Source organism: Panthera onca, chromosome B4, assembly GCF_046562875.1.
Source record: "Panthera onca isolate mPanOnc1 chromosome B4, mPanOnc1 haplotype 2, whole genome shotgun sequence".
Classification (NCBI taxonomy): Eukaryota; Metazoa; Chordata; class Mammalia; order Carnivora; family Felidae; genus Panthera; species Panthera onca.
In genome coordinates this window covers 74186428-74295400 of record NC_138345.1, presented here as the reverse complement: position 1 = coordinate 74295400, position 108973 = coordinate 74186428, and the positions used below count along the sequence as shown (strand labels likewise).

The following is a 108973-nucleotide window of genomic DNA, read 5'->3' as shown; positions in this document are numbered from 1 at the left end:
AGAAATTTGTCAAATAAACCAATGAAGAGCGCTTTGCTTATGGGAACGCAATTGGCTTATACTTCACATACCACTTACTTTATGGCAAGAACCACTGTAAATAAATGCCTTATGCAAACCAACTTGCTTTATCCTTCCACAGACCCTGGAGGAGGTGGGTTACTGCGACCCCCATCTGACAGAGGGGGTAACTGCCCAAATCCACACTGATGTAAGTGACAGAGATGGGATCTGAACCCTTGGCAGCTGGCTCCAGAAGTCATTAACTAACTGCTGCCCTATTCTGCTTCCCACTGAGTAGAGGAGCCCGACAAATGACAGACAGTCTTGCCAGCTCTCTACTAGAGAGGATGTAAGGGAGGTTCCCACTCCCCAAGTAGGTCCTGACAAGGGGAAATGGGCGGCGGTGGGTCAAACAGCGCTCCGCTCGCAGAGAGCACGTGGTCGCGTGCGTTGGGTCCGAACAAGTGTGGCACTAACCTGAGAGCCTCAAGAGTGAAAACCACTGTTGACAAAAATGTGCCTCGCGTTCGACATGCGGTGCCGGTGACTTGGGGAATTGCAAATGAGTCCTGTGCCTACACAGGACTTCCAGGAGACCTGGAGGAGCCCATGCACCCCGCTCCACTCCCCAAGGAAGTGAGGTTTATGATACAGGCAGCACCCCCCAAACACAGCAAGCAAAAATAACCGACCAAAGACACAGCGCTGTGATCTGTGAGTGGGGAAATTGTGCTCAATCCGTGTGTTTATTTCAGGATAAGTCTGCTAGTCTGGGGACCTGTAGATGTGATTTACTTTAATTTTTCAGAAGTATCTGACAAGACGTCAAGTGAAAGGCTAAAGTGTGTCGCCATGAGATGGGATAGTAGGAGAAGAATTAGGGATCGAGCTTGAAGGCTGTTTTGTCATGAAAGACGAACGGGCTTAGAGAAGGAAATTGCCAGCTACATACAAGGGCGTCCTCTGGCTGGAGAAGTGTGAAGAGAAGGGGCGCCTGGGTGGCTCAGTCCGTTACGCGTCTGACTTCAGCTCAGGTCATGATCTCACAGTTTGTGGGATCGAGCCCCACGTCGGGGTCCGTGCTGACAGCTCGGAGCCTGGAGCCTGCTTCGGAGTCTGTGCCTCCCTCAGACCTTACGGTTACGATAGAGCGATTTTAAGTTCTCACAGTGCAAGCTTTGGTTCTATACCTGTGCTCTTCAGTAACGTCACCAGAGGTGACTGTTTAAATTACAATTCATGAAAAAGTAAAATAAAAGCAGACGTTTAGCTCTTCCGTTGCGCTGGCCGCGTTTCCAGCGCTCCATAGCCCCAGGGCTGCGGGAACGGACAGTGCAGATTCAGGACGCTTCCCTCGTGGCACAAAAACCCATTGCACAAGTGCTCGTCTGTGCAGGGCATTCCCGTCTGGTACCAGCTGTGGGTGATAGGCTTCTAAATCACAGCATTATACAGAAGCTTCCCTTGACATCGAGCAAGGCTGTAACCGGACTGCTGTGAACAGGTCTGCCCCTTAAAAAAGACACAAAGGGAAAACACTCACAGGCCACGGGGTCGAGAGCTCAGAGCTTTACGTGGCATAAATAGGCCGGCGGTGTGCCGGGAAATATTGATTCCTTCAGCCCCGGGGGGTGCAAGCAAACGGGGCCCCTCTGGACTGGCAGACAGAACCTACCAGTCAGTGGCTCCTGCTTCGTGTGCCAGGGTGCCTTGGAGTTTCTCTGCAGCTTGGGGCCCACCTCCCAGCGTGGCCAAGGGGATGCCTCATTCTGCCGATGCCCTCTCGGGGATTGGTGCCGGGTACAGGCAAGGAGCCTGGGAGGCTCCCGGAGGAGCCTGTGCTCCAAGTGACCGAGAACCCCGGGGGGGGGGGGGGGGGGGGAAATGTGGGGCAGTGGCCGGTGGGGGGTCACTGCTCCAGACAACTGCTTTGAATCTCCTCCGTATTCAGACACGTCTTACAGGATATGTGAGAGTGCGACTGGTCAGGTTCCGGAGGAAGTGGACCCTGCAATGCGGGGCGAAGTACAGGGACTTTCCTGAAGAGCGGCCTCAGGGTCGCCGGCTTTGGCGGCAGGGAAGACCATAGGATCGGGGAGAGGGAGAAGTCCGGCTGCCGCGCGGTCTCAGTCACGGCCTCAACTGACCCTTATGGGGAGTTCTGAAACTGGGACGACCCTTCACGTTGCCCCAAGTTGGGGTGAGGAAGCCGGCTCTCGTATTCTTGCATTAGGTGGTCATTGGATGCAGGCGGTCTCCAGGAAGGGAGCGTGACCTTAACGGGACCTTGAGCTAGGTGGCTCTTTTCAGCCAAGGGCAGGTAGGACGGCGGGGGGGGGGGGGGGGGGGGTGTTCACGTTTTGTACAACCAGGCAGGGCCTTTTAGAGCGGGCTGCTCTGCCTCGGAGTGGGGTGGGGGGAGGGGGGCAGAAGGCTTAAAGGCCCTGCCTTTTGGCTCTCTGATAGTCCCCGAGGTCCCTCCGGGAGGAGGGTGTCCCCAGCCTCTCCCCAGCTAGAAACAATCTAGTGCTTTCTCCCAAATCATCTTGATCTTCACCACTAGGTGGCGCTACTGCCCTACAGGGACAGGTTTGAGCCACTTGCTTGGTTTCTCCTCCACCCCCCCCCCCCCCCCCCCCCCCCCCCCCCCGCTCCTCCCTCTATCTCCTGCTCTGGCCTTTATCTCTGTGAAGGTGGCTGAGATCCAGCAAGGCTCTGGCTCCCTGCTGCTGGAGGCACCTGGTGCTGTTTACATCTCCTCATGCCAGGAACTAAGCAGGACGGACCAGGGACCTGCTGTCTGGCTTCCCAGACTGCCTCTGGAGTCACAGCCAGGGGAGAATCTGACACACCTTAACCAAGAGCCCCCCCAAGGTTGAGCTCTTATGTCCTCTGGACACGCTCGATGCTGGCTCCAGGTTCCCTCTGAGATCCAGCCTGGTTGTGCAGTCCCCTTTAGTGCTTTCAAGCACAAGCACTGAGCTCAATGCTGGGGATACAGAGACGAATGACAGTCATTGCCCCCACGAGAGGTACAGTCCAATCAGAGAAGACAGACCTACAAACAGACCGTCCCCCAGCGGCACAAGCAGAAGCCACCAAGGAGATGTCAAGCAGAACATTCGATGTCATGAACTGCTGGGTCCCTGTCCCGGCTCTGCCACCTGCTACCTGTGGGAACTTGGGCAAGTTCCTTAATGGTTTTGAGCTTCAGAATCTTCCTCTATAGAAGGGCAACAAAACAGTGTCTACTTCTAGGTTTGTTGTTGCGATATGATCTGGGTAAAAAGCTTATCACGCTACCTGGATGCAGCTGTGACTCAGAAATGCCGGGCAGCATCATTATTACTTTGCAGAGCGGAGGGATGGTCAGATAAGTTTTCATTAGGAGCTGACATTGCTCCCACCCTCTGGCCACTCATCCAGAGGGACTCTCTGACCCTTCCTCCATATCTCAGCCTCTGGACTTGTGGACACCTGCTCCTCAAATAGCTGTTAGAGCCAGGGGAAGGCATCACGGCCATCTGGCCACCAGAGGGCGGGTGTGCAACTTAATAAGCCAAAGCTAGCCCCTACCTACACAGTCGTGTTGGAGAGAAAAGTGTGGGGAAGAGACGGGAAGATAGGCACGTAAATCTGAAACTCATGGAACTCTAGTTATACTGTCCCCAACTTCTTTCCATTATGGTCTTTCTTTACCAGTATCCGCTAGACACTTGCTCCTTTGGCAAGGTCCAAAGCCCACGGTGATCCAGCCTGTCTGCCTCCCATGTGTCACCGGCCAGATGTTGAAACTCAAGCTCCTACTGGGTCCGACCACTTGCAGCTCTCTGACCATGTGCCTCGGTGGTCTGCCTCCCCGCCAGTGGCTCTCAACGTCTTGGTCTTAGGACCCCCTTACCCTATTAAAAATAAGGACCCTGGGGCACCTGGGTGGCTCAATCGGTTGAGTGTCTGACTTCGGCTCAGGACACGATCTCGTGGTTCATGAGTTTGAGCCCCACATAAGGTTCGCTGCTGTCAGCCTCTCAGCACAGCACAGAACCTGCTTCGAATCCTATGTCCCCCTCTCTCTGCCCCTTCCCGGCTTGTGCTCTCCCAAAATTAGTAAATATTAAAAAAAAAGAGGACCCCCAGGGAACTTCTGTTTATGTGGGTTATACCTATCAATATTTGCCATGTTGGAAATTTAAACTGAGAACATTTTAAACTATGTATTAAATTTTTAAAAATGTTAAATAACAATAATGAATGTAAGTTAACATAAACAATACATTTTTTTATTAAAAATAAACATTTTCCATGGATGCCTGGGTGGCTCGGCTGGTTAAGTGTCCGACTCTTCATCTCAGCTCAGGTCTTGATCTCAGGGTCGTGAGTTCAAGCTCCGTGTCGGGCTCCGCGCTGGGCGTGAAGCCTACTTAAAAAATGCAATGAAATGAAATGAAATGAAATGAAATGAAATGAAATAATAAACTTTTTCCAAAGGAAAACAAATTTAGTGGCGAGAAGTTATTGTTTTACAGGTTTGCAAATCTCTTTAATGTCTGGCTCAATAGGAGGCAGCTAGATTCTCATACCTGGTTCTGCATTCCATCTGTTAGGATATCACACATCATGGAACCTCTAGAAAATTCCTGTGTACCCAGTGAAAGAATGAGAGTAACAAGGCAGACAATGCCTTAGTATTATTATGAAAGCAGTTTTGACCTTGCAAAGCTCCTAAATGGGGCCCAGCGGCACACAGGGATCCCCAGACTATACTTTGAGACCCTCACTGTACATTCTTCTATGCCCTCCACGCCCTCCTCTCATTGTTTATCCCCCCAGTTTTCTCATCTGAGCAAATTCCTACCACTTCTTCCATTGCCAGCTCAGGCTTCACGTCTTTCACACGTTCTTCCTGGAACTTCACCATGCTGTTTTACCCTCTTTTCCCAGAGGGTAGAAGGGTGCACCTCCTCCCACCCCCACTTTGTAGAATGAAGTGTTTCTTGTAGTGGGTTTTAAATTTCTGTTTTGCCTTTGGGGCTCCCTACCAGGCTAGAATAAGGGAGGGATTCCAAAAATGCAGCCAAATAAATGGACACATGAATGAATGCATCCGAGGCAAGGTGCTGCCCACCTTCTGTTAGCATCTAAAAGATCTGATCTTCACAACAGACGTCAAGTGAAAAAAATTCTGCTCGGGTCCCTGCTGGAAAATGAAATGCAAACGGACTTATGCAAATTTAAACACCTTCCCTTGAACTTTGGAAACTGAGAAGTTAAGTCCCTGTGGCTTCAGAACCCATACGCTCACTAACCACCTCTCCCTAAAGCCTCTGCCACGTCCCCCTCATTCTGTGTGTGGACAGTTTGTTTTTGAACCAAAATGCAGAACTTCGTACTTGCCTCTATCCATAGGTATGTGACTTGATTTATCCCACATCTTAGCCTGCTCAAGTCCTTTGAATCCTCATTTTGTCATTCAATATTCCGACCATCTCCCCTGGCCTTATAGCTTCCAAAACTTAGGTCGGCGGACCTAAGTGTGCCGAATTGACCAAGGCAGGGCCAAAGACTCCGCCCTGCTGCGGTGGACGTTAGCTCGCTGACCAGGAACGCTTCGGTTCAGTTGCTCACCGGGAGCGAGGGGAGGGGGCAGACAAGGAGAGATTGTGTCTTGGGAGACGGGAGTGGTTGGAAAGGCTCAGGCGCCCGCAGGAAGTGGGGGAACTCATCAGTGCTTCCACAGTCCACCCCTCTTTGGGACCCAACGTTATCACCCAAGCCTGAACATACCTGATCTGAGCCCTGGATCGGAGATCCCGGGGTATCTGATATCGAGAATGCAGAGGTGGATCACATATCAAATTCCCAGCTGGTTTGTTCTGCAAATTCCGTCTGAGCTGGGCTCAAGGCAGAAAGGCCTCGTCTCCCAGGTGCTGCTTCTGAGGAGAGGGAGGCTGGAGGCAGTGGGCAGAATTCTCCTTCGGCACCCACACCTCAGTGGAGAGTGGAGAAGTCACGAGTAGCCCTGTCCCACATTCCTCATTTGGCTTCATGAGGCCACCCCACTGCCCTTTTCACCTGCACACAGAATCCTACAGGACACCTAGAAAGGCCCGGGCCACTCTGCTCCAACCCCACCTAATTGAAAATCCTGCCCATGCCTGTGGACACCTGCGGCAGCAGGAGGGTCAGGAGAGGGCTGCCCTTCTGTGTCTGTGCCCGGCTCCCTTCGCCCATTCGACGGGCAGGATGGGCCGGGCAGCTCAAGTAGCCCATCAGGAAAGGTTTGGCAGCCCAGGTCAGCCCGGCCTGGGTGCGGAGGACCGTGAGCACCAGGTTCAGAGTGCCAGGGAAACCCCTTCCGAGAGTGTCGCCTCAGTTTCCTCCAGCTACCCCCAGCCCCACCCCCAGTCCCTCAGATTTAAATTTCTTCCCCTCTCCCACCCTGGAGCCCTGGGGCGAGGGCTGCAGGGAGGGGAATGTGGAACAGCCAGCCGTGGGTAGAGTGGGGATGGGGAGAAGTGATAAAGGGGATAGGAGAGAAGCCAGCCCCACTTCCTCTCTGATAGGACCCACCCCAGGGGCTCCCTGCCTTCTGCCCTGTGTACAGGCAGGCCTCCAGGTGGCAGGGGAGTGGACGGGAGGAAAGGCAGGATACCTGTGGCCTTTGGAGGGGACCCGTGCTGGCCTGTTGGTTCATTCTTTGAGCAAATGCATACCCAGGTCCTCCTACCCCAAACCAGCACAGTATTAGGCTAAGGGGGCAGCATAGATACAGGGAGCTCAGGGGGCTTTCCCGGCCCCTCTCCTGCCTTCCTGGCTGCAGGGAAGCAGCCAAGCTAGTGAAGCAGAGCACCCTCTTCTGTAAGCAAAGATAATAGTGATACTAACCGCGTAGGTGCTATGAAGCCCGAGTGAATGAATACATAGCATTTAGAATAGTGCCTGGCGCTATCCTCTTCCTTGGAAGGAGCACCCTCCCCTCACCGCGCATCCGTGGCCAAGTCATGGCTGGAGGAGGCCGAAGTTGGAACTCACAGGTGGGCCTGCCAAGGACCGGGCTGACACTCCAGCGGTGCTCCCGGCCCTGCTCTCCCCCCCTGGCTGTAGCACCTGCTGGCAGGGCAGCTTTTGCTTGAGCGGAGCGCCCCCCCTCCCCCAAGGCAGGAGGAGCTGATGCAGGAGAGCCGGTTGACCATGCCTGGCTCGAGGGCACCCTGTTCCAGACCAGGGCTCTGCTCCACCCCATTATCTCCTCCTGCAAAGCCTCCTCCACCCATCAACCCCCAACCGAGATTATAGACCCTCAACTGTCTCCAACTGCTCTGATTCCGGGATAAGGGCTGGACACTTGTCCCCACTCCACACACTCCCTGGCAACCCCCACCTCTATCACGGGGTGTTGACAGGAGGCTGCATGTTCTCTGGGAGCTAGGGAGCGGGGTGGGGGGGCAGATGTCCCAGGGACTGCCCCCGCCCCCCCCCCCCACATGGGGAAAGATCTAAAGTCTCCCTCGGGTCCTCCTCTTGATTCAGGGCTGCTCTGTCTTTCTTGTCCCTGCCTCTCTGTGTCTCCAGGCTGCGTTGGCAGTTTCTGCCACTCTCGGCTGCTCTTCCCCCACCCCCAGAGCACACCTGGCTCCTCACATCAGATAACCCAACCACAGCAGCTCCCCTCACCCCTACTCGGCTTCCAGTAGCCCCCTCCTTGCCCCTTGCTCTCTTCCTCCACCTCTTCCTCCCCTGCCTCCCCCACATCGTAGCTCCTGACTCACCTAGATTCTGGGGTGGGGGCAACAAAGCTTTATGGCCCTACTGGGTAATGAGGGTGTGAGAAGACAACTCTTTCTATCCCCTAATACACTCTCCACATTCTCTCTCTCCCTCTGTCTCCCTCCTTCTCTCTCTCTCTCTCTCTCAATCACACACACACACACACACACACACACACACACACACACGGTGGAAACTCTATACCCCTGTGCCCTGAAGGAAACAGAGTGGGGGGCAGGGACTCAGCCTTGAGGTATGAGGAAAATCCAGCCTGAGGAAGTGATGGGGTGGAGTGGGGGGGTCGCAGAAAGGGGCTGCCTCTGGGGCTGGGGGTTCTACAGCTTTTAAGCCAGAGAAACTTCTTCCCTTTTCCAGGCCTTCCTGTTTGTGGGAGGTCACCTCTCGTCCGTCCTAACACCACGGGGCCTTCCCACCAGGGCTTCCCTGGGGCCAGGTTCTGGGCTGGGGACGCGGGGCAGGTTCCATCTGGGCCATTCTCAGCCCCAGCCCCTGCCTCCCACATACCCCCCCCCAACAAAGGCCAAGTAGGGAGCAGCTGGGGTGGGGGCTTGGGGAGAGCAGGTAAGTCATAGTGGGAGGGAGCAGTGGGGCACAGGGGCAGTGGGGCAGGGACTGGTAGGTGCCTGGGAGCTGGGGACAGAGGTTTTAATGCCTCTCGACAACAAGTGAATCATAGGCAAATTATGTGGAAATGAGGGCATAAATAAAGATGTGTTATTTCAAGGCCCCAGTGTGCCGATGTATTAAGAGAGCCGAGGGGGAGGAACAGCGGGCTGCCCGGGCCGGATGGTGCCTGTAGGTGGGGCCCAGGTAGAGTTCCTGTGGGGGCTGTGAAGGTGGTGGCCCACTCCCATCTCCTGTCACCTTCGAGGAGACATGAAGCGGGTAGGTGGCAACCACAGCCCACCAACTCCTCCCCCAGAGCAGAGCGGTCCTCCCATCCCCTAAGCAACTTGGTGATCCCCCAACCCTCCCCTAACCTCCCCGGGGCCACCGCTACCCCCACACTCTGCTCCCTTTCCCCAGGGCCCTCGCTGGACTTCTCTGGGTCCTGTCCTCCGGGGTCTGCCCCTCCACGCCCAGGACGAGGCCCCTTCAGCAGCCCAGGGGCCGGTGAAGCTCCGGGAGCTTGGAACCCAGACAGGGGATCCGAGCTTCGCCCATGGGAAGAGTGCTGTGCGAACGTAGCGGACAGCACCTGGCACGTGCACAGAGCGCCATAAATAACCCCGCTGCCTGAACAGATCCGTGACCTCCTTGCCACGGCCCTCCTGGTCACCCAGTCCAGGCTTAGGATCAACCTTCATCCCCACTCTCCGTCCCCACCGTGTTGACGATCAGTAAATGACCGGAAAAACATGTGTACTCACTCCCCTACATAATCAGCGCCTACTGGGTATTTCCTCTTGATCTTTGTCTTTATGTCCCTGGTGGGTTGTTTTGTTTTTTAATACAGTTGCCAGCACAGTGCATAAACAAATCGCTATTCTCCTGTGCTGCTCTATTGCGTTCATAAACATCTTTTTAACAGCTTCATAATTTTCTATTAAGTGGAAATATAATTTGCCTCACAACTTTCCAGTTGTAGGTGTTCAAGTTGTTTTGAACTTTCCATCTTCTACAGAGTGCGGTGGTGAGCATCATTATTCCACACCCCCTCCTGAATTCTGGCTGTGGAAATCTAGTTTAGGGTACATTGGGTGGCATAATTGAGCAAAGGTATATAGCTCTTACTATATATTGCCAAATTGATTTCAAAAGGGTGAAAGTCATGATTTCAAAACATGTCAATGTCACCACACTCTCACTAATGTTTGAAAACAGTGTCTACCTTCATCTTATTTTATTTTTTGTTTGTTTTAAGGAGAGAGCGAGAGGGGCGCCTGGGTGGCTCAGTCGGTTAAGCGTCTGACTTCAGCTCAGGTCGTGATCTTGCGGTCCATGAGTTCGAGCCCCGCGTCGGGCTCTTTGCTGACAGCTCAGAGCCTGGAGCCTGCTTTGGATTCTGTGTCTTCCTCTCTCTCTGCCCCTCCCCTGCTTACACTAATTCTCTGTCTCTCTCTCTCAAAAATAAATAAACATTAAAAGTTAAAAAAAAATAAAGAGAGAGAGAGAGAGTGGGGGGGAGGAGGGCAGAGAGAGAGGATCTTAAGCAGGCTTCACGCTCAGCACAGAGCCCGATGCGGGGGCTCAATCCCATGACCATGGGATCAAAACCTGAGCTGAAACCAAGAGTCAGATGCTCAACCGACTGAGCCACCCAGGCGCCCCAGCCTTCATCTTATTTTAATTGGCATTACTGTGATGACAATTAAGCTGAACATTCCCCTACCTCGCCTACTAGCTGTATTTCCTCTTTCCCTGAAGAGCCTTTGCTTTGCTTTGAACTTGAGTCTACCACTGTTTTCGTGTTCATTAGCAATTTGTGTGAGCTCTTTGTGTAAGAACAGCTTTAAAGCATCATCAGTTGAAATTGAGTGCTGATCTCTCCTCAACCTTCTCTTCCACTCTGGATTCTGACATGGCACTTCCTCTTGCTTCATTTAAATCTCTGACTGCTCCCTCTCAGCCTCCTCCCCTGGCTGCCACCCCCCTGCCCACCCAAAACCTTTGTTCTCTCAAGTTTCTGTATTTAGCCATCTTTCCGGTTCCCGTCCCCTTTCCCCCCTCTTTTCTCTGCTCTTATGATCTCATCCACTCCTACCTACAACTCCAGCTCTCACTGGTGATCCCAGATCTTTATTTTGCCCTCCCCTCTCAGACAACAACTGTCCATCCAACATCCCCTGAGTGTCCCACCGGCCTCTACACACCACACATCCACAGCTTGACTCTGTATTTCCTCCAGATTCACGTCCCTTTCCATGTTCCCTAACTTTGCCGACTGAATTGCTTTGGGTTTGGGGTTGTGTTTGGAAGGGGAAAGAGGAGGGTAGGAGGCTAGCACACCTGAAGAGGAAATAGGTTTCTACCAACCTGCGGCTTAGAGCAAGAGGTCTAGGAAGAGGAGAAGATTGGCTGTCTAGAAAGAGGCTCCTCTGTGACTCAGTTTCCCTGTTTGCCTAAATGTTAGGACTTGGTTCCAGGTCTAGCGGTGGATGCTTGAAAATCAAAGTGGGGGGCCTCCCTCATAGGACAAATTAATCCTTTACATGGACCTCACTGGCCCCCTCCTCCACTTCTGGGTTCCCTTCCCCAGCAAGGGACTAGAAGGGCTGAAGAAGAAACTCAGCTACCAGCCATCTAGACCTCTTCTGTGCACTATAGCAGCCGCTGCCAGCCACATGGGCCATGGAGCACTTGAAACGTGGCCCGTCAGAACTGAAATGTACTACTTGCACGTGTAAAATACACATTGGATTCCAAAGACTTAGTATGCAGAAAGGATGCAAAATAGCTCATTAACAATTTCTTGTTTCAATTACATGCTGAAATGATATATATATATTTCACATATATAAGGTTAAATAAATATAGTATTAAAATTGACTTCATCTATTTATTTTTACTTGGTGGTGGTGGTGGTTAGAAAATTTAAAGTTACACACGTGGCTCACATTCTGTGTCTATTGGATGATGCTGGTCTAGACTGTTCCAGCAGGAAAAGCAAGGGGCTCCAGGCTGAGAGGCAATGGTAGGTCATGACAGATTCTGACACGGACCCCACTGGAGATGTGGGCCAGCCAAAGTTCCAAACAGATGTCATCAACCGGTCAAGCGCCCAAGGACAGACTCTCAGTGGCCAGTCTCCCTCAGGCAAGGCAAAGCAAAGCAACATTTCTGGGATAACTTCTTTAATCCTGGACTTCATGAGGCCCTCTGACCTAGGCCTTGGCTCTCTAGAGTACACCCTTTTGCATGCCCCGTTACTCCAGGAAAGCAGTCACCCAGAGCCACCCCTGCACTTTGGATCACCTCACCCCAACAGTTCATGGAGAAGTTCTCCATCATTCCACTGGGGCCAGGCCCCGGACCCCTCTAGCAGCCCAGAGGCATCCTTCCTCCAGTTTAGAGTCTTCTTTCCCACCCACTTGGGCTTAGGCTCAGCCCAAATGTGGTCTGGGAGGGGATGAGAGAGGAAGGTGGGCTTGACATAACACTGAGCCTCTAGATACACTGCCTGCCCCGCATACATATTTTAAGCTCAGTTCCTAATGCCTGTCCTTCCTGTTGTCCCACTGATAGGGGAACAGAAAGGGAACGGGAGGGGGCCGGGGTGGTGGACATTGCCCCCTGGGCTGCTCTTGTCTGTCTCAGTCTCCCTTGCCTGTGCCCCAGCTGAGCCATAGGAGGGCACTGGGAGCGGGGCCTCAGTCTGCGTGGGTATGCCCTTCCCTCCCCCCTCCTGGATGGCTCCACCTCTCCCAGGTCCTGGCTGGGATCCGAAGGCCCCAGGCAAGTGGGGGAAGGGAAGCCACTCCTACTTTCCCAGCAGCTGCTGCTGCCTCTTCCTGTTTTGCTAAAAGCCTGGCTCTGGACCCAAAGGGGTGGGGGAAGTCGCCAGCCGCTCCCGCACCCCCCCCCCCAAGGTCAACCTCATCCCCCTGGTCTTCTTAGCTAGTTATTTATAGCCCCCTAGGCCCTGGCTGAGGAGCTGCATCTCTCCTCCCTCAAATGTCAGCAGCTGTGAACATTGCCCCAGGGATGCAGCCAGATGTGCAGATTGCTCCAGATGCACAGTGCCAGGAATCGAGAGAGGCGGCAAGGCCCTTTCTGCAGTGCGTTCGGGCATTCTCCGCAGCACAGTCCAGACTTCCCCCAAGTGAGCCGCCGCGGAGCCAACACCTGTATCTCGGGAGGGTCAGGAAAGGTTCCACATATTCTCCCCATTCCCACAGCCCTGCCAAGCTACTCCGTACATTCCAGAAGGGTCAGCTTGGGCTAGACTATCTGGATTTCTTTGCATAAATTAGGGCAGTATTTATTTTAAGACTGAGTTTGTAGGGGAAAACTGTGACTGAGAGGGCCGGAGGGACAGGACCCTGTCCTTTATTACTAAGGTCCGCGTTGAGCTCTACCCGGAACAGAGCCCAATGTGGGCAGACTCTTAATGAAGCGCTTCACCGGCCATCCAGTCGGTCCTCATGGCAACCCTAATGGGGCAGGCACTTTGGACCCCCGTCTGAGGATGAGGACATAAGCATCCCAGGGGTCAAATAACATCTCTAAGGTCGTGCAGTGGGCCAGCAACGAACTCCCGCCCAAGCAGCCTGACCCCAAACTCTTGCTTGTTGAACCACAACACAACATGCCCTCTCTTTAGCTGTTCCTTTACAGGTTTTTAAATGTTTCCTTGAAAGTTCAGTGTAGAGGAGCGTGGAGCCCAGCCTCAGGATCTGCCCAAGTGGAGAGGGGTGTCTTCTCTGCCTCCTGTGCCCTCCCACCCCTAGCCACTCTGGAAGAGCTAGAGTAAGGGATGTGAGGGAGACAGAGACTTCTAGAATCACTGCTTTAGGCACAGAGGGCAGCAGGTCAGAGCAAGGCCACTGCCCTAGCCCACCGGGACCCCGTGATCCATCAGCACCCTTCTAACATGGAACTTCTGGGACTCAGACCCCAGCACGTCCTTGACCACATGGGTGTCAGAGACCCTTGACGGTCAGCCAGTTTTCTCCACTCCAGGCTCTTTTCGCCAGCCATATTCTGCTCTCCAGGAGACGCAGAATTCCTCAGTGATGGCGATTGTGGCTCCTTTGGCCTCTGTGCCCAATAACCTGGCACAGAGAAGATGCTCAATATATATGAAATTATGCTGGGTGAAAAAGAGGGTAGTGGTGGTCATATGTCAGTGGGGTACTTCAAGGTCCTAGCAAGGACACTCCATTCACATCCTGACTAGCTAGCCTCACCCCAGCTCCTCGCTCCTTTCCTGCCTCTACACCCCTGGCCCACAGGGACGCAGTCTAAATCCTGAAAGACACCTCTAGGGAAGATTGGTATATGTCCCTAGGCCAGGACGTCCTTAAGGTCTTCCTAGAGATTCCGGTGCCAGCGATAAGTGCTTCCAAAAAAGAACCATTAAGACTTGTAAAAGTCGACCCTGCCCTCCAGCCAGCACAGCCACTGGGGCTACAGAAGGTCCAGCTGGGGGCATGTGGCAAGGCCAAAGCCCCAAGCTCACTAGTGGGTGGACCACAGCATCCCTGCGGGGGCCCACTGGAGCGAGTAATTGTGAGCTGGCTGCAGAAAGGCATTATGCAACTCAGACGAATTTCTTCTTGCTCATGATTAGAGTATGGCCCAGTGGCTGCCTCCCTGACCATAATCTCTGTTGGCACAGGCATCTCCGGGCCTGGGCAATGTGGGCTGTTAGAAGAAGCACTGATCTAGAAGCTGGGACACCTGAATTCTCTGCCTGTTCCCGTCACTGATTAACCATGTCATCTCTGGCAAATTATTTCCCCCTTGGGTCCTCAGTTCCCTTATCTGTAAAAGGAGTGGTGTGGATTCGATAGAGCATCCTAAACCTGACCATATCTTAGAACTACTTGGGGAGCCATAGATTACTGAGCACCCCCGCCCCAAAGAGTCTGATTGAGTCCGTGAGGGGGCCCAGAGATCTGCTTTTCACAGATTCTTCTAAGTGATTTTGTTATAATGTCAGCTTTGGGGGGCATCCTATAGACCAGATAATCTTATAAATCTTATAAGGAGCAAAGATCCTAGTCAACGGAAGAGTCATACCAAGAGGTTTGAGGGGTTTGTCAGAGGGCAGGTGGTGGGGAGTGGGTCTCATCAGGATCCTCATTGCTATAATTGCTATTTTGTTGCTGGTATTATTGCCATGGGGGGACGAGGCAGTGCCCCCATCTGCTTGTTCCCATCACTAATGGAGGTTCTGGCTTCAGGGGGCCCTGGTTTACCTCAAGGCTGGGAGTGGGGCTGGGAGAGGAGGGAAGGGTGGGTGGGGCCTCTTGGCAAGGGAACCTTTCTTTCCTTCTCTCCTGGGTGGAGTTTGGCTGGATGGGCTTTGGCACCCACCTCTGGGGCTGAGAGAGTGTCTTCCCACCCATATTCCTCCCCCACTTTCTCATCTCAGCTGCCTCAGCCCGGTGACTGCCCCTTCTCCTCCTCAGGTCCTGACTTCCTCTCCAGATTCCTTCAGTCCTTACCAACCTCATTCCTGAGCCTCGCTAATCTGTTTGCCACCCCCCTGCTTCCTCGCCTCGCCCTGCGCACGCCATTCACCCTACCTGGAATGTCACCCCCCTAACCCCACACTGATTCACATCTCTGGGCTCCTCCAAAACCCAGCTCAAAATTCCCTACTTCATTCGGGCCGTGATCTGCTCAGGTCTTTCCTCTTTGCTGCGTACTCACTGACGCTTGGAGTAACAGGATTAGAAAACTGCTTTCGACTCAGAAAAATAAATAGATGTGACCTAAACCGGCTCCCCTCATTGGATAGATGAGAAAACTGAAGCCCAGAGAGGTTGTGACTTGGCCAAGATCACACAGACAGTGGGATTTTAAAAATAGTTGGCTTCACAAGAAGCTTTCAAGGATTTTAGGTTTGTTTTGTTTCCTCGACACATTGTGATCAATATGAGGGCAGAGGCTGAGTTTTTGCTTTTGCCTTTAACGTTCTTTATCTCCACTGTGGTGTGTGTGTGTGTGTGTGTGTGTGTGTGTGTGTGTGTTGTGTACCCAGGGGCAACTGTAATATTTCTTATGCTATCAGGACAATAATTCTAAAACTCACAGTGGTACAAATGTTTGAATAAGTACTTCACTTGCTCTCAGAATCAGCCCTGCGGAGATACTGCTATTTTACACAGCAGAAATCTGGCACTTAGAAAGGTGTGACCCAGGAAGTGAATGGCAGAACGGGGTCTAGAACTCAAGTCCCCTGACTTCCAGCCCAGAGCCCTGATTCTCCTGATATTCCCGGTTGGGGACCCAGAGTAGTCAAGGGGGGACTTCTGCCATCTTCTGCATTCATTCCGCTTTCTTTATCTTGGTGTTAAGGAGACCCAGTCTTTGGCTTCCTGCCCCTCCCCATCCTGTCCCACCGCTTTCTCCTTATGTCCCCCCATGTCGCTGTTGGCACATAGACACATATACGTATACTAAGAACTGCAGGTGTCTAGGGCAACAGACCACAGGGGAAACCACATCACCTTTGTTGACACTGGAGGGAGGCAGGGGCCAGGGTAAGGGACTTGCTTAGTTCTCTCCACCTGCCTTAGTCCCCAGCATCATCTGAGCCATCTGGGCTTGTAACCATGCCCCAGCCTCTTCTTGACTTATCTATCCACCTCATTCTGGCCCAGGAGGATGTATCACCTCTTCTCTCGCATCCAGAAATCCCACGTGGGGGTCTGGCTGGCTGCACCCTAAAGCCCCACATACCCCCAATCCTACCTCGAATACTTACGTAGCCCCTCTAATCCTGTCTGTGCGATGCCAACAGAGACAGTGGGAAGCAGGCATGGGACCGCTTGGCTGGGGCCAGGAGGAGGTACGTTTAGCATCTAGAATGTCCCCCGTAGGTCAGCTGAGTCCTCAGGTAACCAGGTTTACACTGGGGCAGGAGATCTGGCAGTAGCTCCTCCATTGTTCTGACCTGCCACAGAGACTGCATAGGCTCTGAATCAGACATTCAGGATTAAGTCACTTACTGGCTTTGTGGACTTAGGCAAATCATTTTGTCTTTCTGAGCTTAAGTTTGCTCAGTCCAACAATGTGGGCAATAATGAGATATGAGTGAAAGGGCCTTGAATAGCACACTCTGCTAAAGGAGACACTCAAATCCTAATTATCTTCCCTCCGTCCTTCCTGCCTTCTTGCCTTCCACTTGTTATATCTGGTCCCCTGAAACCCTTTCTTTGGAGTTGGAGACCTACCTCCCCCATCAATCTGCAAATCCCAAACCCCGTGAATTGACATTTGATCCCAGGTTCGGAAACTGGAATGCAAGGCCCAACCCAGTCCAATGAAATGGCTGTCCTCTGAGATTTCACCAAGGCCTTGGGGAATGAGCACTTTCTGATTGGCTTTGTGGGGAGTGTGTGGGAAGTCTGGGTTAGGGAGGGATCGTGGCTTTGGCTACCGCATCTGGAAGGCTGGGACAGGAGTGGTCTCAGAGCCCTGAGGTTTAGACCAGATGACTGTTTGGAGCTTTGAATCCTGGCACAACAGGGGCACCCAATGATATTTGTTGAATGAATGAATGGCCCCATCACTTACCAGTTGGGTAACTTTGGTCAGATTTCTTAACCTTTGTGGGCCATACTTTAATCATGAGCATAACAAGGATTATTAAGGATAAATGATCTAATGTTTGCCAAAGAGGGAAGCATAGGGCTGCTACATGGAATATAGTCAGTCAAAGGTAGCCAAGTAAGGGAAGGAGAGGAGAAAGAGAAGGTCAAGTAGGCCCAGAAGCCCGAAGAGAAGCAGAAGGTGTGTCCTCGGGCTTTGTACTGGCCAGAGACTCTGGGAAGACTCAAGGGAACTAAGGCAGGTCCTAAGGGGCTAATCTCTTCTGCTAGGTGTTTGGCTGAGCAGCCTGGGAGAGGCCTGACTCAAGAGCGTAGCAGAGAAACTTCCCATGGCAACCACGGTAGAGAGAGAGTGGTAACTTACGCTTTTCTGCCTCGTGCCTCTCAGGACCCCTGGAGGCTCCCTAACATATCCTAGCAAGGGGCATGTGACTTAGAAACTGGCTTAAGATCCTGCCTTGGGTGGGAGGGTGGCGATGGAGTGAGAAGTAAGCTGGCCGGTGAAGGAGGGACACAGTCCAGCTTCCCTGAGGCAGGTCTCACATGCTGTCTTCCTGGCCCTACTTTGGGGACAGAGAGTCCTGGTGTGTGTAGGAAGGTGCCGGACACTTGGGGGATAAACAGAGGCAGGGGGAGATACCCTTTTTGCTCAACTCTCTGAGAACTCAGTGATTAGGTCAAAAAGAAAAAGGAGGCTCACGAACAAATACATGAATGATGCACATGGTAGAAATGAGCAAACAAGGGCCCGATTTCAGTCCAGAAATAACTACAGGAGTCCTGGCAGGGGCATTAAGGTGGGGGGCATTGTGGGGCTAAAAGAGAGAGTTGGTGAGGTGGGGGGGAGAGGCTGGGAGTCTGAAGTAACCGAGCAATTTTTCTGGAAGCCGTGGGCACAGAGGAGAGATCTGGAAGGAGAGTCATCTGGTTTGGAGGTGAAAGCTGGGAAGAATGCACCTGAGGTAGAACATGTGTCTTGCAGAGTCAGCATGGCAGTCATGGGAAAAAAAGGTGTCCGGCTAGGGGGATGGTCCTTGAAGGTCATGAACATCTGTCTCAATTCAACAAATAACTCATAGGGAGCTTGAATTCCGAGCAAGGCGCTTAGCAAGACACTAAAAGAAATGCACCCATGACTAAAGGCAGTAGCTGGGCTCAGGGAATGTCCACTCTTGAACATTCTTGGGAAGGAAGAGAGTTGAGACACGTGGATGAAGGTCAGTGTACAGAGCAAGACTGTTGGTGGTGTGGGGGTGGGGTCCTTTAAAGGAGGAGAAGAATTCCTCTGGCTACGTGAATCCGGGAAAGCCTTCTAGAGATGGTGGTATAGACCTTGAGGATGGGAAAGATTTCAACAGGAGCAGCAAGGGACTGGGAGAGCATCACTTTTAGAGGAAACATGATGGGCCAAAGTAAGGGAGTAGGAAGGCACGAGGGCACGATGGGGAGCAGGCAGCAGCCCAGTTTAGCTGAAATAATAAGAGAAATAACAACTAACATTACTGACTACTAAGTACCAGGAGGCACTGGGCAAAATAGCGAGAAAAAAAATGAAGAAAGGGATGGGGCACCTGGGTGGCTCAGTTGCTTAAGCACCTGACCCTTGCTCGATTCCGGCTCAGGTCATTATCTCACGGTCCGTGAGCTCAAGTTGGGCTCTGCGCCGACAGCTAGGGTCCTACTTGGAATTCTCTTTCTCCCTCTTCCTCTGTCCCCTCCACCCCACCTCGCATGCACACACAGGCACGTGCTCTCTCTCAAATGAACTTTAAAAAAGTTCATTTTACTTCTTTACAGAAGTGAAGAGAGGGAGGCAGGGTGAGAGAGACAGAGAGAGACAGAATGTGCACAGCGTGTTGCCATGCTGTAGGAGGGCTTGGATGCCAGGCAAGGAGTATGTGAGGGTAAGTTAACATGAGCCGAGAGGTTGGATCTGCTGCCGAGTGAGCCGTGAGACAAGGAAAGCAACCGGAGCAGGAAGGCAGCTGCTAAAAACTCCATGTAGCAACAAGTGCTGAGGCTGGAGCTGGGCTCACGCAAACAGAGGTCTGTGGTCAGAAGTTGGACCGGGCCATGACCAGGCCCTCCTAGGCCACTGTGGAGTCTTGCTTCCTATGTGGCATGGTGCCGCCTCTTCTACAGACGTTTCTCCTTCTGTAGAGTCATGAGACTCTTGGGGTTCCTCGGATAGAGGGAGGTAGGATGGGTAGGAAGTCAGAGGGAAGCTGCATCCTGCCTTCCAGAGGTGAAGCCTCACACTACAGGAGAGTCTAGTGTTGTGGGTGGTGGACCTCTCCCTGTCCCAGAGCCATTGGCTCGGTCTCCCACCCAGCAGATTGCCAGAGGCCACAGGGTGGATAGGCTAGGCCAGGAAGCACAATGGAGAGGTCCTCAGCCCCTGACCCCCGAGTCTGACCTTCTGGTCCTGTTAAGAGTTGAGGGTGGGGGGAGGGGGGGGGGCGCAGAGACTTGCTGCGCAAAGCTGGCCCCGAGCTGAGTTTATTAGCTGAGGGAGGGCTGGAGGCGGCTGCATTCCGACTCACAGACTGGAACATTTCTGTGATCCGCTGTAATGCACTGGGAGACACTGGGCACATTGCTGAAGTTTGACTCATAGGGACCGGGAGGGGGAAAGAAGGGGGGAGGGTTGTGGGGGGAGAGGAATGGGAGGAAGAGAGGAAGAGGAGAGGAGGGAAGGAAATCCCTTGAGAAATTTCTTTAAAAAAAGAAAACTTTCAAAATCAGCACCACCCCCAACCCCTTTTTCTTTTATTAGGAACAGGCTGGACCCTTCTGTTCCCCTCAGCAGGCGTGGGGGGCGGGGGGGCGCGAGGGGGAGGGCTGGGCAGTGATTCAAATCAGATCCTGGAACTTTCCTCAGGCAAGTCGTGTTGGGGAGGGGTATGGGGGACGGGGGGGGGGGGGTGTCCGTCTGGGATTCCTTGCCCGGGACTTGGGAGTCCACGAGCGTCCCACTGTCTCTGTGTGCGGCTGTTTGCTGGTGGGCTGTACGTGCACGCACTTGCGAGCGCGGGGGTCCCTCCCAGAAGTGTGTCTGTGCGAATGATTCTGCCCTGTGTAAACAGGGCTGTGCGCTCGTGTACGCTGTGTATGCAAGGCTGCGTGCGCTCAGGTATCTGGGTTTCCGGGAATTGTGCGCGGGTCGGCGCGCCGCGCCTGGGGCTGGGCTGCAGCGCGGCGGCCGCGCGCGGGTCGGGGCCGCGTCCCGCGTTCCGGGTTCGGCGCTGCCTCCCGGGCCGCGCGGTTTGTCCGCCCGCCGCCCGTGCGCCGCGCCGGGCAGTGTCTGCCGGGGTGGTGTGTCCCCGGGCCGCGAGCGCCTGCCCCCTCCCTCCCCTCCCCCTTGGCCCGCTCTCAGACTCAGATAAAGCATTTCCTTCCATTGTCATCCTACCCGGCCGGCCGGGCTGCCAGGGCCCTCCCCCTCCCGGCCCCCTCCCTTCCTCTCGCCGTCTCTCAGTCGCTCTGCAGCCGCCGGCGACTGGGGGGATGTGAGGCCGGCGCCCCAGCCCCCCGCCCCGCCATGAGCCCCCGGCTCTGAGGGCCCCGGCCCCTGGATGCACAGCCCCGGCGCTGGTGAGTACTGGGCTGCCGCCCCCCGCCCCGCCCGCCCCGCCCTGCGCGCGGCACCCAGCGCCGCCCGCCCGGGCTCGGGCTCGGCTCCGGCTCCGCGCGGCCCGCGGGCCCGGCCTGGAGTGCGCCCCCCGACCGCGCCCGCCCCGCCCGGCTCCGCGGGGCTCTGGCAGGCCCCCGGCCGGGGCCGGTTCCGGGCCCGGAGGGCTCGGGCCTCCCGCGGGGCGCCCACATCCGCCCGCCCCGGGGCAGCGACAGGCCCGAGGGAGGGAGTTGGAGGCCCCGGGCCGCTGGCGCGCAGGCCCGGCGTCCCATCACCCCCAAGCCCGGGGAGGACCGACCGGTGGACCGGGAGGGAGGGACGGCCGCCGCGGCCCCGGGAGGGGGCGGTGCTCCGGGGCGGAAGGTTTGGAAGCGGGAGGGCAAAGGGCAGGACCCGCTGAGTTGGGGCCGGACTAGGGGCGCTGGACATCAGCGCCCCCATTCCGCGGGTCCGGGGAGGGCCGTACTCCGACCCTCCGCGGCGGATTGGGGGGGGTGGGGAGTGATCCTCGGGAGGGAGGGTCCGAGACTGTGAGGTTTCGCTGAGCACCGCCCCCCACCCTTGCTCACCCATCAGGGCGAAGAGACACCTGTGCCCAAGTGAGCTGCTGAGGTGCGGGCAGCGGTGCGGGAAGGTGGGGACCGCAGACTGTGTACTGAGGGGTGGGGGACAGGATGTGCGCGCCCCCCCCCCCCCCCCCCCCAGGCCTGGGGTCTGTTGGTGCTAGGGAGTGTGAGCAGGGGGCAAATCTGGCAGCTGGGCTGGGCTCTGACTCCCAGAATTTCTAGGCCCGTGGCTAGGAGAGAGCCCTCTGGAGCCTACAGGCCACCCAGTTCCCCCAGCCCCATTTCCTTCTCTCTGGCTGCCCGTTTGGATCTGACCTCCCCAGCCACTGCTGCCCCTCCCACCAACTCCCCGGCCATTCCCTCGTCTCTGCTGGCTGTCCTGCGTACACGGAGGCCTCCCGCTGCATCTGGACACTGGCTGTCTTGCTGCTGCCCATCCCATCCCACACCCACATTCAACATCTGCTTGAGGCCCAGCTCCGCCTGCCAGTTTTTAGGTTGAGAATGAGGCATTGGCCCTCAGTGGCCCTGCTGGGGACTCGACATCTGGACTCATCAGCCTGTTCCCAGAACTTGCACCAGGACCCACGGGGACCTTCCTCAAGACCATTGCCCAGCCACTGGGCTGAAAGAAAGGGGACTGTGACTCAGTTCCCTCCCCACTAATGGGGTACTTGGGCAGGCCATATCTCCCCACTAAGGACCCCATAGGCCAGGTCCCTAAAGTGCTTTGGCCGCACACACTCTTCTCTCCTTGCACCGACCCCCTTGTACTTGCTGAGCCCCTTCTCTGGCTTCTGCAAGCCACTCCTAGCTCCTCATTGCTTATCATCTCATCCTCCTTACTGTCTGCTCTGTTCTCTCCACCCACCTCAGTAAATAAGTAATTTTCTTCTTCTCTGGAGTCACTTCTGAGGGAAACTGAGGCACGAAGCAGTCCTGCTGTGTTGTACCCAGTGAACCTGGACTGAAACCAGGTCTGGACCCGCTGCGGCTCCTCCCTTGCCTTTAGTCCTCTGATGTTCCTCACGGCCCCGGGAGAGACAGGCTCAGTGTGGCCTCTTGGTGTTACATCTAGAATGGCCTTGGGGCAGTGTTCTTCTGAGGCCTCTGTGTTCTTAGCTTCAGTCTCTGGGCCGTGTCTCTCTGGCCACTTGGTCTTCGGCTGGGATCCTGAGTCTGGCAAGATTGCATTCAGGTCTTGCATTGACCCTCCCAAGACTCTAAACTGCTCGCTCTGCTTTGACACTGAAGCTTAGTTTCCCCGTTAGTAAAATGAAGACAAAATTTCAGGTGCGCTTCCCAGAGCACAGAGCAGGAGAGGCTGACCCTAAGGAAGTGGATTGGCATCCAGTGCGGGGGCCATTATGCCACCCCCAACTTTCTTCAGGCAGCCGGGTGGACCCCAGCGTTCATCCCTGGTGGCTTCTGGGAGTGAGAGTTGGGACTTGGCCTTTCTCCATCCTCTTCCCCCATCCTCACTGAAAACCCTTGGGAATGGGAAACTCCTATGTGATGGGGGTGGGGAGTGGGGACCCTCGTATAGCTGTAGGCACGCTTGTCAGGGACCAGGAAGGCAGAAGCTGGTGTAACCCCCAACCTCCTCTTTGTCTTCTTCCTCCTGGCCTCTCATTAAGAGCTGGGTAATTCTGAAGTTGGCAGGGGCCCGGGAGAAGATCAGCAAAGGCGAGGCTCAGGGTCACCCAGCCAGGGAATGGTAGGCTGAGTGGGGCTGGAACTAGACCTTACCTAACTTTGCTGGTGCCCATTCTCCTGGCCTTCCCCACCCCTGGCCTGGCTTAGGTCCTGCCCATGCCCACCTCTCACACGTTGGCCCTGGCGTGTTCTTAGTCCTACCTGAGACTGGGGCCTATATTGACATATGAGCTATTGCTAGAAGCATGGCCAGAGTAAGGCCTGAGAGCTGGGAGGAGGGCATCTGTCCAGGACTGTGCATTTGTGTATGTTGGATTTGTTCACTAGATGGGGCACTTCCTCTGGGGCAGGAAGCTTTGATTTCCTGTGGTGGGGGCGTTGGTAGGATTAGGAGTAGGGGGCTCAGCTCTGGGCCATCCCTGGTGTTGTTTAGGCAGACTTTCTGTATAAGGCTGCTTCCCCTAACCCAGGGGAGGCGGGAAGGAGAGCATTGGTGAGGAGGCCCAAGCTGAGGCCAGAGAAGGAGGCCATGAGGGCAATGAGATGGTGTGTGTGTGTGTGTGGGGGGGGGGGGGTGATAGTGGTGGGCAACACAGCAGGAAGCCTGGTCAGCAGGTGACCCTGCCGGGTATTGTGTTTCCCTGTGATATTTCCCCCCTGTTTCTGTGGTAACCTTCCCGGGGGACCCAGGCCTTCAGACTGCAGGAAGGTGCCCCCAGACAGCCCTTTCCTTAGAAGCCTAAGTGTTAGGAGGAGTCCCCAGATCGGGCCACCTCCCTAGCCCTTTTGGCTTCCAAGAACCAGGACCTGGGAATCTAGGTGAGTAGGCTGAGTGAGCACCGATAGGGGTGGTAGCTGGGTGTAGGTCCTTTTGCATCTCTTGCGGGGGAGGGCAGGGACGAGGAGGGGCTGCTGGACTTGGGGGAGGGCTCAGAACCTCCCCTCATTCCATCTCTCCACTGTCCTCTTCCAGCAGCCCTCCCTCCACAAGGGGAAGGTGAACAGCCTGCTGCCTGGAGCAAGGGGTGAGGGCGGGGGCGGTAGAGGCGGGAGGGATGTTTTCATCGGCAGAGCATAGCTCCTTTGGTCCTGGACCGGTTCCCAGAGGGGAAAATAAGTTCAGGATAGTGTCTGTGTAGCGTGGGTCAACATGTGACGGGTGTGTGTGCACGCCGGGTGTGTCGTGGGGGTCTGTTCGTGTGCCCCTCGGCTGGGTATATACATATGGTGGTTCCGTGGCAGTTTGGGATCCATGTGGTGGCTCTCTGTTGGGTGTTTTGGGAGTACGCACACGTGTGGTACAGACGTATGTTATCTGTACAGTTGTGCACCTTTGCAATTTGTGGCTCTGTGTGGGAATATGGACGTGTTTTGGGGGAATGTATACCTGTGTAAGCACGGCTTTTTAGTAGAAGTCCAGATGTTTGCTGAAAACACAATCTCATCTGTGGTCCTCAAATGCAAGTTCCTGAACCATTTGCTTCAGTCACCAGGGAGGATGTTAAAAAAAGTTCCTTAGGCCCCGTTCTAGACCAGCCCAGAATCTGCAGGGTTGGGGCCTAGGAATCTGGATTTTAGCATGTGCTTCAGGTGATTCTACTGCAAAGCTGTGTTTGAGGACCACTGATCAGGGCTAACCTTCCCATTTTTTCTTTTGAGGAAGCTGGGACCCGGAAAGGTATGTGGTTTGTCCAAGGACACGGGGCTATGAAGAGGAAGATCTAGGACAAAACTCAAGCCTTTCGAGACCAGTCCAGGACTTATCCCTGCATCCTCTCTGTGCATGTGTGCGCACATCCACGCTTGGCATGATGCAGTGGGCCAGATGGGGCTGATGTGGATGCTAACTGGGCTTTGACCACCCCCCACCCCCACCCCCCGCCTGGGTCCTAGGCTTCCTGACCTTTCTCTTTCTGTTACATCCTGCTTTCTCCTCCCTGACAAAATCCTGGAACTGTTGAGCATCTACCATAAAGGTGATGTTGGCAGCCAGGAGGCCCCATTTACTGAGCCAGTCATTCAGCTATTCATCCATTCATTGGGAGGCTTACTCGCCTTGCTGGGTGCCAGGTACTGGGCACTGAGATGCAGTAAACACATAGGCCTGAGCGTCTGACCTCAGGGAACTTGCACTTTAGTGGAGGAGACAGACAGTAACAAGTAAGCAAGTAAAGAAATGAGTGTATATATCTAGTTATACACTGTGATAAGCCCTAAGAAGGAAATGAACTGGGTGCAGCAATAGACAATAACAAGGTGGGACGTCCTTAGACAGGGTGGCCCGGAGAGGCCTGAGAAGGTGACATATCAATGTCTTCTCTCACCTCCCCAGACTAGAAGAGGGCCCTCAGAGCTTCTGAGCAATGCTGGGGAACTGCCTGGATCCAGGTGGGGGACCTAGACTGAGCATTGGCTCAGGGCTGAAGCCTGTTTCCCCGGCATAGAGGGCAGCAGGGCCTCTGCTCCCCAAGCGGCCCCCAGAGGTTGGCCGAGGGGGAGAGGAGGAGGGGAAGCTGGACAGGGCCGAGATCGAGGCTGCTCCGCTGCTCCGAGGAACAGCCTTTTCCCTCCGTGGGGCAGAGGCCAGGGCCCTCTGTAAGTGTTGGGTGTTGGGAAGGCGGCACCATCTCTCCAGGAGCTCTCAAGCACCACCCCATTCCTGACACCAGCCTGCCTTCCTCCGGCCTCGTCCCCTTCCTCCCCATCTCCCCACCTGAAAACTCCCGTGCCAAGTCCCTCCTCTCTGGGTCTATCTAGCCTGGCTGCCTCGGTAGCCGCTGGGATTTACTTGCCTGGCTTAGGAGTCACTGTGGAGGGAGAAGGTCAAGACTTAGAGAGGACCAGGCCCCGGAAGGGAGGATAGACCAGAGAGAAGCTCTGGGGTGCAGGCATCAGAGAGGACAGGGCAAGAGAGAGGGCTGAGGCTGGACAATCAGGGGTGCAGACAGGAGAGAAGGCGTGAACGAGTCCTTTGGCCGGGTGCCCCAGAGCCTCTCCTGGGCCCTTGGCATCTGCTCCCTAAGCTGGATGAGACTCTCAGCCCAGGGGGCAGACACCAGCTAGTCCCCCTGCAGGTCCTACCCCACCCCCCTCTCAGGAGGCTAACTTTCACATCCAGGAGCCTCAGACCCTCTCACCTCCACGCTGTTCTGTGGGGGAAGGGAGAAAGTGGGGGTGTTCCCTGGTGGACCTAGGAGCTGAGGCTGCAGGGAGGTACAGCCCTTTCCTTAGAGACCTAGTGTTAGAGGAGCCCCCAAGTAAGAGCAGAGCCCCTTCCCGCCCCTTCCCCCTGCCGCCTCCGTTGGCATTCTACTCTGGGCCTCCTTCAGGCTGCTCAGTGCACAGACCCGGTGGACTCCTTGAGCCTCCCAGGCCTTCCCTCTCAGGCTTAACCCAGGCCCCTCCATAACCCCCACAGCAGGATGGGGAGGGGACTTTTAGTAAGGAGGGCCCAGGGCGAGGCACGCCATTCCCACCCTGCCACCTCCCCACTTCCTTCTCCTCCCCCCCTCTCCGCCCCCAGCCTGCAGGGATTAGAAACCTTGGTGGTCAGAGATGTTGGGCCTTCAGGAAGAACCTCTGCCCTGGGAAGAACCAGGGCTACCCTCTCCCCCCTCAGGAGTACAGCTCAGCTCACTTCAGAGCCCATTCCCAGGAGCCCAGCTCTGGCTCCTGCTGTCACTCCCAGCCCAGGAAGTCCCATTCCTGCCGCCCCCAGCTCCCAGGAAGGCCGGGAGAGGCGGGGCAGGCTGGGAGCCACAGGTTCGGAAAGAGTCTGGGGTGGGGGAATTCGGCAACTGGGCTGTAACCGTCTTGTTTTGCTTGCCCCACAAACCTGCCGGGCATCCGCTGCACCCGTCGGGGCGTTCAGGTTATAGAACTGCTCTCAGAATGACAGGCTGGTGGCACCCGGTTGGGGCAGGGGGTGGGGGTGGGGTGAAGGGGGGAGCCCCAGGCAGGGGGGGAGCTGGAGGGTTAAAAATAGCAGCAGCCGGGTTTCGGTTAGCAAATGTGGAGGCGGGGAGCTGGAGGCGGGGCAGGAGGCAGGCAGTGTTTGCCCGCCGCACAGGGCTGTGTTTCCCCTGGGTCCCAGGAGTGAGTCACAGTGGAGACGCTGATGAGGTGCTGGCACAGCACCCCCCTCCCCCACCCCCACCGGGCGAGGGGCTGAGTGCAGGCTGCATCTCCATGGTGCGAGGGACGTGCTTCTCTCTTCCAGACCGGCCGGGCCGTCTGGAGAGCGGGATTGTCTGATCTAGGGGCAAGAAGTGTACCATTCTGAGGCCAAAGACCTGGGTTTGATTCCAGACGCTGTGGAACCTTGTGCAAGGCTGTGAAGGCCCCTAAGCCTTCACTTCCTAGTCTTTCAAGTGGGAATTTTCTCAGACGCACATGTAAACACTTGGTGGAATTCTAAAGCCCCCTACAGATGTGAATTCTCACCTGGGACCCTCCTGTGCCCATTGCAAAGCCAGGCAGAAGAGCCTTCCAGTAAGGGCACAGAGGGAGCAATGGGATGACCTTGGCAGAGTCCCTATTTTTCCTGCAAACAGCTAAGTGTAACCTTGGGCAGGCACTTGGCTCTCTGTGCCTCAGTTTCTCCATCTCTGTAATGTGAAGGTTAGTAATGGTTTCGACCTCATGGAGTTGTTATGAAGATTAAGATAAATAATGTTAGTGCCATGCCTGGTATGAAGCCAGTGCACACAGAATATTCATCATTATTATTAATGTTATTGTTCATATTTTTGAAGGTCAGGGATAGGGAATGTTAAAGACATGAAGAACAGAAACTGGGCCCAGCCCCAGTTCACAGAAAAAACCAGGCCAAATTCACTCTTCCAGATTCCTCCACCCATAAGGGCCTGGGGTAGCAGGAGTCTGTAGCCAGAAGTCACAGGGTGGACCCTTTCTTCTCTCTTTCACTCCACTGCCCCGAGGCTCCCCCAGTGAGGCAGCATGCCAGAGGACCCAAGGGTCTCGTCGCCAGCTGGCACTGGGAAGGGTCTGGGATGGGACCGCCCTGATGGCCCTGATGTGGAATACCTTGGCCGCGTCTGCTGGAGTGACCTTTATTTTAGCCCCTCCCTGGCAGCTCTTAAGACGAACATGAGGCAGGGGAGGGATGGGAAGGTCAGTGATGTCAGCAGTGAGTATTCCCAGCACTGTGGCCCTGGAAGAGGCAGGAGGCATTTCTTTCAGGAAATGATCATTATTCAGCCTACAGGCATTCATTAAGTAAGTCCTGACTTGGTGCCCAGCCCTGTGTTGGGCCTTCTGTGTGATTCAGGAGAGGCAGGGGATGCTAAGCTGTAAATAATGCAGAACCTCAGCGATCATAGGGTCCGAGAATACACTGCGTCGAGTCCATGAAAGCCTGCTGTCCTGGTTCTCATGGGAAGCAGAAGTTGAACCTTGACTTTGCTCCCCATTGGCTGTGACATCTTTATACTTGGGTGTGTACCTGTACATATACATTCGGTCTTATTATTATAGAGGCAGTTCTTGTGCATCGCAGGTGGTCAAACAACACAGACAAGCAAAAATTTTTAAATTGAAAAACATCCCAGTCCCAGCAGTCAGAGACCACTGCCACAATACCTCTCCACACCTCCCTGTTTCCTGATGTGCCTTTATATGTCATATTTTCTATGAAAATGAGATTATGCTGCATACGCCGGTTTTTCAGTCTGTGATCTCCACCTCCCACTGCAGTGAATTTTCATTGCACCAAATTCCCAGTTGGCCAGAAATTGTCCTTCACAGCTGGTCTGTCCAAATCAGTACTCAGGACCATGCATCTGGCTATGGAGTTCCCTGAAGGCTGTGTAAAGCACCCTGGCTGGATTTGTGATCTGGAAAAAACCCGGCCGACCAAATCCCAAGGGCAGCCCTGGCCGCAGAAGGGAATCACGTCATTGGGAGAATCATGGCCCGATAGACCTGTGCCATCTTCCCAAAATAACAGGCAAAACCAGGGGGATTCCCGGACACCACTGGGATGGAGATCTCTGGGTACTCAACTGTCATTAATATTAACCTGGGATCCCTATGAGTGCCAGCATTCATAGCTTATCGCTATTCATGGACTCCTATCCGTGATGCCCCCAGGCCATGGAGCAGGCCAGGGGCTCCACAGTGGCCCCTGCTTTCCCCTGCCCCAGGTCCAATGGTACCGATGGCCTTCCGCCCTGTTCCTAGTCCCCAGGAGTCTGCCCTGAAGGTGGGTGCTCTGTTCCAGCACTGGTGGGTTCCTCCATGTCTGCTACCTGCCCACCGCCCTGCCTGTGTATGAGGCCTGAGGGAGAGAGACAGGGAGAGAGAGAAAAAAGAGAGAGCTTTTCCTCCCAAGGGAATTCACTCCCACGTAGCCACTCCACGGGTGACTTGCTCTGGCTATGCAACCTGCCTTTTATACAGCCCTCGACGGCTTCCAGAGCGCCTTCACACAGCGTTTGACCCTGCATGGCAGCCCTGGGAGGTTTGCTTGTTTGGTTGTATCCTGCTGGAGTCTGCTTACAGGAAACAATAAAATAGTAACGTGTACATTTAAAAAAAAAAAAAAAAAACAGGGAAAACACAAGATGAAAAAGGAACTGAAGATACGGTTGGGAGTGCCTCCTGGAAACAAAAGGCATGTGAAGGGCACAGGCAGAGATGATTATCTCTGTTTTTATTTTTGTTGCCGTTGATGTTTTCTGGGTGGAATACTAGAACGCTGTGGGAACACACCGCCCCTGGGAGTCACGCCCAGGCCTTCAGATGCTGCGACCCACTGTGTCCTGTGGCCCCTCGGTGGCCGCCCCTCACCACCTGGGGACATGGTGGACCTGTGTGTCGGTGTAATGGTTACAAGCTTAGGCCCTAGAGCCCCAGAAACCCACTTACGCGAGCTGTGTGGCCTCTGCAAGTTTCTTAAAAACGCCACGCCTCAGTTTCTTCCTTTGTGAAAGGAGGTTGCTAAGGGTACCTACCATACAGGGTTTTTGTGAGGACCAAATGAGATAGTACGAGTAAGGTGCTTAGCATGGTGACGAGCACACAGTAGGCATTTGGTACACGGTTGTGGGTCATCACTGGCCTTACTCGTTAATAATTATAATTAGAAAATAAGTAGTGATCGTAATCTTATTAATCTTATAACTTCAACTTCCCCCTGGCAGTCTCTGGAGTGGGCTGAGTGGCCTCCTGGGTGGCATAGGTGGGCGGAGCCAAGGAAGACGCATCTCCTGGCTCATGTGCAGTTGGGCAGAGGCACAAGCGGGGGGCAAGCAGGAGTGGGGGACACACGAGGCCTGATCTGGCCAAGGAGGGCCCAGAAACAGCGGGAACAACAAGGAGGGCAAGGGAACGCATATGAGACCACGGAGGGAGAAGGAGCGGCTCCGAGAGGCAGCCCCAGGGCGGTGACCGTGCTTCCTGTTGGGGCAAGCGCTGGCCCTTGAGAAAGACTGTCTGGGGCTGGCTGCTAAGAGGGAGCAGCTGGTCTAAGTGGGGCGGCAGGGGCTGGGGGAGGGGACAGACAAAGGCAGAAACTGACAGAACCTCCACTCCTCTCCCCACATTACAGATGGGGCCCCCATCTTGACTGCTCAGGATGTTTTGCTTACGATAGGAAAGATGGTGGTTAGATACCATGGTGAACCTCGTATCTCAGGGATTGGAGCTGCTGGAGCAGGGGAGTGAGGGTAAGTGGGAACTTGGTCTTTGAGGGCTTTCAGGACCCGAGAAACCCTAAGGCAGTCTGACCAGGGGGCTGAGACTCCTGGAGCCTGTCAGCTCAGGAATTCCCTAGGTGCTGGGGGCAGGCCTGGCTGTAAGGAGAAGCGTATGGGTGACCGGAAGTGAATGCAGGCCCTCAGAGTCCAGCCACTCTGAGCGAATAGCTCTGCCCCCACCTTTGCACCTTTACCCAGGACAGGCAGGGGAGACTGAGTGGTGGTCTGGGAGGCTCCCGGAGGTGGGCAGGGCTCAGAGGGGCCCCTGGTTCTCTTTGCCAGAGGACGGCAAGGCTCCCCAGAGAGTGCCCGTCTCGGGACAGCTGCACACAACTTGGATGGCTCAGCTCCCCCTGCCTCAGCGTCCAGTGGGTCTCCAGCTAGGAGGAGAGGCCACAGGGTGGAATAGAGGACCCGGGCCGGGGGGGGGGGGGGGGGGGGGGGGGCAAGGAGCCAGGAAGGACGCTTTCCCACCCCCAGGGAGCTCGAGCTGCCGCTGCCATGGTTACGTCTGCTTCCTGTTTGATTCATCTCAAACAGCAGAAGGGGGGGGGGGGTACCGGCTCCCAGCTCGGGCCACCGCTGCGTGGGGCTGTTTACAACAGCCGCATGTGGGATTCCCAGAAAGAGACTCCAAACCGGACATCCTGCGGCTGCAAAATACCCAGGTGTCAAGAGCTAAAAATAGCTGCCCCAGGGCCCCAGGCGAGGGGAAAGGGGCACGCTCACCGCGGGGGTGGAGGGCCGGCCTGTGGCCTCACATCCAGCCTCCTGCGTGGCCCACAGCTGCCGAGCTACAGGGCCTCGATCCCCTCGCAGGGGGGGCTGACAGGGGGCCTCTGTCTGGGCAGGCCGCGGCCCAGGCCACTCACCTGTGAGCCCGCCCCCGCGCCCCCCAGCCCCTCTGCCTGCCCAGCAGAGCTTGCTCTGGGACGCCCATGAGAGCCTCAGAGGGAGTTGGGAGCTCCTAGAGAAAGGGTGTAGCCGGCAGTGGAGAGCAGGGAAGATAAAGCCGATGCTCTTCTAAGACCCCAGTCTGTCACCCCTCCTCGTTCCCACATGCAGTCCGAAATCAGTGCTTGGAATCTTTGAAGTCAGCGGTTGCCGTCTATAAGTGGTTCTTCAGGATTGTCTTCACGGGGGCCCCAGAGAGGAAATAGGCTGCTTTTGCTCCCTAACCTCCCACAGGGCTGGGGTGTGCTGCGGGTACTGGTCTCTGTGGGGCTGTGTGATTCTTCCATCTTTCCCCGGGCCCAGTAAGTCCTGCATTTGCTCCCTACCTGCCGGCCCGCGGGAGCGGAAGTGTTGGGGAGAGCCCTGGAGGGTATTGGTTGACAACACGGATTCTGGAGCCCAATTGCCTGGCTCAAGTCCCAGTGGCGCCACTTCCATGTGATGTGACTAGATGAGTTCTTTAATACTGCTGGGCCTCAGTCTACTGCCCTGTGTAATGGGGATAAAAACAGTAACCACCTCATACCTTTTGTTTTGTCTTGTCGTGAGCGTTAGATGAATTAGCAAATGTAAGGCTTAGAACAACTGTCACACGGTGAAGCGTGTGTTTACAAAAGTTCAGATGGAAGAGAAAAGGAGGGGAGTGTGGTGGGGGGAGGCAGGGTGTAGGAGATGGGGCAAGGAATGCAACGGGGAGAAAATGGACTGTGGTAGAACTAAGAGCAGAGGGTACCACTGGGACCAGATGCTGAAATGCTTATGCTGGGAGGGAGGCAGCAGGCAAGTTCAGGGACAAATGGTATTAATCATGACCCCTAACCACATGCTAGGTGCTTCACACACAGTGTTGCCAATCTCAGATGGCCACTTCCAAGTAGATGCGGTATTCTTTTTTTTTTTTTTAATGTTTATTTATTTTTGAGAGAGAGAGAGAGAGCAAACAGGGGAGGGGCAGAAAGAGAGGGACAGAGGATCTGAAGCAGGCTCCATGCAGACAGCAGAGCCTGATATGGGACTCAGGACTCTGAGCTCTCGAACTGCAAGATCATGACCTGCCCTGAAGGATGCTTAATGGACTGAGCCACCCAGGTGTCCCCCCCCCCCCCCAAGTAGATATTCTTATTACTGTTACCGATGGGGCGGTCAAGGCTTGACAGCTTACCTTGTGTCCCTGGCTCTCCCTGCACGTCACTGAGGGACCAGACTTTGAACCCACGTCCATCTGACCTCAAAGCCAATGTCCTCTGTGCTGTGGACCCTCACGTTCCTCACTTTATGTGGCAGGAGTTTCTAGCCAGCGTGCAGCCCCCTGGGTTCTGGATAAATCTGAGCAGTAAGCAGCTTCATGCCAAGATAATGAGCAATAGAATTAATAATGAACAAGAGAATTTCTGGAAGGTGGGGGAGAGAGAAACTCTTCAAAAGGGTTGACTTTAAGGGAGTTCTGGGGAGTTGGATGACTGAGAATGTTCTTGTCTTTTACCTTTGGAGACTCTGAACATTTTTAGTATCGGCAAGTAGTCTGCTTTTTAATTTTTAAAAAACTGTGGGCTGCATTTTAAACTCCTTGAAAGTGAGAACCAGGTTTCATTCATGTTTCCATCTCTTCAACCCCTGGAGCAGTGACTCACATGAAAGTACTTCATGCCTGCATTTGGGATTGACTTCTTGAGTTTCCCCTGCCCTGGTCTGGCCTGGCTGTACCGCTCACCTTCTGGGTGACCGTGACCTAGCCCCTTCCCCTCTCTCTTTCCAACTCTGTGAAGTGAGAGGGTTGGCCTGAATAATCTCCGAAGCCCCATCGGCTCCTAATGTTCTCAGATTCTGTGACCTGAATGCCTTCGAGAGGCGCTTCTCCTTCGTGCTCAGCCCTCACTCTGTGTCAGAAGGGCCTGGCAACCATGATGTTCTTTCTCATGTTTATTTATTCTTGGATCTTCCTGAAGCCGTTTCACCCCCAGCTTTCATCTTCTCTGCCAGCCCCCATGCAGAGTCTAGCTTTGTCCAGCTTGTGTCAGGGAAACAGAACCAGAACAGTAATGTGGGGTGTGGAGGGAGCCAGCCCTGAACCCAGGACCTGGCCTCCTGCCGCTTCCTGCTTTCCTCTTGCCTCCTGGGGCCCAGGCCTTCCTGCGACTCCTATTCAGCTAGTCGGGAGATCTGGAAGGTGGGGACAGCCTCACAAAAGCCATTAGAGACGTTGGCAGGGGGCTTCTGGGTGGCAGTGCTCGGGAAGCCCTCTTCCTGACAAAGGGCCTAAAACACCCTTTGTTTTAGGTAAGAGAGCAGGTAAGCAGGTAAGCAGGCAGGGCTCAGGTTTCCAGCCACCTTGTGCATGCCCTGGGGCACGGTCACATCTGTGGGGCAGGTGAGGCCCAGGCCAACCAGATAGGAGTGGGAGACCAGCTTGCCCAGGTGCTCAGGGGACAGAAGAGTGGCCCTGTGTCTGTTCTGGGGACTGCAGAGCACTGGGATAGACCAGGATTTGGGGGCCTCTTTGGTCAGGCGATCTGGTTTGGGAAGGTAGGCTCGGGTGCTCATTGCCAAGTAACCTGCCTCTTCAGTCTGATGGCAGTTGCTTCCAAAGAAGGGAGAAATGGGGTGGGGAGGGCAGCTAGGATTCCAAAAATCAGAGCTTTCCACCCTGACTGGGAGCTGTGTGGAAAAGGGTCCAGGCCTAGGCAGTGTTCTCAGTCCCTCGGGTCCATTCAGTCCTGATTTTATTTGTCTGGCCCCAGATTGGTGGTAACAGCACCCTGAGAGGGGACAAGGAGAAGTGTCCCCCAAATCATTGCCAAGCCTGGGCCGTAGGATGTACACCTTCTGGTTTTTAATTCAGCCATTTGCTGGGGGGTGCTCTTAGATGCCATTCCTCTCTCTGGGACACGGGAGAGCTGCTCCACAGGTCTTATCTCTGTTGCTTTGGGCTCTTCTGCACTCATTGGCCATCAGCATAGAACCAGGGAGTTGGGGGAGAAGCGGAACTTTTTCCAGGAATTGCTTTTGGAAGCAGCCGCTGTTGGCAACACAAGCACACACATGCGTGCATGCTCCCAGCTTTTCTGAACAGAGTTTATATCATAGATCATCATCACAAAACATCCCTTTTGGGCCTGGTAACAAACACTACAGAGTTCAGGGCCATTAGTTTTTCTCCTATCCAGAGAGTGCATGGTGTCCCGAATCCACGGTTACCAGGGGAGCAAGGCTTGGCCCTGCTCCCAAGCGTGATTGCCACTGACCAGCCCTCAGGCAGGGACTGAGAGGAGGTAGGAGAGAATTCCCACTGGGAAGGGCTGGAGGCACAGGACTCTAAGCCAGGCACAGCCTGTGGGAACACACCCAGGAGCCCAGTTTAGAAACCTCTCTTGGGGAATCAGGTCCTGCAGAAGAAAAGAAGAGGTCCTAAGAGAGCCTAGGGTGGGGGTTACCATGTTCTGGGGATGGGCTGCTTCCTCCCACACTAGTGTTCCTTGGGGCTCACAAACCTTGAGAAATACCCATGCCACGTCCTAGGCAGGGGGCCGGGGAAGCCATTGATGTTGAGTCACTCATTCCTACCAGAGCCTGTCATGCGCCCAGCAAGGTGTTAGGTGCAGACTGGCGTGGCTTCCAAATGGCAGCGTGGAGACTGTGATTCGTAGACTCAGTTGAGGTAGTGGACACAGAGTGGGTGCTCTGGGAAGGGAGCAGGAGGGAGGTCAGGGTGAATTTTGTGAGGAGGCCCATCGACTTGTGCTATGCAGACTTTGGGCAGGTGGACTGGCCATTCCCTACCATCTGGAGCATGGGACACTAGGGTGTGAGGGCAGTGATGGGAGGCTCCCTGTGCCTAGAGTTCTCCCTTCCCCCAGCAGTGCCTGCCTACAGGGAGTTCTCCTTTTTTCAGCCTCTGGAAGAGGAACTTTGACTGCCCCTTAAACACAGACCCAGGGGCGCCTGGGTGGCGCAGTCGGTTAAGCGGCCGACTTCAGCCAGGTCACGATCTCGCGGTCCGTGAGTTCGAGCCCCGCGTCAGGCTCTGGGCTGATGGCTCGGAGCCTGGAGCCTGTTTCCGATTCTGTGTCTCCCTCTCTCTCTGCCCCTCCCCCGTTCATGCTCTGTCTCTCTCTGTCCCAAAAATAAATAAAAAATGTTGAAAAAAAAAAAAAAAAAAACAACACAGACCCAAAAGAGCAGCACCCACCAGTTGCTATTCAGAAAATATCCCTTCTGCCCTGCATCTGGCCTGAGGAGGTCTTCTGTGTGTCCATCAGGTGCCCCTTCCAGGTGGCCTTCCGGTCTCCTAGACTCCTGTCCCCTCGGCCCTGAGCTGGGATAGCAGAAGGGAAAGGTGTCCGTCTTGGACAGGGGACCTCGGATCTGAACTCTGTCTTTGCCTACCCCAGTGGGCCTCTGGGCTCCTTAGGGCCTCCTGCCACGGAGCTTCATGGGTTCTGAATGGGACAGGGGGGCTCTGGGCTGGGCTTATGAGCCTGGGAGAGGTGACTATTCCCAAAAGAAAAGACTTCTGTTTCAGAAGTCCAAAAAGAAAAAAACTGAGAGCTTCTTTTCTCTGGGGGAACAGAGGCTGCAAGACACAGGACAGGGCCTATGCGTTCCAGATGCACCAGTTCACAGCTCCCATCATTTTTTTTTTTAATTTTTTTTTTAATGTTTATTTTATTTTTGAGACAGAGAGAGACAGCATGAACAGGGGAGGGTCAGAGAGAGAGGGAGACACAGAATCTGAAACAGGCTCCAGGCTCTGAGCTGTCAGCACAGAGCCTGACGCGGGGCTCGAACTCGCGGACCACAAGATCATGACCTGAGCCGAAGTCGGATGCTTAACCGACTGAGCCACCCAGGCGCCCCGCTCCCACCATTTCTGACTTGATCTTCAGGCCATGACCCCGTCCCTCCCCGACTGTGGAAGCCTCCCCATTTCCACCTGCTCCCATCTGCTCCCACCTGGGAGGCCTCTGAGCAGCCCCCAGCTACCCTTCTCTGGGCCAGCTTCTCCCCATCTCCCACCTGCCAGCCTCAGCAGCCGTGCCCTCCCACCTCTGGCCACCTCCCCTTCCAGTCCTCTTTCCCTCAGGGTTGTGGGAGCCTGGCCCCTAGGAGGATGGTGTCTGAGCACATCCAGGAGGGCTGAGGGCACTGTTGGGGGAACTCGGGCCTCCTTGGGCCTGCTGTGGACCGGGCTCCAGCAGGCTGAGATGTTTGAGTCACTGGGTGAGTTGAATGAGGAAGGGAGGGCTGGTGAGTGCTCTCATTCTGCACAGGGAAGTCGAGGAAAGGAATGGGATGGAGTCCTTGCTTTTTGGTTAGTTCCTGGTGCAGGTGCCAGTTTGGGAGCGCCCAAGCTGGAGTGGGACCTCCTGTAGTGGCAGGGAGCCTGCATGGCCTGGCCCGCTCATCCCTTCCCCACCCCTCCCCTGCAGCCCCTTCATGCCCTCTCTCTTCTCTCTACAGATGGGACCCAGGTGAGCCCGGGTGCCCACTGCCCCAGTCCCCCTGGCACAGGTAAGAGTCAGGCCCGAGGGAGCCCGTGGTGGGGAGTGAGGATGGAAGGGACACAAGAAGGGCGAGGAGCTGAAGGGGAGAGAAGCAGGGTAGCTGGCTGATGGGCCAGCGGGTTGGGAGGTTGGGGTTCTGAGGGTGGGGGTGAAGTTGGCGTAGGGGTGGAGTGAGGAGTGGGATAAGAGAGGCAGCCTCGGACCTAGGCTGGTCCCATTGCTAGGAAGCAAAACAGGAAAAGGAAAGGCACGATGCTCTTCTTGTCCTTGCTGGCTGCAGTGAAACAGGAAGGCAAGTAGGAAGCTACTGTTTATACTCAGACCCCTGCCTCACATGAGGCTCCGGGCGAGGCGCCGCGTTCTTGTTTGTTGGCTTCGGTCCTCACACGGGCCCTGCAAAATGGAAAGGTGCCTCCTGCTGCTCAGGCAGGAGGGGAGGGTCCCCTCTCCTTGGTTCTCTCACCTCTCCTTGCCTCTGCCGCTCCCTGTCCGCTGTGTCGGGACTTCCGCTGCGCTCCCGTCTAGGACACGCCCGTGGGGCTGGGGCTGGAGGGGCTGAGGGCTGTTTTCCCCTTAGTCTCAGCCAGCATCTGCAGAGGGCCTACTGGGTGCCTGACGCCTAATGGTTACAGATGGTGGGGACAAATGGAGTCCGGGGATCCTCTGCGCCTCGGTCCTGGTTGTCCGAAAGATTACAGGCAGGTTGGGGAGAGTGGACACGCCAATAAAAAGGGAAGTGATAGGAGAATGTAGTTTGTGACCGGTGCCACACAAGGGACAAGTGATTGAGTTCATCCCTTCATTCAAGAAACAGATTCACCACCTGTTGTCACTTAGTCCTCCTAGATATGGAGATACGGAATTTTTTTTAATGTGTATTTAGTTTTGAGAGAGGGAGAGAGAGAGAGAGAGGCAGAGTGCAAGTAGGGGAGGAGCAGAGAGAGGGAGGGAGACACGGAATCCGAAGCAGGCTCCAGGCTCTGAGCTGTCAGCACAGAGCCCTACATAGGGCTCAAACTCACAAACGGCAAGATCGTGACCTGAGCCAAAGTTGGACAGTCAACCGGCAGCCACCCTGGCACCCCTAGACAGGTAATTTCTTTAAAAAAACACAGAAATCGGAAAAAGAAACAGAAACATTGATGAGCCCCATCTCTGTGCCAGGGTAACTTCCTAGGTGTTTTAGGGGGACGGACACAGAGATTTATTCATTAATTCAGCCAGAATTTATTGGGTTCCTGTCCTGTGCTGAGTACCATTCTAGGTGCTAGGATAGTGAGAAGGAAACAAAACCAAGCTCCTGCCGTTGGAGCTTACCTCAGACGGTACCTGCCCACACTGTGCTTATAGGGCACAGAACTTCCAACATGATTGGAGTCCAGAGGAGGGAGGGACACGGGGCACTGGGCTGAGTCCCGGGAAGAGGGAGGATTCCAGCCAGACTTGGAAGAAAGGGTAGGATTTGGAAAAGTAGAATGTGAGGGGTGAGGACGGTACCACCAGGGGGTCGCTGGGAGCAAAAGCTCAGAGGACAAAAGGTACGTGGGCTTGTGGCAGGACAGGAGCTGATGGCTGAGACGAAGGCTTGTGTTGGGACGTAGGAGACCACGAGAAGCCAGCTTAGCACCAGACTGTGGAGACCCCCACGTGCTAAGTGACCTTCACAGGTGTTCTCAGGGTTGCCGGCAGAGCCCCTCCCACGTTCTCAGCTCAGAGTCCATCTGCTCAGCTTAAGGGATGGGCCCTCGCGGTCTGTGTGAGGCTGAAGCGGCCAGCACCGCGTCCTGTGGCCTGCCTCAGGTTCCCTGAGGTCCCTCTTGCATCATCAGGGGAGTCAGCCCAGGAAGCCAGGACACCAGATGTGGGAGGACTGAGACCCTTCCCGGCAGGAGGGTGTTAGCATCAGAGGCCTAGACTCCACCAGACTGAGAATCTGGGTTCCCTGGGTGGATGCATGAACAAGGGGTGGGGACACGGAAGCCATGCATTGCCTGCTGCAGGGCACATCTGGGTGCACAGCTGTCCCCTCCGGTCTCTTAATATCCGGAGAGTTGCGGTGGGCACCTCCCTGCTTGTCTCCATCTCCCCCGGTCAGGGCATGTTAGAGCAGGTGCCCCTTAGCAACCTACCGCAGCCTTTCTTCCTTCGTCCACTGAGAAACTTCCATGAGGGCTGGTGACTTCCTGAAAGTCCATGGGAAAAAAGAGCTAGAGCAGTGGCCTGGGTGGGACCAGAAGCCATGCTTGCTGTCTCTGTTTCCCGGGTGGCTTTGGAGAGGTCCTTTCACCCGAGCCTCAGCTTCCACATTTGGGATAATGAAATAGTAATAACTACCTCCCAGGGCCTATAGGGGATTTCAGGGTGAAAGTGTTTTGCAGACATGCGTACACATGCGCCATAGGTTTAAGGTAATGAGTAGTAATGGCTGAGTTGGGCCTGGAGACTGTGTTCCCTGACTCCCCAGCTGGTGCTTTGTCCCAGTGCCTTCCAGTCCCCCTCAGCCTTGGGCCCTGAGGGAAAGTCATCCCCTGATGAGGGATGCCTAGCATTGGATGAGCAGAAGGAGGCTTCTCCAGAAAGGTTCCCCCCCTTGTGCGCTCTGTCCTAGGGCACCTGCTCTCACCCCTACCTGCTTCCCTTTCTCCAGGATAATCACCCTGCAGACACTCCACCTCTGAGCGTCCGCAGCTGCCCCGTCCAGCCTGGTCCGGCTGGCTGTGTGGGCACACAACCTGGTCTGGTGGCTAGTTATAAATAGGTCCTGCACCCACGGCCTTGGGAAGGTACTCCTGGCCTCGGTGCAGAGGGCACTTGAGAAGAGGCGGCTGAGCCTGCGGTTCTTACAGTGCCAGGCCCAGAGCTGGCCTGAGGGTGCCTGGAGGCAGGCCCCTGCAGATGGGCCCCGGGAGCTGAGGAAGCTGCCCTGCGAATAGGGCCGTGCAGGCTCAGGATGGCGGGGCAAGGCTAGCCGCAGGTTCAGGGCACTGCCTCTTTATCCGGTGGCCCGGGATAGAGTACCGGAGGGTGACTGCTGAAAGAGCCCATGAGGCCCTCTAGGGCTGGTGGCTGAACAAAGGGGACCGTTTGCCCGCGGGCTAGCTGTTTTGAGTGCAGTTCATTAGGGGGCAGTCCGGCCAAATCTTCATTCCATCCAGGAAGAAGAGAAGGAGATGGCAGGGCCCAGAATGTTCCCCCATAGGGCTTGCAGCCTGTCACTGAATCCTCCCAGCACCCAGCCCCTGCTCTGGAGAGGCAACATATTTAGTGGAAAAGCGCCGTGCTTGGAGAAGGCACGTTTGGAACGCTGCCTCGATAGCCTAACCTTTTATGGTTACATGACCTCCTTTCTCATGGGACCGGGGTGAGGACTGAAGTGAGGAAAAGGCACCTGAGGGTGTCTTGCCCTTGTCAAGTGAGCCTGGAGGAGGCTGCTTAGGTCCTAACCTTCTCCCTCAAACTTCCCTGCCGACCCTGCCCTCTCTGTGTGCCCCCAGGCCGCCTCAGGCCCCCAGCGGACACGCCAGGCCCTCAGCCCCAGCCCATGGACCTGCGGGTGGGCCAGCGGCCCCCGGTGGAGCCCCCGCCAGAGCCGGCGCTGCTGGCCTTGCAGCACCCCCAGCACCTGCACCACCACCTGCTGTTCGCAGCAGGCCTGCCTCAGCGCTCAGCGGAACCCATGAGGGTAAAGTCAGCTCCCCACACACGCGGTGGCCTCGAGCTCCGCCCCCAGCCCCCCTCCCTCCCTCCCGCCTCCCCCAGACCCTCGGCTCAGTCTTCAACTCCTTGCCCCTTCCTGGGTGGCCGGCCCTGCCCACAGCTCCCAATGGACACGCCGGTGCCCCAGTTGCAGGTGGGGCAGCAGGAGCAAGAGCTGCGGCAGCTTCTCAATAAGGACAAGAGCAAGCGAAGTAAGGACCGCATGCCGGCTGGGGTGGTTTTGCAGAGTGTGGGCGGGGCCTCGCAGAAGGGGTGGGGCCACGGGCTTGGCTCTCGCCTGAGCAGGCCAGGGCCCCTGGCCGCTTCTTATTACGGGAGGGGACGGGGCAATGGGCGGAGGATGCGGCAGGGAGGCCACCGTCCATCCACCCCCAACCCATTCGTGACTTCCCACCCCCATAGGTGCCGTAGCTAGCAGTGTGGTCAAGCAGAAGCTGGCAGAGGTGATTCTAAAGAAGCAGCAGGCAGCCCTAGAGAGAACAGTCCATCCCAATAGCCCCAGCATTCCCTACAGGTAACTCGCTCCCTCGTGTCCTCACCTTCTCTTCCCTACGGGTCAGCCTGTGCACGCTCGCTCCTACTCGCCCCCTCTGCCTCCCAGCTGCCCATCACCTGACCCTTACCCCTCGCCTCTAATTATGATGCTGTCCCCAAACCCCTCCCCCACCCGACACCTGCCCCCTTTTCTCCTTGAATTATCTCTCCCCACCCCACCCAAAGCCCTTCGTACTCCCTCACCGAGACTCCGACATACCACGCTGGCTTTCTTCTTCCGTACACGAGTCCCTTTTCTTTCTTCTTCCGTACACGAATCCCTTTTCTCTTTATGACTTTCCCTAAGCACCAAAAAAAATCCTGATTCCTGGAGCAGGTTCCTCCTGCTGGGACAAAGAGTTCCCAGTGTGACTGGGACCCAAGCAAGCCCTGGGACCCTGGCTCCTAGGCCTAGATCTGAGGCCTGCGTTGGAGGCTGCCTATAGGAAGGGTGGCCCAATGCTGCCACCTGGAGATGGCCCCTGTTCTTGTCCCGCCACACAGTGCCTGGCCCTGTCAGCTGCTGCTGCCTCCCCTAGCAGGTCCCGGGGGCCCCTGCTCAGGAAAAGCCCTTGCAGAGCCTTTGGCTGCCAGGTCTCTGGGCCTCTCCACCCCTCTGAAGCAACCTGTGCCTTCACTCCACAGAACTCTCGAGCCCTTGGAGACGGAAGGAGCTGCTCGCTCTATGCTTAGCAGCTTTCTGCCTCCTGTTCCCAGCCTGCCCAGTGACCCCCCAGAACACTTCCCTCTCCGAAAGACAGGCGAGTGGGACAGGCAGGGGGAGACCCTCTAGGGGAGTTAAGGGGCCAGGGCTTTGGACATGGGTTGGGAGTGTGGAGGGGTGGGAGGGTCTGGCTGGGGAGCAGAAGGTCAGCCCCCAGTGGCTTGCTTTCTCCCTGGCACTGCCTTCTCTCACCTTAACTCAGAGGTGACTGGGAGGAGGGAGGTGTGGGGCCAAGTAACGCTGTGCTCCCACAGTCTCTGAGCCCAACCTGAAGCTGCGCTACAAGCCCAAGAAGTCCCTGGAGAGGAGGAAGAATCCACTGCTCAGAAAGGAGAGCGCCCCGCCCAGTCTCCGGCGGCGGCCTGCAGAGACCCTCGGTGGTAAGAGCCAGCAGGGTGAGCAGAGGTGGCAGGTGTTATCCCTTTGGGTCAGGTCCCACCCAAACAGGGCTAGTGTGCATGGTCATACAGGATGTGTCCCACACACTTGCTAGGGGGGTGAGTTGCCAGCCCCCGTACTGTTGGCTAAGCTGACGTCTGCCCAGAAGAAGGGTCACCTTCAAAAAAGTGTCCAGAGGCACTGGAGACCAGTGGCTGGCCCTCTTCCTGCCCTTCTGGGAAGGAAGCAGGAAGCAGAGGCGCCCATTGGGGAAGGGGGACTGGTCCTGCTCTGGTCATGCTTGGCCTCTGACTGTGCTTCCCTCCCCGCCCCAGACTCCTCCCCCAGTAGCAGCAGCACACCAGCATCAGGGTGCAGCTCCCCCAATGACAGCGAGCAAGGCCCCAACCCCGTCCTGGGCTCGGAGGTAAGGCCTTGCCAGGCTGGGCTCTCCGGGGGACAGGGGGGCCGTTCTGAGGCTCAGCCTTCTTCTCAGCGAGCAGCCCTGACCAAGCTGGGGCCACAGGGTCTGGGCAGCCGGGACCCGAGCCTCCTGGGGGTTCTGGGGAAGGCGTGCCCAGAGGTAGAGGTCTGGGACCGGTGACCCCTGCCCTGCTCCCCATGGCAGGCGCTCTTGGGCCAGCGGCTGCGGCTGCAGGAGACCTCTCTGGCCCCGTTCGCCTTGCCGACAGTGTCCTTGCTGCCCGCAATCACGCTGGGGCTCCCCGCCCCTGCCAGGGTGAGTGGCTGAGGCGCCCTCCCCCACTGCAAGCCCCCAGCTTCTGTTTGCTCCCTTCTCCTACCACCTCACCCTGGCACTTTCACCGCTCTCTCTGGGAGGGATCTTTCCCCCCTGTGACTTCTCCCTTCTTCTCTCCAGGCTGACGCTGACCGCAGGACCCATCCGACACTGGGCCCTCGGGGGCCGGTCCTGGGGAGCCCCCATGCTCCCCTCTTCCTGCCCCACAGCCTGGAGTCTGAGTCTGGGGGCCCCTTGTCCTCTCGACTACAGCCCATTCTCCTCCTCGATCCCTCAGTCTCTCACGCGCCCCTACTGACTGGTGAGTTCCCAGGCTTCTCCAGGGGAGGGGCTGGTCCCTGCATCTTGCTAAGGGCCAAGGCCAGGAAGGGTCCCTTCCTTCCTGCCCCTCTGCAGTCCCCCATCCTGCGTGTCTCCCTGCTGAGTCCCTGCCGCCTACCACCCCAAGCCTTTGCTTCCTTCCCTTCCTCCCTTTGGTTCCCTCCTTATGCCCCACCCCCACCCCATTCTTTCCAGTGCCCGGGCTTGGGCCCCTGCCCTTCCACTTTGCCCAGTCCTTACTGACCACCGAGCGGCTCTCTGGGTCAGGCCTCCACCGGCCACTAAGCCGGACCCGCTCAGAGCCCCTGCCCCCAAGCGCCACCGCCCCCCCACCGCTGGGCCCCCTGCAGCCCCGCCTGGACCGGCTCAAACCTCACGTCCAGCTGATCAAGGTGAGGGCAACTGGGTAGGGGAGGTGATGAAGGGTTGCATAACTGGGCCCCTGGGGGCTGAAAGAAGGGAGGCTTAGGAAGGGTGAGGATCTGGTGGGCCAGAGAGAGGCTATGGCTCCTGAGGGCCAAGAGCTGCCTGGCTGCTAAAGCCCCCAGCAAGATGAGCAGCCACCCAGCCCGGTCTACCGTGGCCCACTGCACACCTTGAATCCCAGCATGGCGTCTCAGCGGGCATCTCCCCTCCCCAGAGGCCAGCCAAGCCAAGTGAGAAGCCCCGACTGCGGCAGATCCCCTCAGCTGAGGACCTGGAGACAGATGGTGGGGGAGTGGGGCCGGTGGGGGATGACAGCCTGGAGCACAGGGAGTCAAGCCATGGGCAGCATGAAGCCAGAGGCCCTATTCCTCTCCAGCAGCACCAGCAGGTATGGCAGCGCCGGCTTCCCTGGGAAGGTGCAGTGGGGAGACTCTGGGGTCTGGCACAGACGGAGGGGAGGGAGCCAGGTTACCAGTGTGGGAGACAACTCCGGGACCCACGGTTACCGTATCGGATCCGCACCAAGGTGCAGGCACGCACACCCCTACACACATCCGGGCACAAGCGTGCGCGCGCATGTGTCCTCATATGCCCACGCCCCAGCAGCCCGGCAGCCTCAGGGTGCAGCCGTGTCCTTGTGCAGCAGTGAGGCTGGGCTCTCGTGGGGCCACGCGCATTCCTGCCCTAGTACGTCTCCCCTGTGACTCGTTGTACCATGTGCAGGAAGGCGGCTGGGGCAGGAAATGGGGCGGAGCCAGGGCGTGCTCACAGCATATGCGTTTGCTAGTGCTGCTGTGACAAGTAGCACAAACTGGGTGCTTTAAACGGTAGTCATTTATTGTCTCACAGATCTGGGGGCCGGAAGTCCAAGATCGAGGTGCCCTCAGGGTTGGTTCCTTCAAGGGCCGTGAGGAAAGGGGCTGCTCCAGGCCTCTCTCCCCGCCTGCAGATGGCCACCTTCTCTCTGAGTCTTCATATGGTCTTCCCTCTATGCCTGTGTACACATTTCCCCTTTTTATAAGGACGGAAGTCATATTGGATTAAGGCTCACCCTGATGAGGTCATTTTAACTTGATTATCTCTGTAAAGACCCCATCCCCAAATCAGGTCATATTCTGAGGTACTGGGCCAGGGGTTAGGACTTTGTAAACAGGAAGTAGGGGGACACAAGTCGGCCCATGGCACATGGTAGTAGTCCCCACACGTGCAATGGCTCACACAGGTCCCTGTGTCCTTGGGAAGTTGGCCCGAGGCCCCTTACCTGGGTTCTGGCTTTGGAGTTCCAAGGCTGCAAGGCATTCTGGTGGAATAGCGTGGTCGTTCTGGGCTGCGGACCTTTGGGGGCATCGGCGGGGGCAGGGGGTTCAGCAGTCAAAGGCCAGAGCCCAGCCAGGAGGCAAGGCTGGAGGCATCCTGGACTCTCTCCCGAAGGGGTCCTGCCTGGAGGTTTCTGAGACCTTGGGCAGAAGCATATGGAGCAGATTCCTGAGACCTGGAACCTGAGGCCCCCTGTGTCCCTCAGGTTTTCCTCTGGGAGCAGCAGCGACTGGCTGGGCGGCTCCCACGGGGAGGAACTGGGGACTCTGTGCTGCTTTCCCTGGCCCAGGGCAGTCACCGGCCCCTGTCCAGGGCTCAGTCATCCCCAGCTGCGCCTGCCTCACTGCCAACCCCAGAGCCTGCCAGCCAGGCCCGTGTCCTGCCCAGCTCAGAGACCTCTGCCAGGACCCTGCCGTTCACCACAGGTGAGGCCTGGATTAGAGTGGGGGCGGGAAAAGGGGCTGGGGGCACACGGGCTCAGGCACGAGTCCGTGTCTGTGTCGTGATGTTGCTCAGGACATTTTTTGAGGCCACAGAGCGCTTTCTGGGTCTTGTTAGGTCCACGTGGCGTCCCATGAAGCAGGTAGAGAGGGTGGTTGTTCTCATCTTACAGATGAGGAGACCTGGGCGCCGGAGACCTAAGGTGACAAGGTTGCTAAATAGCAAGCTGACGGTCAAGCCAGGCCAAGAATCCGGGTCTCCTGGCACCCAGCTCAGATCTTTCAAAAGCGATATTTGTTACGGTTGCTCTGCTTGTAAAAAGAGCTTAAAAGCATTTTAGAAATTTTGTAAACCATGTAAAAACCTAAGAATGAAATAAAAATCACCAGCCAGTATCCCACCACCCCAAAGCAGCCTCTCCTGAAGGCCTCTGTCGTTCAGCCCCATCTTAATCCAGCTGTGTACAAACCCCGTCTACACACGGACTGTGTGCTGTGCCCCGCCTTGTTCTGTGAACGTGTTACGAACACGCTGTGATGCAACTCGCCCGTAAAAATGAGATTTTTGGACTATTTTGTCACAGTATTCTATCTTTATTTTTTTCAAGATTTCTTCCGGGTTGGGCTACTCGTTTTCCCTCACGGGAACGTCCTTGTGCATAAATTTCGTTCACCCCTGGTGTTGTTTCCCACTCTTAAGGAGTGGCATCCCTGGGCCAAGTGGTGTGAAAGTTTCGCAGATCCTGCTGTCCTGAGGCGTGCTGGACACCCACAGTGTGCAGGACCCTCTAGGCATCCCCGCTGTTCAGGCCGAAGCAGTCACTTCCCCAAAACTGCATCTGTCTTGTCACGTGGCTCAGTGTCACTGTAGGCTTCCCCCCTCTCAGTCTGAGGGTTTCTGAGGAATGTTTTTCTCCTCTCGTTCCCCCGTGGCCGCCTATTTGGGTCATGGCATCCAGCCTGAGACCCTGACGTTAGGCCTCCTTTTGTTAGGCTCTGAGCTCCTGAGGTCATGGGGGATGCACTGGGCCAGGGGAGCAGGGACAGTGTGGCAGGAAGGCATCGGCTGTGTGGCAGCAGCATTAGCTGAGGCTGTGTCGTGTGTGCGCGGGGTGCCTGAGGCTGCCTGGGTTAGCGACCGGGGTGGGGGTGTGTCTGGGTGTGAGGGGCCGAGGGGCAGGATGGGGTATGCGTGACGGGGAAGGGCATGTCAGGTTGGCTCCCGTGTGTGTGCGCGCGTGTGTGCAGCCAGGGGCGGGGGTGGGGACTCCCTTGGGTCTGGGCCCTGAGCCCTGTTCTTGGCAGGGCTGGTGTATGACTCGGTGATGCTGAAACACCAGTGCTCCTGCGGGGACAACAGCAGGCACCCGGAGCACGCGGGCCGTATCCAGAGCATCTGGTCCCGGCTGCAGGAGCGGGGGCTCCGGAGCCAGTGTGAGGTGAGCGGGCAGGGAGGGGGCTGCGGAACGGGAGGAGGTGGGAGTGCTGGAAGGGAAGGGAAGGGAAGGGGGGCCCTGGAGCCAGTGGGAGGTGAGGGGCCAAGCGGGTGGCGGTGATGGCAGGGAGGGGGTGAGCAGGGCCTTAGGAGCTCTGCGGGCCCTTCCCCAGTGTCTCCGGGGCCGGAAGGCCTCCCTGGAGGAGCTGCAGTCAGTGCACTCCGAGCGGCACGTGCTCCTCTATGGCACCAACCCGCTCAGCCGCCTCAAACTGGACAACGGGAAGCTGGCAGGTAGGGGCCTCATGGTGCCTGGGGTCTCTGGGGCCTCCGCTGGCTCACCCGGCCCACTCATCCCCTGTGCTCTCTTGCCCCACCCCTGCCCGGCCTGTGCCCCCAGCATCCTGGGCATCCCCAGGCTGCCCTAGTCCCTCCGCTGCCCACTGCCCTCTTGCCCTGCGTACCTGGCCCCAGCCCTCTGCGGGCTCTCTGTGCTCCCAGCCGGGCCAGAGCCGAGAGGATTCAGCTCACACACACTGGGCCTCTCCCCACAGGGCTCCTGGCACAGCGGATGTTTGTGATGCTGCCCTGTGGTGGGGTAGGGGTAAGTGTGCCCGGGGGGTCTTGAGCGGCCGTTGCCACGGGCTCTCGGAGCTCCTCCCTTCTGTTCTCCCAGGCCCAGCCCCTACCTGCTTGTTCTTGTGGTTCTACCAGACCCGTTGGGCCAGGGGCTCTCCCATAATGCTCCTCTGCCGGCTAGAAGCTCCTTGTGGACAGGTGTGTCCTCCACCTATCAGTGTCTCCTGAGTGGGGAGCCCTGTGCCTTGCACTGAGACGGTGTGTGGTAAATGTTGAGTGAGGTTCAAAGAGCAGGGGATCGCCTCCCTTCGTAAGACCCTGGTGGTGGTCGGGATTGTCCCTTCCACGCTGGCCTCCAGGAGGTCAGGCTCCACGGCCTGGGGCTGCGGGGGTGCCTCCGGTGTCCTTGGCGACCCAGGCAATTCTCTCCCGCTGCCCACCTTCCCCTCCTCCCAGCTCGCCCAGCTTCAGGGGCTCTCTGCCTCCTCTGGTGGTGTCCCAGCCAGGAGTGTGCAGGCATGGGATGGAGGCCTAGTTCTGGAGGGAAGTGGGAGCCGTAGCTGGGGGGCTGTTTGGGAGCCAGTCAGCGCCCTGTTCACAACTTCCCATTTCTTGCCACTTTCTGATTTTTCCAACTGTTGTTGCTTCTGTTTTCTCCTCCCTCCTCTCCCTCTCTGTCTGTCTTTCTCTCTCTCTTTCTCCAGCCTCTTGCGACTCTCTCTGCCTTCCTCGCCTCTCTTGGTCCGCCTCGCCCTCCCCATCTCCCCATCATGCCCCCCGGCCCCTCCCTAGCCTTGAGGCCCAGGGACTGGGTTTGGGGGGCCTCCCAGCCTGGGCTAGGGGCCCTGAGTGGAAGACAGTGGTGCAGACGGCCCCTCGAGCTCCGACCGTCCCGCAGGGCCTGAGCAGAGTCAGCTGGGGCTTAAAACCCCCTCCCGGTCCAAACCCCAAGTCCCGCCCAGGTAACGCCATGCCCCCTCCTCTGACTGGGGAGGCAGGCGCGATGCTGCCGGCAGAGTGCTGGCCAGATACGGGCTGGTGATATGGACTGAAGCTGGGAAGGAGAAGTCATGCTGGGATTGGGGGACACAGGAGGCCTTGCCTTTGGGTGGTGGGGCACTGGGGAGGCAGCGCTGTCTGCCCAGCTCCCTGCCCCTGGGGTCCTGGCCGTGGGGTGGGCACCGCCCAAGTGGGCCCCGGCTCCCGTGGGGGGCCTCTGGTGACGCAGGCCCTGGCTCTGGCCCCCACAGGTGGATACCGATACCATCTGGAATGAGCTGCACTCTTCCAACGCGGCCCGCTGGGCAGCCGGCAGCGTCACTGACCTTGCCTTCAAAGTCGCTTCCCGTGAGCTAAAGGTAGGAGGTTTGAGCTGAAGGTGGGTGAGCCACAGGGGACGCTGCAGGGACAGCCAGACCCGGAGGCCCAGACCTCTTGTTCCTCTGGGACGTCCCCACAAGGTTTTGGAAGGGAAATTGAGTGCTTGGGGGACTAAGCTGAGATTTGAACCTTAGGGTCATGTTGTTTGGTGGGGAGTCAAGCCACTGTGACCCTAGACCTCTGTCTCGAAGAGACACGGGATTATAATCGTTCAGGATCATTCAACACACAGACCCACGGGGTGACCCCTGGCGAGTTGCAGAGCACGTCTGGACCTTTGTCCATTGGCAAATTGGTTCTTGGCAATACCGAGGGTTTTTTTATAGGCCGGTTGGTGCCTGTGCTTGTTTGCTCTGGGCTGGGCATCTCACGGGGGCCTGTGCTGAGGCCCACGCACCCCGCTGTCTATGAGCTCGGAGCCCAACGTGGCCTCGTGTTCATTTCTTCTCCTTGGAGGAGCGTTGGCAGTTAAGGGCTCAGCCCTGGGTTGTAAATTTTGGCCTTGCCCTCCGCAAGCAGGCAGCTTCACACAAGTTATTTAACCTGCCTGAGCTTCAGATTTGTCCTCCTCTGTGAACTGGAGATAATCATGTTTATCTCGTGGAGATGTTGTAAGGATTAGATAACATTTACACTCATAGAGATGTTGGGATGAAACCTGGTGTTTGTAGAGTGCTTGGCACGGTGCCAGGCAGTAGATTTTGCCCAACAAATAGTAACTGTTGTTATAAAGTGATAACAGCCTGAATACACCAAGGTTGGTGGGGCGGGGGGGGGGGGGGCGGTTTGTTTTCACGTCCAGCCTAAAAGCAGAGGATGCCTGGCTCGGAGGCCCAGCACCGGGGCATCTCAGATCCAGCCTGGCTGTGGTCAGATTTGCGGACAGCTGTTGTCCTGTGACCCCTACTCAAGGGATGAGCCTCGGGTTGGGGCAGCTTCACGGAGATGCGGCTCCGGGTGCTGACCCTTTGGTTGACGAGCATTCTTTCTGTTTCCAGAATGGTTTTGCTGTGGTTCGGCCCCCAGGACACCATGCGGACCATTCCACAGCCATGTAAGGCCGGGGGGAGGCCTTGCTGGGGGCGATGAGGTGGGGAAGGGCATTCCCCCTCCATCCCCTGAGCCTTCTAGGGCTAGGCCAGGCCAGGGGCAGGCAGAGGAAGGAGGCTGGAGAGGTGGAGATACAAGGGGGAAATAGGCTGGCAACACCTCTCTCTCCTCCTCCCAGGGGCTTCTGCTTCTTCAACTCCGTGGCCATTGCCTGCCGGCAGCTTCAACAACAGGGCAAGGCTGGCAAGATCCTCATCATGGACTGGGTAGGTCCCTGTTCCTAGCCCCTTCAGATCCGTGAGCCCTGTGGAAAGAGCCCTGAGCCTGGCAGCAGAGGATATGGCTTCCTGTCCTTGTTCTGCATCAGCCTCCTGAGCCTCACTTTCCTTCTGTGTAAAATGTGGGTGAAGATGACACCACATCAGGGGGTGGGAGGCCCAGGGGCGATGGTGTGGGGGGAAGGCCCTCAGCCGTGACAACCTCCCACCGTGGCAAGAGACATTTGAGTGCTCTTTGGCCTCTACTGGCTTCTTTCTGCAGATCTGATAATTTCTGCACTTCCGGTACAGTGGTAATAATGGCAATAACAATGACCGGTAACATCAACATGCTCCTAATCACATCTAGACGCTGCAGTTTTACCTGTGACGTGTTCGTTTGATCCCGGCTATAGCCCAGTTTCAGATGAGGAGCGTGAGCCCAGAGAGGCTAAGTAACTTGCACATAGCCACACATGTAGTAAGTTCTGAGACTGGGATTTGAACTCCGGCTGTTGAGCCCTGGAGTACATGCATCCGTGCTAAACCACTCTGCCCGAACACCCGTGCATGGGACATTCCTCTGCAGAAGGTGACAGTGGAGGAACTTTCCACACTTGTGCCCGCGCACGGTCCTGTGAGTTACCAAGCGTCAGGCCACGGCTCTCCCTGGGAGGGGCGGCGCTGGGGTCCATGTACCTGCTCCTCTGTAACTCAGTTTGGGTTCTCATCACTCCATCTCCTTGGATCAGACACGGTAGTGGAGGTTGCAGACACACGTAATCCTGGATTCCTCCCACTTCTGCCACACATTTGTCGCTCTTCCTGGCTGGCTGGTCCTTGGCACGTCTCCTCCCCTTCATGGTCTCATGGTATATCCACCTCCGTCCAGGGCTGTGTACACACCTGTGCACACATGGAGAGAGGCTGAGGCACAGAGAGAGCCAGTGGACTGCTTAGGACCACTTAACAGTGTAGCTCCAGGAACCCCAGGCTCCTCCCTGCCAGTCTAGGGTCCTGACCCTCAGAAGACGGACTCTGAGATCCCTTCTAACCTCCCCCGGTCTTCCACCCGTGTGCTCTCAGGCCTTCCCTAATCCATTGTCCATCTCCCTGCACAGGATGTTCACCATGGCAATGGCACCCAGCAAACCTTCTACCAGGACCCCAGTGTGCTCTACATCTCCCTGCATCGCCATGATGATGGCAACTTCTTCCCCGGCAGTGGGGCCGTGGATGAGGTAACCACATGCCCCCTTCTGGCCCCGTTGACGCTTCTTCATGGCCCTGACTGTGCCTCTGTCACAACTAGCTGTGTGATCCTGGGCGGGTTGCTTAGCCTCTCTGATCCTCCGTTTCTCCACCTGGAAGTGAAGAGGCCAGATGAACTGGTCTTGTAGCACTGGCACCCTGGGATTTCTCTCCGGGGACTCTGCTCCCCTCCTGTCTCTCTTGCTTCCTGTTTTCCAGGTGGGAGCTGGCAGTGGTGAGGGCTTCAATGTCAACGTGGCCTGGGCAGGAGGTCTAGACCCCCCTATGGGGGATCCTGAGTACCTGGCTGCCTTCAGGTGAGTTCTCTGGGGGTACAGGGGAGTTATGCCCAGCAAGGCCACCCTTTCCTGCCCCTTTCCCAGCAGTACCAGGCTGGAGGTGATCTGTTGGTTTGGCAGCCCATCCTCATCCAATTACTGGACATTTTAAACCACTCCCAGGGTGGGCCTTCCAGACTGAGACAAATGAAAGGAAAGGCAGTGTTTATGCCGGTCTCTAGGAGCCTCTAGCCCCCATGGGAAGACAGGAAACTCAGAATGAAAAAGCCAAGGGTGCTTTATAAAGTCACATGTTACCAAGAGCCAAGGTTGAACTGAATGCTGAGAAACAGGCAGGGTGGAGGGAGCACAGCTGCCACATTCAGTCAAAGAAAGCTGCCTGGAGGAGGTGGGCTTTGCACAGGAGAGAAGTAATTTATACTGTGGAGAAAGAGACAAAGCAGATGATGTCCATATTGGGGAAGTTGCTTTAGAAAAGGCAGTCTAGAAAAGAGGCTTTGGGCTCTGTTTAGGAACCCTTATGTGGTTCACTCCGGGGTCCCCATTCTGCATTTGAGAAAAGGGAACCCTGGAAATAGGTTTCAAATACTTTTCTGGAAATACTCTCATTGAGAGCTGGACTGGGGTTCCTGGTATCTGTGTGCCCTGAGCCCAGGGCCTTGAAAGACATCCAAATGGACCTCAGAGTTGGGTAAGGGTGGAGCGAGGCAGCTGTGGGGGGCCGGCAGGGGCAGAGGATGAGAGAGTGGATCTGGGTGGCCCAGGACGTCAAGAGAGTCAGCTCTCAAGTGACAAGTGGTCAAGTGTGGTCAACTCAGGCCAAAGTGGGTGGTAGCCAAGTTCTAGGTTTCTAGTCCCAGAGGCTTAGGGACCTGCCCCCACCATGGCCCCGCCCACCACACCCCGCAGACATACACAGGCTCACTCCTCTTTCCTTCCCTTTCTGTCCCATCCTTGACTCCTTCTGCCTCTTGCCAGTCAAGAGCTCTAGGTGGCTGAGTCCTTAGGCTGTGTAGGGGACATGGGTGGCCAGCCAGGTCAAGGTGGTCACAGGGATCCATTTATCCTGCCGTTATTGGGCCTCTAGGAGTCCTAAGAACAGGATGCACACAGTAAAACTGGTGGGAGAGGGCCTGTGCCCCCGGCAGCCCTGCACAGAGTGATGAGCCCCCACATCTGGCACCCTTCACAGGATGGTTGTGATGCCCATTGCCCGAGAGTTCTCTCCGGACCTGGTTCTGGTGTCAGCTGGGTTTGATGCTGCCGAGGGTCACCCAGCCCCGCTGGGTGGCTACCATGTTTCAGCTAAATGTAAGGAGGGCCCCCAGCCCAGGGGGAGGGGCAGGGAATGGGGCCAGGCTGGGAGCGGAGGCACTGCCCAGGCTGGGTTGGCAGTTTTTTTTGGGGGGCGGGGGGGAGATGGGAAGGAGCAGTACTCTCAGAACAGCCCGCTCAGCCTGCTGGGCTCCAGGGCCTGGGGGACAGAGAAGATGGTGAAGCTTAGTGGATAAGATAGGCCGGAGTCGATGCCCCGGGTTCCAGTCCTGGCCTTGCCACTTACTAGCTGTGGGCCTTATGCAAGTCCAGTCCCTTAGGCTCTGCAAGCCGTGACTGAAGCTTACGGGTAGGTTTTGCATGGGAGTCTGTGGGAAGGCCCTTGAAGTAGAGGTGTATGCATCTGGTGATCATTTATAAAAAAGGAAGCAAGCAGGGCAATCACAGAGGTAGAGAGAGTCTGTCTCCCCTCCAGCCGCACCTCTCCTCTTCCTCCCCACCCAATCTTTTAGGTTTTGGGTACATGACCCAGCAGCTGATGAGCTTGGCGGGAGGTGCAGTGGTGCTGGCCTTGGAAGGTGGCCATGACCTCACAGCCATCTGTGACGCTTCTGAGGCCTGTGTGGCTGCTCTTCTGGGAAACAAGGTGAGTTGTCTGCTCCTGTCTGTGCATTTATAGGGCAGGGAGCCCGGCTCCCCCAGGACTGCCCCAAAGGGCAGGCAGATGGAGTGCTTCCTGGAGGGCTTGCAGATAGGGTGGGGGCGGCAGGCCTGGAATGAGGGGGACAGAGTGGGTGCCCCTTCCCCAGGTCAAGTCTAGGACCAGTGTTTCCAACGGTAGGCAGAGTCAGGAGCACATGAATATTTGTGCCTGGAAAGCCAGGGCCCTTGGGGTAGGAGAGCTGGGCCTGTGGGTCCCTGAGAGACTGGTGGCTGATATACTGTTTTCTTCTGTAGGTGGATCCTCTCTCAGAAGAAGGCTGGAAGCAGAAGCCCAACCTCAACGCCATCCGCTCTTTGGAAGCCGTGATCCAGGTGCACAGTGAGTATAGAGAGAGGATGCTCCTGCCCTCAGACTTGGGAGAAGCTCAGGGGCCAGTTGCCCTCGGTAACCTGGGCCCCCTGGCTTCCAGTACCAGCCAGGTGAGGGTCTCTGCTGCAGTGTTGGAATGAGCTTCCTACAAATCACCCCAACAGTAATGGTGGGACTGCCTCCCTCCCCATGAATGGATACTCTTGGAGCCCTCCAGATGGATCCAGTGAGGACTACCATGAGTCAGGGAACCCCTGCCTCCTCCAGGCAGGACTGTCCTCCAATCTCCAGCTACAGCCCTAGGTCAAGGCCGGGCCAGTAGCAACGGTTAGGCCTTTTGACAAAAGCGCTGCTTCCTGCCTTGACCCTCAATCCTGGCCACAGGGTCTTGGGAGCGCTGCCTGCTCTGGGGGCTGGTTTTGGAATAACCTCACATTTGGAAAGCACTTAAAATTTTCACCTTCAACTTAGCATCTATGGAGCACTTTATATAAAGACCCATGTTCAATGCTAGGGATACAAAAGTGAATGAAATAGATTTCCCCACATCCAGGGCCAGTAGGGTGAGTATACATAACAGTGAAGATCCCACTGGTACTTTGCATGGGTACTTCACACACTGGGCCAAGCTCTGGGCTGGGCGTGTCCCATAGACATTATTTCTTACAACAGTCGGCAGGATGGTCATGTCCGTGGCCTAGCGGGGGCAGTGGAAGCCCGGGGTGGGTAAGTGACTTGCCGACAGCCACACAGAGCAGCCGTGGTGGTGGTCAGCTCTCTGTGCTCTGTCCTTCCCACCTACCACGCTGTCCTGTCCTATGTGCTGGGCTGAGCATTGCTAGGGGCAGCACATGAGTGAGATCCCGTGTTCCAGGAGGCTGGAGCTCGAGATCTGTGAGATGACTCTGATGCAGACCCCATCTAGGAGAAACTGAGCCCTCCTGGTGCTCTTAGGAACCCTATACCTTTGGGAATGGGTCACAGGTGGCCTTTCACCCAAAGAGGTGGGAGAATGGCTTGGGCACCTGCTGGAGCCCCCTCATAGCCACGATGAATCTGCTCTGCTCACCCTGTCAGGGCTGCGGGGGGCCGAGTAGGGGAACATGTTCTGTTGAAGGCAGAGGCCAGGTGAGAGCGCTGACCCGAAACAGGACACGCCCACTGCTGTCGGGCCCTTGGCCTGAGGGGTCCAGCCTCGATATCAGTCTAGGATGCATGGTGTGGCAGGGTGGAGGGGCTCGCTTCCCCAGCCCTTTCCGACTCCGCTTCTTGTCCCAGGTAAATACTGGGGCTGCATGCAGCGCCTGGCCTCCTGTCCAGACTCCTGGGTGCCCAGGGTGCCAGGGGCCGACACAGAAGAAGTGGAGGCAGTGACCGCACTGGCATCCCTCTCCGTGGGCATCCTGGCTGAAGAGCGGTAATGCCCGACCCCTGGCCGACAGGCTCTCCACCCCTCGGACTCTTCCAACTTGAGGATCCCCGATCCTGGCACAGCCGCCCCAGCCTTCTCAGGCTTCCTGGGAGGCTAGGCTGAGGCCCTTCCTGCAGCCCTTGGCCCTCCGGCATCTCAATCCTTGTCTCTCCCCCAGGCCCTCACAACAGCTGGTGGAGGAGGAAGAACCTATGAATCTCTAAGGCTTAGAACGGATCTGCCTGCCCACCCTGCCCTTCGGACCTGGTTCTCTTCTAACCTCTGGCCATAGTACCCATTCCTGGAGTCTTCAGAGAGCCTTTGGGCAGGTAGTTGGGGCCAGAGAACGGCCCCTTGACAGTCACCCCAAGGAGCCTGAGAAGGGCCCTGGGTCTAGGATAGGGACCAGAGAGGACCCCGAGAAGACGCAGGCTGGGCAGTCGGCCAGCCCTTGGTAGGGCTCTCTCAAGAACAGAGTCTACCCCTTTGGGGTGCAGGCCCCTGGCTGGGCCCCCCTTCCTCAGGACTGCACAGAGGAGGACTGGCTCAGTCAGGCTCACTGATAACCACTATTCTTGGCTCTGTAGACCCTGGGCTTTGCACACAGCCCCAGGCTCCACACAGAAATGTGAACTTGGCCTCAACCAGGGTGGCCCTTCCGAGGCTCTGAGGGCTAGGCCAGAGCGGGGGAGAAGGGGATGGGTAGGAGGAGGCAGGGGGTCCCCTATACCTGAGTGCAGGGGGAATCCCTCTCGCCTGCTTCTTCAGATGATTCTGGAAGCTTCCTCCCCCCTTCCCCTGCCACTGGGCAGGGAGACAAAGCTCCTTCCAAGAGAGCAGTCCTTGGCAGGCCTCCCATCTGGTCCCTGCCCCTGCCAGAGGTCACCCTACGTCCGCCATCTCAGTGCCCTGGTGGAGCAGACAGGTGCTCTTGGAGTTCTGTGCTTCCTGAGCCAATGGTGCCAAACTCTTCATCTCCCCTCAGTAGCACAGCATGACCACCAGGGACCCCTTGGTCACTGCCCTCCTCCATGAGACTTCTCTCTTTCTGGGGTCTCCCTCACCCAGCTCTGACTCCTGCCCTCCATAGGACCAGCTCGGCTGAGGGGAAAGGGGGTGGGAGAGTGGATGCAAGACATGGGGGAGGGGAGGCTGCCCTGGCCAAGTCTTCAAGGCTTCTGGGGTCCAGGCCTGGGGCCAAGAAGGAAAGTATTTGTGTGCTAGAGAGAGTGAGTGTGTGTGTGTGTGTGTGTGCGTGCGTGTGTGTGTGCATGTGTGTGCACACGCGTATGTGTGTGTCTTCCCGAGGACCACCACCCCGTGTATGTATGCATGTTTTTGTAAAAAAGAAAAAAAAAAGAAAAGAAAAAAATGGAAAAAAAACTGAACAATAAATGTTTTATTTGCTTTAAAGGTGCCTGTGGAAGGGCCTCCTGGGGGTGAGGGGGGCACAGCGAGCATATTATGGCTGCACGGCACAGTGTGCGTCTCATTTGGTGTGGCAGAGGGACCAGGGTCGGGCTGCGGGCCGGCACGCCCTCCAGCTCCTTGCCCTTCTGTGACAGCTCCCTTGCAGGAAAAATCCATGCTGAATGCACCCTAGCGGCCCCCACCTGCCCATGGTGGGGTAATAAAGAGGCAGCGGCTTTGGTCTGGGTCCGTACACACAAGGCCCACCGGGAGTGTGGGGTACAGATACACAGACCCAGCTCACTAACATCCGCAGAGAGTGGCGAATCAGACCTACCTGGGTTTAAGTCCCAGCTGGGGGCTCAGGTAAGTCATGTCACCTCCTGGGGCCTCTGGTTATCAGTTAAAGGCTCCAGAAATAGACGCTGTTTATGGTCCCTTCCTGCTCAAATGTACCATCCCTTCGTAACATATACCGAGCTTGGAAGAGACCATGCATGAGGCAACAGGCTGGGACAAGCTCATCCAGTCACCAGAGGGAAAGGTGCCAGGCTGCCGACGCCCATCGTTATATAGTTCTGAGCCAGCCAGGTTCCTCCAGGCGGCAGGAGTAGCAGCCGCATCACCTCAGACCTGGCCCCAAGCCCTCAGCCTGGGAGAATATGAAGGGAAGCAGGTTCACCCCCTTCCTGTCTGTCCTGGCCTCTGGGGGGACAAGGCACTACCTCCCACTGGTGGCGCTGAAGCCATGCCTCTGGGCATCCTCGCCCCTGCTGGGATGGGCTGAGAGCCAAGCCGCTGGGCTCCCCCATGCCAAGAGGGGCCAGAAGGAGAGGGCCTCCAGCCCCTGAGACACAGATCTCCCCTCTACCCTCCAGGGCACAACTTGAGCTAAGGAGACCGTTTAACTAGAGACCCTCCACCACCGCCCTTCCTGCCTACCGCTCCCACGGCACCTCCCCCACTCCCCGCAAGATTCCCACCCTACAAGGAACCACCAGAGGCTGTCTGATACAAATGGCTGCTGTATTTCTGCTAAAGTGACGGTGACACAGATAAGGCAAAGAGCTGAAGGGCAGGACACATCAGGTGGGGAAAGGGTAGACCGTGCAACATGGCAGCCTAACATAAAAAAGATCTATGTAACAATAGCTCCTTCCCTCCCGAGTTAGGTGAGCCCTTGTGCCAGTGTATAGGCAGAAAAGCAGATGTTGTCCTTCAGAAAGGAGATTAAAAAAGACAAAAGCTCTAGGTGAAGGGCAGTGGGCAGGGGCAGGGTCGGTGGGGTGTCTCGTGGCTAGGGATAATGCACGTGAGAAGGGATGGAAATGTAGGGCTGGAGGTGCCCGGGCACGGAGCTGAGGGGTTCCTTCCAGCCCGCACCATGCTGCCCCCTTCCCCAAAGCCCTTCTGGGGGCAGGGCACCTTTCCCAGACACTTAGTCTGGCCTCATTAAGGGAATCCTGCTTGGGGAGGGCGGTATGTGTAAAAGAGAGGGCTTGGGTATGGTGAAGATGACTGGTTCTAGCACACTCATGGGAGACTGGCTCTGGGGCGATGAGGGACACTAAACTCTCAGGTCCCCAGGCCTTGGGAAAAGAGAGTCAAGTATTGTCATCCCTGGGATTGAGGAGTTAAGCTACCTGACTCTCAAGGACAACAGGATGGGGTGTTGGGGCTGGGGCCTGAGAGGCCTCTACTAGAGATCCCTTACTTGGCCTGACCTCCCAGGTTCCCAGCCTGGCCTGAGGGAGAGTGCCCCCAGGCATAGGTCGTGGCTCACTGCCCTACCCCTTGACTCATTGCCCTGGCCCTCCTTGCGAAGATTCCTCACTGAGCGCTAAGAAAATAGATCCATTTGAAAAGGTCTAAAGCTGCCCTCCAGCCAGGCTGAGGAGGAGCAACTTGGCAGGAAGGACCCCTTTCCGCTGCACCCGGATCTCCCCCACAACGGGAGCAGGACAGCTTCCGGGGAGACCGCAGTCCTCTTGCTGTGTATCTTCTGCCACAGATCTAGGGTTTCCAGGGGGGTGTGGCAGGCCTGTCTGGTGTCTCAGAGGCTGAGTCCAGGTCCTGAGGACCTCCGGGGTCCAGAAACCTCACCCCTCGGGTCAGAAGTCGCTGAGGATGCTGATGTCGGCGAAGTCAGCCCGGTAGCGGTGGGCATAAAGGCTGAGCAGGAAGGCCCACTTGAAGGAGATGAAGCTCCAGACGCAGGAGAGGTAGTAGCTGTTGGGGTCTGTGAGGCCTGCAGGGGACAGGAACCCAACCGCGACTTGAGAGGGTCTTGCCCTGGACCCCAGCCACCATGCCGCCAGCCCGGGGCCACCCCTCCCCACAAACTCCAGTAGAGATGGAGTGTGATACCTGTTTTAAAGTATTCAGGGTTTGCAGGCAGGAGGCAGTGGGGATGAGGGAAGGTTAGGACTGGCCAAACAGGTCTGTGTCCTGTACTGGGCCTTCCTGCATTTACCCTGCACCGCTTCCAACCTGCTTGAGCATGAGACTCCTTAGGGACAGGAAGGGCCTTTGCCTGCTTGCTGGTCGCAGCCACCAGGGGGCGCTCCCATCCCAGAGCTGGGCGGAAGGACTGACCCGTTCTGCTAATAACACCCGTCACTGCGGACCTCCAGCGCGCACACCCCCGCTCAATGCTTCGCACGCAGTTCACTGAACCCTGCCACCCCTAGGGGTGGGTACTCATTCCCCTCCTTAATTAACACTGAGAAAACCCAGGCACCGGGAGGTTAAGTGATCTGCCCGAGTCCCTTGGACACAAACTTTGGAACCAGGACCAGAATCCCGGGTCTGCTCCTAAGCCCCCACCCTCCCTCCCAGTGGCCCTCCCATGACCCGCCCTCACTCTGGTGTTGGGTGACAGCCAGCACCAGGAAGGTGCAGAGGGTGGCGATGGAGACTGCCGAGAAGAGGACGCCCACGAAGAAGAAGCCACGCAGCCCTTTGAGCCAGGTCCTCCAGTAATCCTGCATGTACATCACGTGTGTCACCAGCACCCACAGCGCCAGCACACCTGCGGGGGACAGACTCGTCAGCCCAGGGAGGGATACACCGTTCCTCGCCCTGCGCCCCCCCCCCCCCCCCAGGCCTTCAGCCCGGGGACCCCGGGGACCCCAGGGCCCTTTCTGTCCCAGAGGCCAGAGCTGTTTACATAATACTACTAAGATAATGTTGGCCTTTCACTGCCTCATGACTGCGGAGTGGAGTGTTCTGGAGGCTCCAAGGCCCCTGGCCAGGACTTGAATGCAAAAGCAGATTAAGAGACTCTAGGTGCCTTCTGTTAAGCCAGATGTTGAAGTGATGTGCAAAAATAGGGAACCATGCCATTCTTCTCCCTAATTTTTTTGTTTTGAAAAACATGAATATTTCTTACACAAAAATGTTATTTGTGGTGACGCAAGGTTATTTTTAATATTGCTTCAAAGTGCTTGAAAATGTTCTGGGTCTTAATTTCTAGTATGGTGCGTATGGATAGACAGAACCCACGTACACAAAATGTCCTCGGGGCTTCCCTACTTTTCAAGGGTGTGAAGAGGTCCTGACATCAGCAGGTTTGGGAATCAATGCAGTCCAGCCTGTTTTCTGAGGACCTGTGACTCCCTACCCTGAGGGCCACTGAGGGGGTAAGTGGCCCTCTCACCCTGATGCTCCTGCTCTACCTGGCCCTCAGAGGCCAAAACCCAGATACCTCGAGCCCTGTGGCTGACCTCTTGGCCCTTTCGCAACTCCCTGGACTGGTCTTGCAGAGTGAGGAAGCCTGGCAGGGAGACCCCCCAATGCCACCCAGCACCCAAGTGGCCTTCTTGCTCTTGGCTAGACCCGACCTCACTCCCTCTAGTTTGCTGAGAGGACAGGCCAGACACCCCAGCCTTTCCTGGGCCTGCCCTCAGGGCAAACTAAGATGCCAGCTGCCACTCAGCCACTACAATGAGTGCCCTCTGTGCCGGGCCGTGCCTGCCGGTGCAGCCCCATGAGTGGAACAAATACCAATGCCATTGGCAAGGGTCTGGAGCAGGGCCACGGGGTCCCAGCAAGGAAGGAATGAGGAACACGGCAGAGCCAGCTGTAAGCTCTCTACCTGGGTGTGGGCTACACGGGCTGCTGGATCCTAGGAGTCAGGAGACCTTTCAAAAAGACAGTCACACACACTACATGCAGAGTAGCATATGTGCATAGGAAGGGTGGGCATCTGGTTGGGGAAAGTGGTTATCTTGGGCAAGGGAGAGAAGGAAGGGAAGTTGACAGGAGATTGGGGGTGGGAGAGTGCTTCAACTGAATCAGTGGTATTTTCTTAGGCCGGGTGCTAAGTAGAAGGGAGTTCATTAAATCATCTATCCTTTTTTACATGCCCAAGATTTTTCATGTATATATATTTTTAAGTTAGGAGGGAAAAAGAGGCTGGCAGGGGGGAGCATCATCACAGAACTATGCTCTGGTTATCAGCTCAGAAGCTGTCACAATTCAGGCAGCCTGGCAAGGGACAGCAAACCACGAGACTGGAAGCCAGGAAGCCTGGGGCCTGGCACCGCTGTGCTGCTCATGACCTCTCAGAGCCTTGTGTTTCCACATCTAGAAATGGGTGAACCCAGAGGTCCTGCCAGCGCGGAAACTCAGCGACCCCAGGCTTCCAGCCTAGAGAGGGCTCTGCCCTGCCAGCCCCGCCCCCAGCCTCCCCTCCCACCCTGTCTGACCTGCACTCTCCCAGCTCCGCTCCTCCCCACCCCAACCTTCTGCAGGGGTCTGGGGCCTGGACCGTGGGCGCCTCCAGCCCTGAGATCAGGGCGAGCGGGAACAAGTGTCTATCCATCCCCGCCTAGACAGCAAGCTGGAGCAGGCCAGAGGTGGCTCATGGCTTCGGCTTACATCTTATGCGATCTGGAGCAGGGCATCTGGCCACCCTTCCCAGAAGCATCTCCCAGACCTCTCACAGGCATCCTAAGTTCATCTGGGGATGCCACTGGGTTCTAAAGGGCCCTAGGAAGAAGGCATATTGTCACTGAGCGCATCCAAGGAACAGTCTAATGGGCTTCTGCATGGGGCCGCTCTGCTTACCCTCTTCCTCAGTCCTCCATGGAGGGGCCTGAATAGAGAAGCTCTAAGATCTGTTAGCACTCAAGGATTCTGGAGCCGGCTCAGGAGAAAAATAAGGAGGTCAGAGTTATTCCTCTGTGACTCAGCAATTTCTGGGTTAGGAAATGCTGAAATAGGGGACTGTGGAAATGCCATCTCTTAGTCCACTGGCCATGCTGCAGCAGGGCCCCCAGAACTCCCCCTCCCCCATGTACCAAAAAGTGCTAGGAAAAGGAAGATGGTCATTTTGGGTGTTCCACGTACTTGTTCTTTGTTAATAAGCAGGCACAATACCCACTTCTCACTTCCCCTGCACACAGGCCTTGACTCCAGATAAACACAAGCCACTTCTGGAAGCAGGCCCCCACCACTGCCCTTGGAACAGGGGCCTCTCCCAAGGTGGTCAGGAGCCTCCACTGGTCCCCTCCCACACCTCAGGCAGGAAGCAATTGTCCCCCAGGTCTGCTCTCTTCCCCAGGATGCTCTGGATTCCAGGAAGCCTGGTCTGTCCAATTCAGGGCAGAATGGACAGTTGCCCCTGCCTGCATGCCCACCCCAGACCTCACCCCTCACTCCTCACCCCACCTGCTTCAATGAGTGGAGCCCCTGCTCCACTTGGGGCTCACGGCTAACAGGATAAGGGCAAGGAAGGAGCAGAGGTGGTCAGTGAGAGTATCACCAGTGGCTGGGTTGGTGAGGAGCCAGGAGGAGGCCAGGGGAGCCCACAGAGAAATTCAGGCAACTGGGAGTGCAGGCCAAGGCTCCGCTCTGTTCTTGCACCCCTGCCTTCCACCCCTGCCCTAGGGGAAAGCGAGGCCCCGGGCCCCAGTGCTCCTCTCCCTCTCAGCTCATGTGGGCCATTTAGATTCCTTGAGCAACTTTTCTGTTCTTTTTATCTTTCCTCGGTCTACCAGACCTGGGACAAGAGTCTGTGTTTCCCCGGGATTCCCACAGCAAAACCATTTCCTCCGCAAATGCCTTTCCTCCAAGCCGCTTCTTCCCAGACACCCATCAAGGTGGACGAGGGTGGGTCTCCACCCATGCAGGGGAGAAGGAGCGTGCTGGGGCTGCCCTCTGGTGACTCAGCAGTTTCTGTGCTGGAAAATGCCAAGTCAGAAGTGGGGTGCTCACAAGTCAGTAAATCTGCTGATGCTTCACCCCCAAAAGAGGAAGGAGGCTGGCTGCAGTCTGTCAGAACCCACTCAGGGTGGAGAGGGCAGGGGAGGGGGGCCATGACATGGCGACCCCTCCCCCCACCCGCTGCACCACCACCCGGCAGCCTGGCTCTTCTGTTGCCACCTCCTGCTCTCTGGAAGGCCAGACTGTCGGGGAGGCGCAGGCACCCTGCTCCAGCTGCTAGCTGGCCTAGCACCTCTCCCGGCAGGCCACACCACAGCCGGCCTGCCTCAGAGGCCAAGGGAAGCCTTCCCAGAGGGAGAGAGGGCAGAATTTGGGTCAGAGGGAAACCCCACACTCCCTGGAGCCCAAGCCACAGGACCTTTTCCACAGCCTTCCAAGAGGCAGCTGCGAAATGAACACTGCAGAGACAGAGAGAAAGAGAGTGCTACACTAGCATTTCCAACCTGGAGGGGGGCCTCCAAGATCACCTCTTTCAGTGATACCTCCTCCCACAGGGAGAAGCTGAGGCCCAGGAGGCATCAATGCGCCCAAGGTCGCATGGCTAGGCGGGGCTCGGCCCCCCTGGGCCAGACTCTAACACACTAGCTCTGACCCCCTTCCTCCTCAGCCCCAAGCAGCCCCTTCATCTCAGGTCTCAGTGCAGCCACAGGGCCTGGCCTGAAGACACCCCTTCCCAACGGGAAAGAAAGCAGCAGGGCCAACAGGAACAACACAAAACTTCACGAAGAGAACCTTCGGGAACAAAGTAGCGGGGGGACAGGGGGCGCAGAGGGGGAGCCAGGGGTCTGTAGATAACTGAGCAATGATGGGCTGGCTGCCTCCAGGGAGGACAGAAACCCACAGGTGGGGGGGGGGGCGCATCTAGGTAGACATGAGAGCATCCCAGCCAGGGTACCCTGTGCCCTGCCTTGGTGCCCCCCAAAGGGCTCTGTTTGGCATTGCTTAGGCTGTGGTTATGTATGCTCCTCTTTTAAGGCAGAAATCCCACCTCCCCTTCCTTCTCTACCAGGGATGGCACTCAGTAAGCTTGGTGGCAATGAGTAAATACAGTTACTTTCAGTATATTTAGGACTCTTTGGGGCAGAGGATTTTAAGAACGGAATCAGGTCACCACATGTAAAAGTAATATCCTTATGTGCATTCTTTCCCAAAGTTCTTTTCCCACACATATTATTTCATGTAGCTGTGTAACCCTGGGCCAGCTATTTATTTAAGCTTCAGTTTAAGCCTTATCTGTAAAATGGGCACAATAATAATGCCTACATAGGGTTAATGTAAAGATTAAATAAGATGATAGAAACAGGTTGCTCTACACAGTGCCTGACACACAGAAAGTATTAGAAAGCAATGCTGGCAAGTAGAAATAACATGTTTTGTCTTCACGCCAGTTGTACGACACAGAGAGGTTAGTTGCGTGCCCAAAGGTGCACAGCGAAGACAGCGCATTGGTGAGGACCCTGCCTCCACCAGCACCCTGACGTTCTCACTCTAGCGCTCGCCTCCCCTCTCCTCTTTAAAGCACAGAAAAGGCAGCCAGCGCGGGGTTCAGCAGACCTTGCCAGAGGAGCCACAGCCAAGGGGCGGCAAAGACACGCCGACGTGCTGGGAAGAAAATGTCCAGTTTCCATCAGATCCCTAGCGCGGTCCCCCACCCCCACCCCCCGGGTCTCCGCTGAGGGCTCTATTTGGGGGTGGGGTCCGCACTGGCTGGAGGAGAGGGGCTTCCCCAGGAACCCCCAGACCTCCTTTCCACTTACTCCTCCTCTGCCTCACCCGGCCGCCTGGCAAGGGGCGCTTGAGGAGCGGAGATCCCCCGGCACAGGCGTGTGTGTGTGTGGCTGGGGGGCCGCCTGGAGGGTGGCGGGGGAAGCCGGCGCTCGGGGAGGACGCTGTCACCCGGCAGCCCCGCCGGCGGCGCGGCAGGTTCGTGCAAACGGCGGAGGCGGGCCGAGGCGGGCCGGGGCGGGCTCGGGCGGGCATCGGCTCCCGCCGGCGCCCGGGCCCGCGCGGGGCCTGCGCTGCCCACGGACGGTTTTGGGTAAACAGCTCCCCGCCCCGGTCCCCGGGGCAGCGCGGCCCGCCGGGAGCCTCCGGGAGCAGCTGACAGCGCCTCCCGCAGCCGCGCGCCCGCAGCCGGGACCCGGAGCCCCCCTTCCCCCCCCCGCCGCCGCCGCCGCCGCCGCCGCGCGCCCCGGGGTACCTGCGAGCCCCCCCATGGCCGCGGTCCCCGGCTGTCTGTACACCACAGTCCAGACGAGGAAGATGGAGAAGCCGGCCGCGGAGCTGAGGCCGGAGTAGGCGGCGCGGAGGCCGAGCTGCAGGCGGGACGGGGCCATGGGGGCCGCGGTCGCCGGGCGGGGAGGGCGAGCGCCGCGACAGTCACAGGTGCAGGGCCGGGGCCGGGGCGGCGAGCCGCGCGAGCCGGGAGCCGGGAGCCGGGAGCCGCCGGCCGCCCCGCGCTCCGCCCCCGGCCCGCCCCCCGCGCCGCCGGCACAGCGCCCTCCCCGGCCGGAGGCCGCCGGCGCCCGGAACCTCACCGCGCGGGGCCGGAGCTCCGCCAAGCGAGGCCGTTGGGCCTCCGGGCTGGTTTGGGGGGCGCCTGGTAACAAGGCGGGTGCCAGGGCCCGTCCGCGGACTCGATTTTTGGGCCTGGGCGGGGCCCGGAAACACGTGTACACAAGCCGGCGGCGGTGACTGCTTTAACATGTTTATCTCAGTATAAAAGTCTCGTTTAAAATTCCCTGTCAATTTCTCTTTAAAAATTAAGATATAAAAATTGGGAAATAGGAACGTGCACAGTGGATAGGATTCCTTCCACCCTGCCCCGAGCTACCAGATTCCCTCCCCCGGACTTTTTTACGCGCACCTCAGAGGATACTTCACCGTGAAGTATGAGAACGCCAGCGCTGTGACCGTCACCTTGTAACCTCAAACACCTCGCTCACCCTGACAGCTTCCCCTTCCTTTCATCTCCACGAGCCTCATCCCCGCCCCCACCCCAAATCCCTACCAAACGTCATCTCCACTCTCAGAATCTATAGCAGGAGTATATTGAACTACCACCGTGACCCCAACTTCCTACTGGGAGCTGGGAGGGAACATCAAACAGAACCCAGAGCCCTCAAACACATACATCTAGGTGGGGAGGGCCATCACATACCTGCGCAAAAGAAGTCGCCTGTATATCTCTATTAGTTTCCTTTTGCTGCTCTAACAAATCGCCACGAATGTAATGGCCTCAAGCAACAAACATTTATTATTGCATGGTTCTGTAGGTCAGGAGTCTAAAAATGGATCTCACTGGGCTAACATCAAGGAGATGGCAGGGGAGAATCTGTTTCCTTGCCTTTTCCAGCTTCTAGAACCACCCACATTCCTTGACTCAGGGTTCTCTTCCTTTATCTTCAAAGCTAACAGTCACATTACCCTGACCTCTGCCTGTGTTGTCACGTCTTCTCTCTTGCTGACTCTGCTGCCTCCCTCTTCCCTTGTAAGGACACTTGTGATTAAGAACCTGGGTAATCCAAGCTGGTTTTTCCATCTTAGGATCCTTTAATTTAATCACACCAGCAAAATCTCTTTTGCCATGTGAAGTAACATATTCACAAATTCTGGAGACTGGGGCATGAACATGTCAGGGAGGCAATTATTCTGCCCACCACACCCTTCCAGAAGGTAAACTCCGTGAGCCAGGGACCTTCTCACTTCCCCTCCCATGAACACCTCCAAGAGTGCCTGGCACATAGTAGCCCCTTAGTGAACATTGTTGAATATAGATGAATGCGGTGGATGAGGGAAGCATTAAGTAACGGTAAATGTGAGGGGCACCTGGGTGGCTCAGCCGGTTAAGCATCGGACTCTAGATTTTGGCTCAGGTCATGATCAGGTCGTCACATAGAACCCCACATGGGGCTCCTCGCTGAGCGTGGAGCCTGCGTGGGATTCTCCTTCTCTCTCTCCCTCTGCCCCTCCCTCCCCACGCAAACGTTCAACCTCTCTCTCTCTCCAAAACAAACAACAGCAACAACTTAAAAAATAAATAATGATAAAGGTGATCATCACAAGGAGTCCAGGCAGGGCATGATTAATTGCCCAAGAAGTGATATAAACCATGGAAACCACGTTTGCCTTACTTCAGAATAGTCTGGGGAGCTTCTTAAAAAAAAAAAAAAAAAAAAAGACCCTCCATCCATGGCTTGGAAGGCATATTTTTATTTTATTTTTTTAACGTTTATTTATTTTTGAGACAGAGAGAGACAGAGCATGAATGGGGGAGGGGCAGAGAGAGAGGGAGACACAGAATCGGAAGCAGGATCCAGGCTCTGAGCCATCAGCTCAGAGCCCGACGCAGGGCTCGAACCTGCGGACCGCGAGATCGTGACCTGACCCGAAGTTGGACGCTCCACCGACTGAGCCACCCAGGCACCCCATTGGAAGGCATACTTTTTAATGAGAAGTAATTTTCATGTGGTAAGCTCAGCACCCAACCCTTCTTGGGGAGCCAGTGATGGAGTCAGAGGAGGGAGCAAGCCCCGTGGTCCAGGGTGCGCTGCCATAGGTGGCTTCAGAGCTGGCTTACCGGGATAACACTCCAGGCAGAGGGAACAGCATGTCTGCAGCCCAGAGGGGAGAAATAACATGGCAGATTCAGATTCAGGAAACTAGAAATAGTTTGCGGTCAGTGGATGGAGTGGTGGGTTTTGAAGTCAGAAAGGTTCTGAACATAAAGGACCTTTGCACTCTGCTCGGGAGGCTGTCCTCCTCCTCGGGGGAGGGAGGTAAGAATTCTGTGTTCTAGAAATGTGCCCAGAAACTAGCATGAGGATGAACTGCCTGTGAAAAGACTAGGAGGAGAGAGCTCATCTGGACAAGTCCTTCACCTGTCCTGTGCCTTAATGACCTCATCTGTAAAGTGGGGACAGCCGTGATATCTACTTTGAGTTTTGTGATGAGGGGCCGGTGCTTAGAAGAGTGCCTGTCACTTAGTAGATGCTCAATTAAATGTCAGCAAGTATGATTAACAGTAGCGGTATGGCTGCCAGGGCAAGAGATGAGGGGAGTCTGAAAGGTGAGAGGCAATGAGAATGAAAAAGAAGTAACTGACTTGGGGCGCCTGGGTGGCTCAGTCGTTTAAGCATCCGACTCCTGATTTCGGCTGAGCTCATGATTTCGCGGTTCATGGGTTGGAGCCCCGTGTAGGGCCCCACACTGCTTGGGATTCTCCCTCTCTCTGCCCTTCTCCTGCGCGTGCTCTCTCTCTCAAAATAAATAAATTAAATTAAATTAAAAAGAAGGAACTGATGTCACGGCTATTGAAGCTATTTGAACTTTAAAGGTCGTATAGGAATTAATTAGCGGGGCAGACAGAAAGGAGGAGACCACAAATGTTATGAGTAGACACGGTGGGAGTATTGCAGAGCAGTGAGCAAACGTGTCATGCTGCAGTATGAGACTGTACAAGAAATGAAGGAGAAATAATGATCTAACCATAGCTGGCCCAGGTCGTACAAAATGGTTAAGAGCAGGCTGAAACTTCTTGATTGTAGAGGCAATGTGGTACCGTCGGAAGATCTTACACTCAGATGGGGTCACCACTCACTGCGTGACCCTAAGCAGGTTCCCATAACTCAACTGAACTTTTTGCCAAGAACAGGCCCTATGTCTACACTCTCCAAAATATTTGCTACTACATATACGCAGCTACTGAGTATTTGATACGCGGCTAGCGTGACCGAGGAGCTGGATTTTTCATTGTTTTCCATTTTAATTTAAATAGCCACGCATGGGGGCGCCTGGGTGGCGCAGTCGGTTAAGCGTCCGACTTCAGCTCAGGTCACAATCTCACGGTCTGTGAGTTCGAGCCCCGCGTCGGGCTCTGGGCTGATGGCTCAGAGCCCGGAGCCTGCTTCTGATTCTGTGTCTCCCTCTCTCTCTGCCCCTCCCCCATTCATGCTCTGTCTCTCTCTGTCTCAAAAATAAATGAACGTTAAAAAAAAAAATTTAAATAGCCACGCATGGCTAGTGCCTACTGTGTTAGACGGCACAGAGGCTTCTCAGGACCTCTGTCTGTATAATGGGAATGATGATGATACTTCATAGGCTTGTTATAACAACTGAGATATGTCGAGACACCGCAGTTAAAGTACTTGACATGGTAGCTCAACGAGTTATTGTCACCGCTTTTAAAATTGTTGTTATTGGGGCGCCTGGGCGGCTCTGTCGGTTAAGCGGCCGACTTCGGCTCGGGTCGTGATCTCTCGGTCCGTGAGTTCGAGCCCCGCATCAGGCTCTGTGCTGACAGCTCAGAGCCTGGAGCCTGTTTCGGATTCTGTGTCTCCCTCTCTCTGACCCTCCCCTGTTCATGCTCTGTCTCTCCGTGTCTCAAAAATAAATAAAACATTTAAAAAAAATTTTTAAAAATTGTTGTTATTGTCATCATTGAACAGACGTAGCATGACACAAGCCAGGCCTTAGGAAGGTTATTTAGACTGTGATATCCAGGTTAGATTTGACGGGAGAAGAAAATCGTAGCAGAGAAAGCATTCATGAGGCTATTTCGGTGGTCAGGTGTGGCATCATTAAGATCTTACCTGGAGAAAGGCCATGAGAATGGGAACGAATGGAAGGATTCTGTTCTGTTCTGTTCTGCAAAGTACATGAGTGTGCCCCACACCTACACGTCTTCCTACGTCAGCTTCTTTTCCAAGGTACTTTCAGAGAGCACATGCCCATCCCAACCCGAGACAGACGGCACTGCCCGCTCCCCCAACAAGACAGATAGCCACTCTCCCTGCTCACTAATGCTCACCATTAAGGGCTCTTCTTCTGGCACATTACCCATCATATTTGAACTTGGAACACTTCCCAGTGTCCTTGCCGTTAAATTGATGCCATGGGATTGAGTTCTGAACAACGGAATCAAAGTGGAAGCAACGTGTACCGTTTCCAGGCTGGACCCATGAATATCTTCCATGGGCCCTCAGTTCCCTATTTCCGTTCTTTGATGGTTTGAGGGACCGCATGTTGAAGATGGCAGCACCACATGATGGCAAGAGCCTGGGATCCCTGAATGAATGAATGAATGAATGAATGAATGAATGAAACAAAACCACTCATTCTGTCCTCGTGCAACTGTAATGGGAGTGAAAACTACACCTTTGTTGTGCTAAACCATGGAGATTTGCAGGTTGTTTGTTACAGCTCACCTTGCTAAGCTAGTACACTCATCTCATTTCAGGTCATGTAAACATATCCCATTTGCATAACCTGTCTGGACTATCAGTCTCTCAGGAGTCACTTTAAATTGGGTCCCACCAATACTAAGACAGACTCTAAATCCCACCTGCAGGCATCTTGCCTCCTAAGACATTTCTTCCTCACTCCCCCAAAGCAGACACATTCCAGACATATATCTCCCCGCCCACTGTCCCACGTCAAGGATAACACCACCGAGCTGTATTCCAGTTGACCGAGTTTATTGGACTTGTCAGGGCTCCCTCCTCCCTCTCCCGGACAGAGGGACCTCTCCTGCCCTCTGGGGCATGTCCCTGTTTACTATGGCTCTAGCCCCAAACCCCAGCATCATTTCTGAGTCCTCTCTTTCCTTCACCCCCACATCCAATTCATTAGCAAGGACAGTCGGGTCTGCCCTGTCCTTCTTCTCCTTCTCCCGGTCACCACCCTAGTCCAGCTGCCATCATCACCACCTGCCCACTTGTAACGGCCTCCTAACCGGTCTTCCTGTGCCCGTCCTTTCCCTCCAGTCCATTCTCCAGCCAGCAGCTGGTATGATCTTTTAAAACTAACAACTGGAACATGGTACTCCCCTGCTTAATCCTTCTGTCGGCTTCCCATCTCTCTTGGGGTAAACAGGTCAGGGCCTTGCCAGCCCCCACTAATCTGACTGCTCATTCCAATCCCGGCACACAGGCCTTCTTTCGGTTTCTCGCATGTGCCAAGCTTGTTCCTGCCGTGGGGTTTTTGGATATCTCTTCTCCGAGTGCCCATAAGATTGATGTCTCATCATCATTCGTCAGCTCAGACTCTACTTCCGCAAAGAGACAATGCAGTCCCCCGTGTCTCAAGTACAATCCGCCACCTGATTTTATGTCTTTCATGGCATCTATCACTATGTGAAATTGTGTGTGGTTTCCCTTTGACCCCTACTTCTGGAGCCACCGGAATATAACCTCCAGGAGGGCGGGGGCTTTATTTGTTAGGGACCACCTCCTCTTGGTTTGGGCCAGTCCTCTGGCCCAGGACTGTCCTGGTTTTACCACTAAAAGTTCCACATCCCAGGAAATCCCTTAGTGTAGGGCAAACAGTGATCGGCACGCTATTGCCTGCCTTCATTACTTCCATATTCCCAGTGCCTAGTCTAACGCCGGGTGCATGGGGAGGAACTCGATAAAGATTTGTGCAATGAATATAAGAACGGCCGGCTGTCCATTAAGAATTCTTCGATCCTAATGGCTCCTGGGCTGGCTCAGTTGGTAGAGCATCTGACTCTTGATCCCAAGAATTCTTCGATCCTAGCTCTAGGGGGCAGTCTCCTCCAACCTTGTGTCCTGAGACCCAGAGTTACAAGGTTGAGCTAAAAATCTCCTGTGCTTGAATTTAGGTAGTGAGTTCCACAAGATTCTCCCCAGACATCGCATGGCCCCCTTGCCCACCCCCAGCTTTTGTGGAGTTCAAGGCTGAGAACCCTGAGTAAGATCCCCACCACACTCCATTCCCACCTCCTGTAGCTTTGTCTTTCTCCTAAGGCCAGGCTCATTGACCAGAGTGGAAAAGACTGTTCTAGAGAGGAGGAGCAGGTGACCTACCGAATGGGGCTCACTGTCTGGCCCCATCATGAGCATCCCAGCCGTCCAGACTGCAGGAAGACATTCTGAGTTGTGGGCTCACCAGGGGTCACCTTGCAAATCTCACTGCTTGTACTCCTCCCTGGGGCTGGGGCTGACTTCTGCCCCTGGAAGTGGATGTCTTTGCTTCTTAGAGTGAGAGTGAAACTAATCAGAGTCTGACTTTTTGCGGAGACCCCACTTCCTCTGCCTGCCCACGGACAGCCTAGAAGTCCACACAGTGGGCAGGATGCTGAGTGAGAAGATGCTCAGCCCAAGCAGCAGGTGTCTGAGCTCAAGTGCTAAATTAGCATCAGAGGCTAAGCCAGAGGCAGAGGGGTGGGGAGAGGAGGAGTGTGTTTGCACCCGCAGTACTGCTTGGGAGGGCATCCTGGGGCCCAGGCCTGCTAGTTTCTCCTAGCGTGCTCTGATGACCTCGGTCTTTGGATCTGAGTCCCCGGTCACAGGTACCTGCTCCAACTCTCTTTCCCTTTCCCTGTGGGGTTGCTATTGTGTGAGGAGGGAGGGAGGGGTGAGGGAGGGAGGGTGTGCCTGAACTTCACCTCCATATAGACTTACTCCCAGAGCTGTGGGGAGTGAGGGAACAGTAGGGCTGAGGGCAGGAGAGGAGCGTGCTGACCTTTCCCCACAGGACAAAGCCTGGCACAGAGTTGTATACAGCTTGTCCTTTTGATTGGAGTTTGGTGATTGGGTTGATTGAGAAAGTCACCACAGAAGCCTAATCAATACATGTGGGTCCCACTCCAGTCCAGCTGCAAGGGCACTGGGTGAAGTAAAGGGACTAGAAATAAGGCTGTCACCTGCACTTGGTCCAGGGCACGGAGCCCAAGAATAGTGGCCTCAAGAGTGGCCACATTTGAGGGTGCTTCCTGGAAGAGGGAGGGGATGGACTAGAGATGGCCTGTGGCAGGGCAGGGCCAGGAATGGAGATTGGTCAAGAGCTGGATGGAAAGGTACCAGGAAGAAGACAGATGTGGGGGGAGCCACAAGGGAGGTAAAAAGGACCCACGCAGGAGACGGGGGTTGGGGGAGGTGGGGGATTCATTTACCTGCTGAACTCAAGAAACCTCTTCTGAGGAACTTCTGTGTTCAAGGCCCTGACTACAAAGGGTATGCTGGCCTGAACAAAGTAGAGCCAGTTCCTGCCCTTTGGGAGCTCACATTCTCTTGAAGGAGGGGTCACTAATAATAACTGGGAAGTGATTGAATTTGGGCTGTGGGGAGCATCCAGTGTGTGGCCCTGCCGGCCGTGGGGGCAGCTGGTTCCCAGGGCCCTGGAAGGCACCTGCCTTCAGCTAAGGCCTGAGGAGCAGGGGCCGGGGGAGAACAGAAGGCATCAGGGAGGATTAAATCAGGATTCAGGCCTCAAGAGGTCTCTGTGGAATGAGAAGAGAAATGCCAAGGGGGGCTCTGTGCCTGCCCCTGCATCGTGTTTAAGTCGAGTACGCTGACTCTCCATTTCTCTGGAGGTAAAGCCTCTCGAGGAGGGGGTGGCGCCAAGGCCAAGGTCAGGAAGGACTTCCTGAGGCCCAGGCCTGGGGTGGGAGGTCTGAGCAGCCGGTGCTGCCTCTCTGTCCTGCAGGCCATGACGGACACCAGGGGTAGAGGGAGCAACCTGTCTCTCTCTCTCAGTCACACCTGCAGATCTCCTCTCTCCTGTTTCCCTCTCTGGACCCCATCTTTGTAGCCTCCTCTGGGCTGTTACGTGTCCTCTCTGGAGGAAAGAAATGGGCAGTGCTTCTGACGTCAGATAGTTTTTGGACTTTTCAGCTTCTTCTCAGGCACCAGCCACTCCTGACTGGGATTTGGGGACAGGATTGGGGTCTGCTCTGACGCCAGGAAGGGGCTTCTCTCCATGGCCTGCGTGCCTGATTACCCACATCCCTGCCCATCCTTGGCCAGTGCTCTAGATCCAGAGAGAACTGGGCATTTCACAAGCAGCGACCAGGGCCCTCCTAGGAGCCCTCCTTTGGGCTCCTGCACCTGCTCCTGCTAGAACATTAAAAACACGAGGGCCAAGTGGGTACAGCCTCTGAGTCCTGAACGAAGGCCACGGGCCTAGGATGGGGTGGAAGACTGGAGCTGTGCAGGGCTCCAGTGTTGGGAAGAGGCAAGGGGGAGGGGGCAGTGCAGGTGGTCAGCCTCAGGGAAAGGCAGGGGCAAAGGCAGGTGTGGGCTGGAAGTTGGGACAGAGCTGCAGGAGTGAAGGAGAAGGAGAGGCACTCTGAGCCTGAGGGACAGTGGCTACAGCTGGAATGGAGCTGCCGCTTCTGAACACTGATCACTCAAGGTCAGATGCAGTGTCTTCTGGGTATTCGGAACACAGGCGTGCGCGTGCGCGCGCGCGCGCACACACACACACACACACACACACACAACCCTTGAGAAGCAGAAGCTGGCAGGGAGAAAGCGGCTACTAATTTATGCACATTCACAGAACAGCACATTTGCCTGCTGGGCAGGCCTGTTCCCTCCCACACAGCTCTAGACCTGTCCCTGCCTTCCCTCCTGTTCTCCCAGCCTCTCCTTACCCTCCGGCCACCACAGTCACCATCACGGGCCTGTTTTCTGTGATTGTTCCCTTGCCCCTGTCACACTTGACTGGTTTGAGCACCAGCCAGGAAAGTGTGGGGGTCCCTGTTCTTGTCTCCGTCAGCTCCCCACGGATCCCCAGCCCTATCCAGTCTTCCCTCCAGTTTGCCTACCTCCCCCACCTGGAGAAGGCAGGAGCCCAATGCTCTTTTCCTCCCACTCCACCCCTGTCAAAGTGGCCCATGATCGGCTGGCTGTGACCTGCTAGTCCTGGGAAGGTTTGGCTCTGTGCCCATTAGCATTCCGCCTCCCTGCCTCTGTCCCCCACCCCCAGGAATGGGCAGGAAAGGATGGGGGAGCTGAACTGGAACCGCCCTCAGGGGAAGGTGCCTGGGCATGTATTGAAGGACTTTAATCTTCCAGATTCCAGGAGGTAGAGCCCCCGTGAGGGTACTGGGCTCTCATTCCTCCCGCTTGTGGATCAACCACAGCCAAGGTAGAATCCCAGGGATGCTGAGGGAAGTGGAAGCAGGTCCGGGTACCCCAGCCCAGCTCTTCCATCGTCTGGTCTCCCCTTGTCTGCAGTCCCACCCGAGGCCTGTTAGTTAAATCTTCCTCTATCTTCCCACTGTCCATCCCACCAACTGACCTCAAATGACACAGGTGAGCCTGCCAGCAAAGTTTGCAGTCCAGGACAGCAGAAAAGGGTCAGTGACAGCAAAGCAGGAGGGAGATGGAACAAATTGCCCTGGAAGCTGGACCACCTGGAGCTGGAAAAGTAGCTCCTCTCCCTCCCCTGGCCTGGGGTGCAGGCCCTTGGTGGGCACCTGCTGGTCTCCCACAGTTCCTATTCATTTCATTGCCACCCCTAATCTTTCTTTTTTAAAGTTTATTTGTTTATTTTGAGAGAGAGAGAGAGAGAGAGAGAGAGGCCGTGAGCAGGGAAGGGGCAGAGAGAAAGAATCGCAAGCAGGCTCCGCACTGTCAGCACAGAGCCCAAGCCGATGCGGGACTCGATCCCGTGAACCATGAGATCACGACCTGAGCCAAAATCAAGAAGCAGATGTTTCACCTACTGAGCCACCCGGGTGCCGCCCCCCCCCCCCCCCCCCCCCACCACTGATCCTTACGTCAGGCATGGTGCTGGGCAGGGAGGCCTGACCACATAGGTGTGTGAAGGAGATAAAAGAAAATTCCGCTTGGCCCTGTGGTCCTGCAGTCCCCGGTCCGCCCAGTTGCAGATTTCCAGTTTTGAGCTGTATCTCTGGCACTCACGGTAAATGTCGCTGTGGAGTGAACCGAGGATTCCTGCGGCATCGCACGGGAAAGAGTGAGGAAGGCGAGGCTGAGAGTAGGGATGGGAGGCGGTACAAGACTGTGTGGAGCGTGAGCCCTGCAATCCTGCTGCCCAAGTCTGGCTCTACCAGACTCCATTGTGGGGCTGTGGGCAGGTTACTTCTCCTCTCTGTGCCTCGCAGTGTCTTCCCTTGTGAGCAGAGAGTGTTCTGAGGCTTAAAAGGTAAAGTCTGCAAAGTGACGTAGCACCGGCACACGGTAAGCGCCAGGAGAGGCCACCACCGTCCCACTGCAGTGGCAGCAGGGCTGGGGCATAAGGGATGAATGTAACAGATTATGCGTTGGTCGAATCAAACAGACCTGCTGGCTGATTTGATGTGGGAGAAGGAGAGACAGAGGAATCCAGTTCCTGGCTCAGGCAGTCGTGGGGCTCCTGGAGCAGGCAGCTGGGAGACGCAGGGCAGGAGGGGGGAGTTCAGACATGCCTACCTAGAGGCACGAGGGAAGATCCGGGAAGCTGTGGGTTCACAGCTCAGCAAAGAGGCCTGGGTGGGAGGAATGCAGCCAAGTCAAAGCCAGGGGCCCGGAAGCTCTCCTTACCCATTTACTCTCCCTGATTATTGTCTGGGAGCCTCTGCACTCCTCTGAAGGGAACAGGGCAGGGTTAGGAGAGGTTCTGCCCTGGCAGAGAGCTCATTGTCTGGATAGACCAGCTTCCTCATCTGTCAAATGGGATAACAATCATACCTATCTCACAGGATTGTTGTCATGCTTAAGAAAGTAAATGTATATAAACTATTAGGAAGAGGGACAGATGCATGTTAGCAATTGTTATTATTTGTCTGTCCTAACACTCTTCCAGGCATGGAGGAGGTGTCTCATGATGTCAGGGGAGGGTGAACGTTGTACCAGGGCCTGGCATGACTGTGCCCAAGATGTTCACTATCTGTCTTGGGATGTCTTACTCAGACACATTCCCCTAGTCCCCTGTCCCCTGCAGGCCTCAGCCTTATTTAAATATCTGCTGAGTGGTCATTTTACTAGCCAGCCCTCACCTGGGAATCCTGAGAAGGAAAAACCTGGCCCCATCACCTGCCTTGGTGGAAGGCAGGAGGCTTTGCCTGCCAGCAATAAGAATGAGACAAATGGAAGGTCTGGTTCCTGTGCCCGCCCTGGCCACCAGTGAACAGGCAATCACCCCAGCCATGTTCTCAGTCTCCCAGGAGAGGGGGAAATGGGGAAGAGATGTAAAAAAGAGAAAGGTAAGGAGAGAGTAGTGTTGAGAGAGAACATGGATCGGGGGAGGGGGTAGGTTTGAGACACTTCATTTTCACTCATTTGAATGACTTTTTTTGGAGACTTGCAACCCCCACCCCCCACTTCTACACACATGCTCCATTTCCCTGTCCATAGCTCCCTCTTTTAGGAGAATGAATACAATGTATGCACAGTGCAATATAGCACGAGGGGGGCGGGTTAGTGGAGCCTGGCAACCTGGGTTCAAGCCCCAGTTCATCATTTGCTAGCTGTGTGACCTTGGCAAGTCACTTAATACCTGAGCCTCAGCTGCCCCGCGCATATAAAGTGGGAATAACGCTAGCGCTACTTTCTAGGGTACTGGCAGAGATTAAATACATGAAGCCCCTGGAACAGTGCCAGGCACTTACAGTCTATTGCGGCCTGCAGGTACGCAGATGTCCCGCTCCATTTCCCAGTTCCTTTTCCACCTGCCCAAGCAAGGGCAAGTATAAAGAAGAAATGGGGGATCCCTTTCTGACCCCACTGCCGGTCCCTTGAAACTCCTCTGTCAGACCTTCTAGATCAAGTCACTAGCCCCAGCACCCTAACTTTAACTGCCCCCCAAGCCCCCCTCAGTTCTCTTCTGCATTCACCCCTGTGCCCCAGCCTGTTAGCCTTTACTCGCAACAACTAAGCTGTTCTCCCCTCTTCCAAATTCCCAGAACCGGGGTGGGTGGGTGGGTTTGGGCCTGGGGCTTCCCTCCTTCCTGAAAGGGGCATTTGAAACTCCACCACCATTTCTCAAAAGGTGAACCCAGCAGGGGTACCTGGGTGGCTCAGTTAAGCATCACATTCTTTTTTTTTTTTTTTAATGCTTATTTATGTAGAGTTGGGGGGAGGGGCAGAGGGTGAGAGAGAATCCCAATCCTGAGCATGCTCCATACTGTCAGTGCGGAGCCCTGCTGGGGGGCTCCATTTTACCAACCATTGAGACAAGACCTGAGTCCAAATCAAGAGTCAGACACTTAACCAACTGAACCATCCAGGCGCCCCAAGGAACTGACTCTTGATTTCAGCTCAAGTCATGCTCTCAGGGTTGGTGAGGTTGCGCCCTTGCATGGGGCTCTGCACTGACCGCGAAGAACCTGCTTGAGATTCTCTCTCTTTCTCTGCCCGACACCCCGCCCCCCGAATAAATAAATAGACTTAAAAAGATGTGAACCTAGCAGATAACCTTGGGGCATTTGCTCAAAGTACAGATTTTCCATTTCGTGCCAACAGAACTGAATCTGAATTTAGGGGTAGGGAGGATTTTTAAATACACATTAAAACTGAGATTTTAATCACAATTAAAATCCGTCTCCAAGAAAATAATCATCGGTGGGAGGTAGGGGCTCAGCGTCCCAAAGCAGGCAGGATGGTTTGTTAGACAAGTGTCTTCCCCAATTCAGGCAGGCTCAGCAGCAAAGAGAAAGGGACAAGGACTGGGACCAAAAAAAAGTGAGTCCTAGAAAGCTGGGACAAAAAAGTGAGTCCTAGAAAGCCGGGAGCGGGGCGTGTAACTCCTTTCAAACCCCTCATCAACGTCCTCACCAATTACTGGGTGCTGAGGGAGTCGCAGTCCAGGAGCCACGGTCTCTCCGCCTCTCAGAAGCTGGAGTGGGGAGAAGAGGGCGGCTCTGGGCCATCTACGCGGGGGTGGAAACTGAAGCCCAGAAGGCGACGGGCCTTGGTACAGAGCTGCTGCAGACCTTGGAATCCCGAGGCTCTGCTTCCTGACCCCCTCCCCCCAACCCCCCAATCCCCCCCCCCCCCCGCCCCACGCAGGCAGCAGCCCGGGAGCACGAGGTGGGGGCGTGGTTCTCTAAAACCCTCTCTCTTCCGAAGCTCAGCCACAACTCCGGCCCCACCCATCCTGGAGAGCAGTCCTTTCCTCCGGCCTCAGTTTCCCCACCCGCGCCAGTGGTGTGTGTGTGTGTGTGTGTGTGTGTGCGCGTGTGTGTGTCGGGCGGGGGGGTACGGTGGGGAGGGGGATTCCCCACGGGAAAGCAGCCCAATCCCTCCCCCGGACTGTTCGAGACCCTGAACCGAAACAGGAGGCAGGACGCCCCCGGCCGGGAAGCGGCCCCAGCCCGGATTTCCCTCCCGGGTGGGGCCGCAATGACTCACCCCCCTCCCCCTTCCCCTGGTTTCCGTGTTTGCATTTCTCCTCCCGGCCACGTGGCGGCCTGCACGGCCACTCGGCACCCCTACCCCGACACTCCGGCCGCGGCCGCCGCGACACACAACCCTGGGCCGCTCCTGCCCCCCTGGGGTTTCTCAGGCCTCCGACTAGTGCCCGCCCTATAACCCCGGAGTCCAGACTCCACCCCCGGCCCAGCCCGCCCCCTTCCCTGTGCCCTCCCCCACAGTAAGGCCGGGCGCCTCCTCCCTGCCCTCCCAGCCTGTCCCGGGGAGGGGAAGGGGGCGGGCAGCGTAGGGGGTGTGACAGCTCCCGCCCGGATCAGTGCCAGCTGCAGCCTCGCTTCGGCGCCCGGTGCCAGCTGGCTCATTCGTCTGGGACGGAGGCGGAGGCTTGGGGCTCCTTGCCGCTGGGGGGGGACTCCCCCCTACGCCCCCTGCCCTCAACCCACCGAAAAGGAGCCTCTACACCCAGCCGGTCGCCCTGGCAGCCAGTCCAGCTAGGAATTAGCCCTGTTCCGCTTCGCCTGGGGCTTACAGCCCACACCCCTCCAGGAGGAGTAGGGGTCTCCATGAGGGTCTCCCCCTCCCCAACCTTTTGCTAGAGCCTGCAGGGCTGTGCAAGCTTGAGAAGGACCATGAAGGTGGGTAAAGTGGGGTCAGGGTGGGGAGGAGCAGGAGAGGAAGCTGACATGGTGGGTGGAGTGTTTGGGTGGGAAAGAGAGGGCTGGTCAGGGGTGAAGGAGAAGGGGCGAAGAAGGGTTGAGCTGCAGCTGCATTTCTGGGGGATCCAGTGAGTCGGTAGCCTCATACTGGGAGGTGGTAGAGATCCCTCCAGGGACATGGGCAGTGGGGTGGGGCAGAAGTCCAAAGAAGACCGGGAAGAAAGGCCCGATCTCCGGTCCGCCAGCTGGAGACCCCTAAGTGCGCCAGACCGGCAGGCCCCAGTGAAGGTCTTCCTGTCCCTCCCCCGGCTCCTGGCAGGGTTGCAGCACCTCCGCCTGACCAGTCCAGAGGACTCAGAGGAAGTGGTTCTGCCTGGGGCAGTTGTGCCCTGGTCCAGCTGCCCCAGTCCCAGTCCCAGCCCCAGCCCCATGGCTCTCTGCCTTCCTCCCTGCGTCACAGGTGGGCTGGCCAGGTGAGAGCCGCTGGCAGGTGGGCCTGGCTGTGGAGGACAGCCCAGCTCTCGGAGCATCGCAGGTGGGAGGCCTCCCGGACGTGGTGCCGGAGGGGACCCTGCTCAACATGGTGCTGAAGAGGATGCACCGGCCCCGGAGCTGTTCTTACCAGCTGCTGCTTGAACACCAGCGCCCCAGCTGCATCCAGGGGCTCCGCTGGGTAAGTGCCCATCGTCTGTCGGGCCAGGGCCAGGCACCAAGGACTGCAGGAGGGCCTGGACTGGGAGAAAGAGCATGCTTCTGGGGGTGTGGGGGCTCCTGCTGGGCTGGACAGTGGGTCAAGCAGCTTGGCCGCTGTGCGCGTGGGTGGCTCACACAGCTGCACCGTGTAGGTCCATGTGCATGTGGTACTCGCGTCTTCCCGTTGTGGCATGGGGCAGGGGGAGAGGGATTTGTCATTTGTGTCACCTCTGTGTGCCCTGAGGTGGGTGGTTGTGTGTTCTCCAGGTGGTGAGGGGAGGCATGTGTGAGACGCCGGGGGCCAGGTCAAGGTGGGAGGTGGGGTAAACTTGTTTACTGCTCTTGGTACATCACCGTGGCAACATTCTCCCTCAGTGACCAGCAGAACTGCGTCAATTCTGCTTGATCTTGGGGTGAGGTGGTCACGTGAACAGTGCTTGGCATCTGGCTTTGGGGGGCTCAGCGGGGGGGGGGCTCTGAGAAGTTTGGAGACTGGACCTGGAGTCTCCCTTTGCCAGTGAAGAATATCCTGGAGCTGCGAGAATGAAGGAGAGGACGGGAGGGGAAGAGCAGTGGGGGCGGGGTGGGGGACAGCATAATGGTCGCAGGATCCAAATCAGCGGAGAAGCTCTCTCCGACCACCCAGACTTCACCGAGTTCCTTCACCTGAGATTCAGTGAGATTCAGTTGTGCGTCTGTTCTGTTGCCCACAGGGACAGCATTGGCAGGCGGCTGGGGGAGGGGGCGCTGGTACCAGGAGGGAACTTGGGCAAAGGGGTCGAGGGAAAACCAGAGCAGACGACAGAATTGGGAGAGCTTGTCACTTATGTCTCTTGTCGTCAAGTCCCTTTGAGTGGAGCGACTACCACCTTCAGCGTCTTTCGTCCCACCTCTTGCCCAATGGCCTTTATATTTATCAAAATAGGAGACTGAGTGAGAAAAAACAAGGTCTGCAGAGGTGATGGGCTCTTCCTCAGCGTCGGAACTGGGAGGATAATCTAGGTGTCCCTAGCTCTCCCCCCAACCCCTCCCGCACTCCCTCCCTGGGTCTTCCTGGTCAGGGCCCTCTTGGGCCTGGGTCCTGCTCGAGATGGGGCTCTGGAGGGAGCAGGGGAGCTGGCCCCTTCTGGGCTAAGCTGTCCCCCCCACCCCGCCAGGTCACTGGTAGTAGCTATTGCTTGGAGCCCGTGGGCTGGAACCCTCCCTCCCTCCTTCCCTCTCAGTCTATAATTACTTGTGCATTTCCTGTCCCCTTCCCAGCTTGTAGAGGCAAGGTGGTGAGTGGGGGAAAGGTCAGGTGCCAGGACAATGAGGTCACTGGAGGATCCCTTGGGACCCAGAGTCTGGGAAGGGGTGGAAGAGGCCGCCAGGCTGTCTCCTGACTCCCTCAACCCCCAGAATCGAAGAGCTGGGGTGCACGGGGAAGCCAGAAGGGCGATGTGAGGGTTGCTGGAGTGTAAATAGGGTGAAAGTCACAGAAACACAGCCCCTCTCTAGCCAGGTGTGTGTGTGTGGGGGGGGGGGGTAGGTGGGAATTGGTGATTAAAGGGTACTTAGATTTTTAGGGCTAGGGGCCTGGGCCACACCCCGCCCTGCTGACCGTCTCTGGGGAATGGGTGAGTGGGGTGGCTTCAGCCCGATGCAGCTGCACTTAAGAGGTTCTGGGGACCAGTCAAGTCGCTCCTGTCACCTGTGAGATGATTCGTCTGGCCTAGGAGGGGCTCACATAAGGGAAGAAGTGCTTGTCGGGGAGTGTGCACATGTAGGGTAAGGGGTGGATGTTGTAAAGGGGTGGAGCCTAGGCGAACAGTGCTGGGAGTTATTCAGGCCATGCCTGCCTCTTAGAAAACCAGGGGGAAACCCATCAACCTCCTGAGGTCTGAAGAGAGTACTTTCTGTTGCTACTAGATCAGGACAAGAGAAATGAAAGCAGGTTACAGGAGGGTGAGGTTAGACAGAGGACGGACTTACCATCGATGGCAAAAGTGACACTGGGATGGGATGGAAGAACATCTCCTTTGGGAAGCATGAGAAGGAGAGGAGATCTTGTCCAATGCCCAGGAGACAGAGAGGGATCAATTTATCTAGAGGCAGGGGCAAGATCAGGATGACCTCTGGGGGGGGGGGGGGGTCCCGTAATCTCAGAGAAGCCTGGGATGCTTCCCTTTGAGTGATTGTTTGGGGAGAGGTGGCTAGATTCTCTAACTCAGAAAACATGCTTTCACGCAAGCGTGTTCAAACAATGGTAGTAGCTAATAGTTGTATAATACTTGTGTCCCAGGCAGCATTATAAAACCTTTACCTTTTTCGTGTCAAGTGAGCCGACAATAGCCGTGAGCTAGATACCGGTGTCATTGTCTCCTTTTATAGATGAGAGAACAGAGGCACAGAGTGGCTAAGTGACAGGTCCAGGGTTGTACATCGGCTAAGAGACAAAGTTAGGCTTCTGTCCCAGGTGACCTGGCCATGGAGTCTGAGCTCATGGTGCACTTTCTTTTGCTGTAAATGAAAACACTGACACCCCAAAGCATCACCCTTCCCCTTGCGTCCTCTCCCTGTCCCAGCACACACAGCCCTGGCCTGAGACCCTAGCCATGGCCTAAGGGAACTGGTCTGACAGGTCCCCACGAGGCTCTCTGGCTCTGTGCCTGCCCCTTCAGCGTGGCTCTGACACTGAGTGACAGGGAGGGAAGGAGGGGGGGCAGGCTATGACGCTGGTGCAGGGAAGCTAGCTCCCCCTCCTCTCCTACCCTGCGTCCTTCCTGTCCAGGCGGGAGAGGAGGCAGTGGTCAAGAGCCTTCCCCCTACCCATACCAGCCACTTCTTTCCAACTGAGAACCCCAAGCTGACACTCGGGGTTATCACATCAGAGAGAGGGTTAGCCAAGGTACAACACTTCTTTGCATTGTGTCCAGGTAATAGGTACCCATCATAAAATAACGAAGTTTAATCGAGTTGTTTAACATTTACTAAGCGGTTACCACAAGCCAAGCATCGCTTTGAGTGCTTTATGTTATTAACTCATTTGATCCTCATAATTACCTGTGACATAGCTACTATTATCACGAACCCCATTTTACAGATGAGGAGACTGAGGCAGAGAGGTCAATGAGCAGCCAGGGTCACACAACTAGCTGGTAATGGGGAACTGAGATTTGGCCGAGACACATGGATGGCGAGCCCATGCCCTTGACTGTATCCTGAATAGTACCCCCACTGCCAGCCTAGGAGGCTCCCAGTGCATATGGACATAGTCCCAGAGGGACTATGACAAACCCACAGAACTTTGTTTAACGCCGTGTCTTCCAGACTTACTTGCCCGTGGAACATTCCTGAGGGCAGAATTTACCCTTCCATAGCATGAAGTGGGACAAACATGAGGCAGTGGAGGTGCCTGGGAGATGGTGACCTGTGCTTTGGAATCAGACAGGCACAGTGTGAATCCTGGTGGCCCTGTTTACCCACTCTCAGGACAGGTTATGTAACCTCGGAGCCTCCTTCTGTCTAGCTGTGAAACAGCAGACAAACACCTACTTTCGGGGCCACTGTTGGTTATTCAGTAGGATCTTGAATTTCTGAGTAGTTGTGTGACTCAGGGTAAGTTACTTCATCTTTTCTGGGCTCCTGCTTTCCTTGGCAAATTGGGAGGGATGCCTTCAGGAAACTTCCTCACCTCTGATGGGTCAGAGCCTCCTTCTTCTGATCCTCCTGCTTATTCCCTGGGGCAGGGCAGGAAACGGTTTAAACAAGGCCTGGAGATCTGGGATCTGGGTTGTGAGCTGGCACCTCCCCTCCTGATGTGCCCTCCAGGGTCAGAATAATACCAGGAAGGGAGCATATGCTGGAGCCTGGGTCTTGGGCACCAGAGAGTTGGGGCAGGGACCGGGGCCACCTGGGCCTTTTGACATGAACAACAACAAGTCATTAGTGTTCAGCACTGTTTGTTCCAACACAGGGGGCTGGCTGGGTAGCATTCCTGCCCTTCCTCCTTCCCTGGCTCCTCCTCCTCCTCCTCCTCCTCCTCCTCCTCCTCCTCGTCCTCCTCCTCCTCATTTCCTGTTGCTAAGTCTCCAGGGCTCTGTGTCTGGCACCAGGCTGGGCCCCATGACCCGGGCAGGGATACCCTTGGGACACCTAGCGACTTCCGCCCAGCCCCGGGCCAGGCGCCTATGCATGCCAGACCTCAGGCCTCTGCCTGGCACACAGTGGGAAGATGCCAGGATGAGCAGAGGGGGTTCTGGCCCCAAGTCTGGTTGTACCCCAGCTTCCTAGCCAGGTCCTTTTCAGGGGCTGAGTGTAGATGGGAAAGCAGGAGAGAGAGCTGGCGAGAAGGGGGAAGGGAAGGAACCAGGCAGGTGCGGTGGGTGGGGTGAGACCAAGAATGTGAGCACTTCTGGAATTTATGCACGGCTGTCTGGCCGTCCCAAGTACATGTGACTGAGTTACACGGGCTCTTCACCCCAAGACTTCTGTTTCTTAAGTCAAAGAGGACGGACAATCCCTGTTCTGCCTACTTGATATCTGGTCCTATTCTGTAGAGAATCAGGACATCATGGAGGGAGACATACTTTGTAAACTATAAAGTGCTGCGCCTTTGGGAGGGCTCATAGAGGGTAGGGCATCCTGTCCAGAGAGGTCCACAAATTCCAGTTTTCAGGTGGCAGCAAAAAGAAGGATCATGAGGGGCGCCTGGGTGGCTCAGTCGGTTAAACGTCCGACTTCAGCTCAGGTCACGATCTCACGGTCCGTGAGTTCGAGCCCCGCGTCGGGCTCTGGGCTGATGGCTCAGAGCCTGGAGCCTGCTTCCGGTTCTGTGTCTCCCTCTCTCTCTGCCCCTCCCCCGTTAATGCTCTGTCTCTCTCTGTCTCAAAAATAAATAAACGTTAAAAAATAAATTAAAAAAAAAAAAAAGGCTCATGAGGGGCTTTCCAGCAAGCAGCCCGCCCTCTGCTTCACAGATGAGTAATAATAGCTAACATGTACATACAACTCTATGCCAGGCAGTGCTTTAAACATTCGGTACGAATCGCTCACATAGCCCTTCCCAAAGCCTCTGTATTGGTATTACGAGTGTTTTATAGAGTTTATGGACAAGGAAACTGAGGCAGGGAGAAGTTAGCCATATGTTCAGGATCACACTGCTAGGAAATGGAGGATCAGGGATTTGAATCCAGGCGTCTCAGGGTCTTGTGGTTGGGGACAAAGCCTGGCTCAGGATCAGGCCTTGTGACTCTGGCCCAGAAGCAAGTGTTCTAGGCCTCCCTTCCAAGCCACTCACTTCCTGGCCTATCATGGGCCTTCCTTACCTCCCATCCTCATGCTCTTCAGCTCTCTCCCCTGCACAGGTGTAGTTTACCTGGGAGCCTGGGCACACCTGGGCCCTGAGTAAGCAGAAGGGGGAGCTCATCCGCGGGGGTGCAGTGTGTGAGTCTAGAAGGAAGGCAAAGTTCTGGTGATAGGGTGGAAAGAGGCGGGTGCCTGGCATACAGGGGTGGTCGGGGAGAACTAGTGTATTTGTTGACTGAGTGTTTGGAGCTGGGGACTGGGCAGGGACTGAGAGAGACGGGGGAGGGCCGAGGTCTAAGAGCTGGATTTGAAGTCCTGGCACTAACATGCAGACCCTCCCCCTCCTCCCACCCCTGCCCTTAGACGCCACTCACGGACAGTGAAGAGTCCCTGGATTTCAGCGTGAGCCTGGAGCAGGTACCAGCCGGGAGGGGAGGAGCCGGGAGGGGACAGCACCACTGGGGGTCAGGGCTTAAACCTGCTGTGCTGCCCCCGTCCTAGGCCTCCACGGAGCGGGTGCTCCGGGCTGGGAAGCAGCTGCATCGACACCTCCTGGCCACCTGCCCGACCCTTATCCGAGACCGGAAGTACCACCTTAGGCTCTATCGGTGAGTGGAGGCCTGAGCCGCCTCCTTGCCCACCCCCATTTTCTCTCCCTTTTGCTCTACTTTGGACATCGGGGCGAGTCCTGCTTCTGGCCTCGGAAGGCACTTGTTTCTTTTTAAATTTTTTTTAAGGTTGATGTATTTATTTTGAGAGAGAGAGAGAGAGGGAGAGAGAGAGAGAGAGAGCACGCATAAGCAGCGGAGGGACAGAGAGAGAGGGAGAGAGAAAATCCCAAGCAGTCTCCATGCTGTCACCACAGAGGGAAGGCACCTTTCTGACGGAAAGTCTTCCTTCTGCCCTCCACCCTCCTGCCACTTAATTCTCCCTCCTCTTTGTCCCCTCACCTCTTGTAGGCAGTGCTGCTCTGGCCGGGAGCTGGTGGATGGGATCTTGGCACTGAGCCTTGGAGTTCATTCCCGAAACCAAGCCGTTGGAATCTGCCAGGTGCTCCTGGATGAAGGTGCCCTTTGCCATGGTGAGCCCGAGCCCAGGGTGGGGCCCCCGTGGGGCCGGCCGGTCCTGGGGAGCAGGCATCCGGGGGTGCCTGCAATTGCAATGGGGGCTTTGTACCCACGCGGCCTCAATTTCCTCTCCTCACACCTGGGCCTCTGCCCTGCAGTGAAACACGACTGGACCTTCCAGGACCGAGATACCCAATTCTACCGCTTCCCCGGGCCAGAGCCAGAGCCCGTGGGAGTCCATGAGCTGGAGGAGGAACTGGTGGAGGCTATGGCCCTGCTCTCCCAGCGGGGGCCTGATGCCCTGCTCACTGTGGCGCTTCGAAAGCCGTGAGTCGGGTGCCCTGCACCCCACAATCCTGGGCCTCACATGGCTCTCAGACTCTGTAGTTTCTCAGTTTCATCGCTGAGAGTTTCCCTTACTTCTCGCTGGGTCATCTGGAGTCTTCCTTCCCCACCTCTGAACCCGTTTCTTCCTCTGTAACTGTGGGTGGGGGGGCACAGCACCTCCAAAGACCTGTCCGCTCAGGTGCCGCAGTGGCTGAGACGGGGGAGCTTTGGAGCCTGCAGGCAGGTTTCGGTTCAAATTCCAGTTCTGCTGGCTACTAGCTGGGTGGCCTTGGGCCTCTCCGTGCCTCTCCGTGCCAGCTTCCTCTTCTGTCAAAGGAGGATAACGATGCCCACGTCAGGGGTTGTCATGAGGGCAGAAATGATGCACTCGAAGCGCCTAGCCCTTGTCTGGCACACCGTGTGCACTCAGTGGTGGCTGGCCTGTTACGGGTAACAATCCAGCTGGCCTCGGGCCCAGAGCGTGGTGGGTGTAGTGGCTCCCGTGCCCTCAGACCCATGGTACACCGTGTGCCTCCCGGCCCTTCCATGCCTGCAGCCCAGGTCAGCGCACAGACGAGGAGCTGGACCTCATCTTCGAGGAGCTGCTGCATATCAAGGCCGTGGCCCACCTCTCCAACTCGGTCAGTCTGCCTGCCCTCACACTCTCCCCAGGACCCCCTCTCCCTGTGAGCCCCTGAGGCCCCAACTGCTGGGCCAGAAGACACGTCCCTCGCCTTGTGCCAATGGCTGGGAAATGTCCATCTGATTTCTTGTTCCCAGCATCCTCGTCCAGAAGTCCTTCTGCCTCTCTTAGCTCATTTCCTCCCCTTGCCCCGTATCCTGCTGAATCCCTGGCATCCGACCTAGCCACATCTCTGCCCCCGATCACTTGTGTCTTTGGACCTAACCCCCCCCACCCCCCCGCCGCTTCGTACCCTGGGCTCACCCCACTGACCCTCCTCTCCCCACCTCACAGGTGAAGCGGGAATTAGCAGCAGTTCTGCTCTTTGAACCCCACAGCAGAGCAGGGACCGTGTGTAAGTCAGACAGGGGATAGGAAGCTGGGCAGCAGGGACCTGGATGTGGCAGAGGCCATGGAGAAGTGGGGGATGCCCACAGGAGTGTCTGATCTGTGCTTCTCTCAGTGTTCAGCCAGGGAGACAAGGGCACCTCGTGGTACATTATCTGGAAGGGATCTGTCAACGTGGTGACCCATGGCAAAGTGAGTTCTTCCTGTCTCCCCAGCCCCTGGGTTGTACCGGCTTCCCTGGTCCAAGTCCTCCCAGGAAGTACCTTCAGTGGACCCAAGGTTGCCACTCTCCAGCTTTCCTCCTGCCTTGGGGTTCTCCCACCGTGCATCTGTTCTGAGTGTTGGGGGGCCTGGCTGGGCTGTGACTGAGACCTGGTTGCAGGGGCTGGTGACCACACTGCATGAGGGAGATGACTTTGGACAGCTGGCTCTGGTGAATGACGCACCCCGGGCAGCCACCATCATCCTGCGAGAAGATAACTGTCATTTCCTCCGTGTGGATAAGCAGGACTTCAACCGTATCATCAAGGTGCCATTACTGGGGGTGGGGAGGGCAGGGGACATGGCAGGGACATGTCTCTGCAGAAGTGGTAGGGGGTAAGGTAAGGGGCGTGGACAGAGAGGGCCTGTAAGGAGCAGGGAGAGGTAGGAGATGGGGGAACTTGGAGGTGATGGCTGGAGTATGGCCAAGTGAGGAGGGCAATAGCACACTGAGGAAGTTTAGCGAAACCCAAGAACTCCAGCTCAGTGTGGGAGACTGTGGGGGTAGGGGGTCACAGAGAGGTAGGGGACTAGGGTGTGAGGGGAGGCAGTGTAATGGAAAGGGGGAGCCACAGAGGGAGGCCAGTGAGGGATGGGTAGAGAGGGGCTCAGGCTGCATGATAGACAGGACTGGTAGGGCAGATCCAAGGCCATGGGCATGGAATGGGGTGGGAGAAGGGCTGAATGCCCTTGTGGGAGCCTTGTGGGTCTGGCATGGCGGTGGAGGGAGATGCTCTAAAATGGGGGAAAGGAGCCATGATGTGTGCTGAGCACTGGGTATGGCTTGTTGTCCAGGATGTGGAAGCAAAGACCATGAGGCTAGAAGAGCATGGCAAAGTGGTGTTGGTGCTGGAGAGAGCCTCCCAGGGCGCTGGCCCTTCTCGCCCCCCAACCCCAGGCAGGAACCGGTAACACACCCGCCATGCTCCTTCTGCACCCCTTCTCTCTTGCCCACCTTCTCTCCTTCCGTTTCCCAGGCTTTCTTCCCTTCCTCCATGTCCGACCCCCGCCTGCTGGTCTCCTGGGGATGGGGGGAAGGGGCACCCAGGGATAAGATGTGCCCCCCCCCCCCCAGAGCCAGCTTTCCCTCCAACCCCAAGGTGGGACAGAACTGGCAAATAGGGAAGAGTGAGATGATGTGATTGATTATTGATGTCTGTCCCAGATACGGGAGTGGGAGTGGTAGCACGTGTGCTATGGACTGGCTGTTTCTGCTAGGTATACAGTGATGTCTGGCACCCCAGAGAAGATCCTAGAACTGCTCTTGGAGGCCATGCGGCCTGATTCCAGTGCTCATGACCCAACAGGTAGGGGCAAGAGACACCCTGCCTGCTGTGTGACTCAGCGGGTGGGCAGTGTAGTCTGGGAGAGGGCCAGGCACCCTGAGTCTGACCTCACTGGCTGCTGGGCTGGTCCATGTGGTCAGTCGGCAAAAAGTACTCGTTCCTGTGCTCTTGGCTTGGGTGGGGAGAGCTGTCACACGGCTGGACATTGCTGGCACACCGCCCATTATGGGACCGGGAGAAGGGCTACTCCAACTATGCCTATGTCAGTGCTCAGTAGACTTAATCTCTGAAGCCTCCTCCTGTCCCCTTGTCCCTGCCCTACAGAGACATTTCTCAGCGACTTCCTCCTGACCCACAGCGTCTTCATGCCCAGTGCCCAGCTTTGTGCTGCCCTCCTGCACCAATATCCTTCCAGTCCCGGGGTGACTAGGATGTCGTATGGAGCAAGGGGAAGGCATCCCTCACAGCATGGCTGTGCCGAACCCTCTGAAGTACCAGCCTCATGCCAAGGCCAGCTTGTCAGTGGGCCCCGGGCATCCTTGCCCCTCCTTTCCCGCCGTGTGGTGGGTGGTCTGGTTGGATGTTGTGGTCCCCTTGACCGGTGCCCACCTTCCACGCGGAGCCCTCAGGAGGCAGTGAGCAGGAGCACAGCACCTACGTCTGCAACAAAAGGCAGCAGGTCCTGCGGCTGGTCAGCCAGTGGGTGGCCCTGTATGGTCCCATGCTCTATGCTGACCCCGTGGCCACCAGCTTTCTCCAGGTACGTGGGAGTGAGGCAGGGCTGGATTGGGCTGCCAGCGTAGACGCAGCCACCTCTGTGTTGATGAATCTTGGCTCCTCCCAGAAACTCTCAGACCTGGTGAGCAGAGACGCCCGGCTTTGCATCCTGCTACGGGAGCAGTGGCCGGAGAGGCGGAAACACCACAGGTAACACCGGGCTCCCAGTCAACTTTCCATATGCATGCCAGGCAGTGCATCAAGGACTGAGAACAGCACCCCTGGGGCCAAATGTGTGGCTTGAAATCCAAGCTGCACCGCCTGTAGCTGTGCCGCCCTGGGCCTCCCTCTCAGGGCTTTGGGCTCCAGTCTGGAAAACCAGGAGAGATCCTATCTCAGGAGGACAAAATGTTAGCGCGACTTAGGAGCACCGAGCAGTGCCTTGCACGCCCTGTGTGCTCCACGAGCGTCGGCTGAGGTTGCTCATTTGTCTAGACCTGCTCGTTCAATTAGCTGTTCTTACCAGTCCCCTTGCTGTCCACCTCACGTCATGTTCGTGCATTCTCCTGCATCACGCAGTCACTCCCATGTCATTCTCATATCCCGAGTGCACCTGCTGTCCTCACTTCCTCCACTCTGCACATATTTATTACCAAGCATCCTCAGGGCTGGTTCCTGCTGGCCGCGCCCGGTGAATTCCCTAGAGCTTATCTTGGCCCTCCCAGACATTCCCATGGGGGCAGGTGAGGTTCAGGGAGAGCTCACCTGCAGTGGCCCCTGCCCAGTCTGACACCTGGGGTACTTCCTTGAACTCTCCTTCCCCTGCTGGCCTGGGGAAATCCCAGAGTGCAGGCTCTGGGTTGCAAGCCCCTGCTTTGCCCCTCTCTAGCTGGTGCTTACCATGTGTGCAAAACTCTGAGCCTCTGAGGAGGGTGGGCGGGATCCGGAGCCAGCCCTCCCTGCCCCTGCCCCTGCCCCTGCCCTGCCCTGCCCACGGGGGCCCCTGGTCTCATCTCACCTCCCTTCTCATTTGCTCCCCAGGATGGAAAACGGCTGTGGGAATGCATCTCCTCAGATGAAGGTGTCTGTATATGAACTGGCTCCTCTCACTTCTGTCTGGCCCTGGCTTCTTCTCTCTGCCCGCCTCCAGGACCACACGGCCCCTCCAGCCCCCACCCCAGGGGCTCTGCCTGGGAAGGGATCCCCATGCACAGACACACCCCCGGGGCGGGGACAGGTGTTCACAGAGCACGAGCCATGTGTGGCACTGGGAGCTGGCCTGATGGGAGACACAGAGGCCCAAGGTCACCTCTCCACCCCTCCCTCACCCCAAGGGGCTTCTGTTGCATTTGGGAGGGAATCCATGCTCGCAGAGCCTGTTAGCAGTTCCCTGGGAGGTGAGGGGTGGTGCCTGAAGGCAGCCTCTGAAGCCCAGGGTTCTGGGTGCCCAGCACTCTGGGAGCCAGAGATGGCCCATACCGTTCCCGGCGGGGGCCCACAGGGAGCAAAGGGGAACGAGAACAGGGGGCAGGAGCTGAGATTTCTTGAGGCATGGTAGGAAAAAAAGACTGGAAAGGTAGGATGGGGCTGGTTGTGGGGAATGCTGCCCTGGGAAGAACAACCAGGCTCTCTGTGCCCAGCTGCCTGTCCCCACTCCTGCTCCTCCTGCCGGAGACTCTCACAGCTCCTCCTCTTCTATGGGCAACGCTTGTTCCCCCCTCAGGGTCTGGAACTTTCTTTCTCTGGTTCTTTGCCCACCTGCATCCTTCCTATCTTTCTGATCTCAGCCAAAATGTTGGTTCTCAGGCCCCCCTCCCATCTCCCTATCCAGAGCATTCCCCACTCCCCGCAGGCCCCCTCTCTGCTTCCTCCAAGGTGTCTTCCATGATTCCCTTCAAAGCATTATGACCAGGTGGAGTCATTTTGTTTCTTTGCCTACTTGCTTATTATCTGTTAGTGTCGGTCACGTCCCACTAGAATGAGGGAAGGGCCTCTGTTTCCCCAGGGCTCCCACACTGCCCGGCTCGTGCCTGATGCTCAGGAACTAGTGCAGAATCGCCCTCGTGTGCTGGGCACTGTGCTAGGTGCTGACAATGCGGTAGTAGGGGAGAGCCGCCCCTGGCCTCGTGGGGCTCATAGTCAAGTGAGGGACAGAACTGCTGAGCAGTGTCATGATGCAGGACGGAAAAGGAGGGAGTCTCTGAAAAGGGAAGGGCTGACTCGGGGTCAGGATCAGGGAGAGCGACCCCAGGAGCCAAGAGCTGCAGGGTGTGAGGATCAAGGCAGTAGAGGACTGCAGTCAGGTTCAAGGGGAAGGGAGTCCACCTGTTAGGGACCCTGCACGAGGGAGTGTGAGAAGGAGCGAGGAGACCGGGGAGGCATGCAGGGGCCACAACATGCAGGGCCCCGTGAGCCTCGGTAAGGGGTTTGGTGCTTGTTCTCCAAACCATGTGAGCAGCAGGAGGTGTCGGAGCCACAGATTGACAAGGTCAGATGTGTGTTTTGAGTAAGTCAGCTAAGGAGCCTGTGCTTTATCCAGCAGACAATGATGGCCTTGAAACTATATTAGGAAGCTTAGTCTGGCTCAGGTCAGGCAGATTGGAGGGGGAGGGCGGGAGGCGACCGAGGGCCGAGGGTAGAGAATAGTAGGGCCATTGTAACACATGAGGAGGGAGGCCACTGGGCAGGTGGAACAGGAGGTTGGCCTGGGCTGGAAGGAAGGGCGCAGAGGAACCCCCAGAACAAGATGACAAGCTGTGGGGAAGCCGGGCCAGGGGCGGGGGGCGGGGTCTGAACCTGGAGGATCTGCCGCCTGCAGAGCTGGAGGAGGAAGAGTCAGTATAGGCATTGGAAGAACAGTCGGGTGGGCAGAGGAATTGCGTTCCAGAGGCGTTTGCCCATCAGGGCTGCCCCATTGGCCCAGTGTTGGGGCCCAGTGAGAAGCGGCTGTGGGACTGGACAGGGCTGGTGACACGGGGGAGTAGATCATTGGTGGGTAAGAAGGGAGGGAGGGAGGGAGGGAGGAGCAGGTTAGGATTCCAGCTGTGGCACGTACAGCTGTGTGGCCTCATGCAGGTTATTAACCTCTCTGAGCCTCATTTATCTCCTCTATAAAATGGGAATAAGAATGATGATATTTTCGTCAAAGGGCTGTTGTGAATATTTAGACACTTAGAATAAGCCTGTGCTCAGCCTGACGTGTAGCAAATAGCAGACTAGCAAATGTGAGCCAAAGGAGGAAGAGGAAGAGAAAACCAGGACCAACAGCTGAGGTGTGCTCGTATTAGAACAGCCCTGGATCTATTTGGCAAAGGGGGTGACACACATGTACTGGGCACTGGCTTGTTTGTAGCCCTGCTCTGGCTCTTCTCACGGAGCCGTGGTGCCCGATGCCCGCTGGGGCTCGGATTCCGGCCGCCAGCAGACCCCATGCGTGGGCCCCATGCTCCCGTGACAGAGTCCTCTCCCTGGCTCTGCGTGCTCTCCTCTGTGTCCTCCGGGCCTTACTTTCTCTCCCTCTTAGGCCAGGAACATGCCTGTTTGGCTCCCCGGCCAGGACCAGCCCCTCCCCAGCAGCAACTGTGCCATTCGAGTTGGGGACAAAGGTTGGTGGTCCCAGCCAGCCAGGGCATAGCCTGCACCCTGCCGTCATCACCCTTGACCTTAGTTTGCCTGGCCGAGGAGGGCACGCTGGGCTCCTCAGGGTCTCTGTTCCAAGCTGCCAGACAGAGTCTGCCCCCCGTGTGTCCCTCCGCAGCTCAGGGCCTCCCTACCTACTCCATGCAGCGAATCCCCCCAGGCTTCCCCTTGTCACCTGTCCTGCTTCCTGGGGATCCCCCGCCCCCACTGCTACCATTGCTGCCCGCTGACTTCTGGGTAGGGGCACCAAGGAGCCCCTTCCTCCAGCTAAGCCCTGTCTTCCTCTCCAGTCCCCTATGACATTTACCGGCCGGACCACTCAGTGCTGACCCTGAAGCTGCCTGTGACGGCCTCAGTGAGAGAGGTGATGGCAGCGTTGGCCCAGGAGGATGGCTGGACCAAGGGGCAGGAGCTGGTGAAGGTCAACTCTGCAGGCGGTGAGTCGTGTCTCTGGGCAGGGTGGTCCCGAGGGAGAGGCCCCTCGGATCCGTGCCCAGACTCCCCCCCCATATTAAGATCATCATTTTTATCATATTCATCGATGTTAATGATGGCTAGCATTTAAGGGCAGTTCGTTATGTGTCTTCAAAGTGATCGGTGTGTGGTGTTTAAGAGCGTGAGCTCTGGAGCCTGCTGTCTGCATTTGAGCCCCTCCGTGTCTGTAGGTCCTTGAGCAGGATATTTAATCTCTCTGTGCTCTTTTTAGCACCTGTAAAATGGGGCTGATGAGAGTGCCTACTTCATAGAGGAACTGTGAGCAGTGCATGAGCTTGTTTATTTAAAGGTTTAGAATGGCGTCTGACACAGCAGTTCATACATAGGTTTTATTATTATCATGCTCATATATCCATTTAATCCGAGTAACGACCTTATTGAGATAGGTACTTTCATCCTGTTTACAGACGGGGAAACTGAAGCTCAAAGGGGTTGTAGGCAATTTTCCCAAGTCCACATAGTAAATGAGAGACTCTGGCTTTTGACTCTAGGTAGTCCTCATTCATTCTGTCAGCCGGCAAACGTATTTGAGAGTCAGCTAATGGGCCAGTGAGGTGTTGGGAGATAGAGGCACCTTGGCAGGTGAGATAGAGGAGCTTGATGGTTAGGACCAGAAACAGGACTCCCGGACCTGGGCTGGGATCCCAGGACCCACTGCTGACTAGCTGTGTGATCCTGGTCTGAGCAGAGCGCTTATCGGATTCCTCATCTGTCACATGAGCACTAAAACTGCACCTATCTCACAGGACTGCTGTGGCCATTAGACAAGATAACGTATATAAAACATTCAGCACGAGGAGGCACAAAGTTAGTGCTCAGAACGGGGCAGCGTGAGAATTATTTAGACCTGCTTTCAAGGAACTTGGGCCATCAGAAACCGCTGCGAGTTCTCCGTGAAGGACACAGCCCCGGGGTTGACAGCTGGAGCCCAGGGTAGACAGGAATTCGGGGTACCCAAAGAATGAAGGCAAGGAGTGGAGGCCAGAAAAGCAAAACCTTCTCCCCCTTCAGGAAGTGGGGAGACAGGATGAAGTCATGGGTGCCTGTGCTCTGTTCTGGGAAGCACCGCCCTCTGGTGGCCACCTGGAGAATTACAGTTGTCCAAGGACTTGATTGACACCCTACTATGAGGCAGAAGCTGTTTAGAGCACTGACCTTCAGATTGTTTAGATGGACTTCCATGTCAGTGACTCATATTTTGACCACAAGCCCCCTTCTATGTGTATATTTGCTTGTAAGTCATTTGCATATAGTCCTATACTAACATCGTATCAAGCTGCCTGCGGCGTAAAAATGCAAAACAGATGAGAAAAATAAATATGAGGTAATATTGTTTTGGACACATGGATGGTCTCGTATATCTGGCTTTGGTGGCTACTGGCCTACAGACTGGGGACTCGAACGTGACTAAAAACACAGTGTCGGTCAGTAGGAAGTGGTGAAAATCAACACTAAGACCTCTGTAAGGCATTTCCAGTTTTCAAAGGGCTTTTCTATGCATCGTATACTTATGGCCACTACTTCCATAAATTAGTTTATTAGACTCGTGAGTAGTCACGGTAAGTCTTGCTGTCTCCATGTGACCAAGGAGGAAGCTCAGGAAGACTCCAATATTGCCCAAGCTCTGCCTGTCTCGCTAAGAGCCCTGTCTCATCTTCCTCGGGTGTGCTGACCTGGGCAGTGCGGGTGTGTGGACACCTGCCCCTGTGCATTCAGAGCATCTGCCCAGGACTCCAACCTGGCTGCTGGCAGAAGGGGCCTCCCAGCCTCCTAAATGGGGCCTCTACCCTGCCTTCAGTGGCTCCCTGGCCTCCCTCTCTGCACCCCGACCCCTCCCAGCCCACTCTCTGCTCTCTTTGCAGATGCCATTGGCCTGCAGCCAGATGCCCGTGGTGTGGCCACATCGCTGGGGCTCAACGAACGGCTCTTTGTTGTCAACCCACAGGAAGTGCGCGAGCTGGTAGGAACAAGCAGGGTGCCAGGGAGGAGCTGTGTTTTAGGGGTGGCAGAGGTGGGTGCAGGGGAGGGTCATAGAGAGGGGAGAGGGGGGCCTGGCTCTGGCTGCTGCTGGACGTAAGGGAGAAGAGGAAGGAGTGGGCCTCAGCGGATGGGAAGGTTCCAGTTGCTGGGGAAGGGAGAGAGCCGGTTGAGAGCTCTCAAGGAGAAACAAGACCCCCCCCCTTGTTGGGGGCTCCCCCAGGAGACAGGAGTCGTATAAGGAGGGGGTCTCTGCACTGGGGAGCCAGCAGGAGACTAGATGCCTCTTTGGGAAGCCCTATGCCTCAGGCCCTTCCGTTCCTGGTAGCAGCCCTACCCGCCCAGACACCCCTTCAACCACAAGCACGGAGTCTCCGCCCCCAACTCTCTCCTTCCCTGCGCCTGTCCCCTGGGTTGCTCAGGCACCCCTCCTAAGCTCTCTTCCACCTGCAGACCCCGCTCCCCGAGCAGCTGGGGCCCTCCGTGGGCTCTGCTGAGGGGCTGGACCTGGTGAGTGCCAAGGACCTGGCGGGCCAGCTGACGGACCACGACTGGAACCTCTTCAACAGTATCCACCAGGTGCGGGAGCAGAGAGGGGAGGGGAGAGGCGCAGACGGCAGGGGCACCTCGCCCGGTGTGGGCTGATCTCCCCTGCTGTCCCCCATCCAGGTGGAGCTGATCCACTATGTGCTGGGCCCCCAGCATCTGCGGGACGTCACCACCGCCAACCTGGAGCGTTTCATGCGCCGCTTCAACGAGCTCCAGTACTGGGTGGCCACAGAGCTGTGTCTCTGCCCTGTACCCGGCCTGCGGGCCCAGCTGCTCAGGAAGTTCATCAAGCTGGCTGCCCAGTGAGTACCTGTGGGGCCGGTGGGTGTGTGGCAGAGCCCTGAGGCCACCTTCTCTCACATCCCCGTCGAGCCCCAGGACCCCACCCCATCTAGCCCCAGCCCCCACAGAGGCAGTGCTGGCCCAGCCTGGTCCTGGCCCCAGGCTGGCTGTTGCCTGGGTGTGGGGACTCCATGGGTGTGGCTGCTTCCCCCTGAGGGCCTCTGGGTCTTCCACTCACAGCCTCAAGGAGCAAAAGAATCTCAATTCTTTCTTTGCCGTCATGTTTGGCCTCAGCAACTCGGCCATCAGCCGCCTGGCCCACACCTGGGAGGTAGGTGTGATCTGGCGAGGTGGGGGGGGGGGGGGGCATGCCCATCCCGGGAGTCCCGGTTGGGGATGGGGCTCCCGTCCCAGAGCAGTGACCGCTCCATCTGCCTGTCCTTTGCAGCGGCTGCCCCACAAAGTCCGGAAGCTGTACTCGGCCCTGGAGAGGCTGTTGGTGAGCGCTGGGCCTTGACTCCTCCTTCCAGAAACCCTGATTCTGGGCTTCCCAGCAGCCCTTCTACGTGTCTTTGGTCACTTCCAGGGTTTCCAGCCCTGGGTCAGAGCCTGACTCTCTCTGGGCTGAGAGTCTGGGCTGCTGGCTGAAGGACGGAGTGTGAGCATTATGAGGGAGCTGCGCAGTGCATTATATCCCTCAGTGCGGGGAGCATTGGCCGTGGCTATGATGTCCTGTATGAAGACCAGGACAGGGCCCACGTGGGGTCTGGCCTTGGGCTCTGATGCACCAGGGGAACATCAGGGGATCGCCGGTCTCCAGCCGACCTGCCTCAGGACCCTGGAAGCAAGTCCTGGCCCCAGACCCCACGGTGCACCGGGGCCTGTCAGTGGCCCCTCAGGGGATGCGAGGAGCCCGTGGGCTAAATTAGGCCAAATGATGAGGGAAGAGTAGGGGAGCCGACTGCCTCTCCCACTCCTCCTCCCTGCTAGGAATTGTTGGGGGGCTAAGAGGTTTGGAGAGTGTTCTCTTGACAACTGGCACAAAGGTGCTTTTGTCAGCCTGGCTCTGAGCTCTTGGGAACAAAATTCCCTTTGCAGGCTCAAGAGGTTCAAAGGAATTTACTCGCTAGAGAGGGACAGGGGCAGAAACGAGAGAGAGTTTTGAAACCTGGAGGGCCCCTGAAAGACTAATGGCCGTGAAGTTTGCTTGGGGGGCTAACCAGAGGCCGGGAAGCCGCGTGCGCGCTGGCTGGCCAAGTGCTTCGGGTCTCCTCCCGCCTCTGCAGAGCCCGCTGTGGTGAGACCTAGGGCCCAGGGGAAGTGGAGCTCCGAGAGGATGGTGTTTGCTTGTGTCGCAGTGCTTGGTGGGTCATGCTGAGCGGGGCCCTCCCTCGCTCACTGTGGCTTCTTCCCTCTCAGGACCCCTCATGGAACCACCGAGTCTATCGACTGGCCCTCACCAAGCTCTCCCCTCCCATCATCCCCTTCATGCCCCTTCTTCTCAAAGGTAATAGGACCAGAGCTTACCCTTCTGCCTCCGCCCTTCCAGTCCTGTGCCCGTCTGTATGTCTATCTGACCCTTGGGGTGCTGACACGTTGGGGGCACAAAGATGAGTGAGGAGTTCCCAGGCTAGAAGCAGTGTTGAGACATGCAGGCAAGTGCTGGTGACATCAGATGGTCTCTGATACGAGAGGCCTAAGGGATACAAGGAAATTGCTCCAGGAGGTCAGAGGGGAACTGGAGGAAGAGGGCAGTGTGGGGCTGGGACAGACCCAAGGCTCTCATTATTGGCCCTTCGCCTTTCCTGGGCTGCAGGAAGGGGAAGAGCTTTGGGGACCTTTAAGCAAAACCCATCTCTTGGCAGACATGACCTTCATCCATGAGGGGAACCACACGCTGGTAGAGAATCTCATCAACTTTGAGAAGATGGTGAGTTCAAGGACAGTGAGAGTCTGCCCCTAGAGTGGGCTGGGGGATATGACTGTGGCCGTGGAAGGAGGTGGGGGGTGGGGCAGGAGATAGTCTAAAGGTATTATTAATAATACAGCTATGGGGGTGCCTGGGTGGCTCAGTCGGTTAAGCGTCTGACTCTTGATCTCGGCTCGGGGCGTGATCTCGCGGGTCGTGAGTTCGTGCCCCACGTTGGGCTCTGGGCCTGCAGAGCCTGCTCGGGAGTCTCTCCCTCTCTCTCTGTCCCTCTCCGGCTTGTGTGCTCTCTGTCTCTCTCCAAATAAATAAACAAACTTCAAAAAATAATACAAATACGAATACTTCTTTTAAATAGCCCCTGCTTCACTCCCTTGCGTAGTGGAGAGGACAGCCTTTATCACCTCACCCTGCAACCAAGGCCCTCCAGGCCTCTTCCGCTCTAAGCCCTTCCTGATCTCTGTTCTTTCTCGCACTGCCTGCTCCCCGCTGGGCCGTTGGGTAGGCCGGGGCAAAGCAGACATGGCCCCATCTAGTCCCTGGGAGCGCCCCGCTCAAAGGGGGCTTGGTTACCAGCTGACCCATGGGCCACACCAGGGTCCTGCCCCTCAGGCCTGGTCTTCTGTCCTCACAGAGAATGATGGCCAGAGCCGTGAGGATGCTGCATCACTGCCGAAGCCACAGCAATGGTGAGAGGGCTAATAACCCTGCTAGGAGCCCCTGCCCCACCTCGTCCCCTTCCAGGCTCCGGCTCGGCCCAGTCCCTCTGACGCCCCACCCCCCTCACCCCTCGCAGTGCCCCTCTCACCGCTCAGAAGCCGCGTCTCCCACCTCCACGAGGACAGCCAGACAGCCAGGACATCCACGTGTAAGTGGGGCAGGGCTGCGTGCTGACGGGTCAGCCACGGCTGGCGTTTACAGGCACTTGCACGTATGATGCCCTGAGCTCTCCCCTACACCTCTGTGACGTAGGTAGAATGTTATCCCAGCTTACAGATGCGCAAACAGGCCAGAGCACTGAAGTGACTTGGGCAAGGCCCCACAGTTAGTGACTCCAGGCCTGATTTTTTTGGTTGGTCTTCAGCTGCATGAAGTGGGATTAAATCATCAGCCACAGTTCATATAACACTGTCATCATCGGTCCTTTATTTTATTTTATGTATGTATATATTGTGATAATATGATGAACACCGCTGGGCCCCAGCCAAGTGTGAGCACATTGACAAGAGCTTCCTCTCCCTACAGACCGTTTCCTCTTCCTGTGCCGCTAGAATATATTTATTTAGATATATTTATAAATATATAGACATATATACACACACGTGTACGTGTACATATCTCTTTAACGTGCTTCATATATATGTTATGAGCACAAAATATTCTTTTGTTTCAGTTGTTTTTTGAATTTAGTAAAAGGCGTATTATGCTGTATGGAATCTTGGGGACCTGTTTTTTTCTGAGTCTGAGCTCTTAACCACTCTTCTGCTCCAGACGGGGGGGGGGGGGGGGTGGACAGTCTTCAGGACTGGCTGTGGGAAGCGGCCGGGTGGGGGGGTGGAGGGCAGCAAGGGTCGTTTGCTTCTTGTGGGAGAAGGGATGGGCTCTACCGAGTGGCATGGGTGCCCCCCCCACTCTCCTCCCCACCCCCACTCCCATGTGGCATGGGTGACCCCCCCTGACCACTCTCCCCTACGCCCTCCCCTTCCCCCACCCCCACAGGCTCTGAGCAGTCGCTGAACACCCGGAGTCCAGCCAGCACCTGGGCTTATGTCCAGCAGCTGAAGGTCATCGACAACCAGCGGGAACTCTCCCGCCTGTCCCGGGAGCTGGAGCCGTGAGGAGGCTGGGGCCCGAGCGGGCACTTCCCGTCAGGAAAGCCAGGGCACGCCCGGGGCCAAGAGGCCCACAGGCTGGCCACAGCTGGGCAGGGCTCTCCGCAGAGTGGACTCAAGGCCCTGGAGCGGGCAGCATGGAGGCAGCTGTCCCCTGTGATGACGGGTGGCCAAGGAGGACCTCGGAATGGAATGAGCCGGGGCCCAAGGCCAAGGAATGGGGGGCAGAGAGGCCCTGGAGTGGGTGGGAGAGCAGAGCAGGTGCTGGGACTCTGGGTTCAATAGAGAGCTCTCCACACCAGGTTTTTCCCAGATTCTGTGTCTTGTGGCTTTGTTGTCAGGCCATCTGTAGGCGGTTTGTTTTCGCAGCGGACAGAGAGAGCCTGTCACATCTGTGCGGCGGGTGTGTGGCAGGGGCAGGGTGGCCGCCTGGGGAGGGGTGCGGGGGAGGGGCCGTCCTGCTTTTCTTCCCAGAGCACAGGAGATAAACAGTCGGGTGTGGCCAGGGCTGTTCCTACGGGCAGGGGGGCAGGCGTGATGGTCCCTGGGGAGCCTTACCATTAACATGAATTAACCGGGATGCTGTGTTCCCAGGCCAGCCCTGTTGGGGCATGGCAGTGAAGGAGACACCCTCCCAAACTCAAGAGCTGAGGAGGAGGTGCTGCGCTCCAGAGTGGACCCAGAGAGGCTGACAAACGGTCCCGCTGGTCTCTGGAGTCCAGGCAGGGCGCCAAGATGGCTGACCGCCATCCAAACCTAACCCCCTGACCACAGGGGCCGGAGCGGCTGCTGGAGCCTGGAGCCCCTGTCAGTGGCCGGCCGGGGCGACCCTTGGCTCTCCAGTGTGGTCTGTGAGCACTGTCACAGCCCAGCTGACTAACTTCCTCCACCCTCGCCTCCTGGCTGCACTTGCTGTCCCTCTCTGCCTGCAGCACGTCTCAGCCTGTTGGGTGGTCCTCACCATGAACCGAGGCCTCAGAGAAGCGGCAGGTGATGCGTAGAGAGCACTGAGGCCGAGGCTTCGGAGGGGAGCCCATCCCTTTCTGAGCCACAGCCGGATCCCAGGAAATCCAGTCTCTTCTCAGGGATGAGAATGGTCCCAGCAAGCTCCGTCAGCATTCAGTCCTTCCCTCCCCTGCCCTGCAGCAACCCCCTCTCTCCCCAGGGCCTCCTTCCTTTCAGCGGGGGGAGGTGCCCTGTCTGGCCCGGAGAAGGATCTCTTGGCCTTGAGGATGACCCCAGAGTAGGTATTGAGCAGCCGGGCCCTAGGGCGTCTGGAGGCCATGGGCCCATACCTGGAGGTGGACTAGACAGCTGGTGTGGCTCTGTACTCGCTCAAGTCCTCCTCCCCTCACCCCTGCACTGCCAGACCTCTCTTCTCCCTGTGGTCATGGACACACACACAAACTGCTTCCGGAGAGAATTAGAGCCCTTCACAGGAGGCGGCACAGCTGGGATCGTACCTCAGGTTTCTGAGTGAACGTGAGCAAGTTAAGGAACAGTTCTCCGCTTCCATTTCTCCATGGGTAAGGTGGGTGTGATGGTCTCAGTCCAGCTCTAAGTGAAAAGCAAGTCGAACTATAGCTCTGCCTCAAGGGCCAAGGAGACGGCCTCGGCCCGACGGGGTGGGTGGCAGCAACGGGGTGAAGCTGGGCAGAGCCCACTCCTCCAGGGAGAGCCTGGGTAGGGCAGGTGGCAGGGTGCCCAAGCCCGTTCCCTTGCCTGTGGGTGGAGATGCAGGACCACGGGGCACGGAAGCTGCCAGAGCTGAGCAATCATGACATGAGGCCCCAGCCTTGGTGAGTCAGGACTCCCAGGGGCTCGCTTCCCTCCTGAACGCATTGTCTGCTGGGGTTTGGTCAAAGGCCAGACCGGCCTGCCGGCCACAGCCCTTCACCATCCTCTCAGACCAGGGGGCAAGACCGGCTCTGCAAAGACAGCGTGGAAGCCAAGCGTGGTCGGGGCTGGTGTCCTTGTCAGCATTCCTACTTGTCTTCTCTGGGGCCACATCGATGTCCCTTCTGCCTTGAACCACCCCACAACCTCCCAGCTGCCTCAGTCCCTTGGACACGCCTTTCGAGCCTGTTGGGAGAGGCTTTGCCAGGAAAACAGTGCCCAGGACGGGCAGGAAGTCACAGACGGGGCTCTGGAGACCCTGGTACCTGGGCTGGGTCACCATGGAGGAGGGAAAGGCTCCAGGTCACGGTGGCTTCTTGCTCTTAGGGCCACACCACCTCTGTCTCCCTGACCGCCTAGGCATGGGGGTGCTGGGGGGCATCCTCTCGTGTCCTAGCCGCCCAGGCCGTGCTCGGGGGGCTCCCAGTTGGTGTCCCGGCTTCAGGACAGCCGTGGCGGGTGGAGAAACTCGTGGGACTGCTGTGAGAAGAAAATATAAGAGGAGGCCTTTAAAAAAAAACCCTCTTACCTAAAAGGAGGTAAAGCAGAGAGGGAATGTGCGCGCGTGTGCACACGTGCTCCGAGAGGAGGAACAGAATGTAGCAGATCACTCTTCCTCTCCAGTACACCCACGTACTCACCCCTCCCTCACCCCTGACCCCTCGCTTCCTTGTGAAGGCCGGGACGCTAATTGTGGGGTGCGTCCAGGGAGGGTCACGCCTCTCCGGCAGGCCGAGCAGGATCTGGTGAAAGGGTAGGGCAGGCCGGGAGCCCAACTGTCCGACCTTCCGTCTCCTCCAGCTTTTCTCCCTGGGAGCCAGCCCTCCTCTCTCTCTACGAGCCCTGGGCCTCTGGCCGCTAGGCTTCCCAAGCAGCAAAGATTAATCTCAATATTGCTGTTACTCAATAGTATTTCCCATGCTGATTTAGATTTGAAGAGTTTTCATCCTCTCCAGCATACTTTCACCTCTATTATGTTATTTTTATGCTGATAATAAGGCAGGTGTTTTTGCCCCACCCCACCCCCATTGTACAGTCAAATTGAGGCACAGAATGATCTGCCTAAGGTCACAGAGCTGGCTAATAAGCAGGTGGACTGGTGGAGACTGGGTGTGTTATCAGCTGGGCCCGTGCCATGGGCCTTAGCTCACCCCTGCCCTGTCCTGGTGCCCCTGGCGCTCCAGATGCAATCTCCCTGAACCCCAACATTTTCTTCTCTTATAGGAACGGGCCCAGGCATGGACATTCCCCCCTCTCTCACTTCATGTTTGAAATCTTACATAGTAGGGGCTCTGTGAATGAGACAGGCAGTCCTGGCCCTCATGGAGCAGACCACCCAGCCAGGCAGACAGACAGACAGACACAGAATGAGGCTGTCAGAAGGGACAGGATGTGCAGAGTGGAGGGTGCCTAGGGCCGTGCGGTCTCACTGCTCACCCCCAAGCATTTAGGCACAGCTCTGCCTCGCAGAGTTGGGGGTTCTCTCCACTTACCACTGGTGAGAGCCACTGAGTATCCTGAGCATCAGACAGGTATAGTGGCTGCTGGCCGGGGCAAACTCTGGCCTGACGGTTGTTCTTGATTCCTTCTTCCCTCCCACGGACCAATAGACCAGAATGTAAATGCATTTCCAAATGTATCCTCACGCCCTGCCCCGTGCACAAGTGCTAGGCTTCTCACACAGCTGCCGGAGGTGGGCGGAGGGAGGCATGGGCCTGACCTAACAGTCCCCTTAGGCCTGTCCAGTTGCCCCAGACAATCCAGGTATCTGCCCCTGAGATTCTAGACTCTTCAAGACCCGAGCCCCGCCCTCCTGTTGCTCAGCTGGACAGGACGCCTTGTGGCCCCGGTGATGGGCGGCTGTTGTCCATCCCTGTGATGACGAGAGCAGATCCCTCTGAGAGGCTGAGTCTGACTCAGCTGTGCTCTCAGAGCATCTTGTTAGTCATGCCTGGGGCCTTCCTGGAGCAGGTGGCCCCGCTGGGGCCAGAAGGGATGCTGCTGGTGGTAGGTGGAACACTGTGGAAGGAACATGGGCCCAGTGACTCCCAGAAGAAGAGGAAAGCTGCGTCCAGAGCTCAGATCCACTTTTTAAGGGAAGGTGTGGGATTCTAGTTGCTTGTATATGTTTAGACTTTGACCAGCGTGGACGCTGGGTGAAGGAGCCCTATGTATAGGGCCTCATCTGACTCTGCCCGACATGTTCTCAGCCCTTGGGGAGAACTCAAGGCCTCAGTTGTCTGGCTGGGGTGTGAGGTGTGGGCAGCAGGAGCAGTTGCTGGGTTGCTGAATGGACGAGAATGCAGGCTTTCCTGGCACCAAGGGGACTGTAGCCACCAGACGGGTGGAGAGAGGGTGACTTTTTGCTGGGGTCATGACAGCAAGGCATTTTTAGCTTACTCTGCCTTCCAGAAAGGTGCCCTGTAAACCAGAGCGCAAGGCAGCACAGGTGGGTGTCAGGGCAGCCCTCTGTGGGTGGCAGCGAGTGGAGCCAGAGGGGCCTAGGCCTCAGCGGCCACGTGGCCTTGGGCAAGTCCCTTCCTCTCTCTCCCTTGCTTTCCCGATTTATAAACAGGGATATTGACTAGAAGGGTTTGGGTTGTATTCCCACTCTCAGTGTCTTGACTTAGGCTGTGCAAGGCAACGGGAGATGAGGGGGCAGCGACCCCTCTTGGTCATAAAGCTGCGACTCTCGGAGCATCTTCCCAGTGGTGGCCTCCAGCCAGGACGGAGTGTCAGCTGCGAGCAATTTTATTAGAAGGATTTTCAGAGAGTCCCCTACCCCTAAATATTGCCTCCTGCAGCCTGCCTGAGCTCTGATTGTCTGTAGAAGGCCCCTGTTGTGTAGATACATAACTTGGGAAGATTCTAATGGTCTAAGGGTCACGATTCTAATCCTTCTAATGGTCACTTCAAGGGAGAACTAGAAAGGAAGAGCCCTGAGGCAAGGCAGTAGGGGAGTTTTTATGACACTGGGCGAGGGGCAAGGCCCAGAGTATCACTTGGGTAGCGCAGGGCACCCCAGGGCGAGGCAGGTGGCCGGCTTCACCTGCTCAGCTTTGCTGGGGCTGGTCCTGCAGGGGCAACCCATGCAGAACAGGAGCCTGCGGGTCCCACGTGGACTCTGGTGGCTCACGGAGGAGGTCGGCCTTCTCGATCTCTCTTCTTCTCTTCGCTCTTGACTTCTGTGCTGGGCAGCTGCTGGGAATATCATCAAAGAGATCACAGAGCCATGGATTTGTTCCCCCCTGATGCTCCTAGCTTCCCCCAGATCATGTCATGGGGCTGCAAGCCCCACGCCCAGAAAATAAGCCATCCCCTTTGGCAATCAAACCAGGTGAGCTCGACGGTGCGATTCATTGAAGTCATTCCCCCAAACTTGAAAATACTGAAAAGCGCATTACATTTTTAAAATACAAATTTGTTCATGGAATTCTAAAAAGACATCACATGATGGAGAGTTTAGGTTAGGAAAACTGGCACTTTCTCATGCTTTATGTCTGTCTTAAATGTTATTTTTTCACAGAGGCGTCCCTAACCATCCTATCTAAATTAGATCTTTTGTGGCCCTGCATTTTTTAATTGAAGTATAATTAATCTACGGTGTTCTATTAGTTTCAAGTGTACAATAGAATGATTCAGCAGTTCTGTACATTACTCAGTGCTCATCATGATAAGTGTACTCTTAACTCCTGTCGCCTGTTTCACCCGTGCCCCCCACCCATCTCCCCTCTGGTAACCATCGGTTTGTTCTCTGTCGTTTTTTATTTGTCTCATTTTCGTTGGTTTGTTCATTTGTTTTGTTTCTTAAATTCCACATATGAGTGAAATCATATGATATTTGTCTTTCTTTCTCTGACTTACTTCACTTAGCATAACACTTTCTAGATTCATCCATGTTGTTGCTAACGGCAGGATTTCACTATTTTTTATGGCTGAATAATATTCCATTATGTATATATGATGCATATAATACACACACACACACACACACACACACACCACTTCTTTATTCATCCATCTATCAGTGGATGCTTATGTTGCTTCTGTATGTTGACTATTGTCAACAATGCTGCAATAAACATGGGGGTCCTTATACCTATTTGAGTTAGTTTCTGTTTTCTTTGGGTAAATACGCAGTAGTGGAATTACTGGATCACCTGGTAAATCTATTTTTAAAATTTAGAGGAACCTCCATACCGTTTTCTATACTGACTGTACTAGTTTGTATTCCTACAGTGTATGAAGGGTCCCTTCTCTCCGCAATCTTCACTAACGCTTGTTATTTCTTGTCATTTTGAGTCTAGCCATTCTGACTGGTGTGAGATGATATCTCATTGTGGTTTTCATTTGCATTTCGCTGATGATGAGTGATGTGGAGCCTCTTTTCATGCATCTGTTGGCCATTCTTATGTCTTCTTTGGAAAGATGTCTATTCAAGCTCTGCCCATATTTTAACTGGGTTGTTTTTACGATGTTGAGTTGTGTAAGTTCTTTATATATTTTGGATATTAACCCTTTGTCAGGCATATCATTTACAAACATCTCCAGTGGTTTCCTTTGCCACGCAAAAGCCTTTTATTTTGGTGTAGTCCTAATAGTTGCATTTTGCTTTTGTTTTTTTTGCCTCAGGAGACATATCTGGGAAAACGTTCCTATGTCTGATGTCAGAGAGATTACTGCCCATGTTTTGTTTTGTTTTTCTAGGAATTTTATGGTTTTAGCTCTCACATTTAGATCCTTAATCCATTTTGAATTTATTTCTGTGTATGGTGGAAGACAGTGGTCCTATTTTATTCTTTTACATGTAGCTGTCCAGTTTTCCCAGCACCATTTATTGAGGAGATGGTCTTTTCCCCGTTGCCTATTCCTGCCTCCTTTGTTGTAGATTAATTGACCATAGATGTGTGGGTTTATTTCTGGGCTCTCTGTTCTGTTCCATTGATCTATGTGTCTTTTTTTTTTTTTTTTTTTTTTAAACACACACTTAACCTGCTGTTGCTATGTGTCAGGCACTCTTCTAAGGGCTTTGCAAGGATTAACTCATTCAATCTTCGCAAAATCCTTGTCAGGCACTCCTACTTTCTCTATTTTACAGTTATGGGGAGAAACCAAGGCACAGAGAGGTCAGGAAATCCAGCCAGGCTGGTACAGCTGGCGAGTGGCAGAGCTGGGATTCGAACCCAGGCGGCTTGGCTTTTGAACCAGCGGTCTCGGCATTGTGTTCTGCTCCCCCAATCACAGCTTGCAGTGTGCTTTGTCCATGGTCTCCCTCCCCCTTTGGCAGTGGAGCTCCCTGCCCTCTCATCCACTTTGCTCAGCAAGGTCAAGTGAATGAACAAAGGCTGAGAGAGGGGAAGTGCCCATAAGCTAACTACCTTAGACACTAATTATGATACTTTTGACAGATTGTGGATCTTCACACCATGGGTAGGAACCACTCCCGTCAGTCCCAACGTCGTCTTTGTGAGGGCGGAACGGCCAGCTGTGCCAACACACCTAGGGCAAGAGGCCAGTGAGGGGCCTCGTGCCAGTGCCTGGCTCCTGCTTGGCTGCTCCCGGCTCCTCTGTCTTGCCCTTGCCCTTGCTCACTCCCTTGCCAACTCTCTGAACCTCCTTATCTCTGTCTGCCTGTCTCATCCGCTTCTCTTTGTTCCTGTCTG

The 108973-nt window shown here is 56.2% G+C and overlaps 3 protein-coding genes across 11 annotated transcripts; 2 read left to right on the top strand and 1 right to left on the bottom strand.

Moving 5' to 3' along the window:
- Positions 1-20063: 20063 nt before the first annotated feature.
- On the top strand, positions 20064-57196 carry HDAC7 (histone deacetylase 7). Of its 8 annotated transcripts, XM_078449919.2 has the most exons (27): positions 20298-20609; positions 30442-30559; positions 37001-37051; positions 40539-40726; positions 40862-40952; positions 41164-41275; positions 41941-42056; positions 42274-42399; positions 42733-42824; positions 43026-43136; positions 43278-43458; positions 43674-43870; positions 44119-44292; positions 45427-45646; positions 46967-47100; positions 47270-47390; positions 47651-47700; positions 48926-49033; positions 50054-50109; positions 50284-50371; positions 51484-51603; positions 51833-51930; positions 53105-53223; positions 53700-53833; positions 54145-54229; positions 55499-55637; positions 55810-57196. In XM_078449919.2, the coding sequence occupies exons 2-27, from the start codon at positions 30508-30510 to the stop codon at positions 55853-55855; spliced, it is 3009 nt and encodes a 1002-aa protein (XP_078306045.1). In that variant the 5' UTR covers positions 20298-20609; positions 30442-30507; the 3' UTR covers positions 55856-57196. The 8 variants fall into 8 exon arrangements, with proteins under 8 accessions (XP_078306044.1, XP_078306045.1, XP_078306047.1 ...); XM_078449918.2 differs by lacking the exons at positions 20298-20609; positions 30442-30559 and adding an exon at positions 20064-20148; XM_078449921.2 differs by lacking the exon at positions 30442-30559 and having other exon boundaries at positions 20300-20609.
- An 852-nt stretch (positions 57197-58048) lies between these two features.
- Positions 58049-65825, bottom strand: SLC48A1 (solute carrier family 48 member 1). The gene is made up of 3 exons (XM_060657840.3): positions 65470-65825; positions 59905-60072; positions 58049-59289 (listed from the first exon to the last, which is right to left on the bottom strand). Exons 1-3 carry the CDS (start codon positions 65603-65605, stop codon positions 59153-59155), a joined length of 441 nt encoding a protein of 146 aa, XP_060513823.1. The 5' UTR covers positions 65606-65825; the 3' UTR covers positions 58049-59152.
- A 13865-nt stretch (positions 65826-79690) lies between these two features.
- Positions 79691-101726, top strand: RAPGEF3 (Rap guanine nucleotide exchange factor 3). 2 transcript variants are annotated; one of them, XM_060657845.3, is made up of 28 exons: positions 79691-80025; positions 80507-80719; positions 86389-86442; positions 86527-86633; positions 86985-87106; positions 87251-87419; positions 87976-88060; positions 88396-88456; positions 88565-88641; positions 88832-88978; positions 89506-89618; positions 89929-90017; positions 90321-90399; positions 90606-90756; positions 90841-90923; positions 91755-91794; positions 94237-94318; positions 94643-94789; positions 96710-96807; positions 97278-97403; positions 97494-97675; positions 97896-97986; positions 98104-98154; positions 99075-99162; positions 99521-99585; positions 100217-100271; positions 100379-100450; positions 101302-101726. In XM_060657845.3, exons 1-28 carry the CDS (start codon positions 80020-80022, stop codon positions 101418-101420), a joined length of 2772 nt encoding a protein of 923 aa, XP_060513828.3. In that variant the 5' UTR covers positions 79691-80019; the 3' UTR covers positions 101421-101726. The 2 variants fall into 2 exon arrangements, with proteins under 2 accessions (XP_060513828.3, XP_060513830.3); XM_060657847.3 differs by lacking the exons at positions 88396-88456; positions 88565-88641.
- The last annotated feature ends 7247 nt before the right edge of the window (positions 101727-108973 follow it).

Excerpts from the sequence above, each read along its gene's own strand:
- HDAC7 (XM_078449918.2), top strand. The coding sequence starts at position 20,079 with ATGATTCTGCCCTGTGTAAACAGGGCTGTGCGCTCGTGTACGCTGTGT. Across the intron at positions 20,149-37,000 it reads GCAAGGCTGCGTGCGCTCAG|ATGGGACCCAGGTGAGCCCG; the intron begins GTATCTGGGTTT and ends TTCTCTCTACAG. Across the intron at positions 50,372-51,483 it reads AGATCCTCATCATGGACTGG|GATGTTCACCATGGCAATGG; the intron begins GTAGGTCCCTGT and ends CTCCCTGCACAG.
- RAPGEF3 (XM_060657845.3), top strand. Across the intron at positions 87,420-87,975 it reads ACTGTGGCGCTTCGAAAGCC|CCCAGGTCAGCGCACAGACG; the intron begins GTGAGTCGGGTG and ends CCATGCCTGCAG. Across the intron at positions 97,987-98,103 it reads GCCTGGCCCACACCTGGGAG|CGGCTGCCCCACAAAGTCCG; the intron begins GTAGGTGTGATC and ends TGTCCTTTGCAG.
- SLC48A1 (XM_060657840.3), bottom strand. The coding sequence starts at position 65,605 with ATGGCCCCGTCCCGCCTGCAGCTCGGCCTCCGCGCCGCCTACTCCGGC. Across the intron at positions 60,073-65,469 it reads GGCCATGGGGGGGCTCGCAG|GTGTGCTGGCGCTGTGGGTG; the intron begins GTACCCCGGGGC and ends TGTCCCCCGCAG. Across the intron at positions 59,290-59,904 it reads GGCTGTCACCCAACACCAGA|GCCTCACAGACCCCAACAGC; the intron begins GTGAGGGCGGGT and ends TGTCCCCTGCAG.